Source organism: Neolamprologus brichardi, chromosome 15 (assembly GCF_056152115.1).
Source record: "Neolamprologus brichardi isolate AB-2024 chromosome 15, ASM5615211v1, whole genome shotgun sequence".
Classification (NCBI taxonomy): Eukaryota; Metazoa; Chordata; class Actinopteri; order Cichliformes; family Cichlidae; genus Neolamprologus; species Neolamprologus brichardi.
Window position 1 is genome coordinate 13,518,589 of NC_142118.1, and position 102,406 is coordinate 13,620,994.

The window sequence follows — 102,406 nt, forward strand, 5'->3', positions numbered from 1 at the left end:
TAGTTTTTATCTGTCCAGACACACTACTTAATTTCTATTTATTCAATTCAATTCAATTTTTAAATTAAATTCAGTTTTATTTATATAGTTCCAAATCACATCAACAGTTAGTTGCTTTAATAGTCTTTGTACTGTAATGTAAAGACCCATAGAGGGAAAACAGAAAAAAACAACAACAAAAAAAACCAAACCACAACAATCAGATAACCCCTATGAGCAAGCATTTTGGAGACAGTGGGAAAGAAAAACGGCCTTTTAACAGGAAGAAACCTTTAGCAGAACCAGGCTCAGGGAGGGCTGCCGTCTGTTGTGACCAGTTAGTAGTGAGGGGAAGAAGACAGGACATAATTATGAGTATAATATTTTTTTCCGTTAAAGAAACAAAAAATAAATAAATAAAAAAAGCTCTTCTCATTTAAAACTTCTAGAGCGTGCAAAAACTGTGTAAAACCAAGTGTTTCAGGCAGCCTGTAGCCTGAGCTTTTGCCATGTAAAGAAAATCATAGTAGGTCCACTTTAAATCAAAGGATCACATGAAGCAAATGTGGATTTTTTTTTTCTTACACTCATCCAAAGTCAGATTATGTGTTTAAAGCAGTGTCTGCTGCTAGATTTTTGCAGCAAGAGGAAAGTAAATGAAAGCCACTCAGTCACTGATGGGCTGGAGACAGAAACAGAGCCACTTTGTCTTCAATAATCTCAGCGCAATATGCCTCGCATCTCATCTCCCGAGAGCATCATTTCCCTTTATGGCTCACACTCCTAAATGGCTGAATTATGCCACCAAAGATCAATGCAAAATTTCACCACTCCCTAGCGTCTCAAGACAAGTTGGCTTTCCAGCCCTTAATCTTAAAATTATAGGCCTTTGGAGCCTGTCTGGCATATAAGACCTATGAGCCCAGCATTAGAAGTAAATCTCTCTTTGCCCACTAGATGTATAAGGATGTTATGATTTAAGAATATAAAATGACATAAATCTTGACTTGGTCTACATAGAATTTCAGCCACGTTTATCTTAGGCCAATCAGACAACAGCAATATTTCCATTCACCTACAGGCAACCATGAAGGGAAATTCTCAGATCACACTGAACCTCTGCCGCCATCTGCTGGTTAAACAAAAAAACCCATCCACTCCAGAAGAATATATTTCTTTAATACATTTCTCAATTCACCAGTCACATTACAGCCGACATGATTACTTTTTATATTATCAAAAATCACTGAAAAAAAATGCAGTATCATAAATATATGACAGTCTCATATATATATTTTTTGTACATATTCATTTCAAAGGTCCCTTAGTTTAAAAATAAGTGTACAACCCACCTAAAAATCTGATAGAAATCTGCTAAATTCAGCGCTGTTTTTTGTCCTGTAAGAAGTATTTGAAACAGAATGGCTTCTGTCTTTAAAGGGAAGCAACTATAAAGTAATGATTGCCTTGATCTCATTTTATTGCTAGAAAGATATCCTGATTCATCAAACAACCATTGAAGATCTTAACATATGTTCAATTAAATAAGATTTAAAAAGGCCCTATTAGCAAAAGCAGAAGCATAGCACACGGACATTTTACACACAAAAACAACAACAACAAAAAAACCAAACTGATTATTTCAAAGGTACAAATGTGAAAATGTGGAGTGTGGCTTACACGCTGACGGTGTGAATCTGAAATACAGTCAAAGACAAACAGTTCAGGTCAGGAAACAAGTGAAAAGATCAACAGGAAGACTTTAAAAGCATCTTGTGCTTATTCTACTCCTCATGGGGGAGCACGTGTTTTTAAACACCTCCCTCCCTGATTTGTTCACCATCTCGCCTCTATTTACACGTCAATCCATCCCATTAATGTTCGTCTTTATATCGGTCTCACTGCCAGTCTTCATCATCGTCATCCTCCCCCTCTGACGAGTCCTCTTGGCTGCTGGCCTCAGCCTGCTCTGACGCTCCATTCCCATTACCTCCCCGCTGGGTCTCTGCAGCAGACACAGCTGCCGCCGCCGCCGCTGCTGCTGCTGCTGCCGCCGCCGCCGCCTTCCTGGCTTGAGCTGCTGCCTGCTCCTCCTCCTCCTTCTGACGCAGCGCTGCAGCCTTCTTCTCCTGCTCGGCATGACTCTTCATGTGAGCGCTTCGACTCTTCACTTTATAAAACACTCTGTAGGGGAGGAAAACGGTGCAGCGTTATGCTTGACAGCAGCTGTTTGGAATAAAGCAGCGCTATTGAGAAGAAAAAAAAAAAAAAAAAAAATCACAGAAACTTCTAAACACACTTTGCCCCACAGAGATCAGCACACTGAGATGAACCAAAAATCACCAGCATTATTTGGACTCTTATAATGAATGAGCAAACATTCATAACACAATGCTAACAGGTCAGGAATTAACGCCAATCTCTGCGATGGCTTTTGTCGTACCTGTTGCATTTCTTGCAAGGAAAAATCTGCTCAGGTTCCTGCGAGGGCTTCAGTGGCACCCGGGGCTTCTTTGCAGCAGGCTCGGCCCGAGATCTGGGAAGTGCTGGAGACTGATGAGCCTCTTTATGAACAGGATCTGGCTCTTTGAGCACCAGCACTGTTCCGGCCTGAAGAGGCAGAAACAGAAGATTGAGTTTTAGCACAGTTTGGACCAATGGTTCATAAAATTGTGATTTTTTTCAAATAAATAAATATATAGTTTTTTCTGTTATTTTAAACAAATATATTAACTGATAAGGATATGTATCAAAGAACTATGAAATGAAACTTACATAGTCATGAACCTGTAGTGACTGAGCGACCCTCGCCTGCTGTTTTCTCTCATTGATCTGCTCTAAAGACATATTCTTCTTGTCATCCTCATCCGCTTCACCTTGAGTCATCTTCGGCTGCTGTGAACTCTGTAAGGAATCCCACCAGGGAAATTAGGCAGACTATGAACCAGAATCTTAAACATTACTTAAAGACAATAAGATCCTTGTTCCTTCATTAAAGGGGACCCGTTATTTATTTATTTTTTTACCCTAGTCTTTCTTCTTAATTGTCAAAAAAGGGAAACCCCCCCCCCCCAAAAAACAGCGGTTTTCCTTAATAAAGTCGCAGCTGTTGAGAGTTTTGCAGCCTCCACTCCCTGGTACACTTGACTCAGCTTTCTCAAGATTTACTCAGAATGCTTTCTTAGTTAGATCACCCCCCCCCCCCCCCCCTTCCTAAAAAACGAAAGCACATTAACAGTGGATACACAAAATGTATTACTCTATTCAAGGAACCCAGATGTGGGGCAGACAATCAGAAGTAAAGTGGGTATCTTGTTTCAAACTAACAGGCTCTATATACGGGGAAGGATAGGATTAGATCAAAAATTGGATCTAGACATCTTTATATAGAGTAATAATCATATATAAATATGATTATTACTCTACATTTTTAGACCAGCTGATGTGCAACCCTTCTTTTCTCACAACCACCAACTCATCGTTCTTGATTCCAGTGATCTTAACATTTTGCGTGGCCAGAGCACATCCTTATTTTGGTACTTTTGTAAATAACTGCTGTCAACCAGAGAATAGGCCCAGGGGTTGCTTTATTGAGGGTCACACAAATACATGTATCAGAAATGCTGAAGAAAACCACTGGCTGAAGGGTGTCTGTTTGTTTTTGCTGCCGTGCATTTAAAATAACATAGCAGCAAAAAGACGTGGCACAAAGCATCTTTCTCCATGTGCAGACATCTGTACTCACACACAATGAAACCCCTTCTTAAAAACACTAAAGTTCCATTTGATTAGTTGAAAAAAAATGTTTACGACTTTTAATTAATCCTAAATATATTCAAACAGATAAATATAACATGGAAGACACATTCAACCATGCACAATGAAACGCACATGAGACATTGCAAATACTACATATACGGTCATGGTAAACAGTACACCAATCAATTCAAAGGTTTTATGTACAAGCACATAATCTAAAGCACACCTGGTGTACTTAAGTAATGCTAGGTAAATACAACCTCAAGTGAGCAACAATACAACATATTACAAAGTGTTATTATTTAATTAATTTTAATTAATTATTGAATTTGCCAAAAATTAAGAAGCAGTGTTTGAAAAGCTGAGTGCATCCCATAATTCAAGAGCTTATTTAACTACCTTTAGAAGCACTAACGTGAAGTAACCGTTTTCTGTGACTTAATCAGTCTCTCACATCATTTTGGAGGAATTTTGTCCCACCCTTCTTTACAGTGTTGCTTCAGTTCACTAAAGTTTGCAGGCATTTGTTTATGCACAGCTCTCCAAGCTCCCGCCAAAACATTTCAGTCAGGTTGACGTCTGGTTTTTAATTGGACAATTATAACACCCAGAAATGATGTTGCAGATTTACTGCTGGGTTTGGGGTCATTCTCCTGTTTTATAACTCTAAGCTTAAGCTGTTGGACAAATGGCCTCACATGGTTTACTTTGCCTGCAAAACCAAGCCCAAATCCTCACTCCTCCACCAACGTGCCTGACAGTTGGTATCAGGCGCTTGTGCTCTAATGTGTGTTTGTATGAGAGGAGTTTCAGCAGATGTGGTGCTGTTAATTATGGCCATGAGGCTGTTGAAGAGGCCTTGGTTTCAAGCCACACTGAAGTCATTTATTGCACGTCTTCCTCCTGCTCTCTTACCCAGCTTTCCCGATTCCTCTCCACTGTCCTATCTCAATAAAGGTTAACAAAATCAATCAAATGCATTTGATTAGCAGCACCTGGCTGCCACGTAGCATCTTGAGGCTGTAATTTTTCACACAGTGCTTCTGCATTTTGGTTTAACTTTTGTTAACTAACAACACGGCGCAATAGAGAACCTGAGATAAACAATAAACTAAGGACCAGATTACTTGACCTTAGAATTCAGGAGGTGCTTTTTATCACCATGACTGCATATTGACTCTTTAAAATAACTGTCAGATTTAACCGTGCTTACCTTGACGTCCACGACTGCCTCTGCGTGTTTTTCCACAGGTGAATCAGGAGGGCCGAACATTAAAATCCCATTGCGACCAACCTTCACCTGCTTCTTGTATGTGTAGTAGAACTCCACACACTGAGCCACGGTCTTAGTCCGCACCTTTAAAACAGTCAGAGAAGCGTGCACATGTAAAGCTTTATTGAATAGGAAGAATACGTAAGATAATCCTTGAGAGGTCACTCTGTCTCAGCTTATTTTACCGCTTTTTTTTTTTTAAACCCACATTTCCTATAAAAGCAGTCGTTTCCTGTCGCAAAGAGGATGTGAATTTTTCAGTCTGAATGACTTTTTGAACCTTTTTAAAGATGCGGCTCGTCTTTGTGTTGAGAGGTGAGCGTCCTCTTCCTGTTTACTCATTTTCCATTACATCTAAATCTGGCATCATGCAGCAAAGACCGAACGTCTTAAGTGTTATTGTCTTGTTTGATTAAAGCAATTACATGAATGCCTCGAGGAGTGCGCAAAGGATTTATTGACGCTACACAGAGTGCATTTAATCGTATGCAACTGTTTGTTTGGTGGCTTTCTTCCCCCCCCGATTCACAGTTGTTCTTGCTGCAGGGTCAAATTAATGAGCATACCAGTTTCTGGACCAGAAAGAAGTCCTTCCTGTAGGCAGAGATCCCCTTATTGAAAAACCGCTTCTCCTCTGCTGTCCAGCTGTCAGAGCCTGAGGGGAAAACAAATGCAGTAAAAATAGGTAAGTGAGCAAGAGCATAAATTGCAGAGAAAGGCAAAGAGAAAGCATGGGACAGCTGATTGAAGCAATTAGCATAAAAAGCTTCTTTTTGTTGTTGTTACCTGAGTAGTGATAACCTATCAATTGATGGCCTTTGGGGAAAATTGGATCCTGATGCATCAAACGTCCCAGTGTTTCCTTAAAAGTTGGCATCACCGTGAGCAAAGGCATGTCCCTCATTTGAAAGCTATGAAACACTTACAAGTAGAAGTGTAAATAATGTAATATCTGTACGTCACTTTACTCACAAGGAAATCTCCTCCACATTCATGAAAACAGTGTAAAGCCAGCTCCTGATTGGTTCCTCCTCCTCTCAAAACGCTCGAACATGCCATGTTCATCAAATCCTCCACTACAAAGAGAATGTGAGGAGTGTCGATGGTGACAAAAAGCTCAAAGTATGAATAAAAAGCGAGGTCGGTAGGTCACGTGTTATGATGGACACTTACTGGTCTCTTTGTCACCATGTTTGAAGGCGGCGTCATCAATAGGAACCCAAACCAAGTCCGCTTTGTGCTGGTCGGACTGGGAAGAAGCTTCATCTTGCAAATCAGGAATTTCTGCCTGGTACTTTTGCCCAATGTTGATCCGTCTGAATGCCAACACAGAGGGCTGAGTTATGAAGCCGTCAGTTAGAAACAATAGTAGGTTGTTTGGATGTTTAAGTGCTACTCACGGTTCGAGGCTCACAGGTGTAGCCTCGGCGTTCAAGGTGAAGCTGGGCGGCGTAACGTCTGAACTCGCTGGAAGAGGCGAATGAAAAAGCTCTTGCTTGTTAAGTAATTTATTCAAATAAGTAACTCACATATATCACTGCAAAAGAACTGAAGCAAACGAGACTCACTGGAACGCAGAAGGCTCCGAGCTGCAGACTTGGGCGTAGGCGGGGGCGGCAGGATTTGGTTGGTTACAGCTATGTTAGTGAGGAAGGTGGAGAAGTAGAGTCCGGAGCCCTCCCGCACAGGAGACAGGATGGGTGGTGGCGTGTATGGGGGAAAGGTAAGTGGGTTGTCCATCAGGCGCACTGGAGAACGGAGGTTGCTCTGAAAGGAAGTGATGCTGGAGTAGACGGATGGTGCGATGAAGGTGGATGGTTTTGGGGGAGGGATGATGAGAGGTTCGGGACGTGGCCTGCGCTTCAGTTTAGCTTTTCCGTCCTCATCAAGTCCTGTATCGCTTTCCTCATCCTGGATGGAAGAAGCAGAGTTAACACAAACCTATATTTTTTATAACAATCATAAGCAGGTTTCACGCCTGACTGATCAAATTCAAGGAATAAATTCTCCCTGCTATCCTCCACCTTCCTCCTGTATTAACCTTTATTGCTCCTGGATCAGACACAACCGGCCATTAAGCTGACTGAACATTCTCACGTGGTTTATTGTGACGCAATCTAAGTTTCTCTGTGAGAAGGGAAAAGCCACACACAGACAACAATACCTCATCAGCTGGGGTGTAAATGGGCTTCACACAACAAGTCAGGTTTGAAAGGCGTTTTTAAAGTTCATCGATTTATTATTAAATCTCAGGTCCCGATCATTAACTGTATTAAAACATCCTTTTGGACTAAACTGTTTCTGATATTCAAATTATGCTAGTGTTTTGAGACTTATGTGATAAAGGTTTGTACCTCTATGTCCAACATTTGAGGACCTTGTTGGAAATTAAAGGAACAGTCCCACACAGAAAAATTGAACATTTTCTCAGGCCTGTAGTGCCATTTCTCTGTTGGTGTCAAACGCCCAGCTTTGGAAGCATCGCCTGTGCATTCAGCTGGGACTTGCCTTAATTTTATGACTTTGCAAAAAATAAATAAAACTCAGCTGCAACTCCAGAAATCCCAGCACCCAGTTTCTCCAGTAAACAGAGAAACAGAGTCAGAACTGGCACAAGCTAAAATCCCCTAGGAAGAAGTACTAGGACCACATTACGGAAATGTTCATTTCATTTTAAATTTGGAGATTAAATTTGTCGTTTGAAGTCAAACAACTCCCACAGCTGCTATACTCTCTACAAAATGCTGGGTATAGATGAGTAATTGAAACGCCAACTTTAATCTCTGCATTTTGACTGTTTTCTCAAAATGAACAATGACATTTATGTTGTTGCTCTAATACTCCTACTTAATACTATCATTAATGTTTACTTCTCATCCCACTGTCACAACCACGAGCTTCTCCTCAGCATGATCGCTGGCTTCCTCCCACAGTCCAAAGACATGCATGCTAGCTTAATTTGCGATGTGTGAATGATCACCCATTTTTTTGGTACAAGCCCTGTGACAGATTCATGACCTGTCTGGGTTATGTGGTTATGAAAATGTATGAATAAAGTCATTCTGAAAAAGAATGACTTGACTTTGCAAATGTATTTTTGGCACGTTTAGCACTAAACGGGTCATGGTGTCGCTTTACAGTAAGAATAAGCAGACCTCTCTACACCAAACCTACTCGACCAGATAAAAATATCTAAGCTCGATTCGGGGTTTGTCTTCTCCCTACATTGATTTTTTTTGCATTACACACATAAAATAGATTTAATCATCTGGCCCAGTGATGAGTGCACTTCCTGAATCTGACTTCACTGTGAACCTACAGTCTGTAATGATGTTCATGTGGTTCAGGATTTTGGAATTAATGAGTCACATCATCTAATTCAGTCCATAAATTGTGGGTTGGTCCAAGTTTCAGTTGCACATCTCTGTTACTCCTCAGCAGATGTCTGAAAGACTCAAAGTCTCAATGTTTAACCACTGCGAGGTCTAAGGCGACCTATGAGAAGTAGAACTTTGAGGTTGTTTGTGTAACTGGGTGGGATGACATTGTCTTTGCTAACAATACTGCTCAAACTTGCATTTTAAAGGGGGATATCAAGGTAGTTATGCAATGTGGTCTAAGCCTGAATAAACATCTACAAACACGACGTCTGTAAATGTTTCATCGTGGTATGCAAAAAAAGAAAAAAGTCCCTTTAAAGTGACTGAAAGGAAAACAATTCAAATCTCTCGTCCTCGGGGAACTAACCTGAGCAAAACTCTCAGTCATGGTGCTTCTCAGCGATCGCCGGCGAGCCACAATGACAGAAGGTTTGCGATCGGATGGTGCAGCAGGCCGCTCGCCCTGACCGGGCCGCCCCTGAGCCCAGCCACCCTGAGGATCTGTTTGACCTCTGTGCACTGGCACGGATACTGGGATGACCAGGGGCACCATTGCGGCTTGCCTGCTTGAAGCACCGTCTTCCTGTTGAGGCACAATAAGGAAAGAGGCAGGAAGATTAGAAAAGGCAGAAGAGAGTTGAGGAAGTAGCAGGAAAATAAAGGAAAAGGGATTGAGATATAAAAAGAGGAAGAAGTCCAAGTGGTTATATGAGCTTTTTTTGCATTCAGCTTCAATTTTAAAAAAAAAAAAGAATCAGAATTACTGTTTCTGAACAGAAATATCTATTCTTTCTTTGTTTTTTGTAGCATTTGAATCACTAAAAAGTCCCAAAGATACAACAGACATACATTTCTTACATTCACCAGCCACTTTATTAGGTACAGCTGCTTTAACTGCTCATCAGTACAAATATCCAATCAGTTAATCACATGGCAGCAACCCGGTGCATTTAGGCAAATAGTCACGGTTAAGATTATCCGCTGAAGTGCAAATCAACCACTTGGAAGAAATGCGATTTAAGTGACTTTAAATGTGGCATTGTTGTTGCTAGATGAGCTTGTCTGAGTATTTCAGAAACTGCAGATCTACTGGGATTTTCCCCACACAAGCATCGCTAGGGTTTACAGAGAATGATCAGAAAAAGAGAAAATATCCTGCGAGCAGCAGTTCTCTGGGAAAATTGCCTCGTTGATGCCAAAGATCAGAGGAGAATGCCCAGACTACTTTGCGCTGTTAAATAGGCAACAGTATCTTCAATAATAACAATCAAGGTACGCAGAAGAGCATCTCTTAACTCACAACATGAGCTACAGCAGCAGAAGACCACACTGGGTGCCACTCCTGGCAGCTAAGACAGGAAACGGAGGCAAACAACTCAAACAGGCTCAACAGTTGCACAACAGATAAAAAATGTTACCCGGTCTGATGAGTCTCAGTTTCTGCACCGACATCCAGGTGGTAGGTCAGAATTTAGTGTAAACAACAGGATAGCGCACCACATCACTGAGCTCATCATCTCAAACTGTTCTTGAACATCCCAGTGAGCTCAAATGGCCTTCGCAGCCACCAGATCTCAATCTGGCTGAGCACTTTTGGGATGTGGCAGAACGGGAGATTCATGCAATGGACGTGCAGCTGATAAATCTGCAGTGTTATGTCATGACATCAATATGCATCAAAATCTCTGAGGAATGTTTCCAGCACCTTGCTTTAGGTATGCATACACTAGCAGATCTAGTTGTACCTAATAAAGTGTCCAGTGAACATAGAAAGCACAAAAAAAAAAAAAAATGCAAATAAAGTTCAAAAATAGATTATTTGAATAAAAAGTAGCAATGACAACAACAACATGATACTATCGCGTCAATCTGGACAAATTTCTCTGAGACAACTCATTTAATCAATGCCACAGAGGAAACATGTACCCAATAAAGTGGCGGATAAGTTTACTTTTAAGATTTAAAAGCACCTAAATGATAAAGAAGTAACTTATTATTTTCCTCAAAATTAATTCCACAACCAATAAACGCATATCAGCTTGAAACGCCATAATTAAGAGCTCAATTAAAAATGAAAATTTAAAATAAACACCACAGAGCAGAAAAATTAAAGTCTCTTTCGAAACATGTGCATTACACCTGTAAAAAAAATAGAAATATATAAAATTTCATCATAGGGCTTTACAAGCACATACTTTGGCAGGCTTTCGGAGACGTCCACATGCCTGCCTGGTATTTCTGCTCATTCTAACTCAAAGAAAAACTAGCAAAATGAGTAATCCTGGCTTCTAGTGGTGGGGGTTAAAGCATGAATCAGTTTTGTGATTTATAATTAGTCAAAGTTAAGAACAAAAGTAAAGACACTCGAGTCTCGTCTCCTGACCTAGAAAACAAAGTGCAGTTTAACTAACCACAAGGAAACAGCTCTGGGTTGTGAATCGCCACCTTAAACCTGTTTGGCATGTAGTGGGGAGAAAAGGAGTGTAGCTATACAGGTTGACAGTGCTGCCCCTCCCTAGCTCTGCTGAATGACTGGGAAAAGGCCTGAGGAATGTGGAGGTGTGCAGACATGCAGCTGCTCCAACGTGCGCGTGGTGCAAGAAAGCCTTCGATAAGCTTCGTAACCCCCTGAGGGAAGAGGACTACCTGTCCGTTTGCTTGCGTTAAAATGGACTCAAACTGAGTTTTACTCATTTTTTTTTTTTACATAAACACAACAACAAAATAAAAACTGCTAAAGAAACCTCAAAGAAGCAAGCCCCAGTGGGTGTGCCATGCTTAAAGTAAATATTATATATCCTGAATAAAACGACAGAGCGTATCATCTTTCATACAGCAGTAAAATGAGGAGAGCAGATCAAAAAGGCGAATCTTCAGTGAACGGCAGACATTCAGGTTTCACCAGATACGTTGTCTGCAGTATCGATGTGCAACTTGTCAAAACAGCCCGCAATGACTGAGGCTCAACAGCTGCACGAGTCGAGTAAACAAGCCCAAGAAAAGGATTTTGTAAACCATAGGGAAGTTCTGCATAGAAACAGAGTCCTTCCTCTTTGTACAGCTGCTTGCCAACTTTGCCAGATGAGAAAATCTGCTCTCACTTGCACAAATGAGCTGCCTGCCCCGTTCCCACTCAAGCAACCTGAGCCTAAAGAGAGTATTTTATTTCTTTTTTTAAAATCATATTACTCTCATAAATGATTGATATATTCCCTACAGCAGCAGTGTAATGAGCCATTTCTCTTTTACCTTTACAATTTTTGCAGGCAGGGACTCCATCTCTGACGCCTTCTGTGCCAGGGTTTCCAAGTTGATCTCCTTGGATGCTCTCCTTCTCCTACGGATGACCCCTCCTGTTGTCACTTGGCTTTCCCCTGCTTTCGCAGCCTGTGCACCCGCTACTCCGTTTTGGGGCGGTGGAGGCTCTTTGGCTTGAGACCAGATGTTTGTGGAAGGGGGATCCAGTGGCGACTGCCCCTCCCTGGAAAGGCGACGCGAGCGCCGAGGAGCAGCCGCGTTTGCGGGCTCTGTGGGATTTGCGCCGGCCTTTTCGGGGCATTGATCAGGAACGGCTGACGCGTCACAGCTTTGAGCCTCCGCTTCCTGCCGCGGCTCCGTCGACTGAACGTCTTCTTTGGACCCAGTTTCAGATGGAGGCGGCTCGGCAGGCTGATAAGCGACGAAGTTTTGGGTCTGCTGCTGTTTTGGTTGCACCTGTGGCTGTGTCGTGTCTCGCTGTGGCACATTTTGCTGCTGTAGCTGCTGCTGTTGTTGCATTTGCTGCATTTGTTGCTGTCTCTCCTGGAGCTGCTGCTGCTGCTGATACTGTTGCTGCATTTGTTGCTGCAGCTGTTGGATTTGATGCTGCTGGATTTGGTGCTGCTGTTGCTGCAAATGTTGCTGTTGTTGCTGCTGCTGCTGCTGCTGCAGCTGAATCTGATGCTGTTGATGCAACTGTTGTTGTTGCTGCTGCTGTTGTTGTTGGTGATGATGGTGATGATGAATTTGTTGCTGCTGCTGTTGTTGTTGTTGCTGCTGCTGCATCTGGTGTAGAAGCTGCTGCTGAGTTTTGGGCTGCTCGCTGTAGGGCAGGTTCGGAATTGCCTTGTTTGCCGGAAAAACTGAGTAATACCCAGATGAGAACTGTTGCTTGCTGGGTCTAAATGTTGCCTGGAAGGGCTGCAGCATGGACCCCTGCAAACCATGAGGTGGCACATGTGACTGGCCTTGGAGCTCCACGCCTTTGTGGCCATGTTGATAGGCTTGCAGCTGAGCCTGGTGCATCGCTGCCGCTGCGGCATGCTGTTCCCACTCGATCCCCCTGCCTTGAGCTGGAGCCTGTGTGGCATCTCTATAAACCTCCACAGGTCCGGACAGCTGATTTTCCCCTCCCATCGGCAGAGCTACACCTTCGTGGACTCCCTTGTGGAACGGCATCTGATTCCTGACGTTCATGTAGGGGCCAAAATTCTGCCCCCAGGCCGACACAGGAACTTCCTGGGACCAGCCAGGGGCTTGTAAGGAGTCCTGGTGCATCCATTTTACTGGAGCACCCTGTTGATAGTGCGGTAAACTCTGGGACCCTTTCTCTTGATTATAAACACCAGAGCTGCTGGCAGAGTCACTGTGGCTTGACTCTAAAGCTGGCGGTCCCATACCATAATAAACCTCCCCTGGGTGCTGCACAGCCTCTTTCATGGCTGCAGCACGGTGCTTACCACTCTTGTCAGTATTTACTTGAGCAGGAAGACTCATGGTAATAGAGCTTTCAGTCCCGATCTGTGAGCGTGCAAAAGCAAGTTGGTGCCTCTGTAGTGCGCTTTCACTGCTTGTGGTGAAGAAATTCTTTAACTGTGTATACAGAGGTATCTGGGAGGAAATATAAATCCCAAAGGAAAGCACAGGGTGGAGAACACGCAGTCCTCCTTCAAGAATCAAATCTGAGGCTCGCTGTCCATCCTCTTTAGGGGTGCAAGACCTTACGATAGAAAGAAGAAGTCAGACACTTTTGATTTCTTAGAAGACACAAAGTTTTCACTCGACTCTCAGTCGTCTTTGGCAATGAGGAAATTGAGGCCTACACCAGCAGATAGCCCCGTTAGAGTAAAGTGAAAATATACAGGATTGCACGCAGATTGAGCAGAGAGAAAGAGTGCGCGCAGAGAGGGCATTACAAGTTTCGAAGGGACAGGCAGACCTCAACACGGAGGCGCTTACAGTGTAGCTGCCATTTGGCACAACAAGAAATACAGGAAACGAAGGGGCTCGTGCAATCACCCGAGCGATAGCCAGTGATGTTTGTGTGAGAGGAGAGAAAAAGAGCAATAAGGAAGCGTCTGAGGAGCGCAGAGCTCTTAGGCAATCCAGCAGATTAAAAAGCATTACTTACACACCGTGTGATCACCTTATCAATGGTGCAAAGAGTCGCCCGTGTCCAACTCCACGGAGTCACTTTGGTTTCGATCAACTGCGCGCAGCTCCATGAAGGGATCGTGCGCAGCAAATGTCATAACTCTTGACAACTTTCCCTCGAGTTTCACAGCGCGCAATATGGCGAGCAGGCGAGCGAGCAGCCCCGCGGAAATACGCTCCAAAGTCCGGCCAGGGTCCGGGGCAGGCTCAGTAACGCCGTAGTTACAATGTTGCACACTGTATCCGCAAAACCGTGCACTTCCAGGAAAACATGTCCACAACTTCCCCCCCCCCCCTCCACCTCCTCCTCTCCTGCACGCAACGTAAGTAAACCCACACGCGAGACGCTGAACGTGCAGCGGCCCGGTCGGGCACTTCCTCAGATCAGTGCGCTTTCGCTGAGAGGAAAGCTCCGAGTGCTTAAAGCCGCCGTTTCGGTTTGTCCGAGGTGCGCGGAAAAAGAGAAAAAGGTTGCGAAACTGCGCAAAACACGCAGAAAGTTGTGCACCTCCAAACGCACCGCCTCACCCCAAAACAGCTCAAGTCACATCCTGTTATCCAATCCGATTGTTTGGCCACTCCCATCGCCGTATCCGTGTGCGTTTGTTTCTCAGTGGCGGCTTCCCCGGAAATCGGAGGCTCGTCACACGGACGCAGTTTGTTGTTGGTTAAAATCAGGCCTCCAACCGGGTTTACGTTTGGATAATTCATCTGGTTCAACAAACCCCAGCTCTTCTATTAGATTTTATTCATCGTTTTATTCATTAAAGCGGGCTTATTACACGTTATTTAAAGCCCAGATACTCACTTTTATCGTTTCATCCATGTGTATGTTTTTAACAAGAAACCTATTTTAAGCAGCTTCTCTGTTTCCTGCCAGAGACGAATACATTTCCCGTCATCTGCATCTGTCCATAGTGTTATTTACGAGCAGGCACCACACTGATTACCTGGGGTGCATGCACAAACCATTTTGTGCCTCATTTTTCACATGCAGAAGACCCACCTACACCCACCAGCCACTTTGGTGGTACATCTGCTCAGCTACATTTCGGCATGCAAACATTGTCAACATGACCTACTGAATTTAAACAGCGCATCAGAATGGTGGAAGAAAAGTCAATGACAAATAGTTTTCATCTTCTCTATTTAAATGGGTTGTTTAATGGACTGTACTTAATATTATTGTTCACCCAGTCACATGCACATTTATGCAAGGTCTTTTTTTCCTCTAAGCTTAAGTTCTTCCTCACATTCCCACAGACTCACTCATTTTACAAGGGATGCATCGGGAGAGTTCAGTCTCTTGCCCAAGGATACTTAGACATACAGACTGGGTAAGCCAGGGATTGAACTACCAAACTTCTAGCTAGTATATGAAATGACTTCTCATTTAACGGAAATATGGGGCTTCAGATAAACCACTAATAACAATAAGGATAACCTTATATCAAGATTTTAATATGTATTTACTTATTTATTTATTTATTTATTGTGGCTTTTACTCCAGAAAGTGTGGATGCTTTCTGGAGTAAGAGCCAGAAAATCAGGAATCATTTCGGACTTGCACAGACCAAAGACACGCTTATTTGGTTAACCAGTGATTCTATATGGCGTGTAGGTGTGAAGCTGAGAGTGTGTCTGTGTTGGTTAAATAAAATAAATTAAATATAAATACAGAGCCCCAAACCTCCTCTGGCATTAGCATCAAGACAAAAGCTGTGCACTAGGAAGCTTTGTGGCAGGGGTTTCCACAATTGAGCAGCTTCTGAAGGTGCAATGTGTAAGCAGCCCAGTGCTTTTGCCTATATAGTTTATGTGGAACGGGGCTCTGAGGCTTTGACTCAAACATTTTGTTCTTCACCTGCTTGTTTTTGTTAAAACAAACTTGAGGAGCGACAGGTGGCTCTGATTGAAAATCTAAAACCACTGCATGCTCATATAGTAGTCGACTTGCGGTAAATGTTTTCTTGCTTCTCTGTATTTAATAGCAACATTATTCTAAATATTGACATCATCGTGACTTTAGACTCACAAGTAAAACAGAACTCATCAATAAAATGTTTGCTAAGGTCAGAAATCCAATAAGTCAAGTATACTTAGAGTTCTTTTTTATTTTTAGAGGGGCTGCCACTGCTAGAAATTCCAAATAATGATGACAACTTTTATAATCAGTTGTTGACCTCATGCAACACACTATATTTATCTTAGTTTTTGATACTCATTGCATTTAAACACATAAATGAGAACACATCATGATTTCGTGAAACAGATTTGTGTTTATTTTGCATGTGTTTCAAACACACATGCCTCTGTTTGTAGCACACATGTATAGTCGACTTTTGCATGTTCAGCTCTTTATCTTTGTTTTTGTATCCCCATTGTTAGTGGGGCCCTGTATTATTGCATGCACATACAGTCAGCATTCACAAAGACGTAAACATAATACAAATATCAACTAAATTCATAGAAGAGAACACAAAAATAAAATAATAGTCAAGTTTAATATTAGACACACAAATGTGGTCACTTGGCTGCTGAGATCTACCCAAATGAGGAAAAGATGGGCCTTTAAAATGCACCTCTTTCAAATGCAGGAACTGGAATGTACCAAGTGTCACGTCATCGCAGGGGAGGCCAAGAAATGTTTACTTTAAATAGGTTGTTTATTTTACGTGACATTTGAGTTTGGTATTCAGTTGTTTTTGTTTTTTGCATTAGATTATTGATAAGTTAAACTAACAGACAAACTAGTTGCTGTTTTATTTACTTCTTATAAGATAACTTCTTTGTTGTAGTTCCCCCATTGGGCGTCTTTGGTGTGATCAGCCAGTATTTAAGTTCCCTTTTCTTTTGTGTCTGATAGGTCAGTTATATTTTCAGTCTGGTTTTGTGTTGTAGTTACTTTACCCTCATGCCTAACCAGCTGAGTCCCTCACATGAGATTAAACTGCAATCTCTGCATGTCTTCCTTCATTGCTTCCATGAACCTCCTTAGTGGCCTTCCACTTTTCCTCCTGCCTGTTAGCTTCATCTTCAACATTCTTTGTCTAATATATCCACCATCCCTGCTCTGTGCATGTTGAGACTACCACCGTCTCCTTACACTCTCCTCCATCTGCTTCCTAATCTCACCATAGTTGACAATGTGGTCTGCAATCATCACAATCCATGGAAACTCCAGCCTGACATTGTCCTTTAACCTCTTCATCACAATAGCAAAGAAGAAAGGCTCAGGACCATCCCTGATGTAATCCCATGCCCACGTTGCAACAGCAAATGTTGGTATAGAGCCAATAATAAGTAAATACAGAGTTATACCAATACTGATACTGACACTTTTAATATACCAAAGGCAGATAATATAGGGGAGAGCAGTGTGTCATCACTTATGAAATGACCACTAAAACACTGTGATGTTTTACTTTCCATGGCAACATACACTGAACTGAGGCTAGAAACAAAGTATCGATCCTATCAACTTAGTATCGATCTGATACTGATATCATTGGTATCGATGCTATCGATATTTCGATCGGCCCGCCCATCTCTTCCTTCTGCCACTCCTACACATACCTCAGCACTATCTTGCTCATAACAAATGAATGTCAGAACTTTGGGATAAAGTATATCTGAATTCCACTTAAAGTAATACTTTGGCATTTTTCGGCTCGATTGGCGTTTGGGCCTTCATGTTGCCATATTTTTTATTTTTTTTGTAAAGAAAGAAACGTAATCGTCCCTGGAGACAGTGTGTGTCGCGAAGTGAAGGCTTATCTGTATTTTTTTTCAAGGGCACAAAGCTGCGGCTCCCACTTCGTTTCTCAGCCGCTGTATTCAGCACCAACACTCCTTTCCTCTGGAGCGGTCTCCGTCAGCGTCTCGCGGATGCGGAACTTTGTGGAGCAATCAGTGGACTCGAGTTCTCTGACGTCACCGCTGCTGAGAGAGAGCGTTCGGGGCATCAGCAGCAGGCTAGCTGGCTAACTGCGGCTAACGTCAGCTATGGTCCACCACCATTGTCTCATTTCTGAAATAAACAACTCATTGGAACCACTCGCATAGCTCTGCGTACGCCGGGAGCATGGGGACCGCTTGGATTTTACACTCTAGCCGAAATCGCGATAGCGCACAGGAGCGAGGTGAGAGAGGCTTGCTACCTAACCGTTATCCATTGGTAAATGTGCTAGTTAGCTTGTTTACAGGACCACCGCAGTGAACACTGTGTGCTGGCGAGGGTACCCTCTGAATGGCTTATCTTATCTAACGTCAACTGAATATTCTGTACTATCTGTGTTATGCTTTGATGGATTGCATTTTATATAGCAATCCATTAAAGCATAACACAGATAGTACAGAGGCTTTAGCTGTGATTCCAACTAACTACACTATGGTAGGTTCTGCCTTTGAAAAAGATCAGCTAGAGAAGGTTTGGGTTTTAAATGCCCCTTTGAGAGACGTGAGCTAACATTCACATATGAGCCACATGCTCCCGTCAGAGCACAGTAAGATGACCTGTATGTTCTGTGGATTCAGCATCACAAAGTTTGCAGTGTTTTGAAAGAGGAAACTGACCTGGTCTCTAAAAGCGCTCCCCTCTTTGCAGTGAAGTGCTTGCGACACTGATGCTAGCTGTAGGCTGTAGCTGAGAGCACTCAGGATGAGTGGGGCTGGAGAGCACACAGACATCCTGTCGGTGGGAGACGTGGTCAGAGACAGATGGAAAGTGGTAAGTCCCACTTTAGAAGGAAGAAAAATCACGCTGGTTCATTTCTTCACTATAATACACTTGTTCTGACAATGAGAATTACCTTCCCTTTCAGGCCAGGAAGATAGGTGGAGGTGGGTTTGGGGAAATCTATGAGGTTCTGGATCAGCTGAGCCAGGCCACAGTGGCATTGAAGGTTGAGTCTGCTCAGCAGCCCAAGCAAGTGCTGAAGATGGAAGTGGCTGTGCTGAAGAAGCTTCAAGGTGAGTTATACTGTGCCAAATTACTGGCAGAGTAGCTGAAGTAATTCTTGGGCAGGGTGTTTTCTGCGCTTAAATGCATTTGGCACCCATCAGAGAGTTTTTTGGGCTTCCACCAAAACATAAAGAAACAAAGGAAATTCACTAGGACTGCAATTTTTGAGACATATTTGTTAGTGGAGGTGAATTTATTCCGGGTTACACTACATTTGTGTTCATGAAATGACAAAAAAACGACAGGGAGATGCACAGTCTTGTGTTGTCAGGTAACGCAGACTCTTTGTCTTAACTAAATGTAGACCATTCAAGATTAAGTGCAAAGTCACTCCCCACAGGCTCAGTTTGAAAAACCCTGTTTGGGGGGAAAATAGTGTGTAAGATGCCTTTTCTACCATTTCTTCCTAAAAATAGGATTTTTTAAATTCAATTAAAGTTGTTATTTCATGTAAATGTGGGTCATCTAGAGCAGCGGTCCCCAACCCCTGGGCCTCGGACCGGTACCGGTCCGTGAGTCGTTTGGTACCGGGCCACGAGAGTTGAGGCTCAGGTGTGAAATGTATGGTTTTCAGGGTTTTTATCGGTTTTCAGCATTATTTTGTTATCGTTTTATCGTTAACTCGGTTTTCCTGGGTCTTTTCATGTGTGTTATGAATAAATCTTATTTTTTTCGGTACTGGTACTAGTTTTATTTTGTTGTATTTTTCCGCGACACCTTAAAGGCCGGTCCGTGAAAATATTGTCAGGCATAAACCGGTCCGTGGCGCAAAAAAGGTTGGGGACCGCTGATCTAGAGCACACAACACTGCAAAAAATGTGGTGTATCAGAATCATGCTTTGTAGCTTGTTCAAACAGGAAAGTAATGGATGACTTGTGTATTATCTCTAAGGAAATGTCTAGGAATGTACCACTTCATTGATATTTGCCTGGTTGACTGCAGTTGGTTCATTGGTAAATGACATGACATTCAGAAATGGCAATGGCTTTTTTTCCTGTGGTGTCCTGTCGTTTTTGCAGTCTTTATAAAGGGTGTGATACAAAGCTGAGATAATTCTTCTTTTCCCCTTGTGCAAAATGGAATATGTAACAGAAATGCAAACTATACAAAAAGAAGAAGAAGAGCAAATCCTTGTTTTGTACATTGGCTTTTGTACATTATCTTATTATTACACATAATCGGTGCTGGAAAATATGTATTACTGAAAGAAATGTGTATATATATTTTATATACTATATATATTTATTTGCTTTTATAAAAACATATACCGTATACAGTATAATTCTAATAAATAATAATAAAAAATAGATATCTTGGTTCAGATTTACTAAGCCAGGCTGCAGGCATTAAAAATGCGCAGACGATGGAAGGGTGTAAAATTCTTCGGGTGGTCTACTAACAGTGCAGTAAATTCATTTTCAGCTCATTTAAGTAATGACCAGCAATCTTCCAACAGCAGTGCAAATTAGCAGCTCATACATGAGGGAGCAAGTACTCTACTAACACAAATAATACAGTATAACACAGTTTTACACATTTTCTTTATATCATAGAAATTTAGACTAATGATAGGCAGCTGACGGAGAATCATCTTGTTTCTGATATAATGGCTAACTCTTCTCATCTATCTTAGAGGTTGAGACAGCTGTGCTCTGGATACGTCTGACAGCTCAAGTGGTGCAGAACTTTTTCTCGATCTCTGTGCGAAGCTGAAATCTGTCAGTAACAGCTGACCTGTACGACATGTAGAGGAGCAGAAACTTTATTTGCTGTCACATCCTGACCCATACACATATTGAACTTACTGTTAACTTACTGTTGATTCTTACTGTTAATGTGCTCTCTGCGTTTTTTTTCTGCCTGCCACGTGAGGCTAAAGTCAGTATTGCATGGCGTAGGAGTCAGACGGGAATCCAACACATTTCAGATGCGTCCTGTTAATTGCTTCATTTTCTCTGACATTTTAATATTGCATGTCGTAGATCTGTTACTGGAGAGCAAAATAAAAAACTGCATTGGAGTCGATTTGTAATGGAGCAGAGCGCTGTATGCAGACACACTCATCTGTGTGTTGAAATATGAATTAAAAACCCGAAACACTGTAAACACATTGCTGACTGTATAAAGTAAGTTGGCTATCTGTTATACCCAATACGCGACACAACCCTGTACAGTGATGAGCGACCTCTAATTCCTTTATATTTTGGTAGGGAAATGGGTATGCTTTCACTGCAATGACAGTGTTTTTGACATCATTTTTGTGGTAACAAATAAAGTCATTGCCAATCAAATACGTCCCAGATGATGGATCAAAATTTCTTCCCTGATCTTCTCTATACATATTGATGATAATTGGATTAATCACTCCATAAGGCCAGTTACCAGACGTGTTGATTTGGGCTGGTATTTCTTTTTAGCCTGCCTTTTCTTCTTTTGTTCTCCACTTGTCCAGTTTCCTTAGATTTTTCTAAGGACACGCTTAACACCATGCAAATGTGCCAAATTATCAGCTAATAGTTCTTTGGGAATCACCGTGTTGATGTTTATCAAACTGTGTTATCTTTGACGTTTTTGCTTGAGTCAGCTAAAAACATTGGAATGAGTCATGTTTTTTGCAACAGGCTGCTAGTATCAAAATGCCTAAAGATGTATTTTAAGAACTGTTTCTTTGCTGACTTTTCTGTTATGTGGAGACAGCTCTAGTTCATCGAGTTAGGTGCTTTTTTATATGCAAACAAACAAATAAAAATCATTCCTTTGACAATGGGCCGGTAAAAAGTCTAGACGGAAAATGAGTGGAAAAGCAACCAATGTCCAAAGATGAATTTTGAAAGAACTTCAAAAATCCTGGAGAACTATTGCTCTAAAACATACAAGAAAGCCTGACTCATTTGAAGCAAAAAATAAAGAAATGAGTGGTGGCTCAAGACTTTTGCACAGCACTGTATGTCTTGTATAGGAATCTAATCCTTTGATGGGCTTGGCTCTAAACAGGTTCAGGGTGAGACTAGGTAAAGAGCTGCAAGGCACACACAGATTTGAGTCATCCACCCTTGCTAGGTGTGCGCTTGTTCTCGTAACACATTCCCTGTCATTCAAATAAATTCAGATTCGTAGAAGCAACAACCACAATCACAGACATGGTATAAAACACGCTTTTTTCTGTGTTAAATTTAGCACAATTTGCAGTAACTTTCCAGCCATAAATCGCATTAATAGCTTAAATTACTCTCTGCCAGTGTTGGTCAAGTTACTTGAAAAAAGTAATCAGTAACTAATTACTGATTACTTCCCCCAAAAGTAATCCCATTACTTTACTGATTACTTATTTTGAAAAGTAATTAATTACTTAGTTACTTAGTTACTTTTTTAAAAACACAATTTACAACCTGAATAGGTGATAAAGCGATAGATCTTTCAGCCCTACTTTTTCTGCATAATCCATCATACAAAATGTAATCAAATCTCTTTTTAAAACTTGTTTTATTAGTTTTAATCTTTATGCATCAAGCAAAAACGTAATTATATGCAACATTCTCTGACTGGAAGAAATTTGTTTAACATTTAAACCTATTTTCTGCACATTCCGGCACATAAACTCACACTTACACTCACTCTTTCAAATAGATGCAAGTAAAACACAGCAGAAAATAAATAAAATCAAACACTAGCGGTCCTGTTGCTCTATTTTCACCTGTAAAGCAGGAGTGGGGTAAGCGGAGGTTTACCCTGGTGCAGGTGTGCCGCAGCGGTCAGTTTCCCATTACGTCGGAGCGCACTCGGTGCTTGCTTGGAAGTTTAGGGGTTTTTTGCTGTAAAAAGAAGTTTTCTTCCCACGCACAACGGACACTAATGTTTTTGTCACTTTTTATGGAATCAAACTCAAAGTAAGGTCAGTACTTCCACGCTTTAAACGCTGCACGCTCATACTCTCTCCCGTACTCGATATATTATCCATTGTTGATCTGCACACAGCTGTTGCCACGAACGTCGCACTCGCTTACGTCACTGTCATGAGACATTCTCGCAAAAAAATCACGGTTTTAGTAACGCAGTAACGCAGCGTGCTTACGGGAAAGTAACGGTAATCTAATTACCGTTTTTGCAATAGTAATCCCTTACTTTACTCGTTACTTGAAAAAAGTAATCGGATTACAGTAACGCGTTACTGCCCATCTCTGTTCTCTGCCCCCCAAATTTTCTGGAGTAAAAGTAGCACTGACTCTGAACCTTATTAGTAAATCCTGATGGTAGTTTTTCAACACCAAACAGGGTTTTGAACATGAAGATGGGCATAGCTCAAACTGTATAAATCTTTCTTTCACAGGCAAGGACCACGTGTGTCGCTTTGTGGGCTGTGGTAGGAATGATCGCTTCAACTATGTGGTGATGGAACTCCAGGTAAGAGCCTTGCAAATCAGCAGTAGTTTATTTAATCTGTTCTACTTCTTGAATTTGACAGTGTTGACTTTCTCTCTGAAGGGAAGGAACCTTGCAGATTTGCGCAGAACGATGACCCGCGGTACCTTTTCCGTCTCCACAACTTTAAGACTTGGCAAGCAGATTTTAGAGGCCATTGAAAGCATCCATTCTGTCGGCTTCCTGCACCGTGACATTAAACCAGTAAGTCGACCGTTGGGTTAGATCTTGTTTTATTTGAATATCACAAAAAGAAACTTTTAAACTTGTTTGTTTCTGTTAAAATTGTAGTCAAACTTTGCGATGGGAAGACTAGCCAGCACCTGCAGGTGCTGCTACATGCTCGATTTTGGTTTGGCCCGTCAGTTCACCAACTCCAGCCAGGAAGTCCGTCCAGTAAGTACTCTGTGCCGATTATACTAGAGCATAGTTGGGCTTTAAATCATAAAGGTACTTATATACATAATATTATATGCTGAGAAATGGTTTTATAGCATAGTCTGCCAGCTGTTAAATTGTTTTTTTTGGAAATTGATTTTAAATAGTGCCCAAAATAAATCAAAAAGAAGTTAGAAATGCATCACCCATGTTCTGTATATAAAAGTGCCAGTATGTATGTACACACGTAGACTCCCTGTGTAATGTTGTGCAGTTTAAAATCCTAACTTGATGTTAAACAAAAAAATATTGCTCTAGAGCACCAGAGTGTGATCCAGGTGTAATCTAGGGATTACAGAGTCAGAGGTATACATTAGAGTTCACACACAACTGCTGCTTTAACTCAGCATGTCATCATGTGACGTGAGCCTGGGACTCCACACTCAGAGCGAAAGTGTGTTACTTATGAGTTTTAAATGTGGTTTTAGCTTTGTGCTTGCTTTACATTTACACCCGTTTATCACTATCACTCTGCCAAATATCTCTTTTCTTTCAGCCTCGTCCCGTGGCAGGCTTCAGAGGAACTGTGCGATACGCTTCAATCAATGCTCACAAGAATAAGGTGAGCTTGCACTGTAGATGTATTGAGCACATCGATTATATGGAAGTTGGATGTAGCCCCTGAGTCTGAAAAGTGAAGTGCCTTAAACTTAGCTTCTCTTTAATGGCCAGCAGGGGGCGACTCCTGTTGTTACAAAATAGAGTTTGGGTTGTATAGAAGTCTATGGGAAAACAGACCTTGCCTCCTTCGCTCTGTGACCTCATCTTATCTTCCCTAACGAGTTAATGACCCAGTGGCTGGTTTCAGATCATAATGAATAAAACATGAAGTTTGTCAGTCTAAGAGTTAGAAAAGAGGGTTGTGCGGAATATGCTCAAATCATGTCTCAGAACCAGTTTTTAGAATCCAGTAGGTGAGTATGGTGAAAATTGCTCAAATTGGGGCTTCATAACAGAACTTCACTAATCATATGGTGACATCACAGTGGCAGTGAGGAAACACTATTCCTGAGTATATACGTCTAGTTTTAGGAGCATATGTGTTTGTCATAGACATGGCAGGAAAGTCAAAATCTCTGCTGGCATTAGGTCCAATTTTACCCTTTTTCTTGTGTCCAAATTTGCAGGAAATGGGTCGTCACGATGACCTGTGGTCCCTCTTCTACATGCTGGTAGAATTTATGGTTGGTCAGCTTCCCTGGAGAAAAATTAAGGACAAAGTATGTGCCTCAGTGACTTCATTACTACATTTTAGCAATACACTGTAAGGTCATCCTCTCACTCTTTTCCCTCCTGTCTTTCCAGGAGCAAGTAGGAAATCTAAAAGAGACATACGATCATCGACTCATGCTGAAGCACCTTCCCTCAGAGTTTAGTACCTTGTTGGAGCACATCATGACCTTGGACTATTACACTAAGCCTGACTATGAGGTTGACATTCACTCCCTTGTTTGCCTTATTTGGCATGTGCTGTTTTTTCTTCTGCAACTGTAAAATGCTGATGCATGTGTTTTCTTTTTATTCTCCGTGACAGCTCCTGATGTCAGTGTTCGAGAATGCCATGAAGAGCCACAACGTGCTGGAGAATGACCCCTATGACTGGGAGAAATGTGATTCAGAGGATATGCTGACCATCACTGCCGCAGCAACCACTGCTCAGCAGCTCACCCGCCTCACGCCAGCATACTTAGGGTACGTGTTTGAAATGCCGTAGGTCCATCGTTTAACGCACACTTCCTTCACACTCGGTTGGGTATGCACTCAGTTATATAGCTGCAGCTTCTTTTTAGACTCGAAATCTGCACAGTCAGATATCCCTGAGAAATCACTGCTCTAAATTATGTTATGGGAACGAGTTGCAAGGTGACCTTCCGGTCTCTTCCACAGCATGGCCAATGCTTCAGTGCTGCCAGGCGAGCTGCAGAGGGAGAACACTGAGGATGTCCTGCAAGGGGAGCGCCTCAGTGACGCTGACAACTGCCCCCCGATCCCCACGCCGACCACCCCTGGTGCAGACGTATGGGAAGAGATGGACCGTAACAAAAACCATAAACACGCTCAGCCAATGATCAGGAAGGTCAGTGGAATGTACTTTAATGTAAAGTATGATGCTCTTAGCTCTGGATGTAATATTCATACAGTACTGCTGCTCTTTTGTGCTGTCGGGTGGATCATTTTGCAACACTAGGCTGGCTGCTTTATTGACTGGCTCATGCCCCCCATTGACTGAGGGGCATGAGCCAGTCAATAAATATGATATGTAGATGCAATATGAGCCAGTCAATAAATATGATTTAAGAATACATTTACTTTTCAATGAGAAAAGCTCTCTCTGACCTCTGCTCCTACATCTTCCTCTGCTAAACTTTGGTTGAAATTGCTCACTGTCTTCCTGACAAATTGGTAAAGAAGAAACAACTTGGGCTGCCTTCCCCTCTTTTTAAAGTGTCTTGCTACAGTTTCTGAAACTCCTTCTTCCTCTTTCTTTTTTTCCCCAGGTTGTGAGTGAGGATGAACATAGTCAGAACCAGGGAAACCAAAGTCCAAACACCGGCTCCATGCAGAGCTCACCTAGACGGGTGCGTTCAGAGACCATGTTTTTGGAACGGGCTGCACCGTTGCTCCGGAGGATGAGACACAGCCAGAGCTTGGCTTTTGAAAAGAGGCTCGGACCAGAACCCAAGCCCACCATTGAGCGATTCCTTGAGGCCTAGTCAGTAATTAAAAATTACAATTAAACAAAAGCTTCAGCCTTTAAGCAGACGCATTCTTACCTTAATGCTTACAATGTGTCATTTCAGCCTGGGCAAACAGCGGCCTGTCCTTTCTCATGTTGGAGAAAAGTCAATTCCTGAAAAAGGCCCTGAGCAGCAGATGTCTTCCTGCAATGAAGAGCGCTCTGGCACAGCAACCCCCGACCCAGAGGAAGCCGCAGCAAGCAGCGGCTTTGTTGCTGTAAACTTTAGTCCTGTGCCTCAAGAGGGAGACTCTCAGGAGTGGGTGATGCTGGAGCTAGAGCAAGGATCTGGAGGAAGCAAGCCAGCAGCAGAAACATCACACGAGGGCAAGCCCGGGTCTCACATTGCTGCTGAGACAGAGAACCACTCGTCCGAGCGGCAGGATGGCCAGTCCACCGGTGTGCCCAGCAGCCCTGTGCTGTCACAGATGGCCATGCCTGGCACGTGGTTACTGGGACACAGGAGGCTGCCGGGCATGCTGGGACAAATGCCTTCAGTCATTATGGGAAGGTCCCAGATGGAGCAGGTAGGAATAACAATAATCTTGTTGTACATTAACTGAGATCAACACAGGGGAGATGAATTCGACTAAACAGGTTCAACTTAAGGCTGACTTCACAAAGAGTTTCCACAGTTGCTATGCAAATGTAGATGCAATTTGAATGTTTGATGGATAATTTTAAGAATAAAATTTAACAGCGTACAACAGCAAAGAAATATCCAGTTATTACATGCAAGGTTAACTTTATATCAGTTAGCTATTGTCTTTAATCTTAAATGTTATTCCCATCTAATAATCATCTAATTCCCTTCAGTCCTCCAGCTGTGCGCCACAATCACCTGTACAGGAGAGGAGTGATGCAATACCTCTAGAGGCACCATGTGGTAAATCTGAGGAAGGGAAGTTGGACTTGGCTCCTGTCCCAAGCCTTGCCAAAGGCCCCACAGCTCATCTGGCCAACGACAGAGACCCAGAGAGCGATTCTGGTCTGCCCGATCGCTCATCGGAACCGAATCAGCAGCCTCAAGCCGATACCGTGGGCGGTGCTGTGGAGAGCACAGTCACCGTGTCCTCCTCGCCGCCTCCTGCTCTGCTCAAACGAAGGGACTCTCCCTCATCGCCAAGGTTGAGTCGAATCCCTGTCCGAGATCCCAGCAACCCCCTGGACTCTCCGAGCAGGGACTTGAACATAGAGAAGCGTAACCGCTGGAGCAGTCCCATCCCTGGCTCCCCCACCCACTCACCCTCTCCATCTCTGTCCTGTGACAACCTCCCCTCCGCCCTGCCCAGAGACAGGCTCTCCTCAGACCGAGGCTCCAGATCCGACTGTGCAGGAGAAGACCCTCTCTCGCTGTCCTTGTCATCATGCAGTAAAAGTAAAATCCCACGTCCTGTGAGTGCCACGTTTGTGCCGGAGCAACTCACTAGCAGGTTTCTGCCCCGGCCACCTCCTGGGAAACCGCCCATCCGCCCATGTGTAGACAACAGGTATGTGGTCCAGACTGTGGAAATGTGATACAATCATTGTTTCCCAGTAGTTTTTTTTTCTCACCTGCCCAAGAAAATGAAATGATCTATAATTGATATACTACTAATAATAATCCACTCATTCCTGTTCTGAATGTTCAGCTGCTGCTTACCAGTTAACTCTAAACTCTGAACCAGTAAGCAGTAAAATTTACAAATGTCTGATGTGATTTGTGTGTAACTTTTGAGGACTTGAATGCCCGCTCTAATCCACACACAAATACGAAGCAATTTGACCAAACATAAAATTAATTTACAAATGCATACGATTTCACGATGCATGCGCACGTGGAGATTTGAGACAAATTTCATGCTGCCGGCTTCGGACAGATCCATGAATGTACGCAGTAGTCAACTCCCAGTGTAAAACTGGGACATCTGGGCAATACATAACTGTATATCTAACACAGCAGAGACAAAACAAATTTGTGTTGTCAACAAAAATGACAAAAGAAATGAAACTACAGCCTTACATTAAAAAAATCAACTATATGATTCTGTTTGAGAAAGCTGAGTTTTAAAAAAAGTGAAAATAGGGCAAATAATAATCTTTTTTTTCTTTGACTGCACAAAAATCAAAGCATCCATCCGTCATATTAAGTCTGTTTGAAAACAAACAACAACAAAAGGATGGACACTGCCAATAGGATAAGCATACAATGAAACTGGAAGCACTGCTGAACTTTGTGTATACAGACAAACATAAACAATCATACTATTAAAATAACAGAATAATAAAAAATAGGTTCTTTGCTATAATAAATTAGAACGATAAATAAATATGTAATAATCCTAATGATAGCAGCTAATACTAATACACAGTAATTCAAATAGCTGCTGAGAATTTGTTTTGGGTTTTTTTGTTTTTTGTTTTTTTGCAGACGGCGGCGGTTAAGGGTGCGTGCCAGCAGCACCAGCGACGCAGACTTCCTGGCGAGCCTGACCCAGCTGATGCAGGACCGCAGCGGGATGCTCTTCAGCCCGCCTCCTTGCCCTCGCAGCTCATCTTCCTCCCTACAGCGTTCGCTCAGCTCCTCCCCGTCCCGGGAGCTCCGCGACGGCGGGGCACTGCAGGGCCGTAGCCGCTCTCCGTCTAGCTTATCTGGCTCCCCTCCTCGGCACGCTCACCCTCCGGACAGGTCTGGCGGGCTGGGTCAGTGGAGCCACGGCTCCAGAGGAAGGGGTTCGATCTACGAGGGTAAAGGCTCCGGCAAAGTGACTTGATGTGGCCGTGTTTCCACACAAATGACTGATCCGTATCGTCCAACTTGTAGCGAGAGGCTGCCTCACATCCAGTCACCCCGATAGCATGTGTAAATATGGTATTTACTCAAGGGAATGTACTGTATGTAATGTAAAGTGTATGATAAATTGTATTTATTTATTTATTCATTCATTCCTTGGATGTGTCTCTCGGAATACTTGACTTTGGTGGCTTGATACCTGCAGCAGAAACACAAATAGTGAGAAAATCTTGAGATTGCCAACTTTTACCTCTCATATCACTACACTCTCTTAACACTCCATATAGGCCTACTATGAGACCAAAAAGGTTATGTTTAATACTTGAGGGATGTAAAGAAACCTAAAATAAAGTAATGCTAATTGTAGATATGTACCATTAGGAAAATGGTATACACTAATAGAGACCATGTACTCACATTTAGAACACTACAGTAGTAAACAACACCACAAGCAGCACACAGACATCAGCATTCATGTATAGAAGCAGGGCATGCAGTCCCACATTGACCTCACTCCTGTAAAACTGCTAGATTAATTATAGTATGTAACAATGAATTGCTCATTTTGGCATATCAGAGTGTAATAGTGTGCTCTTACTTTGCTATAAAGTATTTAACATGCAGAAGGCATCAGCATATTAGAATGTACATGTTTAAGTGCACTCATACTTTAGTATTGTAAACGTGCATGAGTGTCATTGCAAATGATTTCTGGGTTGTTTTTTTTGGTTTTTTATTTGTACAATCGGCTGAAGCATCTGCATTTTTATTGAGCTGCTTCTGATCAAAATACATCCATGACATAGACCAGCAATGACTTGGACTATTCCTTCTCATGAGTTTTAAATTGTATCTTGTTGTTGTGCTTCATGCTTATCTTAAAGACAGTTTTAATATAGTTTACATTATAAGTAAGTAAACAAATGACAGCTCCCCCCAAAAAAAGGTTTTCCACCCCTTTACGTCTCTGCTCCTTGATAATTAACAGAATGTCTGCAAACAGTTTCTGTTAGAATCAGCCAGTTATCAGATAAGGGGGAAAGAATGCACAGATGAACCTCGACTGAGCACGCTCAAGTGAAAAAGTGAGGTCAGACAACATCTAATATTTAGATAAAGGTAGATTAACTATACATCACACTGTGTGGTCTTTAAGATATGATGAGGCCTGATTACCTGCATACAGTAGTTCATGGTACTGTGATGATCACATTATCAGCTTAATACAGTACTTTTCTCTTGGAGTGGAGGCTTACTTGTTGTCCTAAAAGTAGAATGGAAGACAGAGACTTCAGCTATCACAGCCCTCTACTTAGTTATGCTGCAACAGGACTTCCCGTGATGCACTGAGCACTACAATTCCATTGATGTGCCATGATGTGATAATGTTTGTCTACTCAATCCCAGTTTGTGTTTTATCGTCATCTCTCTATGTTCTTTTCTTTCCTTTTCCCTCATCTCTCCCAGTTGTTTATAGCAGAAAACCACCCCACCCTAAGCCTGGTTCCGGTCTCTTCCTGTTAAAAGAGAGTTCTTCTTTTCCACTGTTGCCAAGTGTTTCCTCTTAGGGGATTGTGTGATTATTGGGATTTTCCCTCAAATATTGTAAGGTTTTTGTTGGCTCCAAATTTTAGTGGATTGCATGTTTGTTTGGTAAATGAAAGGTGGCAATATAAATTCAAGTGAACCAAAATGGAAATTTGCTGACACCAGTGTACAACTTCAACAGTTCCATTAGTGAAAATGTCTTAACATTTAAATGCTAATTTTTTTTATTTTTTTTTTAGATGTAAAGTAAAATAAGTGTTCTGGATTCATAGCACCATCCAACATGCAGGAAAGTGTAAGAAAAATCTTTATAGTATAAAATATGTTTATTTACAATATAAGGTAAGCTGACAGTTTTTATGTCATAATGAAAGGACTTTAAAAGTTATGCACACATATATTCTGCTCTCCTCCAATTAGCATACAGTAGTTCATGAACTGCAGCAAATGTATGACATGCTTAATTATAGAAGGACAAAACTTTGAGCGGATGACAAAAATGGTTGGAACCCTAAATGAGAAGCCAGCACCACATGAAACCTAAAAACCGCAGGTTTCTTTTGAGGTCTAGAAGAGCGGCGCAGACTGTCTGGGGTCGTCTGGTAAAACGCTGATGGAGTCCTCCGCCTTTCCACACAGCATGCAGAGCATAGTGTACTCCTGGACAACACAGAACAAGACCCGTAAAGTAACAAATCCACAGTGTGAATCTCGACCGGTTTGGTGACGACAGCGCTACTTGCCTGATATTCATCGACAACAGAGAATGTGTATTCGTGCCTGGCGATGACGTGGTCACAGTTTTTACAAACATCTGGAAAGACAAACAGATGACGGCATTACTTTTAAACTTGCTTCTGGATGGGTTTTCTCACAGTCTGGAAGTAAAATAAAACAACAGCAAAAAAAATACATATTTACCATAAACTACTGTGTGTGACCATTTTGATTTAATAATAATAACAACACTATCTAGGAGGAAAAGAAAGGAGGAAAGAAACTTGTTGCATCCTATTACAGTGCCCCGCTCTGATTCGGTGAGCTCTTTAGAACGACCCATTCTCTCTCAAATGTTTGTAAAGGCAGACTGCAAGGCTACGTGATTGATTTTACACATCTAAATTAAAATACTTAACATACTTTTGAATTATAAATTAAGATTAAAACTAAATTACCCTTGTGCGTACAAATACTAAAGCATGATGGATAATGAAGTCACTATATGTGAAAGTCCCAAAAAAGTTGATTCTGTTCATCTGGACGTCATGTTTTCGGTGGGAGAAACGTTTCATCACTCATCCAAGTGACTTCTTTAGTCTCACCTGACTGCACGTTTCTTTTGAAAAAATGCAAGTAATCTCTTTTAGCCAAACATTCAGGCTTCAGACTGCCATATCCATAATATGGTCACCTCAGACATCCCCAATCAGAAGAAGCTTGGCCTAAAAAGGGAGAGTCTGTTTTGTGTCATCCACTCATTTCATGCAGTGGATGAGGGCGCACCCAGGCCCAGCTTAAGATGAATGTGAATGAAATCAAAGCTACTCTAGTAGATTGCATAAATACAGTTACAGAGCTGTACATGAGAGTAAGGGGTCGTCTTTAAAGACTTTCCACAAGCTTTTGGAATTTGGCTGTTATCCATCTACAAGAGCAGTTATGTATCGTCCAGAGGTTATGGGATTTTCCATGGAACCACTACGTGGAAAGGGAAATAAAAAATTGCAAGGACAGTTTTCTATAAGATGTCAGTGCAGCCATACAGGTCCTTCTCCAAACCTAACAGACTTCCTGGGAGTAAATAACAGTAGGTGGGGTGTGGGCCACATACTACCGCCCCATTGAAGTGCATTTTTATCTGGTGGCACTGCTATTATTTTCAGGTTTTCTCTTCTAGTTGGAGCACTGTTGGGAGAGACTAACGGTCATATGTGACGATCTCTTCTCCATCATCGTCCTCGGTGGCCTTGTTGCTGATCATCACGAAGTCCCTGTGATGGCAGTTGGCACAGCCCAGGTAGTTCATCAAGTAGGAGCCGTTCTCCAGACAAGTGTTACCCTGTGCGGGGAATAAAGCATTGCAAACATATTTTGGCTCCTTAACGTGATTCTTAAGTATTTTATCAGAGCATCACTGTTTGTTTTGGATTGTTTACCAAACGGAAGTGAGATAAACGTCACTCATAGCTAAGTGTAGCGTTAGCTGGACGGGGTACTTTAAGTTTAGTCACTCGGTATCATCAACTTACCCGGTCCGGATACTCTTTCTGCACACAGCCGTTGCACATTTTAACCAAATAAAATTTTAACTAATTAAAATAATTATAATTATTAAAGGGGAAAAAACGCCACACATACAGTAACACCCAGCTAACAAATATGCAGAAAAACCGCCTCTTCCGCACGGGACGGCGGTCTCTGTAGCCCAACCAGAGCTGTAAAACATCCTGAACGGCGGACATTGCTCGAAATCCTTCTACTTGCCCCATCTTACCTTTTGTAGATCTACGACATCTCCTTTCCTCTCGCAAACTTCCGGTCTCCGGAACGCGATTGGCGGACTTTGACGTGACGTGATTTACGCAGGCAAACATGGCGGCATTAGAGCAGTGGATGCTTGTTGCCTTGTGAAATTTATGAGGTAAATATTAGCTGCAGCTAAGATTTTGTTGCGTGGAACCCAAATAGGCGTCACTTTGATGCGATTAACTTTTCCCAGCGGCTTTGGCGAATCGTAATGCCGTTAATGCTTAAAAAAAGTCTTAAAACCGTTTCAAACGAGTGGCTAGTTCTGAGTTGAAGACCACGTTGAGCTAATTTTCCCCCGTTTTATTGAAGTGTTTCAATGGCTGTGCTTCTTTTCTACTGCTCAGGTTCAATATAAATGCTGCCATCAGCAATGACATGTTGAGACACTGAACAGTTTGGGGTTCTAGTCTCACGTCATCAGAAATGGCAAACGTTCAAACGCCACACGAGAAGGTGGTCAAATCCCATGTGGAGCAGAATCCTCCACAAACCTCCCAGACGTCTAAAGGCAGCTACTGCATTTTGTGTCGCAGCTGGTATTTGAAGCATGTAAGTGGCTCTTAATTCACCGAAGCATCTGGATTCTCAGTAAAGATGAATAACATGCAGTGTTTAACCTGCAGCTCTTTATAGATAATTTGTAATCTTGGTAATATGTCTCTAACTACAGGAAGCACACGAGCATATGCACAGCATGCTGCATCACAGAGAGCTGGAGTCAGTGTTGGGCAAGTGAGTACTGTGTCTAATTTGTGTGTTTATCACTGCTGATGACAAACACTTTTTATTCAGTCAGACATACAGTGCAGTGCAAGAGTCTTGAACCACCTCTTTTCTTTATACGTTGCCTCGGAGAAGCCAAAACCTTTTGCAGTTTTTCAAGTAGCCTTGAACAATATTGAATTCTATTCAATTTTATTTATATAGCGCCAAATCACGTTAAGGTGCTTTATATTGTAAGAAAGAAAACTCTGAAATTCAAACAATCCCCTTTGAGCAAGAATTTGGTGACAGTGGGAAGGGAAAAAAACCTCCCTTTTAACAGGCAAAAGGAGGGGCAGCCATCTGCCACAAACACTTGGGGGGTCATAAGAGAAAGTATGGAAGAAACTTACACTTTTCAACACTTGAACACAAGAAACAACACTTTTCTATTAGCAGTGGTCACAAAAGACATTATTTATTCCTATCTCTTTAGTTGAATCTATAAAAATGACAAAGTTTCACTGACATATAACGGTATTTTTAATTCTGACAGTACATGTTGTACCCTTTCTTGAACAGAGATTCCTTTCATGACTGTCAGGCATGCAAAGCTTCCTCCATGGGTTTAAATGAGTATGCCCAGCACATCTCGACCGTTCAGCACAAAGCCAAGTTGAAGAGCTTGATGTCCAAAAATGTGAAGCCCCTGTCTCTGTTTAAGACTCTCAGCACAGAGTCTATAACCCGGATCAAGGAGAGAAACAAGGCACTAAAAAGAGAGAAGTAAGTTTTTCACCTGTTTTTAATAAAACAATTGGAATTTCTCCATGTTATAATATGTTGTTGATGGAAACGACTGCCCCCTTTTTTTTCTTCTCCCGTCGTAGGAGGAAAGTAACAAAAAAAAAGAGAAAGAAACGGAAGCAGGTGGCTGGTCTGAGGCGTGCTCATTTGTCAAAGGGAACCACCAAAACAAAGACTGGTGCATCCAAAGTGGAAAAGCATAGACAGTCAAAACAGGTGCAGCTGGAGCAAAGGCAGAATGATGAGCACAAAGGCAGGAGCAATGGTGTCGTCCAGAACAAGGAGAACAAAGTATCCACTAAGCAAAGACCTCCTCACAATGCAGAATCAAGCCTTCATTGTCAAAGCAGGAGACTTGCTCCTATGTCTGGAGAGCCCGAAGGTCGAAGCTGGCATAACGCTTCTGTCAACAATCAGCCCTGCCGAGTCAAACTTGTGACCTCCCAAATGGAAAGATTTGTCAAGACTCAAGGGGGTGCCACCGACCTCTGGCACCAGATGGCAGGACCTGCTGTGAGCCAGTACAACTATCGCAGCAGGAAGTATAATGGTGCAACAAACACAGTCTTCACCAGCGACCAGCTCCCTGATAATGGAGCCATCATCTTTGATCGGAGCCAAGCTGCGACTACAGGGCAGGAAAGTGCACGCCGCTCAGCTCAACCTGCACCGGCCAACAGCGCAGCTCCTATACAAGAAGTTGATGTCACTGCCATGCTGAAGCAAATCAGAAGAGCGCTGGGCATGAGGGAGCCATGCAGAGCAGACCGAGAAGCCCGGAGACAGAAGAGTGAGGCCGGCGTCCAGGTGGCTGATCCCGTGACCTCACAACAAAGCAGAACTGAGGCAGAGCAGCCAGCAGGCACCTCCGCTCCAACTGAAAAAGCTCAGGACTGTGAAAAGAGCTTAGGAGGTGCAGACAGACTGCCAAAAAACGGGAATAATGCATCTCAGGTGGCCACCAACGGCCTGACTTCACCTAAAGGATGTACCGAAAAGACCGCTTCACCTGAGCCCGACTCAAACAAACCTAAGGTTCGAATTGCTCACAAAGCAGGCCAAGCTCATGGGGAGAAGGAGGCTGGATGTAAATCAACTACAAACACGTTGCTTAGCTTTTCAGGGGCCAGAAGTAATCAGAACTGGACTGCGGGGCATGAGGAGGTGAAAAGGAAGGCAAAAGGCAGGCAGAGGTGAGGAAATCGCCATCCAATAAGGTGTTTCGTTGTATTTGTGCTTTCCCAGTTTGGAGTTGATATTTCTTTATGTTATTTGTTGTCACTGTTTAAACTTTCAGGTTTGGAATTGAGTTGTCGAATCGTCCGACTCACCAAGACAGCTCAGTGCATCCGCAGGACTTTGACCTGCCGCTGTCCGAAGGCTTCCACTGGGAGTCATTTCCAGACTCTGTTTCGGTGCCACACTCGACTGCTCCCCCTCCATTCCGAGACACTGCTGATACTGAGCGTGACACAGGGACACAGTCGGACTCTCAGGTTCAGGAAGCTTCAGGACAGCCGGCTGCAGCTCAGGATCCTGGCAGCAGCCAGACAGCTGCACAAATACAGATGAAAGTGGAGCCAAACTTTGAGGATTTTAATGCAGATTTAAGGGGCAGCACTAGTGCCAGCAAGAGGAAACACACCACGGTGACGGTGATTAGTACTGCATGCTGTGACGTATTTCCGAAACATCCAGTTTGTCGATGCATTTCAGTGGTGATTTGATATGTTTTTGCAGGTTGACGGTCATTCTGACAAGGAGCCAAGTGGGAAAAAGAAGAAAACAAAGTCAAACAAAGGTGATTCTGATGATTAGTAAGATTTTTTTTTAGGTAACAAACCTTTTTATATGCAATGAAATATAAGAAATTGGAACAAACATTGTCACATTTGACCTCTGACCTCTTCTTCAAGGCCAATTGATTGAGCTTAAGGTCAAAGTGACAATCATGCTATATTTAAAACGATGTTTCTTGCTGCCATTGTTTGTATTGACATTATATTGGGGATGATATATGGGAATTCTAAATATCACGTTAACCTTCTACCTCAATCTGCTTTCAAACGTTCATAAACTGTCTTTTATCCTTAAAACTATGCTTAAATTCTGAGGCAGCTTAAGATAATGTAGCAGTTTTTTGAGGTGTTGGGGGGGTCAAACATTCGTCAGTCGTTCCCACTTTTTTTTTTCCCCCACTTGCAGATCAGGAACAAATGGACCAGCTCTTGGCGGTGTCACTGCGTGAGGAAGAGTTGAGCCACTCATTGCAGAATTTGGACAAGTCTCTGGTCCAGGCTCGTAATGCCCTGCAAACTGCGTATGCAGATGTCCAGAGACTTTTGCTACTGAGACAGCAGGTAATGAAGAAATGTCCAATAAATAAATGTTTGACCTCAAAGGAGCCATTCATAAGTTTGGGTTTTTCTGCTGTTTTAGTTCACTTCTGAGGTCAACAGCCTAAGAGCCAAGCGCATTGAGATCCTGCAGGGAATGCAAGGTGCGGTAGATGTACACCGGCAGTGAAAACGTGAACTCAGAATGGTTCCGTGGGCAACAAATGCTTTTCTCTCGTCTTTCTTAATCTCTTCCAGAAGGGTACTCAGGAACATCATCATCAGCGGGAGCTGCCAGTGTTCGACCTCCCTCCATTCCTCCTTCGAGCCTGTTACCTGGCTCCTCAACAACTCAGCAATCAGCTTCCACAGCTCCAGCATTATCCATCACCCCACCTCTTCCAGCTCCACTCGTTTTAACAGTGAAGCAAGAAATGTGCCATCGGTCAGTTGGACAAGCCAGCCACTTGTCCACAACAGTGCCCAGTAAAACCGATGCTGCTCAGGTCCCTCTGAACCAACCCGTATCTTTGTTTCCCTCCCTGCTGCTCCCACAAACACACTTAGCAGCTCCCTTAACTGCTGCTGCTGCCATCGCTGCCAATCAGTCCAACGCAGAGTGCTCCACATCTGCAAATATACTTCTTTCTCTTGAATCATCTGCCAGGCAGCAGCAGCAAGAAACAAGAGCGGGATTACAGGACTGTGCAAAGACAAAGATGGTGGCCAAAGAACCAGAGCCAGCCGGTGGTAATCCCGAAAGAGAAAAACGGCAACCTGTGGCAGATGACAAGGGGAACGAGAGCGACGATTCTGTTGAAATGATCGATCGCTCCAACACGGAGGTCATAGCCGTCGATGAATCGGACTGTGAGGACTCATTTGGAAAAGATTTAAAGGTTCCGGCGCAGCCACAGGAGCCACCTCACTCTGTGAATGCTGAGTTCAGCTCTGCAAGCACACAAACATCTCAACAAAGTCAGGACGACAGGTGAGGTTCACGCTTTGGATCGTTTCAGGGTTCCAATCCTGAACTTTACAGGAAAACTAATCCATTTCTCTCATCCCTTCAGTGAAATTAAGCCGTCAGCTTTGGAAGGGAAAGATGCCAACACTCCTGCAGGTGAGTAATCTCTGCTGTTTGTCAGTAATGATAAAACATACGGCCTTTTTTGAGCTAAAATTTACCATGAAAATTTCAAATATGTATTATATCTTTTAGATTCTTAAAAAAAAGAAAGAAATAAACCTAGTCAATGTTATTTCAGCATCCGTTGATGATGAGGAGCCGTGCTTGGGAGAGTTTCTAAATCACAGCGGCCCCGTGAACAGCCTTCAAGTCCACAATGGCGTCCTGTACACGTGCTCGGGGGACAACACGGCTCGGGCCTACAGTCTAGTGGTATGTTCTTAGCACTTTAAAATTTTGTCCAGTTTTATCTCTAGTGCATTTTTTTCAATTTGAGTCTTCTCAAGTATCTTTGTGGCATTGGTGCAGTTTTTAATGAAATGAGCTGACAGTTAACCACGAGCAGGGGTTAAAGTAGGATTTGGCAGGCATTGATACACGCTGGGTGTAGAATTACTAACTGTACCAGCTGAATTCAGTAAGATGTAAATAGATATTATGTAAGATATTTGGCTAATTTCCAGTTCCTATTTGCTAAAATTTCACTTGCAGTTCCCACCTGTGAAAATAATCACTCATCTTCTTGTTCTTCTCTTTCTCACATCTTTCTTCATCATCAGTGTCGCACATTATTGTTTCTTCTCTCTGTAGGAAACGCAGCAGATTCAGTGTGACAAACTGTGCAGAAACCTTGCAGACATGCTCCTCTTTAGTAGGCAGCTATAAGCTTAACTACAGCAACATCAGTTTTACGTGTGCACCATGAATGCATCACAGGGGTGAGACGTGGTGTGTTCAAGGTGTAAATGAGCCGTGGGACGTTATTTTCTTATCACTGAAGTATCTCCAGGCCATCACCAGAAGCAATGCCAGGCTGCAGCGTGTGAACTCATATCAATATGCACTAACCTGACTGCCAGATTTAGTTGCTCATTAGCTGAATGTTCTGGAATGCCGTCTTTCCAAACCTTTCTGGTCCACTTTAGCCCTGACTATGGACAGCATAGCAGATTGTAAATGGGAATAAGAGGTTGCTGGCAGTTGATTGGAGAAATTGGTCGTAAACTTGCAGTTGTGCCATTTAATGTGGTGGTTTCAGGTCCAAGCCACAGCTTTTCTTTGGAAGGTAAATGTGCTCTGTTTCTGATCTGCATTGCACTTTTACAAGTTTTACTACCACTCTGTGGTTAGTTAGCCAGTGTTTGCAGACAAGCATTTTTCATGCAAATGGATGGAAACTGAGGGCCATCTGCTAGCGACCAAATCGATCACAATGAGGTTTTTGGTACAGCACCCTCTTTGAGAGGGATTTTAATCAGACAAAAACGACTGAATGTCACTGTTTTGTCTTTAAAGAAATGTATGTCTCTTTTGTCTATTATTAACATCTATATTTTGTCTTATGTATCCAGACCAAGGAGTGCTTAACAATATTTGACGGTCACACAAATAAAATCAACTGTCTACTGGTGTCATCCATCCCAAATATGCCGACACGCCTCTACACAGGATCCAGCGATCAAACTATCCGCTGTTATAGCATAAAGGTATATAATGTCTTGATAGGACTTAAAGTGGTTGGTGTTGGACGTGTTTTTGGAAGTAATAAAGTGCTGCTGTCACAAAGTTGCCCACTGGCTGGATTTTAGTGTTAAACTCAGTCAGAATGTGTTTGTTGAAGTAAACGTGTGTTTTATTTAGCATTTATTGATTTTGTTTTATAATCGACTGTTTTCTGCAGTCTAAGAAGTGTCTGGAGCAGCTTGCCCTTCCTGACAGAGTGCTGTATTTGCACATAGCCTGGAATATTCTGTATGCTGGGACTGCCAGCGGATCAGTTGCTAGCTATGATGTAAAGGTCAGTGAAATCGGATAATTACATGCCATAGTGTTCATTTAAAAAAAAAAAATCCCTTCTCTTCTTTCCAACAACATCCTCTTTGATCTTTTTAGACTCTGAAACAGCTGGATGTGTTCGAGTGCCACGGCCCACGAGGCGTGAGCTGCCTGGGCACAGCTCAGGAGGGCGCTCGCCGGCTGCTTCTGGTCGGATCGTATGACAGCACTATCAGCGTGCGCGATGCCAAGAGCGGCCTGCTGCTGCGGTCACTGGAAGGTCACACCAAGACTGTACTTTGTATGAAGGTGGGGAAATTCTACATCCTTTAACAATCTATTTTGTCCATATCCATTGCATGTTAAAAAAAGAACTCTTAGAGAAATTCATTATAACTCTTGCAGATCTCCTCATCTCGCTACTAGATATTTCACCACACTATGAAGCAAATTAGATAGAAAAGGCTGAAACAAGATTAGGCAATAACAGACCACAACAGCTGTTGGCCAGACAGTAAAAATTGTTATAAATGAAAATACAGTACTACATTTTTTTTGTATTTGAAAATAAATTAAATGTAAGTTGGAAGTCAAAGAATTAAGTTTAGCCCAAAGCTAAAACGGTTATTAAAGTTCTCATAATCAACATCAAGTCTGTGTTGACATCAGAGTCAACATTCAGCATGTGGTAAAACTTGATAGTCATAAAATGACAACAGTGAAAATGTTTTGGCTCCTTTTTGTTATTGTTATTTTGTTTTCTGTATGTGTGGGAGGAAATGGTTGGCGGGTGTTTGGTTTATTACCTGCAGGCAGCACTTCTTGCATCTTGTTGACTTTGGTTGTTGTTGTTGTTTTCAGGTAGTGAATGACCTGGTTTTCAGTGGTTCCAGTGACACATCTGTACATGCCCACAACATCCATGCAAGTGACTTGACTTACTTAAAAAAGATCAATGGAATTATGCTAGCAGGAGTTATTAGTGTTATTTTAAAAAAAAGTTGAATTCTGTTTTAATGTTTTCTTTTTGTTTTAGTTTAGGTGTTTTTAGTCATAAAATGTTGATGTTTTATCACATGAAAGATGCAGACACCAAATCATTTCTGCTAGCATGAGGATTTTTTGTTTGTTTTTTAAGCCTGGTTAGCAGTCAACCATAAAAGGCTCATTTTCGTCCGGCAGCCGCGTAAAAACTCAAGTTTGAAAATGCAATAACTCAAGAAGAAGGTGGTGAAGGATTTTGAAATTAACACAATTGGTGCATCTACTAAAAATCTCAAAAGAATTTGAATCTCAGGGAGCTCAAGATCAAGGTCAGAGGTACTTTTTTTTTTTTTAAACGTGAACAGAATAAATTGAGAAAAATGTCACTGAAGATTTTTGAACTGCTACCGTAGAGGCACTACTAAAAGTGTCTGACGACTTCTAATCCTGGTAACCTTGATCTCAAGGTCAGAGGCCAACTTTTGTGAAAATCATTGAGGATTTTCGGATTTATAACATAGGTGCTTCTACTAAGAAGCTGAGGGCTATTACTGTTGGCTGCCGGTATTTTTAGTGTAACTTTAGTAATGTGTGCGAGCCTTGTGCTTTTGGTAAGTGATGCGTGCTTGTTATCGTTTAGTTTTGTTGCCATGTTTTCCTGTCTGCAGACGGGCGAGTTGGTTCGCATCTACAAGGGTCACGGTCATGCTGTCACATCAATTGTCATCTTGGGGAAAGTGATGGTAACAGCCTGTTTGGATAAACTGGTTCGAGTTTATGAGCTACAGGTATTATGACTCTATTTTCTTCCAAAATAGAACAGAAAAGAATGCAACAAAGTCGTTTTTGAATGGATGATTAGGTTACTATTTTTTTCTTTTGTAAATGACCGTTGCAAATCCATTTAGACTTTAAATGCTGTGCAGCATTGGTTGATGCTACATATTTGTCCCTGTGCATGTAACTACACAATTTGAGGAACTTTGATTTTTTTCCCCCCACCTTTTTGGGTATTTAAAAGAAATCATTTTTATAAAAACCTTTGTGCGTGTTTTGCTTTTTGTTTAGTCTCACGACCGGCTGCAGGTATATGGCGGTCACAGTGACATGGTGATGTGCATGGCTGTACATAAAAGTGTGGTAAGTGCAATTAAAACCGGTCCAGCTGTATTTTTTTTTTCTTTTTAAATATAAACTTGCATGGCAGCAGTTCATACAGGAAGGGATGCATAAACACTGCTGACTTGTGTCTCTGTGGTCGATTGCTCCACGCGCAGATCTACACAGGCTGTTACGATGGCAGTGTTCAAGCTGTAAAGCTCAACTTGATGAAAAACTACCGCTGCTGGGTAAGAACCTGATGTTATAAACTGGAACAGTGACTCCTGCAGCCACGTTCACACAGTGTCTTTTTCTTGATGATTTTTTGTTGTATTTGCTCTCCTTCCAGTGGCAGAATTGCTCTCTGATCTTTGGCATGCAGGATCATTTGCTACAGCACCTTACTAAAGATCACAGCAACCAAAATCTGCAGACGGTCAAGTGTCGCTGGAGAGGCTGCGACACTTTTTTTGCCACGCAGCATTCAGTCAGACAGGTAGTGAACAGTTTGTTAGCGTACCTCATTAGCTAGGCTATGTGTTTTCTTCTTGTGGTTCATTCAGAGAGAGCAGTTTGTCAGCTTTGTTTGCATTTTGCCGCAGGAGCTTCCTGAACACATGCAGACTCACGTGGAGAACGACAGTAACGTGCAGCCCTGATGGGAATGGTGGTAAAGTGATGCAGCAAGCCAGGGTGGAGTCTCACACGCACTCACATTTTTGTTTCCAGCTTGTCATTTTGGTGGTAATCTGAGATTTCAAAGTCATCAAACTGCAAGTAAAATTCAGAAATTCTCTGAGATTAAAGTTAGAAAATTGAGAGAAATACACGACACAGATTGTGTTTCAGCGAGAATGAGCAGCGGGTGATAGCTTGAGCTGGAGAACATGAGCTTCTAAATCATCTAAATCACTCTGTTGCTTTCTCCTGTAAATGCACAGTGCTGAAAATCACTAGTGTGCTACTGATGGTTATAAAATAAAGCATAATGCGATGACTCATGCAGTGCAGGCATGTAAACCTGATCAGCATATCTATGCAGAGTTAAGCCACTTGGTTTGTTTCTTCCTCTCATAAATGTGTCAATTAATCTCAGGCGATTTGTATTTTCTCACCGCTTTGTGAGTTAATAATAATATTCGGCTTTTTTCCTCTTAAAATATTTTGCATTTTTCTCCTATATTTACCACTTTAATCCCACAAAAGTGAACTTCTTTTCCTTGGACATTTATAACTGGTATTTTCTTGAAGTGCCACTAATCCATTAGATCATTTCATACTTTGTAATTTGGATTTATTTGATAATTAAAATTGTTTGTCATGAATATCATTCATTTGTATGTGAAGCTAATAAACATGCAGAAAATTGAGAAACGTGTCAGAATAACTGTGAAGTAGACTGTACGGTGAACTCCACCAGCTGATGATGTTATGGAAGCTTGTGTTCGCCACTGAAAAAAAAGTTTGCTCTCTATAAATCAACATTTCAGTTTCAAGTCTTGAAATTTCAACTTACTCAGAAGCACCTTAAAATTTTGGGGTATTTAGTTAGCCAAAATTTTGAGATGCGCAACTCAAAGTTTCAACTTTGTCTGGCAATTTTTAAAATCTTATTTATTTATATTTTTCCAGTGGCAGAATTGAGATTCCCATATGATACCCATGAGTTTTCTAGGAGACTCCTCGACTCCCCAGTCAGATGGGAGAGATCAAAGATGATGCAGCAGAAGCAGAGATACTGTATTTCTTTGACACATAGCTGAACCGCCATGATTTTATTCATGCAAAGCCTCAATTCTCCTGCTTATTATTCCTTTATTTTGTTAGCTGACTTTTGGTTTTCACATTTCTGACTGTAACTCTTGGAAATCTTCTGTTTCCTTGTTTAACTTTATTCTACATCACATATTTGAAACCAGGCTGTCCAAAGACACTCCAGCAATCTTGTATAATAAAAGTCACGCCTTAATTTTAGTACAGTATGTATTTTATTTTGTTTAATACCTACTGTATGTGTACATCAATAAAATTACAACAAATAATCACAGTGTTTGCCTCCACTTTAAAATAAAAGCATTGATTGCCACATATTCTTTACGACTTAACAACAAAGGGAAATTCTGCATCTGTGCGTGTCTGTTTACATTTCACATTAACATCTGATGTAACCTGGTTATCAAAGCTCAGAAAACCTACTTCTTATCTGTTTTAATATTTAAAAGATTACAGGAATAAACCTGACCATTAAATCTGAATCTAGAGGAAATTGGAGCAATGACGAGCTACGTCATGATGAAGTTTATTCCAATCTCACGTGATGAGTCGCCAACTGACATGGACATGATCTATGAGTACATCGTCAGCTGAAGCCACTGTAAAGAGAATAAAAGAATAATTGTCATTTACTGTAGCACAGCAAAAGCCACCTTAATGATACCATTTCTGTGTTTTGGTTTTTACTGTGTGACTCAAGTCAGCAAAAAATATATTAGAAACACCCTTCAGTGAAATGTAGTTTTCACTCTGTACAGAGTACACTTCTCGATTTCCGTAGTTCCAGGCTTTCCCCCCCTCATTTTATTCCTACTTTAAGTTTTATTCTTTACAAGGTCACAAATGACCTAAATAGGACCAGATTAAGTTATGGAACGAGGCGCAGAACAGCAAAAATAAGAGTGTCTTACCTCCAGGACGTTGAGCTTGATTATTCCGTCTCCATCTTTGTCAAAGGCATTGAATGCTCCTGTAAGAGACACAACAGATTATGGAGCTGGGTAACTTTTCAACCACTCAGAGCTGTAAAAATACATTAATTCATTCAGTAAGATAATTAGATTCAGTAAAGTAAATTTAATATCACTATATCATCATAACAATGTCTTAAATCTGTCAAATAGGCTAATAATCAGTCCTATGCAAGTGTTTTTGGCACCAGATGTGTGTGGTCTGTACTTACTGAACATGCCTTCTAGCCTCACAAAGCAGCAGATGTAACTATCAAAATCAATGTTCAGGCGTTCATCTGCATAGCGCATGGCTATGATGTCATACAGTTGTTTGTTGAGTTGAAACCCTAATATGGAGATAAATATATATATATATATGTAAATTACATCATTCTCACATTAAACTGGAACGCACGGGCAAGGAGTGCATTGACAAAATATGTTAATTCTAAAAAGAAATAATTATTGTGCTACAAATGAAAAATCTGCAAGTTTTTTCTGCTCACCTGCATCATTAACAGCATTCCTCATCTCGAAACTACTGATAGACCAGGTTTTATCTTTGCCGTAACGTTTGAAGATGAGCTGCAGACCCAAAGTTGGACAATCAGATAAAAATATATCAAGCGTGAGCAGACATCAGCTGTGGTTAAAGCTATCCTACCTGCCAGTCCTTGATCTTTTTCCACAAGTGTTTGAACTCCTGCAGATTCAGCTTTCCTGTCCCATCAGTCTGAGCACAAAAGCATCAGTCATGGAAACACCTTCTACGTACTGTTCAACCCAACTGTTTTACTTTGACTTTCCAGAATAAAGTATTTACATAAGGTGTAATGTTCTATTCTGTTACTGGGAAACTGGGCAAACAGTAGAGTTATGTGCGCGAAATCCTCTAATTGAAATCGGTTGAAAGGATACGTCCATTAAGGCGATCATACTCCGACACGTCTCGAGGCTGAAACCTTCTGACTTTATGTTATTATCTGTGGAAAAGCACAGCTCAGTGTGAATGCCGAGCACGCTGGCGGCAGCTGTAATCGCAATCTTTTCTGCGTACTCACGTTTGGAAAGCACGTTTTTTAAGATCGTTTTGAGTTCATTGGCACAGATCTGCATGTCCTGAGGGAGCGATGATTTGTTTCATATTAGCCGATGAGAGTCTTTAGTGTTGTCCTCAAACTAACTGTGCAATACTCACATCACCAGCAATCTGTTGGTAAATAGCCCTGAACTGCTTTTCCTCGTCGGTTTCCTCAGGTTGGAGAAGTTTCCGCTGAAGGAGAGAGGAAAGAAATTATTTACAAAGACAGGTTCACAAAAAGAAACGTGAAGGAAAGAAACACTGATGAACTTTGCTGTGCAGCAGTAACTAAATATTAGAAATAAGGTTTCAAAGTTCGAATGCTTCTAACTCAAAGAGTCCAACACCTGTAGTTGTGGAAGAAGAAAGTTTTCACAGGAATCTGTGCAGTCTCATGAAAAACTAAAACATGGCTGATTCAGTCACTTGTAGAACTGCACAATAACCTGAAGTAATCATTTTCTGTATGACTTTATGAGTCTTTACAATGTTGCGTCAGTTCATTGGGGACATTTGTGCACAGGACCTCGATTCTTTTCTTTTTCAGTCATTCTGTTGTAGATTTGTTGTTGCACGACCCAGTTTCAGCTTTCGGCAGCTGTTGACAGATGGCCTCACATTTGGATCTAGAATACTTTGGTATACACAGGAGTTTATGGTTGACTCAATGACAGCAAGGTGTCCAGGTCCTGTGGCTGCCAAACAAGCCCACAGTTTTTCCAGTTCAGTTTCTCTGAGCATTACCTTGGGGTGAACTTGGTGATGCATCCACTCCTGGGAAGATTGTTGCATCGTATTGACACACAACAGAATTTTTCTCATCAGTAAACAGTCAAAACCTCTGATTTAAAGAGGTGCTCCCACTTTCTGATGATCAATTAATCAAGTGCATTTGATTACAAGCACCTAAAAGCACTAACAGTATACGTCGTTTCTGAGAGGACCGCAAAGAAAACTTGTGAAAACTTTTTTACACGAGTTATGGATATAAGTTTTAAAACTTAAGTTTATATAGACATATAAGCGATCAAAGTGGCACCTTTGAGGAATTCCCTCTTTCATCAATTCATGACCCAAAGCATGCATCCAAATCAACAAAGACTGGTTTCACCAGAAGATTAAAGTATTGGAACGGCCCAGCCAGAGCCCAGACCGGACTCCACTACTGAGTCTGTGTTTGGCTTTGTGGGGAAATAATTGTGGATAATCTTCTTTCTGCCAGAGAAGGATGTTTCCTGATGTTCGAAGCAACAAATTTGGGTCATTTTCAAGAGGTTTTCACTTGAAGATTTCACTTTCATTTTACACAGAACGCTGTACACTCAGTCAGTCTCTATTTGGTAATACTGTGCAGTATAATGTAGTCCAATACATCTTCTCTATCATAGGATGCATTTATAGCACTCATAATAATCAGTTGCTGCTGACATTGTTGTAAAAGTGTAAATCAAATTTCATATAAATTAATTAAGTCATATTTAAAGGTAGTGTTACACTGAAATAGATTGACAAAGTGTTTTGCTTTGTTATTGTTGTTCTTGTGAGCAAGTCACAAAGTTATTTAATTACCATACTAACTGATCTTTATAGGCATTATAAAGGGAAAGCAGGTGTATATCTATAAGGTGTAACATTAAAAAGAGGTTTTCATGGCTTTTATCAGTCTATTTAATCATTAAATGATTGGATGTGTTTCTCTATGATACCAGAGGAGAGCAGCATATGGGAAAAACAAGACTGCGGACAGCTAACATTAGAGTGTCTCTACAGGAAAACAGGTGCAGCTGAGTTACTTGAGCTCTACTGGCTTCAGACTCAATTGTTTTATTCCCAGTCATGTTATTTGATCCAGTGAAGATTGCATTTTGGAGTCATCAGTCACCCGGAAGATATGACAGACATGAGCTGTTTGCCATGTGACAGAAGACTCATCATTAACAGTTTATCTGCTTCCACACCAAGGACATTACCTTTGGTTTCTTCTTCTTCTCCCCCCGAATCGTGTCGTGCTCGATTTCTTTGCTGGCCAGTGCTCTATCTGACACAAATAAAATAGGCTGGCATGTAGAAAAGACAAAAAGAATTTAAAAAAAGAGTCAGTTTGCAGTAATCCCACTGGTCATAAACTCTACATTTAATATTGTGTCGGCAAACACTTCTAATAGCTGACACGTGTTGGAAAGGGGCAGTGAAGAAATAGCACGGCAAAAAAAGCAGCCTAACAATCCAACTGCTACAGACATTCATTACCTTTTCTTTCTGTTTCTTTTCTTGCTGATGACCAATAAGACAAGAGAGACAAAATGATGAAATGAGATGAAATGGAGGAGGAAACACTTGGAAGTTCAAGTCTATTAGTTGGTCTGAGTACAGAACATATGCATCAGAACAAGCTAGGGAAAGTTCAAGAGTAAAGTTAATGGATATGTAAGACACAAAGCTGGGCTTTACAATCAAATTCTAACCGACATTGCAGTGATCTGTAGGACATGCTTATCTGAAAGGCATATTAATGCAGACTTTAAACAGGGAGTGGGATGTTTAGTGTCATATTCGGCCAAATATATATATGTATGAATAAGATTGTGGGCGGGGCCCTGCCACTTTTTGTTTGAGCAGCCAATTAGGAGTGAGTGAGGTTAAGTGGAAGGGAGCTTGTTTCATACAGTGGATTAACTGAAGGGGGTGCACCTAGGAAACATGAGGGTTATTTTGAACCAAATATATGCAAAGCTACTTAAGTTGAGTTCAAGAATACGGAGTTGTATGTGAGCATAGTGTTAAAGTTAAATGTGGCATCTAATGACTGTCTGCTGCACTCCATGGAAAGATGAATTTAGTATTTTGATCCTTCTTGAAGCGGGACTTTTCCCCCCAATATTCTTTATCTTTTCTACTTTTCATCTCTAGTGCTTTGGTGTAAGGAACTGAACCTGCATATTTGTATGTATGGATTAACACCCCGTCTTTGTGTCCTTCATCAGAGTCCTTCAGTTATATTAAAACTCCCATAAAAAGGAAAAGAGGTGATCTCCATTTCCATTTTGTACAAAAGAAACAATTAAAGAAGATATAGTATGGTTTACACTTCCCCAAACAGTCAATACACTGTCACAGCTGAGAAAGTCCATTATCTTCATTAACTGAGTATGATGAGGGAGTTGAGTGTTACAGTAAGGATGTGATGCAACCCCAACTAGCAAATTTGGCACTGTATAAATAAATAAATAAAATTGAATAGATGTTTTTGAAATACACTCACCAGCCACTTTATTAGGTACACCCATTCAACTGTTTGTTAACACAAATCAGCCAGTCATCATCGTGTACATTTCTTCAACAGCAGCAGAAGAACAGAAAACCGAGGTTACAGTTTGCACAAGCTCACCAAAATTGGACAACAGAAGATTGGGAAAAAAATTTGGGCGGTCTGAGTCTCAATTATGGATGGTTGGGTCAGAATTTGGTGTAACCAACATGTAGGCACAGATCCATCATGCCTTGTATCAACAATTCAGCCTGCTGGTGGTGGAATAATGGTGTGGGCACCTTTTGGTCTCCTTAGTACCAAAAACATTTAACTGCCAGAGCCTACCTGAGTATTGTTGGTGACCATGTCTATTCCTTTCTAACCACAGTGTATCCATCTTCTGATGGCTGTTTCTAGCACAATAGCATGCCATGTCACAAAACTCAGATAATCTCAAACTCGTTTCTTGAACATGACAATAAGTTCACTGCACTCAAATAGCCTCCACAGTCCCCTGATCTCAATCCAAAAGAGTACCTTTGGGATGTGGGGGAACGGGAGAGTCCTATCATGCGTGCAGCTGACAAATCTGCAGCAGCTGTGTGATGCTATCATGTCAGTATGGACTAAAATATCTGAGGAATGTTTCCAGCAGCTTGTTGACTAAGTGCCATGAAGAATTAAGGCAGCTCTGAGAGCAAAAAGGGTACAACCTAGTACTATGAAGGTATGCCTAATGAAATGACCGGTGAGTGTGTGTGATTAAAACAGGTTTCTAAACAGGAAAGATAAACCAGCCTTTCAGTTTACAGTCCACTGCAATAAAAGCAAGAACATATTTCAACCCCACTGCTTCTAACATTACGCTGCAAACCTGCGTTTGATCTAATCCAATCGTAGTCTCTGCCTCCCTGTGGAGAAAAGCAAACATACCTCAGCAATGCTGCCTTTCTACATCTTGTAATTTTAAAAGCAATTTGGCTCTCAAGAAAAACACGATAGTAACCCTTACTCTGATGTGCTCTGCTTCTCAGAGAAGACCCTGAGGATGAACTCTCCTTCTTCGTGGGGTTTAAAGATTGTGGGGATGATGACGTACTCACCGGGAGGCAGACAGAAACGCTCCGTTACCTCCCGCAGGTTAATGTAACTCTTGCATTTTGCCTTGGAGGCTGTGTAGAGGAAGAAGTCCTTCTGCAGATGTTGATTCTGCCCACACATCTGCGAACAGGGGTGTAGAAATGGTGACTTGTTAATGATAGCAATAAGAAATATTATAATGTATTGTAACTTTTCTTCCCCCCCTTTTTATACAAGTGAAACTTCTCTTGGGGATACAAGCAAATAAAGTGAAAGATGCAAGATCATCATACCTCCTTCGGCACCTGCAGAGACACAAAAGAAGTTAAATATCAGGTTAACTTCTGAAATCCTGGACACGTGTGTACTTTCTGAAGAAAAAATGAGGTGTGATCACTACCTCGTAGATGGAAAAGCCTATGGTGAGAAATTTGGCCCCTTGATAGCGCTGCATCCTTCGACCTTTCTGCATCAGTGCCACGACAACAGTGCAGGCCACCTGCTCGTCATCCGGGTCATCGTCCTCCTCATACAGCTGCAGATGATACTGAGGGTTTGTCCAAAACGTGTCTGTAAAATACACAAAGTAAATATGCAGCACAGATTCATATAAACACGAATTATGTAAGCGAGAGTTTTTACAATATCGTCTTTTAAAGGATGAAAGCTGATCCAAAAAGAACAAAGCCTACCTGGGAAGTTCCTACAGCCACCAGCAGAGCTTCCTCTCACCCAGCGACCCTCGTGGACCGACACTGTCCAGGTGTTTCTTTCATCCCCCTGCAGCGTGTCGGGGGTCAGGTTGCACATCTCCAGCTTGCTGAAATTCTTCTTGAAATCAGCAAAGGACATCCTGAAGTGACACACAAAAGAAGTAAAAATAAAAAAAGGTGCTTGCTGAGTAAATACAGTCACTAGGTTCATCATTCCCTCACAATGCAATGCAAACGAATGGTTCTCAAGTAGGAAAATGTTAAGTAAACAGTGGCAGAACAACTCCAAAGAGTTTTACAGATATTTGAGTACAGTTTAATACATTTAGCATTCACCTGGGTTTTATTGGCTTTTGAAATTTGACTGTAGTATTATACTGTAAAAAGTTAGAAATTGTATCTCTTTGCAGGTTCATTTTGTAGTGAACAAAACTGCTTGGTGGGTGGATGGATGGGTTTTGCTATTTATAGGTTTTTATCAGTAGTGGGGCAACAAAGAGGCCATGCACGGTGGCAGTTGAAAAGTCATTCTATATACAATGATATCTCAAAGTCACCATAAGGTGTTTGACGCTAAGCTGTGATTTGAGCTGAACACTAACAGTGATAGTAGCTATATTATACTGTAGTAGTAACTTCTCACAAAACTGTGGAGGAAAGATTAAAAAAAAAAAAGTTAAATCATTATAGACAAAAAGGTGTGTGGGAAGGTGTTTCACTCACCAGAACTCACTTTCCTCTATGGTCTGTTTTTTCAGGTTTTCTCTGTCTGCAGTGGAAATTGTCGACCATTCCTTTGACCTGTGGAAAGATCAAATTTCCTAAATACAAACTAAGCAAATAGGAGAGACTATTTTTTTTAATTATGCCGGCAAGTGGTGAGACCTCCACTACCATCATGTCTTACTTAAGGGTGATATGCTGCATTATTTAAGAGTAAAAATATACAAACTTTGCACTCCAGGGTCCTTTCCAGAGCACAAAACCCCAGGGATTGCGCAAACGAATCAGGCGAATTCTTGTGTCCTTTGAAACCTCATCACACTTGCAAAGAAGCAGGAAAAAAAAAATAACCAAAAAAATGCCTTGTCCACCAGACGATGTGCATTTACATGGATGTCTCACTCTACCTCCTCCAGGCTTATGATGGAATAGGCATGACCCCTGACCAGCCCCTGCTCAGTCCGACTCTCCAATTCACTCTCTGAAGAAACCTGACAGACAAAGCATACATCATATGTTTTATTATTAGACTGCATAGTAGCTTTGACTGATTCACAGTTCAAAATAATCCTTGTTTATCCTACACTTGGTATTGTTGTGGACACTCAGTTTATTCCCTGTCCGAAATAAGTCATTTTAACTCTAAGCCATTTCAAGCCAATAACAGCAAAACAGCAGGTGGGTGGGGCTGTGTGCCCGAGAGTTATATATGACAGATATCTGCTCTCTTTGACAGAGCTGAGGGGAGGGAAAAAATGTAGAAAACTTTGTGTGAAATCTGTGCATTTGACTTGCTAACACTTAAAATAAAATAAAAGAAACATGACAAAGATTGATGCATTAACCTCAAACACATACATCTATGGAGCAGCCCATCAGTGAGCCTCTCTCCAGCGCATTCTTCATGATCTTGTAGAGCTCTGTGGGATCATCAGACAATTCAAAGTACTCGGTAACTCCACCTGTGAAATCCTCCATGGCTTCCAAAGTGTTCCCTCCTTTCAGTGCCTCATAAGACCCGTGCAACCTGAGAGAGAGGTCAATCATTCTGGTCAGTGTGCTGACATGTGTGTTCTCCGGGGCTGATACTTTTCACAGAGCTGGCTGCCAATTCGGGAAATATGAGGACGCTCGAGGTGTGTCACAAATCAGTGTGAGAGTACACTGCAAAAGTACATACGGCTCAGTAACACAGTTCATAATTGGTTGCTAAATCGCAGTTCAAGACTGAGATTCGTTGTCCAGACTAAGACATTTATTGAAAAACCAAATTTGCGTTAAAAACACCTGAAACAGTTCAATTCCAGACTTTTTTTCAATAAGAAGAAACAAGAACTGTCGTTCAGTGTATGGACTGGAAATCCGAACCACGCTGAACAGCAACGCATGTCAGATGACGGTGTGCATGACTGCTTGACTGCATGGGACATTAATAGGCTCTGCTTACTTGGCATAAGCTTTTTCCAAAAGAGCGCTCCAGAACTCGTTCTTTCTGAAAGACTTTGTGAAAACCAGCTGCTTGTTGCAGGTGGGAATGCGGTCGTCCACGACGACATCAATCCACTCGCCATAACGCCAGAACTGAGTGTGGAAACGACAGAGAAAATCATTGATGACACAGCAAAGTATTTTTACCATACAAGGAAAATAAACATGATTTATTTATTTATCAATTTTAAGTAAGGCGAAACAACTGATAACTTTTCATGTGACATGTGAAAAACATCTTTTAAACTTTTATCATCAGCTCAAAATGTGTTCTATGCCCTGGACTACTGCAATTCATTGTTTTCAGGAGGTCCAAAAATCTCCCTGAAAAGCTTTCAGTTAATCCAAAATGCTCCAGACGGAGTACTGACATATAACTGACATATAGGGACTATAAAGAGAGCATATTTCTCTTATATTGGCTTCCTTTCATTGGCTCCCCTTTAAATCCAGAATTGAATTCAAAATCCTGCTCCTCACATACAAGGTCTTAAATTAACAGGCCCCAGCTTATCTTAATGACCTTTTAGCACCATATCACCCCATTAGAGCACTTTGCACTTAGTTGTTGTTAATAGAGTATTTAAAAGTAGAATGGGAGGGAGAGCCTTCAGTTTTCAGGCCCCTCTTCTATGGAGCCAGCTTCCAGTTTGTATTCAGGAGACAGACACTATCTCTATTTTAAGATTAAGCTTAAGACTTTCCAACAATTGCATATAGTTAGGGCTGGATCAGGTGACCCTGAATCCTCCCTTAGTTATGCTGCAATTGGTGTAGGCTGCTGGGGGACTCCCATGATGCATTAAGTTTTTTCTTTTCAGTCACCTTTCTCACTCACTATGTGTTAATAGACCTCTCTGCATTAAATTGTACTTGTGATTAATCTCTGTCTCTCTTCCACAGCATGTCTTTTATTCTGTTTTCCTTCTCTCACCACAACTGGTCGCAGCAGATGGCCGCCCCTCCCTGAGCCTGGTTCTGACCGAGGTTTCTTCCTGTTAAAAGGGAGTTTTTCCTTCCCACTGTCGCCAAAGTGCTTGCTCATAGGGGGTCATATGATTGTTGGATTTTTCTCTGTATGTGTTATTATAGGGTCTACCTTACGATATAAAGCGCCTTGAGGCGACTGTTGTTGTGATAAAATTGAATTGAACTGAATAAACATGAAGCAAAGATTCTGGGGAAATTCTGTCTGAAAAAAGGCATCAACATTTTTTGTTTGACAGAAATATCTGTATATTCTTCATCATATCATATGTTTCACATTAATAGATACTATAGTATAATTCCATGTTGACATATTTGGATTTTTTAAAAAAGGTTTTATTGTCATCTACTCAAATGTGATTTTGAGTTACTTCTTTAAAATTTTATAACACTTTATAACACTGTGTTTATTTAAATATGTTTTTGAGGCAAACATTAAACCTTTTTCCCCATTGTATTAATTTTAAAGACTGAGCTATGAGTGAACATATTCACAATCAGGTTATTAACACTAAATACACTCAACAAAACCAAACCAAGGCGCATTTTTATACTTTATCCAAGAACATAAAAATGTATTTATAAAAAATTACTCTCCCACTGACCAAATGATCACAGTAAAAGACTAATATATCTAAATCTGAAATACTCTTTGATATATGTTTTACTTGGTTTTCCTTTTACTAGAAATTTGACACACATAAAATGGTTTTCTGTTAACAGCACGATGCCCAAAATGTCACATTTCAACCTGGAAGTGGAAGATGCCGGCATAGTTTTCGGTGAAGTTCTGGTCCGGGGGAATAACTCTGTACAGCAGCTTCTCGTTCAGCGTGAGACAGGCGATGGCAGCCAGCAGCCAGCAGTCACCTGTCGACAACAGATTGATGAGCTGTGATTTCATCCAAACAAATTACTTCACAGGGTAACAGAGTTGTCACACACCAAATTGCTGCAAGTGTCAGAATTCGAACTCAAACTCAGGCTCGAGGTCAGTAATTGTTCAGTGTGCTCAGTTGCCCCATGGCCAATATAAAATCAGCCTGCAGATGAAACTGACACTTACACTGCTCGACTTAATGTTTTCAGGCTCCGGTAGCTGTTTTGTTTGCTGTCATCCATTTTATAAAAATTAGTTAGAGGCAGGGCATTTGATAGTAAACTGTTCGCACTGCCAATTTAGAATCACTAATTAACCTATTAATTAAAACCATGCATGTTTTTGGACTGAGTACCCGGAAAGAATCCACACAAACATGAGGAAAACATGCAAACTCCACACAGAAATGCCCCAGCTGGAGCTTCTTGCTATGAGGCAACAGTGCTAACTTAACATACAGGCTTAAATCACCACTGTAATGTCTTTTCAAAAGAGTGAAATGTGGGTAAAATCACTTTTTTGAAAGCGAAGACAGTTCAGATATTACCTAATTCTCCCTGACAGATGTCTGTTCTGTTGGCTCCATCTATGATGAACTGGGGGTTTTCACAAATTTCCTGGAAGACAAAAAACGTCAGGAAGGGAATTTTTTTTAAAATATGTTATGAAATCTCAGTCGTTTCACATTATGAAAGTAATGATGTACTTTCTCATTTAACCAAAGGATGTTCTCAATGACATAATGCATTTGTTATGTGTCAGCAGATGACTTAAATGAATTAAAAGGCAGAATAATTGTTCTTTCCATGGAGAATCGGTATAGAATCTCAATTGTTATATTTTCTTCATCCAGGAAGTGAAACTCTTGAGATTAAAAATCTCTTTTGCAACACTTCCTGCGTCCTGACAGGCAGTTACCCCGTGAGAAACCTGAGCACCAAGAGAAAACCCAGGACTTTCTTTCTTTGCTCCACTTTTCCTTTGGTATCAAACTGCATGGAAAAAGTTGGCTTTGTATATAAAACCAGAAACTTTGGTTCCAAGTTATTTGTACAGATTAAGCTCCTGATTATAATGTAACTGATACCAGACAAAGGTTCTGTACGGCTGTTTGTGTTCATACAACTTTAATATCTGCTTTCAAACATCAAATGTATGTTTATTCAGTAATTTGTATCACAAAATTATTTTTCGACATCAAATTATCTTGATCCCAGAGTTTTGTTATGTATGTTTAAATATATGATATATTTTATACATGTATAAATCTGTAATGATTTTAAAACCTGTTATTTAAAAGCTTAGGGAGAGGGTGGCAAAAGCTTGGAAAAATAAGTGGTACTAAAAAGAAACAGCTGGGGAAACATTTTGCAATTAAATAGTTTATTTGGCAACAGGTTAGTAATATGACTGGTTTAAAAATAACTTATTAGAGAGGCAAAGTTTCTCCAGAGTAAAGGGCAAAGCTTCACCAATCTGCAAAGAAAACTGAATTCACGAATTGTGGCACAATTTTAGAATATTACTCCAAAATGTAAAATTGCGACAACTTGGAATATTTCATCATTTAAAGTGAATAATATCATCACAAGGTTCAGAAACTCTGGAGAACTCTGTGTATCAGAAAGGCTGAAAATCATCATTGGATGGTCATAATCTTTGGGAACTGAGGCAGCACTGCACGATTCTGGCGTGGGAATCACTTCCAAAAATCTTTGAATGTGGACACAGCTCATTCTGCAATCCGCAAATGCTTTGTGATGCAAAGAAGAAGCCATGTATGAACATGATCACATCTAGAAATCTCATTTAAAAACGACTGAAACAAACTGAAAAACTGTTCATCTCTGAATCTACGATCGTCTCTGAACTCAGCCTGTGCATCTGAAAAGGCACTATCAGCGCTGAAAGGTATATACGGGTTTTAGAGTGACATGTGCTCCTATCCGGACAACGTCTATTCAGAGAGAGCCTTACTTATTCCAGAAACACAATGGTAAACCACATATTGTGTCTATTAAAAAGCACAGCTTCGTAAAAGAAAAGTCCCTGTGCTGAACCTTTTCAGAATTGGGTTTGTAAATATCTGTCTCCTCAACTCTTCTCTCCTCGTGTCATTTCCTCACACTTTTGGAATGGATTAAGGTCTTTAGTTGAGGAGTTTCAAAGATTTGAAGCTTGTGAAATGATAAAGGGGATTTGTCCATCCTGACATGCTGCCCTGGTTTGCTTTCTGTTTTTACCAAACTTCTCATGGTTAGATTTCAGATTACCGCTTCCCCAACACTCAATTTATTTGCAATATAAAATATATAAAATATAAAAGCTTATATTTCTGTTGATGGAAAACTAAAATCTGGATTTACAACTGAAAGCAAGTGATGTAATGCCTTCTGCCGGCTCAGGTTTTGGAACCATGCGACGCCCTCTGCATTCACTTCATATTTACATGGAAGCTCCTGTTAGAGGCCCACTGGTATAAAAGACCTCACCTCATAACTCCTGATTACAAATGTATTTGTAAAACAAGGCGTTGTTGTCCGGACTGTCTACTACAATGTATATTCACACACATATACATACATGATTTCAGCATTTGACTTAAGTATGAATTATGCTGTGGGTCATACATCTCCATTGTATAATACAGCCTGTGACTAAGGCCATAATTCCCCTGAATTAAAATGGAAAATGTATTTTATTTGAAATTACAACATAGTTAGATTTGGTACACAGAATATAATGTAAGCAATTTTTAGTAGTGTGCAATTTCATAATAATTTTGAAGAAAAACAAACTATTTTTCCCCATTTTACATCATAAAATATAAGAATGCAGTTTCATGTTCCTGATTTAAAGCACCCTCCACAGCTGACCCCTGTGTGGCATTCAAGTATCACTGATCTCAGCTGAGTGTCTCACGCTTCAGTGGTGAAACATGAAGCAGCAATCAGCCTTCATGTTAGTGTTATACTGGATTTACAAAGCAGGCATTTAAGAATGGGATTAGTGAATAATGTTGGGTTGAAAATTATTTTCTTATGATTTAATGAAAATGTAAAAAATATATCATACCATCATGCTGAAAGGAATAGACAGAAGAGCCATATTTATGCTGTTCATACAGGTTGTGATTATTAATGCAATACATATATGTATTTATTTATTTTTATTTAACACCTTTTATAATCTTACACCCGGGTTTTTAAACAACTTTTTATCCTAACTTTTGCTTTTCTTTTCATTTTTATCATACTTCCGTGAATTTTGTGTAATGGAATCAAATGCCTTTGTACAAAACTAAAAAGCGGTGAATAGGAAAAAAAATGTAATACTTCCACTTTGTTGTGGTTTTAACTCCACTTCCTTTATCTGATATCATATATTACACTACAGATTTCAATTTTTTTGTTCTTTTTGTTCGCTCATCCAGCCAAAGGATCGATGAGCTGATGTCATGGCGAGGCATCAACTGTCCACAAATCTGTCCGCCCACAATTGACAAGAACTAGGTGTGTCACGAAGTGTATCAGTTTAAAGCTCTTAAATCCATGACACATACCACAATGTTGATACTCAAAGTTTTTTTGTGCATATTTCCAACCTGTACATGCTATGCAAGGTAAGAAATATAGACACTGTAGCTCATAAAGCATTTATATTATGAAGGAAACATTAAATATGCTAAAGGAAAAAACAGCTGATTAGCAAGGTGTCCAGTTGGATCCACTGATTTATTTACTATGTAATGATCCAGGTGGTCATCTTACATTCGTGAGCTAATATTTGGAATAATTCAAAAAGAGCATTTTACATGATTCATAAGTTTTGTGTAACAGGCAGTACTTTTCTCATCGCTGCTTTTGCCTCTTGGTGTTAATGTCTTTCTCAGTGTGTTTGCATGTAACATGAACATGTCTGAATACCATTTGCCAAATGCCACTTTAACGACTGTCAGTCTGACTTATTTATCGCTAAAGGCAAACGCCCTGGAAAAGTATCAAACCCGAGGTCAATGCTGAGTTGCCAGTTTGAATCCCAGCACCAGCTGAGTGCGACCCTCTGCGTGAGAGTCACAGCTGTCTGTGATTGTAGAACGTGATAACCGAGCGCAATGCGTGAGCCACCATGCAACCGTCTGAACCTGACACTCCAGCCGTGTGGTGTGGAGGAAGTGATAAGGTACACAGATTTAAGAGAAGCACCTATGTAAACATGTAAGAGACTCAATCGCATTATGTGCAACTTGGCCTAAACGACACGATCCCTGAAGACTGGCACTCACCGACGGACGTTTCCATTCAATCTTCATTGAAGGTTTACTACTGTAGAAAAGTGAGGAGTCATCTGCAGGGAACAGAGGGTCTTCAAACATAACATTCTTCTCCACATATTTGTCTCGCAGCTCCAGAAAGGTCTTAAGACGCTTGGCATCTTTGACGGCTTCATTCCTGCTGAGAATTGCTGAGTAGATGGAGTTTGACCCTGCATTTGGGTACTCAGCTTTGGTATCCAGCTGGAAAGATGTCTCAGTTTCATAAAGTGCTTTCACCTTTGTTTCTTCAACGAGAGGCACTTTGCCGTCTTGTTTCTCATCTCCCATCTTGTTAGTGAACTCCTTGGCCTTTCCTCGGCTCTCTCAAGTGCAAAACGGAAATTCTGTTGCACAAGACGCTTCAAAATAGCCCCAAAAACGTTCTTGTAACCTCCCTGATTCCAGTACTCACTTTTAGTTCCTTTATTTAATAAAAAGTGCTGTCATGGGTCATGGGCAGCCACCAGTCTTGCTCTCACACCAGCACTCACTGTTGTGTCCCTGGAGCTCATTGAACCTAATTATAGACCTTTTAAAAGAGGGGCGGGGGCTTCTCAGAGGGAAACTCTGACCCTGTCCTAACATTTCCAAGTCACAGTGAGAGGTTAAAAAGGGTGGTCCATATTCTAAAAGAGCTTAATCAATTTTTTTTAAAACTTTTGACAAGAAAATCTGCAATGTGGGTCAAGATGAGACTAGAAAATAAGCTGCTACTATAGTCTGGTGTTCACTAAAAAGTCCTCATGCCATTTCTTAAAAAATATTAATTGAATTGTTGGTTAGTCCTTTTTATAATGTACAGCTTGATAATTACTACTTTCATACAACAGTCAAAGATACACTCACTGGTCAATTTGTTAGGTACGCCTTGCAAGTACCTGGTTGGACCCTCTTTTGCCATCAGAGCTGCATTAATTCTTCATGGCATAGATGAGACAAGGTGCTGGAAACATTCCTCAGAGACTTTAGTCCATATTTACATGATAACATCACACAGTTGTGATGTGAGGAGAGATGTGAATCTCCTCTTCCACCACATCCCAAAGATGCTATATTGCATTGAGATCTGGTGACTGTGGAGGCCATTTTAGTACTGTCAACTCATTGTCATGTTCAAGAAAACAGTTCGAGATCATTTGAGCTTTGTAACATGATGAGTTATCCTCCCGGAAGTAGCCAGGTAGATGGGAACACTGTCATCATAAGGGGATGGACGTGGTCAGTAACAATACTAAGGTAGGCTGTGGTGTTGAAATGATGCTCATTGGGTGCTACATTGTTTTTCCAGTCTTCTATTGTCCAATTTTGGTGAACGTGAACGAATCCGATCTGCTTCAACATTGTATGTTTTGTGTGCTTCAAAGATGTTCTTCTCTATATCTTGGATGCCATGACTGGTTATTTGTGGTTATCTGACACCTCAAAGCGCTCTGGGAAGTCATCTGCAAACTCTTTCTGACCTCTGGCATCAATGAGGCATTTTTACCCAAAAAACGTTGCTCACTGGATATTTTCTCTTTTCCAGACCATTCTTTGTAAACGACAGCGATGACACCAACAACCAGGCCACAATCAGAGTCACTTAAATCATTTTATTTCCCATTCTGATGCTGAGTTTGAACTTCAGCAGGTCATTGTCAGTTAGTTACACAGGTGTACCTAACAAAGTGGCCAGTGAGTGTAATTAAATTTACATACAATGGGCAGTGAGGAAGAATTATTCTGGAATATTTCTGGGAATTTAAAGAGTTCACCTTTTTTGTAACTTTATCTTACCTTGAAACCACAAAATATTAAAAATGCAGCATAATACTACACAAATATCTACATATCGACAGAAAAGGCTGTTATACTATCTATAAATAAATATTTAATGCAAACTCTACGATATTTTGGATTTAATAGCTTTACACAAACCTAATTATGTACAACACAAAGTCAAAAGTCAGGAGGTAAACATTTTCAATTAAAAAATAAATTAAGTGGTGTGTTCTGCTTAAATTTGGACTCAATTTAAACCCAGTTTAATTCAACATTAGTCGTGTAGACTGAAAAGACACCTAGCGGTAAAACAAACGCAATAACGCTGACTTCCTTGTGAATGGTTTTATTTGGCTGACAAAGACAACCATTCACCGGCATTCACTATTCAGTTGGCCTACATGTCTGTCAGTCAATGCCCATAACAAATACAAAAAGGAAGGCCGTTAAACACTGGTTGCCAGGTCTGAGAGAAACACGCTTTCCCCCCAGTCCTTTAATAACGAAGCATTATGACATTCATGCCTTCTAAATCGTCTTCTTCTTTTGTGGCTCCCTTTACATGAATAAATCAAACTGATTATGTTTAACTGTCTTAAAATTATCAGGTAAAATGATGGCCTACCAAATCAAATATTGCAAATTTGATTTATTTATCATTTTGACTTTTGGATACAAATACTTAACTTCTTGCTGGATATTTTCTGACCATTCTCTGTAAACCCCAGAGATAGCTGATTTGGAAAATCCCAGCAGATCCTGAAAACACTCACTTAAACAGTCTCTTAAATCCCCTTCTCCCCATTCTGATGCTCAATTTTAACTTGATGATAATGATAAAGACTTATTGCTAATCAGCCCAAAAGCTGTACTGTACCAAGTGTGCAGAGATGGGCACTGTAATCCGATTACTTTTTTCAAGTAACGAGTAAAGTAAGGGATTACTATTGCAAAAACGGTAATTAGATTACCGTTACTTTCCCGTAGGAACGCTGCGTTACTGCGTTACTAAAACCGTGATTTTCTTGCGATAATGTCTCATGACAGTGACGTAAGCGAGTGTGATGTTCGTGACAACAGCTGTGTGCAGATCAACAATGGATAATATATCGAGTGCGGGAGAGAGTATGAGGTGCAGCGTTTAAAGCGTGGAAGTACTGACCTTATTTTGAGTTTGATTCCGTAAAAAGTGACAAAAACATTAGTGTCCGCTGTGCGTGGGAAGAAAACTTCTTTTTACAGCGAAAAAACCCCCTAAACTTTTTTGGGGAAGTAATCAGTAATTAATTACTGATTACTTTTTTTAAGTAACTTGACCAACACTGCAAGTGTGACACAAAAAAATTATGTTTAGGGGGAAATTCATTTTTCACACGTCCGGTTTTTGTTTTTCCTTTAGTAAATCATCACTTTGTCTGCTATTAAAATTAGCTTGATTTTTTAACAGTGAAGTGGGATAAATATACAAGAAGAAGGCAACACCGTGTAAGTTACGTGGGAACGATCTGAACTTCCCAGAAGGGGGAGTCAAAGCCTTGTATCTGGCAACCCACAACGGCTTTGACGTGCCCGAGCTCGTAGTGCAGTGTGCATCTGGAAGTTGTCGCCATCATATCTGGCTAAATGTTAACCTAGCTCTCAAGTCAGTTAGCCACTGTGTTCGAGGATATAACGATAATGGTACGGTTAGCCTGCCCGTGCTTCCTGTGCTGAGCTCCTGTGATGGTCGTGATGCTTTAATCAACACTTAGGACTGTGGTGCTGTGACGTTTACTCGCACTACCAGCGGCTGTTGTCAGAGCTCACATTAGCAAGAGTCTTGAGAAGAGGTAAGGGGCGGAGGACTGCTCCGACTGACGAGGTCTAGCAAGTACAAACAGCGACAGACGTTTAATATCAGAGTTAGTAAAGTAAAGGTTCTGGGTGTCTCGTAGACTCTTCGTTAGCTGTGTCTGCTGTCGTTGAAGTTCGCAACGTAGCTCCGCAAAGCTAGCTGCAACTCCGCCGAGAAACATTGAAGATTCACAGCTGACAGAGCTAAACCTCCGGCCCGGATTGCTCTGCGGCGACGGGAGTCTGTTAAACTGGAGCTGGCATCGTCTCATCTCCCATCTATAACATGTATGTCCATGTGTTTGTGCTCATAAGTGTGACTTATTGTGGCCTTTCCTGTTGGAGCTAACTTCCTTTTGCAAAGTCTCCACGGTGACTCTTCACCTGCAGCTAGATTAGCCGGCTACAGCCACCACGTAGTTACATGTTGTTGCCTTGCTAGCTTTCTACTAACAGTCGTACAGCCCCAGCAGATGAGAAATGACATCATGTAGTGTGGCGTTTATATTCTGGTGGGTCATTTTGTGTGTCCTGCAGCGGGCTGCTGGGCCTGACAACCGGGAAGATGTCTGAGGGGGAGAGCAAGCAGGCCCCGGACACTGTCCAGGAAGTGAAGCCGGAGTCCGTGGCCGCTGCACCCACAGGTCAAGGTGTGTCATCCGTGTCTCCGCCGGTGTCCATGGTGACCCAGCCTCCTGCTACTGCTGCCACGGAGGATGAGGAAGAGGAGAGTGAGGATGAGTCAGAGATTTTGGAGGAGAGCCCCTGTGGACGCTGGCAGAAACGCAGAGAAGAGGTAGGGAGGGGGGACAGTTTTTTCTCTCCACTAACTTAACTTGGATAAACACCTGGTGCATTATTTATGTATTTATTTTTACTCCCCTAAAGGTGAATCAGCGCAATGTGCCTGGGATTGATAATGCTTACTTGGCCATGGACACAGAAGAAGGAGTCGAGGTGGTATGGAATGAGGTCATGTTCTCGGAAAGAAAGAATTTCAAACTGCAAGAGGTGGGTGCAGAGCAAGGCCAGTGTGCTAAAATACAGTTGAAGCACAGGGTGACTGTGCACGTAACCACGATTGACCTATATGTAGTGATGGTGCAGGGTCTCTGTCACCTTACTCGACAGAAGCCTGTGGATTTTTCTGCTTTCTGTACTGTTTTTGTCAATTTTATAAACAAAACTGATATTTAAACTTGAGTGATGGCCAAAACCTTTTTTGTATATGCAGGAAAAACCACAGTTATACCTCAGTTATATGATTGTTGGAACTAACAGCATACTTGGATACAACAAAACAGCCTAACAATGGTTTTAAGGATTTTTTTTTAATGGGATTTGTTGCTCTCTTTTCTGTAACACTGCTGCTTTTTTCCTCTTTGGTTTTAAGCTCCTTAGGCAAGTTGTTGGACTCATTGTGACCGGAACCCATAGCAGAGTTCACTCTGTACCCGTGTAGTTGCAGAAACAAATCAGAAATTTGGAAGGGAGGGAGTGTGTGGACAACAAGAACAGAACAGTACAATCTCTATTTCAACTTGCTGTCTAAAAAGATTTCAGTCCTGGTTGATTTGGCGACACCTGGAGTCAGTGGTGGAAACAGCAATGACAGTTTTATGCTACAGGTCACAAAATTATGCGCAGCAAATCAAATTCTTGTTTAACTAAAAAAGTCAGAAAGAATTCGGACTTTGTCCGTCGTGATATGAGGAGCTATGATTGATTGATTTGGTTACCTTTCTGGAAAAGTGAAGAAGTGCAGGCCGTCTTCTTCCAGCCTACTTTGGATTCTCCTTCCTGTTGTGCCAAAAAGTGATTTATGGTAATTCCCAAAAGAGGATTGTGGCAAAACTATCTCAAACATACCTCTCATGAGTGATATTAAGTCATTTCGAGCCACAAAGAACATTGCTATTACAAGGTAGATGCTGCAATCGTTTTTTTTGGCAAAGTGACTGTTATATAAATGTCTTTTTCAAGAGACATTTGGCCGAGAGGGCAGTGGAAATTGTAACAAATATAACATCAAAGTTCTATAAAGATATTTTAAGGGCCAAAAAAGGAGTAGATTGATTATAATGTAGGTACAGCACGTTAGGATACTCACTAAACATGTCATTTCTTTATTTTATATGTAACTCCTTCATAAAATGCAGTTCACTGCAGTCTGTTTACCAGTACCAGTTAAGATATTAGACATATTTGAAATCACATTTTAGCAGACAATCACTTTTTTGGCACAATCTAGCCTCTGCAATATTTGTCGCAATGATCCATCTGATTCAAAGCGTTTGTTTATTTTATTTTTTTAAATACCTTGAGGAACAAGATTTTTAGATTCTCTCATTCTAATTTTGTCTCCAGGGGTGGATTTAGTTCAAGATCGACCCTGCTGCTCACTGCTTTCTGATAAAATGAATCTGTTAGTAGTTCTGTGTTGGTTAGCTACCAGCTCGAGCTCTTCAGGGACTGGATAGTTCGAGGCTCTTGTCATATTATGACCTCAGGTTATTAGGGGTGGAGGTTCAGTGAGGATTTTAGTAGTTTATTGTAGTGTTTAGAGTTTTAAAAGAAATGAAGCCATATAGTTACAGGCCTGCCATTCCAAAACAGCAACAACAAAGAAAAAACGATTTTATGGTCTGTACAGAAAGAAAATAAAGCTGAATTACCCATAATTAACACTGTGGAATTTGCATATTAACCTTTCGGTTAATAGGCATACTGTCCAAACATGCTAAGAAGATTTGGATCTTAATATTGTTTAGACTCTGTTTGACTCTTTAACTTGTCTGCAGTAAAACAAGAACATATGGGATTTTTCATTTATGATAAAAGTGTTTCATTTTTTTTCTTGTTTTCACCAAAGGAAAAAGTCAAAGCCGTGTTTGACAATTTGATCCAGCTGGAGCATTTGAACATTGTGAAATTCCATAAGTACTGGGCAGATGTCAAAGAAAACAGAGCGAGGGTAGGTGTTTGTTTCATCGTTTCATTCTGTGATCATTTCATCAAATGATATAAACACAGGCACAATGGCCTGGATTCTCATTTGAATTCAATATTGTCTTTTGTCTGCAGGTTATTTTCATCACTGAATACATGTCCTCAGGAAGCCTCAAACAGTTTTTGAAGAAGACAAAAAAGAACCACAAGACAATGAATGAAAAGGTGGGTGGATTTTGAAATGTTGATACATTTGAGAGATCAAACACGGTTAATTAAAAATCATGTTTAAAGATAATAACTTCTCTGTTTGTTGTTCTTATCTGACAGGCCTGGAAGCGCTGGTGCACACAGATCCTATCTGCTCTCAGGTTGGTGTTCTCTGTCACAGTATTTGTGGGGTGTGGCACTGACATGATTCACTGCTACACTAATATGAGATACATTTATTACAGCTTTATTAGGTTAGCTATGGTACAAAGGTCCTGGTTTTTATTTTTAACCACTGTTTGCTATTCTCCAGTTACCTGCACTCATGTGAACCTCCCATCATTCATGGCAACCTCACCTGTGACACCATCTTCATCCAGCACAATGGCCTCATCAAAATTGGCTCAGGTGGGTTCCACAGATCGTTTAAAGCAGTTTGCAGTGCCTTCAGTAACGGTTTGGTTTCTGTGTTGAAGATGTTCTCACTGTTATTTTCTTTTTTTCTTCAGTTGCTCCTGACACTATCAATAACCATGTGAAAACCTGCCGGGAAGAGCAGAAGAGCCTTCACTTTTTTGCTCCAGAATATGGAGGTGAGGTCCTCCGGGTGTATGTATCGTTTTATGCTGCTGAGGTGTGCAGTTGTGTTTCTGTGATACTGATTAGGCTTCCGTCTGCTTTCAGCTGTTGCCAATGTTACCACAGCTGTGGATATCTATTCCTTTGGAATGTGCGCCTTAGAGGTGAGGCGATGCCTTTTCTGCTCCTAGCTGTTAGTCACCTGCTCTGTTGTTACTGTGGTAATATGAGCGCAGTTTGCCTGAAGACCAAAAGCAGTGAATGCTCAACCTGTTATTTCTGTCTTAAAAATACTTATTTTGTACCATAACAGCGACTGTTGTTGACTGAAGGCTCCTGTTTATTTCATGAATCTCTCCTTTGTCCATTCACTTGCTCAGATGGCTGTGTTGGAAATCCAAAGTAACGGAGATTCGTCCTATGTGTCCCAAGAAGCCATAAACAGTGCCATTCAGTCCTTAGAGGATCCGCTGCAACGGGTGAGCGAGGAGCAAGCAGGCGTCTAAAGTTCTCGTGGCTGTTTGGAAGAGAGATTTATAACCTGCATGTGTTTCAGGAGTTTATCCAGAAGTGTCTGGAGGTCGACCCCAGTAAGCGACCCACAGCCAAGGAGCTGCTGTTTCACCAGGCCTTGTTTGAGGTGCCCTTACTGAAGCTGCTGGCTGCACACTGCATTGTCAGCCACCAGCGTGAGTCAAAGCACGCACGCACACACATACACACACATGGAAAATCTGATCCTTTATAAACACATACTTTCACTTTAATAATGCACTTGATTCCCTGTGCTTCAAGCTTGTTGTTTTGGCAGCATCGACTGGGCATTCTGCTCAGCAGACACCCAATAAAACACTAACACACCTACTAAATATCTATACTTAGACTTTATTGTGGTAACATAAGCAGGTTGAAATAATGTCAGCAGCTTTTAAAGGATAAATTGTCAATATTTTTAAAACCATAAATAAGTGAGATGAAACAGGTTAGCAGTTATAGTCATTACGACGCTTCCATCGTATGCCAAAATACTTTGTTATGCAATCTGCAGGCACAAAGACTTGAAGACTTAAGCACAGTCACACAAATTGCCTGTAATGTTGTTTTTATTTTGGAAAACTAACTATCATTGATCGGTGTTCTTCTTTAATAGTGATATTCTCTGTTTGCCTCAGACATGATTCCTGAAAATGCTTTAGAAGAGATGACAAAGAACATGGACCCTAACCTGGTTATCGTTGAGGGCAAAGAGGGGATTCAGATGAAGTAAGTCTGAGTGTAAATGTAGGAAATGTAAATTGTGGAGATTTGATGATTTCTGTGATTTGATCATCTTTAGTTTCTCATCATTGCCTTTCATTAAGTCCTACTATGTCTAAAGTTTTCTGACTGTTTAATTACTGGAGTGGAAATAATAGTCTTTCTTTTGCTCCAGGCTTTCCCAGTTTCCTGCTCTTGAGCTGGACAAATTTCTGGAAGATGTAAGGTAAGAGAACAGTTGGAAATGCAGTTTTTAACACATTTGTAGTTGGTTCTAAATTTTCTCACTTTAAAGCTTGGATCAGTTGGCAAAATGGGCTAAGGAAAGTGAAATGAGAGTTGTTTCCGCTGCACTGAAATCAAAAACAGGAAGCTGTGGTTGTGTTTGTTGTGTGTTCAGTAAAAGCTTTTTTGGATGCATTGAGCAATGTGCAACTGCCACATTTTAACTAAAGCTGTGGTGGCTTACAATTGACGTTGATTTAACAGGAATGGAATCTACCCTCTGACTGCATTTGGGGTCCCCTGTCCTCAGCAACCACAGCAGGAGGCTGTGAAGTCACCCATAGTTCCCCCATCGGTCAAAACCCCGACCCCTGAACCCGCAGAGCTTGAGACAAGGAAGGTAAGAGCAGAAAGCAGACTGACATTAGATAATTAATAGTACTCTACATAGATTTTAATACCATAAAACTAAAATGATAATGCATGGCTGTTGTCTTTATCAGCATTTTCCTTTATAAATAATAATAATAATAAAAACCAACCTGTCAATGCATTAAACAGTTATCCTTTTGGTCCTTGAAGGTCCTTCAGATGCAGTGTAATATTGAGCCTGTTGACGAGGGCACGAAACATCACGTAAGTCACAGCTCTGCCCACCTGCTGAGTGATGAAGTAATGACATCTGTACTACATGTGAACGTGCTTTGTTAGAACTCTGAATGGACTGGTTTCATTCTACTTTCAGCTGACCTTGCTGTTGAAACTTGAGGACAAACTGAACAGGCACTTGAGCTGTGATTTGTTACCAAGTGAGTGTCTTGTTTTGAGAATAATATTTCACCATGCTTTCATTTTTGCATGCCTTTCACAAGTGAGAAAATGGTTTTAAATGCTTTGTCAAGGGTGCACAGTGCCACAGGTTCGCTGTAGAGGTTTAACTCAAAGCAGAGAACTTAAAGATATACTAATGATACTGCGATTTAGAAACCCCCTCCCCCCCAAAAAATACTTAAAGACACACTATCTCAAAGAACATTGCTACGATCTGCTGTTGATATTTGTTGCATTGCTACCCTTACATTGCACTCATAAGCAGTGCTGGGTAATGTTGCTTTTAAAAGTAACTTTATACATCACACTATTAAAAGTCATCCGATATGTTACAGTGTTGCCCACTAAAAATAAACACCCCTTTTCAGTTAGCTTGCGCAAGTTGGTTATGTTGTCCAGTCTGTTCGGCCTGCTCTGCATGCACTTCTTAGTGTGGGCCGTGGCCCCCTTGTGGGCTTTGTAGATAGTGCAGGTGGACTATTTTAAGCTGCACATAGGTACCTCTTAAGCGATGAAATGCTTATTTGAAAAAGTAACTAAATATCTAACTTGAGTGCTGTAACCTGTTGACTTTGGCACTGATCACAAGAACTCTTAAGCATTGCAGTATTTCTCAGGTGATGCAACTGTTACAAACGATAGGACAGGACAAAGTAGGCATCTAAATGCTTTGTAACCCTATCACCATTTAAATATTGTGTTTTTGTTCAGATGAGAACGTGCAGGAGCTGGCTGTGGAGCTCGTTCAGCTGGGGTTTATCAGTGAGGTGAGGTTTTATCAGTGAAGTTACCACATACTGCTATCAGAGAACAATTAGAAAGATTACTTTGACCTCACTGCCTTTTCTTTTCAGGGCGATCAGCCTCGACTCGCATCTGTTCTCGAAGAGGCCTTCTCTAAGTTTTACAGCCGGAATGGTTCGCTCAATCCGGTGACTGTTTCCTCATAGCCGAGGACTCGCCAGGCCTTCTTTCAGCCTTCCTCATCCATTTACAGCGGGACTAGCTTTTGCTTCACCTCCGAGTTGCAGGAAAGCCTTTGCGAGGACAGAGGAGGAAGCCTTGGTCTGACTGCAGATCCCACAGCCTGTTCTTGTATCTTCTAGTGGGAAAAGCTGCCACTAAGTGGTTGTTGCTTTAGATCACTTTGTTTTCCCACCAAATACAGCCATCTGCTTCTCTATTAAGAGGAAATCCTAGTTGCAATGGAAAATACAAATGTTTTCACAGTTTGGCCTATTTCTTTCAGTTCTGAAGTAGTGAAGAAATGTTAGAGGTAAGCAAGAAAATAAAAAAGTGGGTGGCAACAGTATTTTCCTTAAGTCAGTGTTAAAATTGTATTTTAAACATTTTTACTTTACACTGTTTAATAGTTGTCTGTATGGAAAAACTTTGTCTTGTGTGTGAGTGTGTGTGTGTGTGTGTGTGAGAGATGGTAATGTAGGGTTAAATCTGGTTGTCTGGTCCTTTAAACTGTGTCCTGAGCAGTGAGTGAGGAATCAATGTACCTTGTATCACTTCTGGAAGGCTGAATCGCATCAAGCGAGTATCAGTTTTACTTTACAGATCTGAAATTGTGCAACATATTCATGAAATGCAGCTGAAAAACAATCGAAAGAGCTACAGATAAAAAAATATTCAAAAGATCAAACTATTTATTTGTGTTACATCTTTTTCTCAGTGTGTATTGTACTTCAGTTCCAGCACTAAGGCCGGTGGGTGTTTGAATGTATGCTTTTACTTGCCCTTTTTCTTTAAAATCACACACTTATTTATCACAACAAAAATGTGGCACCGCTTCACTGCGGTCCACCTACTATAAGTAGGAAATTGCAGCACTTATGAGTCGGGGTTAGGTTAATGAAAAGTTGTCTGTAGGTGACATTTTAAAAACAGGGTGTTGGTTCGCTCCATGTGGGCTTCCTCTAGTGTTTTAAGCATGTGATGGATGATCATCATTGAGGTTGGTGAATGCATGTATGCTTTTCCATGCCTAAATGGAAATCGATGCATGCGGTAGACTTGCTTCTGGAGTTTGTTTAGGTTTTTTTTTTTTTTTTTTTTAAGGTTTACTCTGATAATGTACCATGTAGAGAGACTTGTGTCAGCTTAGGCCTATCAACCTTTAGCTCGAGTAGCTCTGACATAGGTTTCCTTCATGGATGCCTGAGCTAAAATCTTTTGAGAAGTTCAGCTAATTGGCTCAGACCGCTCTTTATCTGTTAAGTGTCTGGGGATCTCTCTGCTAGTTTGCACATTTCTGTATCCTGTTGGGAGATGTCCTGTGGCTTGTTTCTCGTGTACACCAACCGGAAGTTAAGATTTAGAGATTGAAATTCAGTCGGTGATCCAGTCTCGGTGTCTCCATGCTGTGACAGGGTGTGTAGATACTGTGAGAGACGAGTGTGGCGCTGCCTGGCATGCTTGTAAACATCTTGTGCACTGTATGCTGGACACTGCTCTGTCTCTGCATTACCCTCTTTTTTCACTTCCTGAAATAAAAAAATTACACTGTCAGCACTTAATGATATTGTTGTTTGGCATCTCTTTTTTTTATCAATAACAAACAGATCAACTAATAAGCAAATAATAGAAAAATCATCATTCTTATTTGTTGATGAGACCAAAGTTATCTGCCTTGGTCTTTCCATGGGGACTAAATCAGTGCTTCCTACCCAACCTCCTTAAAAATCTGGTTTATTTGCATAATTTTGGCATATCTCATGAAGTCCTGTCACACTATTCCAAGTTACAGGCCCTTGAAGTATATGAGAGATGGCTGAAATGTAATACTTTATAAATCGCCTTGGTTTTTTCTGCATTTTTGCATTCCCAGAGAACTAAAAATCAGCTTTAAGCTCTGTTTAAAAACTCCCATCGAATCAATTTTACAACCACTTCAAGGGTCACAATCTCCAGTCCAGTAGGGGTTTCTTTTTTGCTTGTCTTTTTTAAAATATTTTTTTTTCTGTGATCAACTTTAAGCATGTACACAACAGAGATGATTTAAATTTAAAAAAAAAAAAAAAAAAAACCTCACCGAAAGCTGTTTTCCCCTCCCTCCCCGGCCTTTACTGCAGCCACCTTTGGTTGCTGCTTGTTTGTGGGTCTCTGCTTGTCAGGTTTGTCTCCAGCAGTGTAGAGACTAACGCGTTATTAAGTAACTACAGTAACTACGTTATTATTGTGGTAACGAGCACGATAACTAGTTATTATGCCAAAATCAATAACGCGTTTATCGTTACAGGGATTTAGATAGGGTCGTTATTCGTGTGTTGCGTTCGTTTTACCTCGGAAACCTGGGAACCCAAACCTGGGAATGATGTCACACTCGAGTAAACGGCGTTCTGGTTAGTCTCGTCAGAGAAGCCGGGATTCCAATATGGCGACGCCTTCGAAAACGGTTGTTTTGGTAGCCCTCTACAAAAACAAATTACTACTAAACACATATTCAGCTCATCTGTAGAATTTCCGAGTTCCGAGCACAATGGAAAGCACCACAACTGCAGTTTCCACGTTGGACGTAAAAAGCGCACGTGACGCTATGACGTAGGCTAGAATCTTAGACCACTGAAGCACTTAATCTACCATCATATTTTATTTATCTACATGGCCTGACTGGAGGAAATATTATTTTGGTTAAATATTGACTATTTGTGAGGCTGAAAATACTTTTAAGTTTGCAGAAATAGATTAAAACAGAACGATAAAAAGTGACACATAAAACAAACATTGTTCATTTCTAATTTAGTTTCATTCCTTTCATCATTAACTTGCACTCACACTACTACACTGCCATTTTAGGTTCAGGCCATTAGGTGGCACAGTGCACTTGTGGCAGGATAGTGCTAACATGTAAGCAAGCTAGAAGACTGGCATCCTTGCTGGGTATTCAGTTAGTCGAGCAACACATTAATAAGAGAATTCTGAGTAAAACCAAAGTTTCTTTCCCTAGTAACTAGTTACTCTGAAAGTAACGAGTAAGTAACCGAGTTCAAAATGTCTTCAAACCCATGCCCCAAAGGCACTCTGTAACTTAGTTCAGCATGAATCTACAGATCAGAAAAAGAGATCATCTTAAATAATCTCAGTGTCTCTTGTTGATCTGTTGTGAGGCCAAAAAGTTTATGAAGATGATCTTTATTAGCCATTACACTAAAGTTTTCAGAAAACACTTCCATTTGCAGAAGAAGTCAATTTTGCTCGTTTTACCTTCAAAGTCAGAAAATGACACCATAAATGGCTCCTGAGTGAAGGAACATGCACACGTCTGCACAAATGAGACTCATTTGATAACTCAAATAATTTATACAAAACAGGGTCCTGGTGTATCAGGAGTGTGATCTCCAGCCTCAGAGCATCATTGTTTGAATTAACAATTGTTCGTCCAAAAACGTTAAGAAACTGTAGCCCTTGTACAAGTACATCCATGTACATAAAGTCACAATGTGTGCTCAAATAACGGTTGAATAAAACACATTTCATGCTGACAAACACAGTGCCGTACAAAATGACAGCAGTATAAGAAGAACAGCAAGACTAAAAAATATTTTTGATATAAAACACCCTAAAAACACGCTCTAAATAAAAAGCTACCAAAATGGCGACATCCAGTTCGTGAGTGTTTTTCAGCTGCGTGGGTAATTTTTCAATTCTGTACACTGAGTAAAAAAAAATAAATTAAGAAAGAAATGAAGCAAAAACTACAAAAACAGTACATAGCACTTCAATTTAAACACATTACTCTTTCACATTAAAATTTGTGTTTTACTTCCGAGTTTGAAAGTATATAGGCACAGTAATTTCATCCGTGAGCCATGTTTCGTCAACACCGTCCCCCTTGTCCTTCACGGCTCTGCTTTACCTCTCGGACAAGGTCGCAGTCTCTCTTCCAGATGCCACTGTGGAGCCACGAGCTGCCAAACATCAAAAAAATAGCTGGCTCTCAGTCGCAGCTGAAGTGAGCTTTCTTTTAAAAAAATTATCAGGTCAGTAAGACAATAAAACATCACTTAACTATTCTCAAGAGTCTCCCGGACGGCAGGAATATTCATACAAAGATGCCGCCTGTTATGCAGGAATAATCCAACTCTGAAGGGTTTCATTCCAAAGCTCTGCGTTGAACGCACATATTTTGTCTGAATTTCAGCACAATTAAGATACTCCTAAATCTCTATTTACAGGCACACACAAGAACATCTTGGTGCATACTTGTTTCAAACATTTGGGGTATGTTAAATAGTCACATTTACACTTTGATAGAATGGTACGAGGATCGGCCACAACATTAAAACCAGACAGGTGAAGTGAACAACATTGATCATCTTGTTATAATTTTCAGCAGGAAGATTTTAAATTCACTTTGAAACCCACCCACTCATCTGTTTTCGGGTCTGGGTCAGAGCTTCCAGCAATTCCGGGGTCTGCCTGAGGGCCTCCTTCCAGTAGGAAACACCTCCCCTAGGAGGCATCCTTGTCATACGCCCCTCCTGAACAACCCAGCTTCTTATCGTATCTCTAAGGGAGAGCCCACCCTGCCTTTGTAGAAAACTCTTACAGTGTCTGAAAGAATGAGATCCATCTACAGCACGTGGCCTTAGGTGAGAGTGGAAAGCAGATCAACCCGGAAATCACTACAAAAGAATACGGGTTTATCGTCCACTTAAATACTTCGGCAGGCAAACCAAACACCCGCTACATGGTAATGGCGTTTCCCGATGGCAGCGTTCTCCCACAAAAAGTGCTCATGAGCATATGAAGAAGCGCAGAAAACAACCTAAGGCGGTGATGGTACTCAGTTTGGGACAACAGACACCTGAAGAGACCATGGAAGAGTAGTCCCTCCTCTTAAAGGGTCTCAATCCGAACTCTCAATCCAAATCGAGCCCAACTCAAAACCTACAGAAAACATGCAGCAATCCAAGGACCTGCAGCAGGGCAGATCCGTGAAGGTTTTCATGGCTCAAGAGGGCCCTGCACATTATTCAGCTGGTGGTTTTAATGATGTAGCCGACCAGGTTATATAAATGTGTATACATATATATATATACCAAATTTATTATTCAAAATTTTTTCTCCAACAGAGACATTTAGAGAAACAAGTTCATTATCATAACCACTGAGGCTTTGACAAAAGTCTGTATACGAATTTCTCATCTTTCTATAATCATGTTTAGACATGAATGTAAATAATGTTCACAACTCCAATATTTGCCCAAAATCCGTTAAAGATTTAAGTCTAAAATTTGGCCTCTTTTTCAAAGAAAAGCAGAGACGGTGAAAAAAGCGTGATGGCTGATTTCCAGTTTCAGAGTCACGTGGTTTGACTATCACAACTGACTGAGACACCGGAACAGAAGTCAGCCACTGTTTTCTTAATTTTATGATCAGTACCTGTACTGCTGGACCTCAATGATCATTTTGTTCTAATAAATACTGACAGATAGGGCTTAAAAAGATATTACTTTGAATCTTCTTGTCAGTATTGCAGCAGACCAAGAAAACTCTGAATTCTTACACATCTGTAAGTTTAACACATGAACGGACTTAAATAATGTTGTTTGGTTAACTTTACTTTCATGCCAGGAGTTAAACTGTAAAGAGCTTTTTAATTAAGTATTTTATAGCTGCAGCAGAGAACCTGTCAGTGCCATCTTCCTCTGGGCATGTCCACATCGGGCACCAGGTCTTCATTCAGATAAATCTACTTGGTTTGTATCTCTGCTGACACCTGCATTTGTATTTAATCGGGATAAGTAAACCTTTTTTTTTTCTTGTTCAAAAAAATGACCAGCTCTGCATATTAGATACCTCATTTTGGAGTGAAACTCTTCGACCTGTGATGTGGCAGAAAACAGGAAATATACAGAATGATATCAAGTTAGCACCAACAGTGCAGCAAAAGGCATTCGACTCGTGGAGGCTTGGCCTGGTTCCACTCATGGCTGGAAGTAGAGGACTTCGCGGTGTTGTTTAGCTCTGTGATAAACTCGTCCGGATCTGACGAGTTCTGATGAGGTGTGAAAGCTCTGGGACGTCCCCTATTTCTTCAAACACTGGTACATCAATGCTCGTGGATTCAACACGTAGCGCTCGGAGTTGAGCAACTTGGTGAGATTCTGTGGCACGTGGGGCCGGGGCGCCATGTAGGACATGCCGGGGCTCACCGCCATCACCTCGGCAATCTTCTTCTTCATCTCACATATCTCCCTGTCCTGCTTCATCACCTTATCTGTCAGAGGAAGGTGTAGATGTAAGGAGATAGATACTGAATGAGCTGCAATGCATAGGATTTCTGTTATTTCTGCACTCGAATGTAAGCCGAGCAAGATTTTCTCTGTCCGTGCAAAATCCCCTTAATCTTGACCTTAAGCTCAAATCGCAGTAATGAGCTAGATGGATTATTCAAAGAAGACTTTATCTGAGCAGAAGTAGTCTAAACTCATCGCTAAGATTTGTGGTATCAAGTGTGTTATCTACATTTGGCTGAAATTCCCCACAAGGAGGAGAAGTAGTCGTGTGAGGTCTGACAACTGAAATGTTAAAACACCCTCTATTAAACCACAAAATCATTGGGTTTAATTTAATGGATTTTTGGTCGAATGCCTGAAATCAGATCTGCAGTTTAGCACAGCTCTGACATTTCTCCAGGCCTGAGACTGGCAGTAGGATTACAGTAGCCTGTCACCTCTAGAGGCTGGGGTTATGTCTCCACCTGCTCTCAAACTGGGAACATTTCACATGTTAAGTGAATGTGTTAACCACTACACCACAGAGCCACTTTCATAGTCTCTCACTAACCATTAAAAGCACTTGCCAAAGACAGTACAAAGGAAAAAATTAAGCTAGTGCAAAACTTTCTTTCTTTCTAATGGTCAGGAGGGGAATGCACGGTGAACAGCTCTCAGCAGCCTCGCTCTGTCACCTCAGTACACACTTTCTGATGCATACGCAGTCTCAACTGATAGTTTCAGGTCGTACTGATGAAACAAGAAGTTCACTTTGTAAATAAAGGTCCATGTTAGAGTCAGACAGCGGCATCATCCATGGTATGCTCAGAGGCTTGACCATCCGGTACCCTCAGTTTTTCAGGCAGATCAACCTTGAGGTTAAGGTGACAGAGATTTGAACACCTACTGTATCTTGGACGTCTATGCTGACAACAATACCCCATCGGCCTTTTACGACTGATGGGTAAAAAGCTGAAATGGCAAAACTGCTTCAAATCGGGACTTCATTAACCAATTGGTAACATCATGGTGGCTGCATCCATCTTTTATACTTTCTATGCTACTGACAAGTGGCTTAAAGGAAGATTACAGAAGTTCTTGGGGATAATACGCCTCATCGTATTATCCTAATCATACACAGTGGCACTGGCACTAGCTTTTTACTACTGCCAATTGGATTCAAGCTTCCAAAATACAACATATAAACAAAAGTACTGGAGCAACTACACACTACACCTACAGGAACTGCTCAGCAATGGAAACCCATGCCATGAAGCTCCCACTAAGCTCTTTAGAACAACTCAATCTTTCTTTTACAATTGCTTGTAAAGGCAATGTCACTGAACAAAAACTGAACTCAAAGATAAAGAGGTGTGGTCCAACACTATTGTGTATGTAATTTATCATAACTGGCATCAATTTGTGAAGAATTTGTTTCCAAATATGTTTTTGTGTATTTTATATATTTGTGATAACCCAAAAGTAATCAATTTGGCTTTTTTTTTTTTTGAGGGAACCACAACAATGCTAAAAGAAAAACATTAAATAAACAATTTTTAAAAATCCCAATAGTCACACAGTTGTGCTGTTCAATCCGACTCACAATTTGCCCCACATATCATAGTTTACTTTTCCTTGACAGTAATTTCTAATCTAATGGCAGTTTGCAGATCAAACTGAAGAAGGCGAAAAATACACAGTGATGTAAATCAGGGATGTCAAACTGATTTTACAGTCCGTTTAAAGCATATCATATTTGATACATGAGTTTTTGAGACTTTTACACCATCAGTATGATTTTTTCCTAATTAATATATAACGTTTTTCCCCAGAAGGTTGACTAAACACTTCATTTTCAAACAAATTGAATTTTCTGGCATTTATGTCATGGTTCAGGATTTAACGGATTAAGTGTGAATAATTTTAACTAGACACCAAATCCCTCAGAGATCTTAATATAAGAAAAACGGTAGATCTTCTACATGATAAAGAAATTGCTGAAAGTCATCTGACGACTCTTTGAGCATAAATTGTAAGAAATAAATGTATAAAATTACAGAAGAAATTCTGGTTAGTCACTGTCCAGACTGTCCTGTAATTATAAAATAGGTTTTGTTAAGTCACAGAAAATATATTTTCTTTTGGTTTTACATTAATGTGGACCCCTTTCTGTCATTTAATAGTTTATCTATCACTTAAGTACTTTGGTGTCATATGAATGCCAGTGGGGGAGGTCTTTATCCATATGTAAAACCTGTAAAACCTCTGAAAATACAATAAAAGTCCCAAATTTATGTCATAGTATCCTTCACATTTTCCAAAGATGTCAGGTGGGTTTGACACCCCTGATCTGAATTAATATCAGAAATAAGTATATCAACCTTGGGCGATTTCTAGCTGTCTGCGGGCGTCTCCCAGCGCAGAGAAGAGGTCCAGTTTGATGCGAGTCTCAGCGCTCAGGTTGTACTCCAGATGTTGAGCCTTTTCCTGCATGGCTGACAAAGTGGACAGCAGCATATCTGTCTCTTTTTCCACACAGCGGTACTTTCCCAGAGCCTGAGTCCAGAGAACACATTAGCGGTAAGAATAAGTGCAAAACATCAAAATGCCAGTAGTAATTCCTGCAGCAACCACCTGTGGGAGTTGGTGCTTTGGTTTCCTGAGTATCTTTTTTTTTGTATTTCAGACAGGCACAGTTTACGCTCAGAAAACCAATGCACCACACACATAATTACTTCCAAACAGTGATGACGGCCAGCCAGCCATTCAAAAAACATAAAATCTGCAGCACATTATCATTAAGATATTTTGAAAGATGACTCTTTCTGGGTTAACAATTTGCCTTTTGTGAAAGGTGATAAAAACGTGTAATGTTTTTGTGAAAGACCTGGCTTCTAGTACAGCATGCTCCATGGAAAGTATGCCACTAAAATGACATCAAATACCACACAGAACCACAATTTACACACCTAATGTCACACAAAAACACCCATACAGTAATGCTGCATACTGATGTGATGACAGTGCATTATGGTGACCGCAGGCCAAAATAAAACAGATAACAAAAAAAATGCTCAAGTTCCTCAATGAAAACCATTCTGTTTTCTTAGAGAACAAAAGGAGTAAACACACAAAAATCAGAAACAGCAAATCAAACGGCAAAAGAAGGACTTCATGACCAAACTGAGGACAACCGAGCACTGGATCACTTGAGACTCACAGACACTTAAATGCACAAGTTCATTCCCAAATAGAGTAAAAAGATACCTCAACATCACTCTCTAGATCTACCACACGACTCTCTTTCACTTGATACTCCAGTTGTAGTTGTTTGTACTCTGTCTCTAGCTCTTTAACCTTTTTCCTTAACATTTGGGTTTCACAGTGTTCCTGCCTGGTGTGGGAAACGGAGAAAATGAGAGCGTTTGAGCAGTGACAGAGAGGCTTTGGCGGGAACTGAAGACCAGTTTCCACAGAAAGAAGCAGAACATTTGATTTGCATTATAAACACTGATGTTTTCTTTTTCAATTATTTTGAACACACACAAGAGAGATTTCTTTAAAAGAAGTAACTGCTTATGGTAGATTAAAGAATCATCTGTTTTCTTGCAGAGAATTAGAGGAAAAGATCAATGTCACTCTTGGTTAGCTTAGAGCTAAGACAGGAACGCGGGAAAAGCAGCTAGCTCGGCTTTGTTCAAAGATAGCATACGCTCTTTGGCCACTCAAGTACGCCTGTTGAACAGCTCATTAGCGCAAATATCTCATCAGCCAATTACATGGAAGCAACTCAGTTCATTCAAGCTTGCAGATTCATTCAAATAGATCAGAATGAAGAATAAAAGCGATCAAAGTCACTTTGTTTGTAGCACAGCGAATTGTGCCAGTATTTCAGAAAGTGATGATCTACTGGAATTTTCCCACACAACCATCTCTAGGGTTTACAGAGAAGGTCAAGAAGAGAAAATATCCAGTCAGTGGCACTTCTCTGGGAGAAAATGCCTTATTTTGTTTTTTAAAACGTGTCAACCCTGTATTGGACTATTTCTTGGCTAACCTTTAGCGAAAGAATGCCAAATTAAACAGTAAAGTGTCGGTTAGCATGGTTTCAGTCCCACAGGCTTCAACACTGGTAAATGTATTCCCAACCAGTTGGTGAGTGGTTGTAAAGCTGTTCACAAAGGATGCTGCACTGGAAACTTCTTTCAATTGCTTTGATTACTAGCAGGTTGCCATGGTCGCCCCTATTTTACATGGAAGTCGCTGACTTGCCTGCAAATGCTGGATAACTATTTACTGTGCTGTAGTGGAACTTCAAAAACTGCGACATAACCCAGAAATGGAGTTCAGTGACTTTCTAAGCAAATGTTGTAACTGCATGTGTTGACCCAACATGTATTTATGTTTCTATGGAGGTTACACCATAGGTTGCAGTATAGGATTTCAGTGGAGGTTGCAGTTACGACATACCTATGGTACAGACTTCCTGCTGAATCATAATTCTTGCTGTAAGGATGACCGTGGAAATCTGTGAGCAACCAAAGCAGCTGCAAGGTAGTTTTCTTTGTAGCACTCTCTTTGCAATCGATTTCACCGACCAACTCCCAGCAACATGCTGAGCAGTTAAGGAATACACATTTTTACTTAGCAAGTGCTGGTTGCCAGAGGGCCACTGACTGGTCTCTGGGCCTGCGTGACTGAGGCTTAAGGTCTAAGTGATGACTGGCAGCCTTCTTAACCTCTGAACAACGCAAGGCTAACTGGCTAAGGAAGGCTACTCAAAATAATGTTAATCTCCTCATCTAACTCTCAACAAGAAAGCAAGTAAACATCATTTAAACCAAATGTTTGGCCACATGCTTACAGCAACATTTAACTCAGAGCAAGTTTCAGGAAATATAAGAGGCGATTTAAAAGTGTGGGTTACCTGTTTGTTAGACTCCGCGCTGTGCTCGCCGCCTCCTCCAGTTTTTGAGCCTGAAGCTCAGCCAACTGCTTCTCAGCAGAGAGTCTGGCCTCTGCCTCTGCTCTGGTCTTCTTCTCCAGCATCACACAAGTCTGCTTGTCCCTCTGCTTGTTTTTAGTTAGGCACAGAATCCTGAAGGGATGACATTAAAGTGGTTTTAAATAAGTTGCAGAAAAAGAGCATCAATATGTGGGTTACTGCCACATGCAAATGGACTCGTTTGAGATCAGCATCAAGCATACTTCAAAAACAGACATAAATGTTGAACAGGTTTCTTATCATCCTTGTAGTTGTTGTAGTCACTGGAGAGCACCTTCCTTTAAAAAAACTGGAGCATGTCTTATCAAAGCTGGTGGTGCTGATCAAAACTGCATAACATGCTCTTCTCAAATGCGATTTTATAGCCTTTGGCTGCCGGACGTGGCTTTGATGTGGTAAATGTGTTAGGAGTACCTCTGTAGTGGGATAAAATAACTAACTGAGCCTCCCTCCCCCCATTTTTTAGCTCTAAATGTGCTTAGAGTGATAATCTGAGTCACATATTGGAGGAAAAGGAGGAGTGGAAACAAAATTTGCATTAAAAAACATAAGAAAAGTAGATACTGTGGCAAAGTACAGGTAATAAAAATGGTTTGTGCGACAAAGCAGGTCTGCAGCAGCAAAGTCAGTGATCTCATCATATTCTCTTTTATATAGTGATATGCTATACTTCATTCATACAGCACATTCACCTGATCTGATATTGTAGCTTTACACACAAACCTTTTGTTTTTCTTGTGCAGGTTTTTAATTCTACAGTGACAGTTAAGTTCAAATCGTTTGCTTTGTTTTATGGACAGAAGAAACCATTTCATTGTCACTTTAGGTTTGGGTAAGATGGGATAAACATTTTTTCATATTTACTGACAGTAGCTACGGTATTTTAAGTACTATAAAATCCGGTTTTGTGTGATAACAACTGGTGCACTACTCGAAAAGTAGAGGGTTAAAAGTCTACAATATAATATCTTTAGGTAGCTTTTGCCTGTTTAGTTATTTATTCCCATGAAAAGGATTCAAAGACACTCACTTGCTCTGGAGAAGCATGTTGGACTGTCTGAGCAGGGAAACCTCTGGTCTAAGGCTCCTCTCGCTGTTGGTCAGGTTGCAGATGTGACTTCGAAGCTCCTGTTCGGTCTGCCTGCTCGACTGCAGCTCACTCTTCAGCCTCCTCAGCTCCTGCTCCAGCCTTTGAGATAAAAAACAATATTTTAGCACTGCTGTAAGCATCACCCGAGTCAAGCTTAGCTAAATACTTACTTGCTTGTCTGTTCAGTGTGGTAACTCTGAGCTGCTGTGGCGCTCTTTTCTGCTGCGTCCCTGTTGGGGCTGACTGTTTTGGAGCTGGACCTGTGTTTCTTCTCAGTCCTTCCCGCAGGAGGTGAAGGAGTATTTGAGCTGCTTCTTCTGGCTTTTGGTGAGGAGTTCTTAGCTGCTCGCGTTGCTTTGCTGCCGTGCTCCTCTTGAGGTAGATTTTCTGGAGTTGTTGATGATTCCGGTCCTCCTGTGCTGCTGTGCAGCAGATCTTTGGACTCACCCACACTGGGTTTGGATGATGACGACGATGACGATGGTGGCCGGCGGTTTGGTTCGGCTGACCTCACCTCCTGTGACCCTTTCTCTGTTGCTCTCTCCTCGCTGCGGATCTGGAGGCAGTCCACGGTGTGTGCCTCATCTTGGGCCACCACAGCACCGTTCTGACACTGATACTGACTCGACTCAGGCTTGACTTTCCATTTGGAGGCTGTAAAAACAAAACAGGTCAGTTTTAGGAGTCTACTATGGAGCTCAGAAACATCTAGGATGAGTAAACATTTATGGCTATCCTCACTTTGGTATGAACTAACATTTAAAACTTTAAACAGGGCCAGCATCAGTCACTAGAATTACTTATTAATCACAATGAATTCTCACTGACTTAATCCAACCAAAAGATTTGCCTGCAGTCCTTTCACTAATCCTATGGAGTGATAAACAGGTTCTCCACTGCTTTGCACAGTTTACACCAGGGATGTCAAATCCAGTTTACATCATGGGGCACACACAGCCCACTTTGATCTTAAGTGCACCCGAAACACCCCTTTCTGTCAGTGTTTAAATTAAATAAATATAAGAAAAACTCAGTTTTTCTTATATTAAGAAAATCTCAGGTCTTCTATATGATAAAGAAATGTTGCTATAGTGAAAGAAAGTCATCTGACAACTCTTTGAGCTTAAATTGTAAGAAAAACGTGTGAAATTACAGAAATCATTCTAACGGATCATTGCCCAAACTGTCCTGGAATAATAAAACATTCTCCTATTTGTTAAATTACAGAAAATAAATGTATGTATGTATGTAGGTAGGTATGTAGGAAGGTAGTACTGTGGGCACATTGTAAAAAAAACAGACATTTTTCCAATACATAGTTAAAAACACAAACTTTTCAGTGATTTAAATAGTCAAAATCACTCAATTACTTTGGTGTAGTATGAATGCCAGTGGGGGAGGTCTTTATCCATAGGAAAAGCTGTAAAACTTTTTAAAAGTCCAGCATAAGCTGGTTGAGAAAATGGGTGGATTTATGACGGGGACCACATTTTTTCATATTAGCATTATGTTGTTTTCAGTAAGACATGAAAGAAATAATTTGCTCTGTAAAGTGTGGGGTTATAAATTAAGATTTTTATTTAGACTTACTTTGGCCACCACAGGATTTTGAACCACAGTGGTTTCTACTTGCATCTTTTATATACAGCCCAAATCTCACCAGTACTGACTAGTAATGTGTGCCGAGTTTGTAATTAGTAAAATAGCCAGAAAATGAAAACATGGGTAGACATGACTGTTTTTTGTTTGTTTTTTTTAAAAAAAAAGCAAACAAAATCTACATCTTAAAATTTCAAATTTATTTTTTATTATGCACGTATTGAAATTTCTTTTTTGTCAAAATTGTTTTAAAAATGTCCATTTTTGCACCTTTGCTTCTTATTCCTTTCCCTTCATCTCTGTCCATGTTAGTTTCTCCCCCTATCATGTAATTACCATATTAAATGATACATTTATACATCGGTATGCAGCACTTATCTATTTTCAGAAGCACTCTGAAATATTTTGATAGCACAAAGCGTCAAACAGTTGCAGTAACAAGAAGATTGCTTACTTTGTTGTGCCAGCAGCAACACATCATATTCTAGGAGGTTATTAAATACAGTTTCAGCTTGGGACTTTTACTGTCTGCGTCTTCTCAGCGAACTGACTCACAAATGTTTGTTGTAATCACCTGACTGAGTGGCCCCATAAGTGGAGATTGTAATAAACTGTCAGCTTGAAAACAAGAACGACCGAAACCAAAAGAAGAGTGAAAAACCCTCCAGATAGTAAGAATGGTAGGTGGCAGTGTAAATGCATGGATGGTGCAGGTGCACAGACTCACTGCTGCTGCCATCTGTGCCTGTCTTGGGATAAACCTGCAGGCCTGGGGGGAGTGAGTGCTGAAGGAGGTGCATGTGGAAGTCATTCTCACTCTGCACTGCTTTCTGTATGCGCAGCTTAAAGATGTTGGTGAAGTAGCAGGTGGCATCAAACCCCAGATAAACTACAGGATATCCAATACTGAAAGTGAATACAAGGCAGTTAGAATAGAATAGAACAGCCCTTTATTGTCATTGGACATGTACCAGGAATTTGTGGGTGCTCTGCATTAACTGTGCCGGAATAAATTATAAATATTAGAAAGTAGTCAGTATATAATATTTCAATGATGAAATATTAAATACTAAATCTAAACTTTATACGTTTTGTATCAAATAAACATACCAGTGAGCGGCAAAAAGATGGGACAGGTTGGCATGTGAGGTTTTAAGGTCTTTGAGTCGAAGTGAAGCCTCTGTGTACACGAGCAGGATCCACAGAGACACAGTTGATATACAGATGCCCTTCTCTGAGGAAAAATAATCAGATGAGAAGAAAATTACTAATAAATTAAAATAAGAGAATATTTTTGATTTTATGAGATGAAGAAAGTTGGGCAGATTTTGCCAAGTGGATGATAATTGTCATACTCACCTGTGTGCCATATGTAATTGAATAACACATAGGTGCTCGCCACAAAGAACAGCCAGTGCAAAGGAACAAAAATTAAACAAAAGATGTCCAGAGTGAAGGCAGCGCAAACAAAAACAACACAAATAACCTGCAAACAAAAAGGGAAAGAAAAACAACAACAACAGGAAAGTAAAATGTGAGTAATTCACTGAAAATAGAAGAAAAGCCATGTTCTTGTTCACTGCGTGAAGCCTACTACACATCACTGGCTGGCTTATCATCATCAGGGCCAGTGCACAGAATATGAAATCACACACAGCAGGAGTCCTCACCAGCCCATGGCAGTGGAAAGTGGTGTACACGCTCCCAAAGAAGAGCCAGCACGGCCACAGGTACTCCAGTCTGAATTCAAGGATGAAGTCTGCCAGCAGCACCAGTGTCCACATCACCATAAACTTCAGGAAGGTGTACGCGCTATAAAGACATGCAGACATTATTAAAAAGAAGAAAGAAAAAATCAATCCACCTTCATTATTATTATTTCACTTTGAGCTCATGGCTAACAAACGTGCCTCTTCCTCTGAATCCAGTAAATAAAGGCTGTCAGATAAAGCACCAGATACTCACACACAGCCCAGTATGAGACGGGAAACTGCAAAAACGGCATTAACCTCTAATTGAGCCAGCTGCGTCTTAAAAATACAGTCCTTCCTTTTAAGCAGTGCCACTATAACAAGAACAATGACTGTTCCCTCATTTTATTAGGCAGCCGCAAGCCAAACAGGAGCTGTGGTTTTCCTCCTTTGTTCTGCTCATCCATAGGCTGCTATCACATCACCCCTTCTTTGTTTGGTAACCATGGCAATATTTCATCTGGAGGAGAGAGGGAGCACCACAGCATCCTTCTGCAAGTCCACAACAGCCTTTCAATTTTACTTATAAAGAATGCATTTCAATTAATCTCACTTGTATTTATATTCTAAGTAACTACTAACTGTGCAGGTTGTTCCACAAAAAATTAGAAAATAAATTAGAATCAGCTGGGAGAGGGCTTTTAAACGACATATTAAATTCATCCTAGAAGCCCAATATAGTCTTTTTTATTATCTTATTCTCCTTGAGTAGCATACTTAATTGGCCTAATAAAACTACTAAACAGAGCTGATGTAACTTTAGTTCTCTATATGATGTTATTGAAATAGCGCCCTTTATTGTATTTAGCACTAACACTAAATATAATTACCAAACAAGCTAGTGAAGTGTAAAGGAATCACCACAGCGTCTTTAATTCTCCAATCAAGTTCTTATCTGCTTTGTAATATTTCCAGTAGTGTAATTCAATTATATGTGTTTGTGTGAAATCACTGCACACAAAGAGCAAGAAATTTAATATGTGACTGGCACACAAAATAAAATAGGACGTCTAAATCTCAAAAATAAACACCATCTCTTGCACGTGTTTTTTGTGTAAAGAAAGAAAGAAAGAAAGAAAGAAAGAAAGAAAGGTGCAAAAAAAGAAAAAGTGGTGTTCCTTTCTTATTTGCGTGTCTTTTCTTGTCTGGACTCAGTCTAGACGCTTCCAGATTGTGTGTGCCAAATAAGCCAAACAGGAATGCGCGTTTGTTTCTATTTTTCCAAAGGACGAATGTAAATAAATAAACAAAACGCAATGTGGCCGTGTTAATTTCACGCGCGATTAAGAGTGGAGGATAGAGCAGGCAGTGAGAACGCAGATGAGACGAAAGCAGGCCGACGTCAACTTGCACAGCTTCTGTTTTTATTCTGTAAACAAGGCGGGCTGAAGTAACCCGGCGCAACATTTGCGCCTTAATTCCGCCGCACTGAGGCTAATTAAAGCGCCACGCTGGCTCATTTAGGATGTGAGGGGCGGATGGAGGTGATGGGATGCGAGTCAGACAGGTGAGCGGGATGACGACGGCTGAAATCTACACAAAGACGGCCACCACAACAAAAGCAGCCGCCGGGCGCCGCGGCTCGCTACCTTTCAGACAGCTTCTCCGTGATTTTCAGCTTTTTCATCTTCCGTAGCCTGTTCGCGTCCACATAACGTTTCTTCATCTTATGGCTTCTGTTCCCCGCGTGCTGATGTTGGACACACTGCAGCAGAGGCGACAGCGACGGGGGATAAACGACAGAGCCGAGAGGAAAGACAAAACAGCCCGGCTCCCTCTTTGTGGATGAAGATGCTCACTTCAACCTGTGACGATGTCTGCGAGCAAATGTAGAGGACCGACACTTCTGCGCATGCTCAGTGGAGGTTGTACCTACAAGCGTTTATCGCAGAAGGGGAGCAAATCAACACACTGTACACATGTGTTCTGTTAATTATGACACACACTGCACAAAAATACTAACCGGGCTCATTATAAGTTCGATAATAAAGGTGACTATCATTCAACTCTCAGTTTTTTAGTCTCTTTCAGTTCCTTGATTTGGTTTTAAACTCCATAATTTTACTGTTTCAATCCAAAGCGTGTCAAACATCAGGTCCGGGGACCCGGCGAAGACTCCTGTGCAGCCCACTGGACAGTTTTGGAAAATGTGATGGAGGGACTTCTAACTGTATTACAGCTTTTTCTACTGATCAGGACTCCCCCCTGCAGTAATTAAGTGAGAGATAAACATTGTCTACTATAGAAATTGCTTTTTTGTTTATTTTGTTTAGTTTTTCTTTTTGGGGGGTGGAGCCTTATTGAAATAAAAGCAAGACATTTTCTGCCAATTAACAAAAACTTCAGTTTTTTAATTAGCTAAAGGACAGGCTGGGCAATAAGCTATTACAACTTTTTCTGTAATTGTATACAGTATCTTACAATGAAAGCTCCAAAAGTTGTACTGGCAGATGATTTTCATTTACTACAGCAGCATGTCTTTGTCATGTAGAAAATACAGTTGAGACTGCATTACCTTTTTATATTAAGATATCTGAAGGATTAAATGTGTAGTTTACACTGATTTTTGCTGTTTTCACTGGTCTGGTCTACTTAATATAAAACAGATGTTAAATGAGTTGACAGGTGAGATGTTAATTTGTTATAACATTAAGTTAAACGCAAGTAACTTAAATGTCTGAAGGTTCTCACAGAGCTCATTGTAAAACCTGGACCTACCCTATCGTGTGATTTCCTGCGGTCAGATGGCCCAGGGTGTGAGTAGGCGTTAAGGCGTCTGGGAAGGGATCTCAAAACTGGATTATAGATGGCAGACAGACACAAACAAACAAAACAGTTTACGACACCAACTGTCTGCAAACGGTTTTGTTGGTCTGCAGCCTGTTTTGTTTGTTTGTATCTGTCTGCCATCTATAATCCAGCTTTGAGATCCCTTCCCAGACGCCTTAACAGCCACTCACACCCTGGGACATCTGACCTCAGGAAATCACACGATAGGGTGGGTCCAGGTTTCACAATGAGCTCACCCAAAACCGTGGCTGATTGTGACCCACACCCGTTTTCACACCTTGGCTCATGTGATTAGGTAGAGGATCATCAAGGGGTTCTTTGTCCCTCTTTGGGGGATACTCCCACTGGGTTTAAATCTGGGACTCTCCACCATTTGACCTTTAGAACTGAAGAAGCTTCTTGGATGAGAGGTCATCTTCAAGCAACTTAAAGAAGTCCAGATGCTTTTCTTTCGAAACTCCTTAGACTAAGTAACTTAAATACACTCCTCGACTGATCTGAAAACGTGAACATCAAGTCAGTTAAACTTCAGGAAATCACTCAGTCTAGTAAGGAAATATAAAACAATGTGAATTTGTTTTACCTGCGTGGATGTGAATGAAAGTGACAAGTGCACTGGAGAGGCAAACCGTGAAATGGACACAGTGGACCTGCATGTTTGTTACACACTTTGCCATGCTATCTGGTTGACCCGATGCTAGCAATGGTCAGCAATCAGTCAGCAGGGAAATGGAGTAAAGTGACTGCTAAACCATTTCTGCTTTGGGAGGTTTTCTTCGTGTTGCTTCTGTGAGAAAGAAATACTTTAACTTAATTTAAATGTAATGTTTGGATTTTTTTGTGATAAAAAAAAACAATACACAAACAAAACAGGGATATGCAAATAAATGACACATAAACCATTTAAACAGTAGAAAATCTGACCATGTAGAACATGTTTTGTAGTGAATGGTCTTTACAGCTAGTTTTTATTCATAAGTCTGAGTACAGGAACACATTTTGTGCTCCACTGAAATGTTATGAAACAAGTGTTTACACTGCAAGGGAGCAGATTTATTTTTACTCAACAGAAATAAACCTGTTTTTTCAAGTAAGATAAGATTACTTTTGTGGAAATAAATGCAGAAAGTAGATGAAATAAAAGAGAAGGACTCCCCTAAATGATTGTGAATTGAATCATGATGACTGGATATACCACAGATGTAATTTGCCATACTTTGACCAACACCCTGTGTTTGATATATCGTTAGCTTGCAGTATTGTTATTACAATTTCTTCATATTTTATTGTATGAATTGTGTGTTTTTGCTTCAAAGGAGAAGTTTGCAGATCTGACCAGTTTTCCATAAGCTGAGAAGAATATAGAGAGGAGAAATATTATCAATGTTCTTAATCGCATTTGAATTTTGTAATACTATTTATAGTCATGTTAAAAATGTCTTCACAGGATTTCATGCAGTTCTGTGGAAAACTAAATAGATACCATGATTCAGTATTTTACAGAACCACATTCATTGAAGTTTGGAGGCATTGATTTATGCATAGCTCTCTTTAGGTCCCACCACAGCATTTGGACTTTGACTAAACCATCACATCACATTGATTGTTTTCTTGTCCAGCTGTTCTGTTGTAGATTTGCTGCTGTGATTGAGATCACTGTCCTGTCGCATGTCCCCAATTTTTTCAGAGCTCTTTCCAAAGTCAGTAAGTCGATAAAAGTCAAACAATTTGGTGTCTAAGGTTTAAAAATATGGTGAAAGGGTTTTTATTTGTGACTCACAGACGTGAAGTGATTGACTGTTTCAAAAAAGGTGATATGAGTGTCTTTTGCGCAGACAGTGTTGGGGAGTAACGGAATACATGTACCGCCATTACGTATTTAAAATACAAAATATGAGTAACTGTATTCCGTTACAGTTACCGTTTAAAAAGGTGGTATTTAGAATACAGTTACTTTGTTGAAATAAATGGATTACATGGCGGTACTTCCCTGTTTCATATTGTCGCGGGTCAGGACTGTTTGGGTTTTGTTTGACAGCTACGTTCTGTTGTTCCAGGTGGCAGCGTTACGGTTGCCATGGTTACAGGGTGACGCTCTCTCTCTGCGTGTTTTCTGGGTGAGAGAGGCCTTTTTGTTGTTGTGCTAAGCTAATAGGCAGAATGCTACCGGTATAGCTCTAAAGAATGTAGCATCATAGGCAGTGTAGTCCGTGCTGCAGGGAGAATGGACTGCCATACACGTTATGTGTCACAATGAACTCACCCGAAACTCTGGCTGATTGGGACCCACACCCAGTTCCACACCTTGGCTCAGGCGATTAGAGGATCATCAGGGGGTCCTTTTGTCCCTCTGTGGGGGGACACTCCCACCAGGTTTATATCTGGGACTCTCCACCATTTGACCTTAGAACTGAAGAAGCCTCTCGGATGAGAGGTGAAACGTCTTCAAGTAACTTAAAGAAGTCCAGACGCTTTGCTTTGCAAGCTCCTTTGACTACGATGACCTGGATGACTGAGAACCTTCACAGACATATTTTAAAAGTAACCTTCCCAACACTGTGCGCGGATGAGATTGCGTTTTTTCAAAGCATCGAAACATATGGAGAAAAATTATAACACAGAGCTGAATGTTTCAGACTAGACAAACTGCCAAAACCTCTGCTTTTACATGGATGGTCACATTTGTTAAAGTTCAGTTAGAATTCATTTGATTAGCAGCACCTGGCTAATTATCCTTTTATTTCCCATGGAAGCAGTAAGGATGCACTTAACGAGGAGTTTAATGCAATCTTCTGTTTGATATTCAAAATTACAGCAAAAGGAAACTATACATAGAAAAAAAAATTAATCACAGGGGTGCAGTGAAAACACACACCTGCGACACACAGGCATGACCAAGGACTTGTCCCAGGTGCAAATCAAGGCAGGTGTGGTTGTTCTCTCATTAGTCCTTGATTTTGTCTGTTTGTTTCACTCATGCCTAAGTGTTCCTGCCTGTATAAATCACACATGTGGGGCTCTTGGAGGATAACAGGTAACCGTGATGATGTACAGCTTTCCCCTGCTGCGCTCTGGAGTATTCGTGTAATAATTTCAAATATGCGATTGACATGAGTTAATAACGTTCCTCTGAACAAGACTTTCTTATTACAGCTTTAACAGAGCTTACAATAAGCATAAACAAAAGAGTTTTGCAGAGAACAATGTGTTATTTAAACATTAAAGATTAAATGGCCATTCTTCTGCTCTGCTCTCCAAAGAGGTGGAACAACAAGGCTGGGGCCAGTGCTGAGAAATAGGCCGATGCCTGATCCATTAGTCACAGGCCAGCCAGTAACAGAGCGATCAGCAGTAAGTTCCTGTTTCTTTGACTGTTTTAATGTAGTAACTACAAGGAATCAGTCATTTTTTTAAGTAGTTGAAGGGCACATACAGAAAATCACAGAAGCATGTAAATAGCAGCACATTATAAATCCTTATATGTTGGACAAATTAAAAAAAATATTAACCTTGTTTCTTGTGACATTTTGTTGGTCTAAGTTTTAGTGTTATTTCATGTTTGTCTTTTTTCTGTACTGTAATCATGTTTCATTTATTTGACCATTTTCTGAAGGGGCCCATCGTCATCATCAATTTCTTAGATTTCACAAGGCAAGACAGCAAATTTCCTTTGGGTTCTTAATGTGAGCACTCATTCATTTTGGGATTTAAAAAGTGTCGCCACACTGATTAAACTATCGCCTCCTCTTAGCCAACGTCTGTGGGGAAAATCTGTACATGTCCAGCTTTCAGAACACCTGGAGCAACGTAATCCAGACCTAGAACGACGAGGTGAAGGACTTCAGCTATGGAGTGGGTTCTGTCAATGGAGGAGTGGTGGGACACTAAACACAGGTTCTTCTCCACCTTCTTCTTTGGGCTGCTCCCTTTAGGAATCGCCACAGTAGATCATCTGCCTCCATCTCGTCCTATCAAGTCCATCCTCTTCTGCCACACCAACCCTTCTTCCTTCTTCACTACACCCATGAACCTTCTCTGAGGTTTTCCTCTTTTCCTCCTGTCAGGCAACTCCATCTTCAAAGCCCTTTGTCAAGTATATCCTGCATCCTTCCCCTGCAGATGTCCAAGTCATCTCAGTCTTGCCTCTCTAACTTTATCTCGAAACCCCTCAAACAGACATATCCTCCTGATGCACTAATTTCTATCCTGGTCACTCCAAATAAAAATCTTAAGACCTCCTGTCTTTTTGTCCAAGCCACCATCCCTAAACCATACATCGTATCAGGTCTCACTACCAACTTGTAAAATTTCTTTTTTAGTCTTGCTACTATCCTCCACAGGTCAGACATATAGTATATATAATATAACTCAGGCACCCTTACTTGAGGTAATGCCACTGGATATATGTATCCCTCCATAGGTGGTTTGGCACAACTCCAATCAGATCAGCTGTGCTATGGCCTGCTGTCCCAACTCCAAATACAAGTACTTCTATGTCTGCCAATGCTGCCCACCATGAGTATAAAGCTTCCTGTAATGATAATGTTTCTTAAAATTTTATTCACTTCAAATGATTGTTGAGGAGTAATTTGCAGTAAATGGATCCAAATGCTTTGGAGCATCATGCAATACAAAATGAATTTGGAAGCAAAAGTAAAATATAATTTCCTTTATTTTACCCTGAATGCATTCATTTTCTGTTTCGTTATTATCTTTGTATTGTGAAACCTGTTCAGCTACTCTACTGAGTGCTTTCTTATACACACAATAATGAAATTATCATTAGAAGCAAAGGTGATGGGTGAAATGCGAGCAACTTGCATCTAATTCAAACATGGTTTGAAGAAAATAGTGACAAATTTGGGCTGATATCAAGTGTTTGCTGTAATGTTTAGTATTTGATGGTCTGACCTACAAGGTCCCTAGAAGAAGGGACCTTCCTGCGGTGACTGCCCCAACGCCTGTGAAAGCAAACTATGCAGTAAGTAGCATCCAATCAGAATATAATTTGTACAATTTATTAGAGATGGACCGATCCGATATTACGTATCGGTATCGGTCCGATACTGACGTAAATTACTGGATCGGATATCGGAGAGAAATAAAAATGTAATCCGATCCATTAAATATCAAAAAAGCACCTCACAAAACTTGCGACACGGCGTAACTCGGCTCATAACCGTAGCCAGCCCGTTCTCACTCCCGAGGCATAACATGCCTACATTTTGTCATGTCCTGGGGCGTTCCTGAGGAACAGGAAAGGAGACCTTCGGCGTTCTTATGGTTCGCGGCGGGTTCTGGGCGAAATCCAGTGCAATGACGCTCCTGCGGTAATAGACGTTCCAGCCCTGTATTCCAGCCCTAAACCTAACCTTATCCCTAGCCCTAACCATAACCCTTTTCCTGAGCGTAACCAGGACTTTAACGTGGTAAAATAGCTGTTTCTAAGTGATTTGAAGAAAAAGAGCGAACATGTGTAGATTGAGTCCATACGGTTCTCATATTTCCTCATTTTTCTGAGGTCGTCATTTAGGAACGTGGTGGGTAGCCGAAAACGTAATATGTTGACGATTTGTCACCTAGCCTAAAATGTTATGCTTTGGGAGTGATAACGTGTTGCCGCAGCAGGTAGGAGCAGTGTGGTCACGTGATAGAGGCTGTGCTATTTGTAGCCTCACTACCAAACCAGCATTTCATCTCTGAGGAAGTTTTCCCAGAGAGAAGTAAAGCAAGTGTGTAAGTTCATCTCTGAATGTTTGTAAAATATTCCCACATTAAGCTTAACAACCGATATATGGAGCGACTGCCTCTCTCTCTCTCTCTCTCTCCTGCTGCTACTTCAATCATGAAACTGATCAATGATCAGCTGATCGGCTTTTCTGTTGCGTGTCTGTCTCTCTTCTTTGTTTTTGGCTCACTTTGTACCAGAAAGAGGAAACCAGCGGCTGAACAACAGCAGCACGTTTAAGCTTGATAAGCTGTTGTTAGAATTTATTTAATATTCATTTCTACACCAGGATCTTTTTCTATGCAGCTGACGGCTGGTAACTGTGCAGGGTCGGATCTAGCAAAGTTTAGCCAGGGGGGCCGATAGGGCATGAACAGGGAAAAGGGGGCACAAAGACATACTTTTCTTTCTTATTCTCATTTAAAATGTCTAGCTTTTAATAAATAATTATCTGAATCTTACACCCAAAGTTTTAATCTGATGTAAAATGTATAGAAGTCCATTACTGTATATAGTAACTATTAAGTCTAATATACCCTAGTAAGCTATAGTACTTTTTCCTTTGGGAAGATACCATCTGTGCAGTCTGCAGTTCTGTTGAAGAAAGATGTTGAATCTATTTAATTATTCTTGAAAAATAATTTATTTTTGTGCATTTTCTTTCACACTGCATCAAATTAAAGTTGATTAAGCATCATGAGGTGGAGGGTGGTTCCCTATTTTTTATTTATTTGTTTTTTTGCTGGGAGTTTGCAACCCTATTAGTTAGGTTGCTTAATATTTCTGCTAAGTACTCTTTAAAATACCAGAATAGGGAGGATGGAGCAGGTTTAACTTTATTAGATTGATCAGTTTTGCTGAACTATGAAATATTATGTATTTTTTGCATACAGGTATAACAGAATAGCTTTAGTGTTTTTTTTTAACTTGAGTATGAACTTATACAAGAAGCAGCAAGATATTAAAAAACTGTTTTATTGATTAAAAAACACTATATTGGATTCATATCGGTATCGGCAGATATCCAAATTTATGATATCGGTATCGGACATGAAAAAGTGGTATCGTGCCATCTCTACAATTTATTCATGATCACAGATTAGCTCTACTTTGAGCAGTTGCTAAACAATGACAAAATAAATATTCTTAAATGGTGAGTAAGGTTACAAAATACATTATATGGTTTATGCTACTGTTTAATGCTTCTGTATCGGTCTGATGAGTACATTGACTGTCGCGAAGTGAAGCAACAGTGCTGCTACAATCACCCAACTGTGATTTTGTGGTTTCCCGCTTCTTGCGAGTTCACCAATCAGATCATCTAAATGCCACATATCTGCTGACTGGTCAGCTTCAATAAAGATATGCTTATTAAAAACTTGCATTTGTGTTGTGTCTCTTAGCTTGGTCACCTAACATTGCCACATACAAAAAAGTCAACTTGTTATGCTGTTATAGAGTAAATGGTCTATTTGATGTGTTCAGTAATTAGCAGAGATTGAAGAGCAGATGCCCTCTAATCTCATGGGAGAGTTTCTCCCATGAGAGGCAGAGCAGCAGACCCAACAGGATGGATTTGTTAAGAGATTTTTTCTTTTAAATCACAAAAAACACACCATCAATAGCATTTTGTGTTTTACTTAATTAGTTCCATGTTATGCTGCGTTGAATGTCTGCATCACTGCATACCACAAATCTCAATCCAATCAAGCATCTGTGAGAAGTGCTGGACAAACAAGTGCGATCTGTGGAGACCCCACCTCAGAACTAACACCTAAAATCTTGGTGTCAGTTACAACAGCGCACCTTCAGAGAGTCTATGCTCCTACTTTTCTGCATCTGAGGCTGAGAGTGCTTCTGCTCAGGGGTCAACCCCACATGTCCCAGCTACACAGCGGGTTCCTGGTTCACATAAGGTTGTGTCTGTGTGAGGCAGGCTCATGCAGTCTACCAATGAGGAGCACAGATAGAGCTACAGGCTCATATGGTTGGAATTCATCCCAACTGGATCCTTTTTTTCTTGCCTTGAGTTTCCACTTTTCACTAAGTGGCGGGTGTTTTCGTTTCAGCCCATCAAAATTTCCATTCCAACTTAAACATTAGATTTCCTATTGCCGCACTGTCGCACGGACTGCCATTGTGTGAAAATTAGTTCCCTTTCCATACAATAACAAACTTGTTTTATTGAAAATAAACACTTGGACCACATTTCTGTAACCTTGAGCGCATGCCAAAAAAAAGCCTCTATGCTCATCCCCAACCTTATAAACAGTACATTGCACAATGACTGAAACTAGCACCACTGAATGAATAATGGGCCTGAAGGTCAGTTCATTGATCATTAATAATGATCAATGAACTTCAGGGCTGGGAAACCTGCAGTCAGCTAAGACTGAAGAAGTCACTTTGATGAGTGACAAAACATTTCTCCCACTGAAAGTGTCACGTCCAGATGAACAAAATCAACCTTTTTGAATGATTTGAACTATGGTTTAACATCTCCACTTGTATCCTCCAGCCGCCCTACTGCTACTGAAAAAAACACCAGTTATTCACCTGCTTGCCCTGCCTCTCCACTGTTACTGTACATTAGACCAACATTTTTGCAGAGCTCTTTTCAAAGTCACTTAGGTTTTGAAAGAAATCAATTTGATGTCTAAGTCTTAAAAAGTAGGTAAAAGAGTTTCCATTTGTGAATCACAGAGCTGAAGTGATTGACTGATTTGGCATATTTTGAAAACGGTGATTTGAGCATCTTTTGCTCAGGTGAGTTTAAGTTATGAGAACAGCCTTTACTGTTTCGAGAACTGCATTAAGAGTGGTGAGAATGATGTTCCTTGTCACGGTCCTGGGTCATGGGACCCAGTGTTTTGAGTTTCACTGTATTTTATTATTCATTCATGTTCTAGTTTCATTTTATCTTATTTAGTTAATATTTATTATGCCTAGGTTGCTGTTATTGTTAATTGTTTAGTAGATTCCCCTCGTGTCTTCACCCTTGTGTTTTGGTCTCCCTTGCCCTTCATGTTGTCATGTCTGCATCTCGTCATGTTTACTGTTCCATGTTCATTGTGTTTTGGCTCACTTCCCCTGTGGCGTCATTATGTTCATTCTAGTCAGCTGTTTCCTCATATGTCTCCACTTCCCCTGATCACCTCATGTGTGTATTTAAGTCTTTTGTCTCTTACTGTTCGTTGTCAGGTTGTCTGCCTATATTTCCCCATGTTAGTCATAGTCAAAGTCATAGTCTAAGTTTATTGTCTTGTCTTACTTGTCGGGTTTAGTTTTTATTTATTCATAAGGTTCATGTTGGTTTTGATTCTTGTATCAGCCCAAATAAAGGTTCGCTTCTTGTTTAACTTCAGTTTAGTTCTCCTGTGTCTGCTTTTTGGGTCCATACCTTAAACTCACCGGTTGCCCAGTCGTGACAGTTCCTGATTGGAGAAAAACAATAGAGAAAAAATGTAAACTGACAAAACCTCTGCTTTTATATGGTTGGTCATGTTTGTTAAAGTTCACTTAGACTGTATTTGATTAGCAGCACCTAGCTAATTATCCTCTTACTTCCAGTGGAAGCAGTAAGGATGCACTTAATGAGGAGTTTAATATGATCTTCGATACCCATCATCCAGATGGATGGCAAAACAACTAGTAGCTCAGTGTTCCAACATTTGGTAGAAGTAACTGCTTTCATAGCTTGAGATCAACGAGGTACCACACAAATGCTACCGCAAGGGGGAGTCAGGACGACAGGTCATGGGCAGATATGATCACTCCCACCCAAGATTGGGTAACACGGCCCAAGTACGATGGAAGAAACAACATTAAGTGGGAGAGTAACTAACCTAAAAGATAGGATCATGGCGAAGCTTTAAATCTGGACCCTCCGCAACCGGCTACCAATATTACGTGAAGTACCCTCTGAAGGTCTACTAGAAGACGTGAATACAGCACTAAGGACAATCCCTACTGCACAGAAACTAGTCAGCTGATCTATACCACAGTAACAGTGATCTGTGAGATGCTTGGCTACAAGATGAACAGCCAGAAGGAGCAGTACCCTCCATAAAGAAGGAGACTAGAGGACAAGATCAAGGTAGTACAGAGGGAAGTTAGCCAACTTTCACAGTTGCAGAAAGGTGCGATGAAGAAGGTGCCTTGGTACCCAAGGCTTTGGAAACTGCCAAGCAAAGACTCACAGCCAGCCGCTTGAAGAGGTATACCAGAGAGATAGAACCCAGGAGAATAAACCAGCTCTACCCCACAGAACCATCTAAGTTGTACTCCCAGTAGCAGGAGAACAATATGAGAACAGCCCCACCAATGTTGGAGATGGAGCAAAACTGAAATAGCATATAGGAGAAGGCCAATAACCTGCCTCAGTACCACATGGAAGCTCCTGCAACACGTAGAAGATGGTAAAACAGGCAAATGCTGAGGAATGGGCCAATACCTGCTCCATGAGTCACAGTCCTGCCAGTAATGGAGCGATCAGCAGTAAGTTCCTGTTTCTTTGACTGCTTTAATCCAGTAACCACAAGGAATCAGTCATTTTGAATCAACAGTACAACACCATGTATGGATAAACACAGATGCATGCAAATAGCAGCACATAATGAATCCTTACATGTTGGACAGAAAAAAAAAATCCTTATTTTGTTGGTCTAGGTTTAACTGTTATTTTATGTTTGTCTTTTTTCTGTACTGATGTAATCATGTTTCCTTTATTGTTTTATGAAGGGGCCCATCCTCGTCATCACTTTCCTAGATTTCACAAGGCAAGACAGCAAATTTCCTTCGAGTTCTTAATGTGAGCACTCACACTTGATTTCACGAAGACGATGAAGATGAATTTTCTTTGATGAGTGATTTTAAATTGAGCACTCATTTGTTTTGGGATTTAAAAAGTGTCATCACACTGATTAAACTATCTCACTCCTCCTCTTAGCTAGCGGCTGTGGGGAAAATCTGTACATGTCCAGCTTTCAGAACACCTGGAGCAATGTAATCCAGACCTAGAACGATGAGGTGAAGGACTTCAGCTATGGAGTGGGTTCTGTCAATGGAGGAGTGGTGGGACACTAAACACAGGTTCTTCTCCACCTTCTTCTTTGGGCTGCTCCCTTTAGGAGTCGCCACAGTAGATCATCTACCTCCATCTCGTCCTATCAAGTCCATCCTTCTGTCACACCAACCCTTCTTCCTTCTTCACTACACTCATGAACCTTCTCTGAGGTTTTCCTCTTTTCCTCCTGTCAGGCAGCTCCATCTTCAAAACCCTTTGTCCAGTATACCTTGTATCCTTCCCCTGCACATGTCCAACTTTATCTCTAAACCCCCCCCCCCCCCCTTTTTTTTTTTTTTGGATAAAAAAAATATTTTTATGCTTCTTTATCACAGTAACTGTCCCAAACTGAAGCAACAGCGGAGCTCCAACTACCCAACTGTGACTTTGTGGTTTCCCACTTCCTGCAAGCGCGCCAATCAGATTATCTAAATCCCACATACGTGCTGACTGGTCAGCTTCAACAAACATGTGCTTATTAAAAACGTGCATTCATGTTGTGTCTTCCTAGCTTTGTTCCCTTAAACCGCCATATGAAAAATGTACAATTTTTATGCTCTAGGAGAGTAAATGGTTTGCTTGATGTGTAAAGAGCAGAGATTAAAGAAGAAACTTACTTTGGTGGTGAACTCTGAGGACAAGCACTGCTGTTAGCCCAAGGGCCGTTAGCATTTAACTTTATAGCAGGGTTAAACTCGCAGAGAGTAAGAGGAGCAGACCCAATAGGGTGCATTTCTTAAGAGTGATCACAAAAAGAATTCAATAAGAAAAATTCATAGTTTGACCAGTACTAGTATTTCTAATTAGCCTTCTATATTAAAAAAAAACTTGTTTAAAATAATAACTGGCTGAATAAACCATAAATTACAATATCAAATAAGTTTTTATAAAACCTCCGCTAACACACTCACAATGAGTTAATGATTAAATATATAAATAAATGTGCATTTAAACACTTTGCTAATCACTGACTTTATAAATAATGAACATGAACACATTATTCATGAGCTCATTAATGAAAAAGAAACATGTATTTCCCCTGCCACATGTTATGTACTAAGGATGAGTAATGCTTTACCAATGATGGATTAAGCATTTACTAATGCCTTATTATTGCTCAATGTCATTGTTGGTCATTGTTGTGATGTGTTACTAGTTCACACATGTCTGAGTGGTACTGGCTCTATAAATGAGACCTGCAGGCTCTTGCAGTCATTGACAGTCTTAGATTAAACCATGACGTTTTACACTAGTCTTCTGCTGTGCGCTCTGGGCCTCACTGCAGTCCTTCAGGTGCCTGGCACCTTGGGGGTAAGTAAAGTCGTATATCCTCTTTAATGTTGTTTTCATTTGGTTATTTTTTCGTTTTTTGAGCAATAATTTTTTACCATTATTTTCTCTCTCATCTCTGAAAATCACATCTGAAGCAGGGTGAGTGTGGTAGTTATTCATACATAAATCTTGACTGATATGAACTATATTTAATCTCTCATTCAAGGTGTTAATTTGCTTTAACTGCTTTCATTTAGTGACCACTACGACTGAGAAGAATGAGATTGTGAACAAGCACAATACTCTGAGGAGGAATGTTCAGCCTACTGCGAGCAACATGTTGAAGATGGTAAAACTCAGAAGTTATTATGTTGTGTCATGTTCAGCTTAATAATGAAAGCACACAGCACTTTTTTGTGTACACATTTGTTCTTATCTACATGTTCTGATTTAACGGGCCATCTTGTCCTCTGCTCCCTGCAGAACTGGAGCAACGAGGCTGAAGCCAACGCTCAGAGATGGGCTAACACCTGCTCCATGAAGCATAGTCCTGCCAGCAACAGAGTGATCAGCAGTAAGTTCCTCATTACTCCTCGCGCCTTACAAAAAATACACCACAAAAGCACAGGAAGAAAAAAGCGCTTGTGTGTTTGTTTTTTACATGTTTAACTGTTTTGTTTTTTACTTTTAAGTTTATAAAGTGATTTGGAAGTACATTTTAGATAAATTTATGGCAGCGCGGTTTAATTAACTCAGTTGTATTTGTGTTTGCTTTTGTCCTGAAAGTAAAAAATGTCCGATTGAGAGTGGCACGGCAGTGCAATACAGAAAAACAGGGAAAGATGCATATAACAGCACATTATGAATCACTATCTTAACAGTTTGGTTTGTTAACATTTTTCAATTCTTTTATGGTTTCTGTTTGTTTCTCCAAGTTTTAGAAAGTGTTATTTTTCTGTACTGCCATCATCATCTTTCATTTATTGGGCAATATTTTGCAAAGATGCTTTTCTCAAGTCCTTTGATTTTACAAGATGATGATAATGATGATGATGATGGTTAATTTTCTTTGATGAGTGATCTCGAACTGAGCATTCATTTGTTTTGGGATTTAAAAAGTCTCACCAACCTGATGAAAGTATCTCTGTCCTCCTCTTCTTTAAATGTAGCCAGCGGCTGTGGGGAAAATCTATACTATTCCAGCTTCCAGAACACTTGGAGCAACGCAATCCAGTCCTGGTATAACGAGGTGAAGGATTTCAGCTATGGAGTGGGATCTACCAATGGAGGAGTGGTGGGACACTACACACAGGTACAGTGATACATATACATGCACTTAACTAAAAGTGATTCTTAAGCCCAAACCCTGGCTTTAAAAACATTTGTATTTTGTCTCTCTGTGCAGGTTGTTTGGTACAGGTCTAATCAGATCGGCTGTGCTATGGCCTACTGTCCCAACTCCAAATACAAGTACTTCTACGTCTGCCATTACTGCCCACCGTACGTATATAGCATCTTACCATAATGATGTGTTGTATAAAATGGCATATTTTAATCTTTTGAACTTCCTCTTTTGTCTGCAACCTGTATCAGTATTATTGGTACATTTTAGATCCTGATAAGCGAAGTCATTAGTGATTCTAATATACAATGATGAAATGATCACTAGGAGCAGTGATTGAATTGCAATTCCTTCAAGAAGAATATGTGGATTTTGTCATTCATTTAATGCACAGAAATGTGCATCTAATTTGTCATTAAATTGTATTTCAGAGTTGCTTTGAGTTCTCATAGGATAACTGTGACATGTTTGGGATGACATGTTTGGGATGACATCCAGCGTTAGTGTTTGCTGTTTGATGTTTAATATTTGATGGTCTGAC

General features: G+C 40.8%; 8 protein-coding genes across 10 annotated transcripts in view; 4 read left to right on the forward strand and 4 right to left on the reverse strand.

The window, feature by feature from the left end:
- Positions 1–1,143: 1,143 nt before the first annotated feature.
- On the reverse strand, positions 1,144–14,354 carry mideasa (mitotic deacetylase associated SANT domain protein a). 3 transcript variants are annotated; one of them, XM_087852100.1, is made up of 13 exons: positions 13,796–14,354; positions 11,641–13,369; positions 8,759–8,974; positions 6,580–6,922; positions 6,412–6,478; positions 6,185–6,327; positions 5,984–6,087; positions 5,798–5,873; positions 5,578–5,666; positions 4,952–5,095; positions 2,755–2,883; positions 2,423–2,589; positions 1,144–2,163 (listed from the first exon to the last, which is right to left on the reverse strand). In XM_087852100.1, the coding sequence occupies exons 2-13, from the start codon at positions 13,144–13,146 to the stop codon at positions 1,878–1,880; spliced, it is 3,270 nt and encodes a 1,089-aa protein (XP_087708226.1). In that variant the 5' UTR covers positions 13,147–13,369; positions 13,796–14,354; the 3' UTR covers positions 1,144–1,877. The 3 variants fall into 3 exon arrangements, with proteins under 3 accessions (XP_087708226.1, XP_087708227.1, XP_035764387.2); XM_087852101.1 differs by having other exon boundaries at positions 13,785–14,354; XM_035908494.2 differs by having other exon boundaries at positions 13,781–14,354.
- A 3,348-nt stretch (positions 14,355–17,702) lies between these two features.
- ttbk2b (tau tubulin kinase 2b) lies at positions 17,703–29,947 on the forward strand. The gene is made up of 15 exons (XM_006792550.3): positions 17,703–17,945; positions 18,410–18,532; positions 18,627–18,774; positions 23,095–23,168; positions 23,250–23,390; positions 23,478–23,582; positions 24,121–24,186; positions 24,752–24,844; positions 24,930–25,055; positions 25,159–25,316; positions 25,512–25,701; positions 26,123–26,337; positions 26,426–26,888; positions 27,178–27,851; positions 28,772–29,947. The coding sequence occupies exons 2-15, from the start codon at positions 18,464–18,466 to the stop codon at positions 29,112–29,114; spliced, it is 2,865 nt and encodes a 954-aa protein (XP_006792613.1). The 5' UTR covers positions 17,703–17,945; positions 18,410–18,463; the 3' UTR covers positions 29,115–29,947.
- Positions 29,948–30,989: 1,042 nt separating this feature from the next.
- On the reverse strand, positions 30,990–33,113 carry churc1 (churchill domain containing 1). Its single transcript, XM_006792549.3, has 4 exons — positions 32,932–33,113; positions 32,606–32,741; positions 31,426–31,496; positions 30,990–31,342 (listed from the first exon to the last, which is right to left on the reverse strand). Exons 1-4 carry the CDS (start codon positions 32,968–32,970, stop codon positions 31,250–31,252), a joined length of 339 nt encoding a protein of 112 aa, XP_006792612.1. The 5' UTR covers positions 32,971–33,113; the 3' UTR covers positions 30,990–31,249.
- A 107-nt stretch (positions 33,114–33,220) lies between these two features.
- On the forward strand, positions 33,221–44,148 carry znf106b (zinc finger protein 106b). Its single transcript, XM_006792547.3, has 21 exons — positions 33,221–33,323; positions 33,556–33,760; positions 33,882–33,943; positions 34,496–34,699; positions 34,804–35,913; positions 36,018–36,375; positions 36,461–36,521; positions 36,926–37,080; positions 37,160–37,220; positions 37,315–38,047; positions 38,130–38,179; positions 38,325–38,458; positions 39,598–39,732; positions 39,927–40,043; positions 40,139–40,330; positions 40,883–40,945; positions 41,674–41,793; positions 42,074–42,145; positions 42,283–42,354; positions 42,456–42,602; positions 42,709–44,148. Exons 2-21 carry the CDS (start codon positions 33,635–33,637, stop codon positions 42,763–42,765), a joined length of 4,029 nt encoding a protein of 1,342 aa, XP_006792610.2. The 5' UTR covers positions 33,221–33,323; positions 33,556–33,634; the 3' UTR covers positions 42,766–44,148.
- On the reverse strand, positions 44,076–59,839 carry capn3b (calpain 3b). Its single transcript, XM_006792546.3, has 23 exons — positions 59,320–59,839; positions 55,582–55,651; positions 54,906–55,024; positions 53,127–53,260; positions 52,538–52,706; positions 52,087–52,170; positions 51,909–52,000; positions 51,680–51,757; positions 50,936–51,096; positions 50,644–50,813; positions 50,537–50,548; positions 50,176–50,384; positions 50,038–50,074; positions 48,164–48,187; positions 47,884–47,970; positions 46,031–46,105; positions 45,894–45,951; positions 45,751–45,815; positions 45,497–45,565; positions 45,339–45,417; positions 45,063–45,179; positions 44,791–44,849; positions 44,076–44,478 (listed from the first exon to the last, which is right to left on the reverse strand). Exons 1-23 carry the CDS (start codon positions 59,635–59,637, stop codon positions 44,452–44,454), a joined length of 2,313 nt encoding a protein of 770 aa, XP_006792609.2. The 5' UTR covers positions 59,638–59,839; the 3' UTR covers positions 44,076–44,451.
- Positions 59,840–62,680: 2,841 nt separating this feature from the next.
- nrbp1 (nuclear receptor binding protein 1) lies at positions 62,681–71,516 on the forward strand. The gene is made up of 19 exons (XM_006792552.3): positions 62,681–62,939; positions 63,045–63,231; positions 63,481–63,739; positions 63,832–63,954; positions 65,816–65,917; positions 66,028–66,117; positions 66,223–66,263; positions 66,416–66,510; positions 66,612–66,695; positions 66,787–66,845; positions 67,062–67,160; positions 67,238–67,370; positions 67,854–67,944; positions 68,114–68,164; positions 68,428–68,563; positions 68,746–68,799; positions 68,909–68,972; positions 69,706–69,761; positions 69,849–71,516. Exons 3-19 carry the CDS (start codon positions 63,509–63,511, stop codon positions 69,942–69,944), a joined length of 1,605 nt encoding a protein of 534 aa, XP_006792615.1. The 5' UTR covers positions 62,681–62,939; positions 63,045–63,231; positions 63,481–63,508; the 3' UTR covers positions 69,945–71,516.
- Positions 71,517–72,879: 1,363 nt separating this feature from the next.
- Positions 72,880–87,530, reverse strand: si:dkey-12h9.6 (macoilin-1). Its single transcript, XM_006792553.3, has 11 exons — positions 87,258–87,530; positions 85,588–85,729; positions 85,277–85,403; positions 85,028–85,151; positions 84,645–84,823; positions 82,489–82,972; positions 82,259–82,417; positions 81,151–81,321; positions 79,491–79,617; positions 78,605–78,779; positions 72,880–76,225 (listed from the first exon to the last, which is right to left on the reverse strand). Exons 1-11 carry the CDS (start codon positions 87,332–87,334, stop codon positions 76,035–76,037), a joined length of 1,956 nt encoding a protein of 651 aa, XP_006792616.2. The 5' UTR covers positions 87,335–87,530; the 3' UTR covers positions 72,880–76,034.
- A 12,957-nt stretch (positions 87,531–100,487) lies between these two features.
- Positions 100,488–102,406, forward strand: part of LOC102779175 (cysteine-rich venom protein-like) — a 2,857-nt gene continuing 938 nt past the window's right edge. Inside the window, exons 1-5 of the mRNA XM_087852261.1 lie at positions 100,488–100,566; positions 100,781–100,872; positions 101,007–101,097; positions 101,693–101,835; positions 101,929–102,023. Of these exons, the coding sequence (XP_087708387.1) occupies positions 100,488–100,566; positions 100,781–100,872; positions 101,007–101,097; positions 101,693–101,835; positions 101,929–102,023 (500 nt within the window). The remainder of the gene's footprint in view (positions 100,567–100,780; positions 100,873–101,006; positions 101,098–101,692; positions 101,836–101,928; positions 102,024–102,406) is intronic.

Coding starts and splice junctions, on each gene's coding strand:
- mideasa (XM_087852100.1), bottom strand. CDS start 13,146: ATGAGTCTTCCTGCTCAAGTAAATACTGACAAGAGTGGTAAGCACCGT. Junction 6,479..6,579: donor TCGGAGCCTTCTGCGTTCCA/GTGAGTCTCGTT, acceptor CGCCTCTTCCAG/CGAGTTCAGACGTTACGCCG. Junction 5,096..5,577: donor TCTTTCTGGTCCAGAAACTG/GTATGCTCATTA, acceptor ACTGTTTTAAAG/GTGCGGACTAAGACCGTGGC.
- ttbk2b (XM_006792550.3), top strand. CDS start 18,464: ATGAGTGGGGCTGGAGAGCACACAGACATCCTGTCGGTGGGAGACGTG. Junction 23,391..23,477: donor TGCACCGTGACATTAAACCA/GTAAGTCGACCG, acceptor TTAAAATTGTAG/TCAAACTTTGCGATGGGAAG. Junction 26,889..27,177: donor GAAGGTCCCAGATGGAGCAG/GTAGGAATAACA, acceptor AATTCCCTTCAG/TCCTCCAGCTGTGCGCCACA.
- churc1 (XM_006792549.3), bottom strand. CDS start 32,970: ATGTGCAACGGCTGTGTGCAGAAAGAGTATCCGGACCGG. Junction 31,497..32,605: donor AGAGATCGTCACATATGACC/GTTAGTCTCTCC, acceptor TTGTCTTTCCAG/ATGTTTGTAAAAACTGTGAC. Junction 31,343..31,425: donor CTGTTGTCGATGAATATCAG/GCAAGTAGCGCT, acceptor TGTGTTGTCCAG/GAGTACACTATGCTCTGCAT.
- znf106b (XM_006792547.3), top strand. CDS start 33,635: ATGGCAAACGTTCAAACGCCACACGAGAAGGTGGTCAAATCCCATGTG. Junction 35,914..36,017: donor AAGGCAAAAGGCAGGCAGAG/GTGAGGAAATCG, acceptor TTAAACTTTCAG/GTTTGGAATTGAGTTGTCGA. Junction 40,946..41,673: donor TACATGCCCACAACATCCAT/GCAAGTGACTTG, acceptor TCCTGTCTGCAG/ACGGGCGAGTTGGTTCGCAT.
- capn3b (XM_006792546.3), bottom strand. CDS start 59,637: ATGGGAGATGAGAAACAAGACGGCAAAGTGCCTCTCGTTGAAGAAACA. Junction 51,758..51,908: donor AAAGGACCCTGGAGTGCAAA/GTTTGTATATTT, acceptor ATCTTTCCACAG/GTCAAAGGAATGGTCGACAA. Junction 45,952..46,030: donor ACCAACAGATTGCTGGTGAT/GTGAGTATTGCA, acceptor TCGCTCCCTCAG/GACATGCAGATCTGTGCCAA.
- nrbp1 (XM_006792552.3), top strand. CDS start 63,509: ATGTCTGAGGGGGAGAGCAAGCAGGCCCCGGACACTGTCCAGGAAGTG. Junction 63,740..63,831: donor GGCAGAAACGCAGAGAAGAG/GTAGGGAGGGGG, acceptor ACTCCCCTAAAG/GTGAATCAGCGCAATGTGCC. Junction 68,800..68,908: donor ACGAGGGCACGAAACATCAC/GTAAGTCACAGC, acceptor TTCTACTTTCAG/CTGACCTTGCTGTTGAAACT.
- si:dkey-12h9.6 (XM_006792553.3), bottom strand. CDS start 87,334: ATGAAGAAACGTTATGTGGACGCGAACAGGCTACGGAAGATGAAAAAG. Junction 84,824..85,027: donor CATCTTTTTGCCGCTCACTG/GTATGTTTATTT, acceptor ATTCACTTTCAG/TATTGGATATCCTGTAGTTT. Junction 82,418..82,488: donor CACACTGAACAGACAAGCAA/GTAAGTATTTAG, acceptor TTTATCTCAAAG/GCTGGAGCAGGAGCTGAGGA.